At 36.7% G+C, this 144,179-nt stretch overlaps 1 long non-coding RNA gene across 2 annotated transcripts; it reads left to right on the top strand.

Annotated features, from left to right (window-relative positions):
• The first annotated feature begins 25,033 nt into the window (after nucleotides 1–25,033).
• LOC136048901 (uncharacterized) lies at nucleotides 25,034–137,491 on the top strand. Of its 2 annotated transcripts, none has more exons than XR_010622237.1 (3): nucleotides 25,034–25,095; nucleotides 97,612–97,735; nucleotides 137,401–137,491. It is a non-coding gene; the product is annotated as an uncharacterized LOC136048901 (long non-coding RNA). The 2 variants fall into 2 exon arrangements; XR_010622238.1 differs by lacking the exon at nucleotides 137,401–137,491 and adding an exon at nucleotides 116,759–116,863.
• The last annotated feature ends 6,688 nt before the right edge of the window (nucleotides 137,492–144,179 follow it).

Genomic DNA, 144,179 nt, shown 5'->3' with positions numbered 1-144,179 from the left:
TTCCTTTCCTTGGTGTGGGTGCCCTGCCTGAATAATCATGGAACTGGGCTGAACTATCTCGTAAACTGTTGACACAGATTTAGGTAAGGGAGATATGATACTTTGAGTTTATATCAGGAAGCAGAGAAGGAATGAAACCTCAAAATATATTCAAGGTCAACTGAGAAAAAGGAATATCTTTAATATTTGAATATCACAATACAAATCTTCTGATTTCCAGTAAACTTGCAGTTTGAGAGGACTATTGCCCAACTGAGTTGCCTTCTTGGAATAGAGAGAGCTGCAATCATTTCTGTATGATGTTGGGCTTGTGCCTATTTTTCTCTGTGCTTATTTGAAAGAGAATAATATCACTTGCTAAACTCTGTGGAGTAAAACTTATGGTATGTTCATCTTCCCAGGATAATTAGGGCTTGCTATGTGCTGAAAATAATGGTGATTCTGATACGTTAATGCTTTTCTTTGTGGAACAGAGTCGAGCAAATGAATGGAACTCATCAGCTTGGCAACTCTGGAAGGTAATGCCTTCCTTTTCCCAAACTATGTTTTCAAATGCGTGTCATAATGAAAAATATAATAACACTCTAACATTAGGATGTTATAGATGTTTCCAAAAGGTATAAAAACAACCTCTGAAAGCATTTTTTGCCTGATTACATAACACTGAAAAGATATTTGATGGTGAATAAAGTAGATTTTGGAACTGTAAATCATAGGATTGAGTTGGAAGGGACCTTAAAAGGTCATTTAGTCTTACTCTCCTGTAATGAACAGGAACACCTACAGCTACATCAAGTTGCTGAGAGCCCATTGTAGTCTGACCTCATATGTCTCCAGGAGTGGGGCATCTACCAACCTGTTCCAACACCTCAGTGTTCTTCTCATAAAAAGCTTTTTTACTTATATGCAGTTTAAATCTTCCCTCTTTTAGTTTGAAACCTTTTCCCTTTGTCCTATCCCAACACACCCTGCTAAAGTGTCTTCATAACCCCCCTTAAAATACTAAAAGGCTACTCTCAGTTCTCCTTGGAGCCTTCTCTTCTCCAGGCTAAACAACTCCAGCTCTATCAGCCTGCCCTGATAGGGGAGATGTTCCATCCCTTGGACGACTTTTGTGGCCCTCCTCTTAATGCCACTGGTGGAAGATATTAAAGAGTATCAGTCCCAATAACAATGCCTGAGGAGCAGCACTGATCTCAATCCCAGACACTGAGTAATTTAGCACTACTCTCTGGTTACAGCCTTGAAGCTAGCCTAGCAAGACCCAGTAATGGTTATGTGATGATTCTGAAGAAAAAATCAAACAGGTAGAATGGACTAATAATAATGTTGTTAAATACTAGTTGCCAGATAAAGTACTTATAAAAATGTTTTCCTAATGTAAGTACTGGGGCATTGTATGTTTACTGCATGGCAGCTATCTGAAGACAGTGTCTTAGTTAATAGCGTTTTGATTCTGTTCTTTAATTTCTCTGAATTAATTCAGCTTTAAAGGCTCGACTCCACATCTGTTGAAGTCAAAGTTGTAAGTACAAAATTGTTGAAAATTAAACTACCTTTTTATAGCTCTTCATAGGTTACCCAACTGTTTTTTGAAGGTACTTAAAAGGGCGACTAGAAAACACAACAGTAGTATTTTGAAACAGTTTTCAAAATTCCATGTTATGCTGAAAGCTTTAGTAGCTTGATTTCTGAAGTCTACAGTCTAGATTTGATTGGCTAGATCAAATTACTAGATTGAGAAAAAGCAATGGATAGTGGAAAATGTGGATGAAAGAGTAACAACAACAATAATAAAGCTCCCTAGGGCTTTATGTTTAGATCAGACTGCTTGAATATAAAATTACAAATGAAGCAGTAGTTGAAGGAGAAAGGTATTAAGAATTTGCTGGGAGGAAATATTAAGTGAATTAACAAAAGGACCTGTTGACTGATAAACTGTTTCTCAGTTAGAAGAAACAACTTTCATGTCTGAAATTAAGGTAATATAATAAATAAAAAAGAAAATGTTTGCAGTTCTTATCAGCCTAAAGGCAAAGTAAATGTAATGGTGTGCTTGCTGCTGTGATGATGTGAATTGCTTATCTTGGCTTGCAGTGAGAAGCTAGGCACAGAGAGATTTTATGCAAAAACTGTGTAGTGGAATGGAAAAAGTAGCTGTAGGGTTAAAACAATGTTCCTTTTAGTAATCAAGTTCTTTGTTCAGTATTTGAAGAACACAAATATTTCAGTGGTTCTCTCCCAGTGCACATAGCAGATGGTAAATCTAGAGGTGTAAATGAGGAAAAGCACATGCCAGTCACCTCTTCTGAGACACATCTGACCACAGTATTGTGGCATAAACACTCCCAAAGCCTAAAGTCATCTGCCAGTGAATTAAGGAAGAAATAATAAATTAGGCAGGATAAATTGAATAGATATTTCTGACTGAGGTTGGCATTTGCTTCTGTGTGCAGTTCTTTCATTTAAAAGTTGTTTTCTTCCAGATTCAGGGACAGCAGTGTGCTGACTCCCATTTTGGGAAGCACAGTGTTCCAGGCTGAGTGAAATCAGTTTCTGCATTTTAATTCTATTCCTTCTTAAATAAAACCACCACTTTTAGATTTGTGTAAGATTCATTCTTCTGAGAATGTGAATAAAACATTATCTTATTTTAGAAGGAATTTAATTTCTAAAGACTGAATTTCTCAGAAAAGATGTGGAATAGAAAGAAGACTGAGTACCAGAAACTCTATTACCACAAAAAATTAGAGTAAAGGAGTTCTTGTAATGTATTTTGGATGTATGGCCTGGTGAATGAGTTGGTAAATTAAGTTTAACTTCCTTATTCTTAATGAAATTATTGCATATTTTAAGGCATATTCAAATTTCTTTAATACATTTTGAGCTATTTCCTCTGTGCTATCTTGACAGCTTTGAAACTTACCTTAAATTGACAAAGAGTTAAGGATCTCTGCACTGTTCTGAAAACATAGATGACACTAATTAGTAAGCTGAGAAAGTTACTTCATGAAGAAAACATTTTTATTGAATACAGTTGTTTTTTTTCTTCCTGTAATTTGCTGATTACTACCTAAAATCACAACAACTTAACAGGTATTTTTTTCCTAATTTATTGTCTTATACAAATGCTGTAGCAAGCTTTCACTTCAACAAACACTTTAAATATACAGAATGAAATGGCCTTTGGTCTCTCAGCCATTCTCTTTTGGACCTATGTTTTATCCATAGTTTTGAAATATACATGAGGCACATTATCTATTTGTGGCACAGACCAATAATTAGAAGCACTACTAGTTTGGTGTATTTGAGATACAGAAATGAGAAAACTGGACCTGTTTGCGTTCATTAGCTGTACTTCTCTCACTGCTTTGGGTGTAGCAGGGTGAAAAACAGTGTCTAAGAAATGGTTTTATCATGCATCATATCCAAACACTTATCCAGATGCTACCTGTGGGATTAGTCTTTTGCTACTGCCTTTTCTTTTGTCTCTTTTTGGTAACTAGGTGTTTCTTAACATTAAGGGACTTATCTGTGGAGATGTCAGTTTCAGAATGGCCATACCCTTGCATTTTCTCAGCTGATTGTCAGACTGTATTTTCTGTCACCCTAACAGGAAATTGCAGTTCCTGAACTGTATGCATTTTCCCTAGGAAACTCGCATATTTGCATGAGTTTGCACTTCTTGAGTACATCGGATTTACTGTAAATTTGCAGGCCATTGGTGCAACACCTGTTTGGGAAATCCAACAACACGTCTGGGAAATAGCAAATCTCTCATTCTTACATCTGCCCTGAGTCTGTTGCATCTAGACCACCTGCATGGCCCTTGGAGAGATATCAGTCATACAGTGTACCGTATGGTTCATAGAGTATCATGCTTGGGCATCACTAACTACAGTACAGTTTTCTGGTTCTAACTGGAAAAAATTTCTGGTCAGGGAAAAAATACAAATTCAGAAAATATGTCTGGCAACCTTAGCTGTACCAGCAGTCGCTGTTTTCTGTGTTGATAATTGTGCACAATTTCCAGTGTGGGTCTGTGCATAATGGGCATGAATAAACCTTGCTAGTGTCTGAGGAAGTGTCCAAAGAAGCCTGAATTATTTATTATGTGCCAGTGTAATTACTGTCATAAACATGAGTTAAACAGTAGCACACTGTGAGGGACAGTCCCCAGCCACCAGCTGATGTCATTGTGAATTAGTAGTATTGAATCACATGTGGTTGGCTAGTTAGAGAAGATTCATTAATTACCCATATATGGATTTGGTTGAACTGAGTTCAACTCTCCAGGATGTAAAATAGTGCAGTGGCACATTGCTGGGGAATATTTCTCATATCTGCTTTGAGATAAGAATTAAATGATCTAATGTAGAATCTCCGTGTTTCTGTATTTCTGGCCCTTGACATTCCACTAGAACTTCCATGACTGTGAATAGCTTGATATTCTGATGTGTGTACATATGTGTGTATATATATATATATATATATATAACAGCAAACCTTTCAGTATCTAAAAACACTGCTTCATATTTATAATACTACAGTAAGGTCCAAAAATCTCACTTATTTCAGAAGTAATTTTTATTTCAAAGTGATCATTATTTGAAATTCATTACTGCTGCCTTAGCAATGAAGCTGCCACATCACCCTAGCCCATTGTTATAATTTGAATGCCTATGCTCTCATTCTCCATTAAAGTAAGCTAGAGTTGATTTAGGCATTCTTCTGTAAGCATGTTCTGAACAGTCTCTTGAAAGCTAGGACAATCCTGAAGGAAGACGTGGAGTCAACTAGACAGAATCAGATAGCCTAAAGTAGCTCTGCAAGGGAAGAGATTGCTCTGCAGAAGGCATTGGTGAGTCTGGTTTGTGGCTGAGTTTTGTATTCTCAGGCCTTCTTGACTTGACATCTTAGAATGGTTTGAGCTAAAAGGGCCTTTAAGGATTATCTGGTTCTAAACCCCTTGCCATAGGCAGGGTTATCACCCACTATATCAGGCTGCACATCCTATCTGGCCTCCAGGGATGGAGCACCTGAAACTTCTCTCTCATGGATGTGTGGTTCCTTCTGAACATTTGATGTATTTTATTTTTGTCTTATTCGCATCTTAATGTGGTGGAATAGAGAGTGGCCTCAGCGCTCTCAGAGGTATCCCATTCATTCTGGTCTATGTCTAGGTTACTTAAGCAATCCCTAAATTAATCTTCACGTACCATGAGCCTCCCTCTCTCCCTTACGATCTGTGATTAAGCACAAAGACATGGGAGGCCTGATAGCCGTAAGAACAAAGCAAGGAGGACTTGAATCTTTGCCACGTCCCCTGTAACTAGATTACTTTATGGTTTTAGCTGTGGGCCAATATTTTCTTCTTTTTGCTGCTTGTGCAGCTGTAGATGGTATTGCAGCTCCGAGCATCCCATGCATTCTCTTTCTTTCAGACAATCTTTGTCCTTGTTAGTTGTTAGCTCTGTGCTGCTGTGGGGCAGATTTGGCCTGCTTCCTCAACTTGCACGTCTCTGAGGGGGAAGGCTTATTCAGATGCTCCCCATTCAGCAACAGTAGCCTCTTGCTGTGCAGCCCTTGTTATCTCATATGCGGAAATGGACAATACTTCTGCATGAAAGCTGAGCTAGGCACATTTGCTTTACAGGGCAATTTCCTCTTGCACTGTACTCCAAAATAGTATGCACTTTTAAACCTTAAATAGCTGAAATTGAAGGTCTAATGCTATGATGTTTAACCCAGTGATTGTAGGCAATGTTTTGCTTGTGAGATGCTCCAGCATTGCTTACAGATACAGGATAATTATTCTGTTACTGTTAACAGGAGACTAACATGTTGTTGTGTATGGTGTTTTATGAATATTCATAACTGTGGGGCAATGGTTTAATGTTTAACATCTATACAAAATCAACTTATTTTCCTAAAGTCAGTATGGAATTTTTGTGAGTTTTTTTCTTTAAAAGAATGCCATCCAGATTTTAACTGCTTTGCTGTACTATATTTGAGGGAAAGTAAATAATGTGACAAAATAAGTCAATAGGAAGGTATTCAGCTGGATGTCTTTTTCAGCCTCCCATCTTCTAGTCAGTGGTGAAAAATGAAATTGAAGAAAGCATCTTTTATCATTGTGATAAATTGCCATAAGAGGGATACATTGAACAGGGAGCTATAATTTACTATGCAATACAATGCAAATAATGTTAACGCTAAAATGTGTGAATTATGAAAGGTTTTGTGATCTTTTACAGATTCAAAATCAAAAAGCAAATATTGCTGATTGTGCAGCTTTGTTTTAATCAGATTTCTCTTTAGTCCTTCATGGATGGCAAGGTCTAACTTCACAACTATAAAACCTAATTCCCAGTGCTATGATTGTGGTTGGGAAAGATGACCGTCTTGGCTCTATAAAGCTAAGTCAGCACCTTAGATTAGATGAGGACTAGTATTTTCTCTGCTTAAATAAAAGCAGTTCATGTATCTGATGTCAGGGGAAGTAAATAGCTTCCAATCAGTGAGTACCTGCATTATTATAGTGTGAAATAAAATGGCAGGAAATATTTTTCCCAACTGCTGTGTTTCACTGTTGTTTGACTTTCACATGGAAGAGTTTTGCAGACGCTTTGGAATGATTAGATACCCACCAGGCAGCAGCCTGGCAAGAGATTCAAATAGGAGATGTTCATTTTCAACATCCTGATGTTGACCAAAACAGGGAGAAGTAGTCATTAAGATTATAAAGCAGGAAGGAGTGATGGGGAGAGGATAGCTGATGACAGCAGTCTACGAGTGCAAACCAGTGAGATGGCAGCTTTTTATAGAAATCATATGATGCTATCCTAAAAAGGAGAGTAGAAGATTGCTTCCTTCATAAGGCAATTCATTCTTGGGAGTGGAGATGTTCAGATTTAAGAAACTTTTGTCTTAAAATCTTTTTCAGAACAAATGTTGGTAGTTGCATCAACACAGATCTTATTTTGTAATAATCAATACTTAATTGGCATAGAGAATATGTAGTGCAGATTTCTCCCTTAGAAAAGCCCACTGTCTAACAGGAAGGAAACTAAATGTCAGAGAGAAAACAAGGGGAACAAAGTAAGCAATTGTGTCAGCAGTGATGTTCCACTAATATAACGGGAGCTAAGTCAAATGTGCAAAAAAAAAAAAAAAACAAAAACCCAGAGCATGAGCCTGCAGGATTGACTTTCTTGTTCTTGGCAGTGTCTGTCAGTGGTCACTATCTCCTCTTGCTTCCTTGACATGGACAGCCTCCCTGTAGTACCCAACTTAGCTCTACCTGTAAGAAGAATCTCACAAACATCTCTTTGCTCCAGAGTTACAGGTAGTGGCAAGAGCTAGACTGTCATTCAAGCAAAACTGCCAAACTACTTTGTAGTTAATATCACGAAATTGGGAAAATAAAGCAAATCATTTCAAAAGATGACTCATTTTTATTAAAAACCATTCAATTCTTTATTTCCTCATCTCCTACAAAGAACACAAGTGTTTCAATGATAATACTTGAATAAATCATAAAATATGCTTACTATACATGCTATTTCATATACTTAGCCAAGAGCAGTAAAACACTGTAATTGATTCATCATCTTTTTCACAGTGAATTACTTGTTAGAACAAACCATTATGGACTCTACTACATATGTTCAAGAGTGATGTGCACATGGTAAAGCAGAGATGTGACTCCCATTTATTTCAGTCTTTTTAACTGCACTGTCAATGAAAAACAATCTTATAGCAGATGTCAATTAAAAGTATGTAGCCTTTGTAATGGTCAAGTTGTATAAATGATCTTATGTGTAAAGGAGAAATTAGGCTGAAGTCATCATTGCTAGGCTTAAAAGAACAACTGTAGATAATGCCAGACAGTGCAGATGCTGTAAGCACTGTGTATTTGGCCTCAGTGATATCATGTTATCTTTGGACCATGAGCATAACTCACAGATGACAATTTTATTCCTTTCTCCACAACTTTTTTTCTCTCTATGGGGCTGTCTACAACCTGTCACCGAGTTTGTTGTTTTTATTTAGATGTCCAGTGCTTTAATTGCCAACAAATTATCCAATAAAGTCATCAGTATAGTCATCAGCCTCACAGACTTGTTGCACCAGCAGTCCATGTGATACTCTCAACTTCCCATTTTTACCACAGTGATGATCTAGTAAGACAGCTTAATGAGTCATCAAATACACAACAAGCTGTTAACCATATAAACTGTTTATAGCAAAAAATGGAATTTGGTTGAGGAATCCACTGCTACTTCTAGCATATAATGTGTACTTAACATCTACAGTCAGCTTTTGGGAATAGGCCTGGTGAGGTTGATTGCTGTTGTATCCCTGGGTGACTTCAGATAAATCATATTATTCCATCTGTGTCTCAGAGAAATAGCACAGTGGAAAGCTTACATTTCTCGTATGAGCCTGAATACCTGCAATCATCTAGGCCACAAGTAATGATATTTAAAGTCCCCTGAAGCAATAAATGAATGTTTCAGGAAGAAAATGTTTTCAACAAAATAACACCCAGCATGTCTATACCATCAGTTAAGTACATGTTTTCAAGACAGATTTCCTCACAACCCTGCATTATAAATCCTCTGTCCTACTCTTATTGTTTCTCCAAGACCAAGCTTGAAGAGCTCTTCATACTGGGAACCCAGGCAAGACTGGCCACTGATTATAGGTGTAAACTTTCACTGATGTATCCTGGATAGATTGAGTTGGGTTGGGACAATTTGATACAGCTCAGCTTTTCCAAGTTAATTGTTAAGTTTTTTATTTGAAGCTGCAGCTGGCAGAATAGACTGAAAGCACTTGTGGGCTACTCTTGAGCTTCCTCTTCTCTGTAAAATGCTGACAGAACACAGAGTATCCAACAGTCTGGGGTTAGTTGCTGTAAATTTGCTTCTACAGAGAGGATATTAGAAGACTAAAAATGCAATTCTCTGGGGAAAAAAAGAACTCACCATAAAATTAATGCTATGGAACTCAGTCCTGGAGCAGATACAGTTGTACCTATGATACAAGCTGCACAATTTGTCTCTCTCCAGTGTTTAGTGATTCTGGAACCTGCTTTTAATGCTAAATATGTATGCCTACTTTTGCACATATAATCTACATTTTGCTAGAGGGAACTAGCTTCAGAAAGAAAGAAGTTCCTAGGCTGCAGTCTAACACTTTTGAAATACCCAGCAGCAAGACAAGTCAGGGTCAATTGTCACTTTCCTGTGCGTTCCTACTCCTGATGTGAGTTAGGGAGAAGTGATCTAGCTTGAAGACAAGATTAAAAAAAAAAAAAAAGTAAAAGGAAAAAAAAATCCATGGGATTATTTCCAGTTGGATCAGTTCCTGGTCTGGTTCACAGGAAAGTCTCTCAAGACAGCTGTGCCAGAACAGCTGCAGAGGTAATGTGCTGTGACAGGAGTCACCAGTGCTGAAGGCTTTATTTTATGAAATTGGTCACGCTTCTGTCTACAGTTTGAACAAGGTCAGATTATAAAAATGATTGCTCTGTTAAATGACCAGTGAATGGATTCACACTTCAGAGCCAGTAGGGCCTCAAAAGAAAATGAGGGACTAAGCAGGGAGGATTTGTTTGTTGATCCAGTTATATTTATTTTTTTTAGCTCTTACTAGCTTGCTTGACTTTCTGTGAAGTTTTGGCCAACCGGTGATCAATTTTACATTTGCAACCGATCCATATCAACACCTTGTCTTGTTTATATCTTCACTTAAAAGTAGTAGATTTTTAGCAGCTATATATTACGTATAGTTGAAGCTGTAGAAGATGTTATGTTTTAAATTTGTAATGATAGGTTTATAGTTTCATCCCATACAAGAACTTATGGTGGCGCTTTAGAGTTAAAATGGCTACATGAATGCTTGTAAGTATAATGACAACATCTCCGGTATTTAAAAAGAAAAAAACATTTTTTTGTTGTTTTGTATATTTTTGTTTAATTTTATGGTATTTTTTAATGTTTTTACCTGCAGTTCTCATCAGTGGCAAATCAAAGCCTTTGTGGGTTCCTTTTTGTTTGTTGTTGTTGGTTTTTTTCCTATCAGCTATCTTATATCTGAAAATATTGCAATTTAGTTAAGAAGAAACAGACTAGAGCACTCATTGTCTACCCTGCAGAGCTATAGCACAGAGAGTCCTGCTGATGGATGACAGGGTGTTTTCCATGGGAGTGATGGATGCTCAGTTTTTCCTCTCAGCTATTAGCTAGTAAACTAAAGCAAATGATTGCACTTGCTCAAATGGCTACCAAAAATGAGCCAAAAGACACCATCTCTTGAATGTGTGATTAAACTGTTCTGTCGTTTGTGCTTTGTGTCTGAATTGTTTCATCTTATGCTTTAATCTCAACTTGCTTCTCTTTTTCAGACAGTGAAAGTGAGCTGTCTTTCTTCTTCCCTCTTCTCCTGCCTCCTTCCAAAATCACCGAGTTTCAGGAGAGCATTTTTAGGTATTTCACAGTGTGAAACTTAAGCAGTGATAAGGAATCTTTTCAAGAAGACTTTTAAAAGTGGAGTCTTTTTTAAAAAGAAAGGAAGCAAAAAGTTTTTATTTTTAATCAGGACTAAGCAAAGGTTATATAGGTATCAGAATAGGTAGATTTCTAGGTCAGACTCCCAGGTACCTGCTAACATCCATACATGTATACAGTACTGTAAAGTCTTAATGAGAACTTAGGCTACATTTTGCTTAAAATGATGAGACAATAGTCAGTCTTCTGTTGAGCGAGAGAGCTGAGACTTAAGGAAGAATTTAGAAACCAGATGAGTACCCTTACTTTTCTCTAATAGGTCAACAGGACATTCATGAATTTGGAAACTGTTCAGGAACAGAGGAGGTCAACATCAGGTCTCATCAGGAATGATTTTACATGTAATTTCATTTTACAGTGTAGAAATAAATTTTGCTATGACCATTTGGAAAATGAGAATTGTCAACAGAAGCATTATCTCATATCTTCTAATTCAGACCTCTGTTACAAGCTGGGGGACAATAAGCTATCCAGAATCACAGAGCTGTAGGGATTAGAAGGGACCTCTAGGGATCATTGAGTCCAGCACACCTACTGAAGCAGGCTTCTTAGGCCAGGCTGCACAGGTAGGCATCCAGATGGGTGTTGAACATCTCCAGAGAAGGTGACTCCACCACCTCTCTGTGCAGCCTGTGCCAGTGCTCCATCACCTGCACTGTGAAGAAGTTCCCATGTGCATTTGTACTGAACTTTCTATACTTCATTTTGTGGCCATTAATATAGGAATATGACACAATGAGCAGCATTTCACTGTGTTGGTAATGTCTTATTTGGATATATGGTGAAATTGTCCTACATCTTCCTATCTGATCTTTTGTTTTCTTTTTTTTAATCATTATCTTCCAAAAATGTCTACATGAAAAAGAAACTTTTATGAAGAGGAACCACAAAAGTGCATTAAGAGAAAATGAGTAGGCTGTTTGCATTTTAAGGCATTCTGGAAGAACTGCATGGTGTTGATTTTTCACCCCCCCCAAAAAAAAAAGGTTTATCAAATGGATAAAAAAACAAGATAAATCTGCTAAGGATGTAGAATGGAATGTAGAAAGAAAGGGAAAGTGAAAGAAGCACTGCAGAGAAATACGTAAAAGAAGAACTTAGCTGTACATTTTGAGCCCAAGGCCTGAATCGGTTATTTTAGTATAAATTATTGAAGTTAAATTAGCTTTGCAGAGATAGTAAGGAAATGCTTAAATCTTTTTGCTTTTGCAGTGCTTCTTAGAATACCTGAGAACACTTGCTTGTTTATTCAGCTCCATAATATTCCTGCAATAACTATCTGGTCATAAGTAGTACTCTCCTTCAATTATTGAGTAGAAAAACTCTACATTTAGGATTCTATAAGCTACTAAAATAGGTAAAATACATAACCTGTAGTCCTTCCTTTATCTTTTTCTTCCAACAGCTTCCAAACCTGCTTTATTTATTTTCTATTATATAACATTTAGAATGAGTCTTACTTTTTCAGTAAGAAAAAGTACTTTTTTTTTTTTTCCAGCAGAGTTCCTGTCATGCAATGGTTGGATTTGCATCTAGTTCTAAATTCTCTGCCATGGACAAGGATACTTCTAGTCTACTAAGTTCTGAGTATTTTTCTAGTGCATTTTTCAATTCTCACAATTCTAACATTTCCGTAGATGTTGGTTTCTGTTCTTCTAGCTTATGCTCTCATTGTTCTTAGTAAACATTCAGGTAAGACCCACGTACCCACTGAAATTCATCTGGCTCAGAGCAAGTCCCTTGTGCCAGCATGCAGATAATCAGAGCATGTAAGCTGAATTTGTGCATGAGTCTTACAGGCATTGAAAGTCTTGAAGTCCTGTTACAGGCGTTCTTTACATACTTGGATGATATCTAACATTCACATGAGTACCTTCTTACCACAACCCACATTGTCTTGTCTCTGGCATGTTGCAACTTCCTATGTAGTCATTGGACAATGTTATCTGCTGGCAGATCTATCCACCTTACCTGAGCCAGTGTGCTGAATTCAGCATTCCCTTGTGACTGAATACATGGTAGGCATACGCTATTCTATGCCTAAGCACATTCCAGATAACTAATTACATGTCTCTGCCTCAGACTGGTCAGACATGGCTAGTCCAATCCTGAATAACCCACTATGCAATCCAAAGTGTAAGTTCCTGGTAGACCACTCAGCTACCTGTGCGTATATATACCATGTATATATGTACCATCACCTGGTTCATGGTTTATAACCATCCACACTGCTCTCAGTTCTGTCCAGTGGCTACTTTGTCCATGCCCTCTGGTGGCACAATAGTGATCTCTGCAGTGGCATCACTATGGTATGTCACTTAGCCTAGTGTATTTTGTAACTCTTCTTTTAATGGTGAGGAGGATAAGTTATTTCATTGTTCCAGATAGGTGACCCAGTGTGCCACTGTTTGGGCTTGGGCCACTCCTGTCTTAGGAATATGTGATAGATCTTTTACCCATCCTTGAATAGGTACTGTTGCTTTTACTACTACCTCTTCTGTTTTGTTATTGATTCTGTTGCCTGCAAGGAAGAGTAGGTGCCCAGTAGCTCTTTTTTCAATTAAGCTAGGCCTTTCTTGAGCTCCATGCCAAAACTGAGACCAGAAACTGGGGTGTAGATGGACCCCTGACACTGCCACAAACCTCACCCAAACCCCTTCTGGGTTACAAGTACATCTTATTCAGGAGGTAGGGTGGGATCAAATATACTAAGCTCCTGTGCTTATTTGACAGCTTATTTGGCTTGATGGAAAGGGTCTTGTTCTGTCTGTTCCCGATCCCACAATTGGCCTTTCTTAGTCTATACAGAGGGCTCAGGATCTGTGCAAGGTGGGGTATAAATGTACTTCAATGATCCAGGATGTCCAAGAATTATTGTAGCTGTTTTGCTGTAGAATTTAGTCTCTCATCTCCACAGTGAATTTGACCAAGTCAGGACTCTCACAAGTATCCTCAAATGGGGCTTCCCTCATACCTATCTCCCATGTGTAATTCTGGAGCTCTTCCATAATATCCCTTAAACTACTATGGGTAGGTATATCTGGTTTATTAAGCCACATCAGTCAAAAAGCTGACATAATCCACTGAATTAAGGAATGATTCTCCTCATTATGTACAACAGTTGCATATAATCTGTCTTAGATTGGCTGTGTTGTAATACAGGCTAACTTCAATATTTTGGGGCTGTTTTACTGCAACACTTTCAGCTCCTATATCCCACAGACTTAACAGCCATGCTGAGACACTTTGCCTCTGCCTTTTCTGGAACTGTTGGTCTAAGTCCAACCATTCAACAGCCATATATGAGCACATGGTAACATGCATCATAGTTTAGGGAAGAAGCCACTCTGAGTGGCATTCCCATAGGACTCTCTTGAATTTTTTTTTTTTTTGAGTGGCTATTTTCTGGATTCATAAAGAGTCTGGTTCCACTGGAGCTTCCAGTTCAGCTTTTTTAGTTCTCTTTTACAACACTGTCAAGACCATAGAGGCCCAATTGCTCACAATCCCCTTTGTTAATAAGAGACAAGGCCTTGACTTCTTGTATTGTGTTAGTTTGAGTAGGTTTACTAGTTAATATAGCAATCTTACATTCTAGTTTAACTTGATCGCACAGTAGTTGACTTCTGTCCTTGAGATGTTGTTTGGAGGTATTAAAATGATTTCAGGCAGACCACAGTGGATACCACAAGTTGTCTTCATTTATCAAAGTATCCTTTCCTAGGCCCTTGAAATATGTTATCATTTTGGTTGGGGAGCTGATAATGTTTCCCCCATCACTTTAACGGGTCTCATCTTTCTACTATAGAAGCCAGCCTGTGCCACGGAGAACCTAGAAATTCCAGGGTGTGTCCAGGTTCTCCCTGGAAAACGTATTTGGATTTTCCCCATCTAAATACATTTGCTACACCTTTTATCAAAGCCAACTCAGAATTTATATTGCCTTTGATATGTGCTCCTGCCTAGTTTGCCAAATGTAAAGATAGGTGAGAGGAGATATAGCTGCTTTAAACCAGTTTCAGATCACTGAAGAAAGGTAGAGGTCACAGTCCAATAATAAAGAAGAAATTGCTTACCCTTTTCCAAGAATCAGTACCCACCAAATGCTCCAGAGTAAGTGATCTCCGAGTAGAGAAGCTTCCCTTGTGATTGTCAGCCTTTAAATGAGGTTAGGGAGGGGCAAGTGCTGGGTCTGACCCTTCAGGTCACAAAGGTGAATTGCTTCCACATGTGCTCCCAGGGCTGACTACACCACTTTGCCAAGTGCTCAATCACTGGTTCAGGCCATGACCTAATGATTCCCATGCAGCCTGATCCTTCATTTTGCTTAGCCTTTTTTGGCTGTATAAAAGTACTTTTAATTTAGCAGATGTCCTCAGTGGGAAGTATTCCTGTCATGAAGTCCTGATTTATGTCTGTGTCAGAGAGACTGGAAGTCCCAGAATTTGATCTGGCAGAGCAAAGACATTATAGACCCACTTCTTTTCCTTCTCTGTTCTTTTGGTGAATTTTTTTCTGTCTGGATGGAGCAACAATGCTATCTATTACTTGTGAACACTGTTCAAAAAAGGAGAAGGCTCTGAAGTAAAACATTATTTATAAAATTTAAGTTTCTTCTACTCATGCAGTATCAACTCACATCTTTGCATCTATTGCTTTAGATTTCCCCTTCTGCACAAAGTACAATCACATCTTCACTTTCCTAGTGTATTTGTTTTTTTGTATTGAGATAGTTATACTGATATTATGTCACATCAGTAGCGTGACCAGAGATGTTACCATTTTGACTCTTCAGTATCATCTTTTAGGCTCCCCAAATCTTCTTCAACACATTTTCCTTCCAGGCAAGTTAAAACTCAGGGTTGTTTCTGACCATGCTTCTTTTTTTCCACATTAGTTTGTTGGAGTAGGAAGATCCATCAAGAAAACACACAAATCAGAAACAGACATTAAAATATTCTGGAGAGCTCATGTCTGATGGGACTTTCTCTTGCTGCTTCAACGGTTTCATCACAGGCCTTCTTAATTCATTTTTGTGTTAACCAGAGCATTCCCCTTTTGAGGTTCTCAGTTTATTCTATTAGAAAATCTAGGATGTGCAGCTAGCTAGGGCATAGTAATGATAACAGAGGGAGCCAAAGGGCCCAGAAATGTCTTTCTTTATTAGATTCTTCCATTGCATTGGCTTTGTTCCTTGCTACTCCCTATGCTATTGACCTGAAAATTTAAGCACAAATAATTTGTGTGGAACAGGGTAATGGTTAGTTACAGATGTAAGATGTATCAGAAACACTACTATTCTTCCCTCAAAAGCCATTTAGTTGTACTACTTCTATCATGCATGTATGCGCTGACAAAACAAAAATCTTTTTGTTGTTGTTGTTTTTTATTTGTTTAAGTAAATAAATGTAATCTCTGGATGAATACTATAAATCTAAGCTAGCATTCTTCAGCTAATGAGTCACAGCTCCTTAGAGAAGTTGTGAAGAACCACCAGAGCACCACGAGGGGCTGAAAGTTTTGTTACAAGTCTAAAGAAAAGGGTATTTCATTATCTTCTCTGTACACAAATAGCAATAACTGGCAAAAGTTCTCTGTCAACTCCTTGATTCGGTGAAATCAAGATTTTAGCTTTGCCTGTAAGATAATGTCATCCTTATTTTTGTAGAAGTTACGGGGAAATACAATATCCAGGTTTAGTCTCTTCATTTTCTAGAAGAAATTTTTGTGTATTCTTTTCCTCAAATAAATACTTAGGAAAAATGTAACAGTGGCAATATTTCCTTTCTACCACCCTTAGCACTCTTTAGTCTAGTGATTTACTTTTCTGAATAGCATAGATCCAAAAAGTAGGAGTGAACCACTTCTAAGTTATCCTGTGTATTACTGGTGCCTACTGAGAGGGAGATGTTTAGACCTGCCCTTTTCTTAGTCTATGTCATGAGTATAAATAAAATTCTCTACTCTAAATATCTGGACCCACATCTCTAGAAAAAAATTGATCTAGAATTCTAGACATGAGTTGCTGTGCTAACTTCAGCCCTTCACCTGTTTGACGACCCTTTTTCCCCTTCCTCTGCATGCAACAAATAAAATTTCAGCCAAAATATTTTCAGTGACTAGGATTTTTGAATAATTCAAAGACAAAATTATCTTCTTTTCAGTGAGTAAAATACTCACTGACAAAAAAAAAAAATATATATATATATAAACAAAAACAACAAAAAGAAAGCTTACTATATTATAGTTCCTGAATAAAAAGCAAAAACATTAAAATACTTGACTTCTAAAGCTCCCCTATTAAATGTACTATATTATACGTCAGTATAGAGGAAATGCTAGGTCATGGCTTGAAACAGTGATTGAGAGCCTAGTGGGAAAGCAGACCCAACCCAGAGGAGCTCAGGTGCATGAAATGTACCTGAGATACCTGAGTGGCCTAGAGCCAGGATCCACCCCTTTCCAGATCTCATTTGTGGGTTGGCAATGGAAGTGAGGGTATCTTGCTGGAGTTCCTTGTCTACCTGAGGTCTTTGTAGGTGACTAGCTTATTTCTGTTATTTTTGTGCTTGTAGCTGTTGTGTTTGAGCAAGTTCTCATTCAGTCCTATGCTTATCTGTAGCTTAGAACTTTGCTGCTTTGCTGCACTTTCCCTTGTGTTAAAGGTAGTCTAGCCTAAGTTGTTGTAAAAGTCTTGTCAATTGGCGGAAGTGTTTTGATGTGTTCAGAAAACCCTGTTTATTGCAAAGTACTGGGTATATAACAATATGGTAGGAAATAAGGACAACTTACTCTTGCTTCTTTTGGTTGAGGGAGAAGGAGGCAGGACTTCTATTGGTCATAACTTTCCACTAATCTGGAAATCAGAGATGAGATGGGAAAGAACAAAATGGTTTGCAATGAATAAACAGCTTATTTAAATTCAGCTGACTTGCTTGGGCTTAAAAAGCTTGAAGTCTTCTCAATTACTTTGATGTATGTTAAGGTCATGTTATTTTAGACTGGACTCTCTGGGAACTCATTGTGGGGGCTTATTTGTGAGAATTCTGTGGAAGAAATTGTCCTACTTCTTTTATTATTTTTTAGGTTTGTTCACATATGGGTTGAAATAGAGATAAGTTATAGCAGCAAGGTTAACATCTAAAACAGGAAAATTTTGTTGTGTGCTTGCTGGTACTTCTTTGAAACTCTTTAGCATTTACCGTGTTGTTATATCTCATGGTCCAGTATAATGCACTACGTTATGTTAACTATGAAGAAACAACTACTAAAGTTGCAGGAGTGAATTACAGCTTTTCTGCTATCTCAAACGAAGTATGGAGATGGCAGAAATGTTCTTGTAGCTAAAATACATGATTGGTAGTTTGCTGATATTAGAACAACAGTTAGTAGAACTAATGTTTTTCATTAATAAACTTAATCATTCGATCTCTGAGTTTTACAGGTTATGCACTTAGACATAAATTCTATTAGTTCAGGTTTCTGAAGGAAGGGCATCCTACTTTAACCAAATTTTATAAGAGAGCAGTATAGAATAAAGTATAAGCTTAATTATTGAAAATGTCAAGAGGGAAGGAAAGAGTGAATATTTTACATGAAAGATGTTAAATACAATGTTTCTAGATTCTCAGGCTTCTCTATCCTTCTTTAGAGAAGGATAGATATTACCTACTTCCATACTTCATTACTAATCATCTGGTTATTTAGAGTGTTTAAAGAACTTGTATATGTTAATTTTCTTCTACTGCTAATGATTCTTCAAGAAAAAATGAACAGTTGTGCTTTTCATAAATGAAAAGTCAGATTTTTACTTTATTACTATTATTACTATTCCTTAATTTAGGAATTGGATACTGGCAAAGGAGGTTGAGCTGAAAACCATCTTGTCCTGGTGTAGCCCTATGTTCTCTGGCTAGAAATACATTCCATTTATTATTTTAGCTTATTATAAAGATGTGTTATTGTTATTATCACTATTACAAGCTGTTGCTCACTGAGCAGCCAGACAGATTTTTTAGCAGCTCAAGTTGTCATCATGCTTAGGAGAGTCAAGGGCAAACTTTCATGTGTACACGGCTTCTATCTTGATACATGAATGCAGTGTCATAGGCAGCCACGTTCCTAGGAAGTGCTGGGAAGTGTAATTGATTGTAGCCAGCAGCCCAAGTTTTGTGAGCAGGGAAAGGAGAACAAGCTGTCATTCCAGGGTTCAGACATTTACGTTGTTAGATAAGTGGTTGAAGTAGCTCTCTTCCTTCTAGGGTTTGTAGGTGTATATTTGTATCTGCTGATCGTCGTTGTGCTTTGCTTCTGCTGTACATCTCCCTATTAAGCTGAGCTGCCACAGAAAGTCAACTAAAACAAAAAATGTGAATGATGTACAGGACATTAAATAGGATTTTTCACCTAAACCTTGGCTGTATCAACATGGTATAGTGCTGATCTATAGGTGAAAGGTTTGCGGAAGTGAAGGTGGCTTTTAAAAGTGAGTTTAGTGTGTCAGCGGCAGAGTTCATTAAAATGAGTACTGCGATGAAAGAGAGCAAGAGAAACATTTAAAAGGGTCTAAAACATTGTTTACTAAACGAAAAAGGATACATGTTAAATTCAAATCTAAGTTCTGCTAATTTATTACTAGTAGCAGCTCAGTTTCTCCTGTGTAACGGAGTACAAAGCAGCTGCAACTAGTTACTATTGTTTATACAGTTCAGGGAACAGCTAACAACCCTCTAATTACAGGCATCAGCTTATCTCCTGTGCGATTGGGAAAATGAACTAAGTAGTTCTCAGTAATTACATCTGATTTTCCTCCCTTACTGCCTAGTAAAGAGGTTGCTGGCAGCAGAAGGCAGTAGCTTTTCCCCTCTGTGGGAGTGGGGATAGCACAAAAGCGATGAAAATCAGAAAAGGTCAGGTTTGCAGGGAGCTTGAGAAAAGCTGACTTACAGTCATCAGGCTCCTCTAGGGGACAAGTCAGGTCACCTGTCTTTCAGTTGCTCTCGGCTGCCTGTCAGCAGAACTGTTTTCACTCTACAGGGAGAATTCGGAGGTTTTCTTTCCTGGCTTAAAGAAAGGCTTTTTAATTATCCCCATCCTGCTTCAGAAATAGGTTAACTATTGTGACTTTTAAGTGTCTTGATGAAAATTTTCTTCTGAAAACAGGAGTTTGATTCTTTCCCAGGTAGAGGCAGTTTTGAAAGTGAAACAAATGGTTCAGTAGGCTGAAAAGAAGCTTTGCTTCTTCAGCAAGCCACATTGCACTGTGGGGGATGAGTTGATGCAGAGATTATTGAAGGGTTTTTCATAGTAATGATGGAGGAAGCAGCCTTGGTGGCTTGTTAATCAAATACTCAGTGCTATGTTACTGTTCCCTTGTGTGGTGTACTGCACCTTACATGAGAAGTGCTGTAGTAGTTTTTATTGCTTTTTTTCATAAATGAGTGGCAATTGCATTAGATTGACAGATATTTATGTTGCATGTAGATCTAGAGATTCAATGGTAGCTGGGCTGAAGTGCATACAATGGACACTGAGGTCTTTAAAATTCTCCCTACAGGTTAGATATATCTTTCAAAAGGCTACAAGAAGCAGCCAGTTATGTTAAGAAAAATCATTTTTCTCATTGCCTTGCTAAATACCAATCCTTCAGCAAAACTTACTGTGTCGCTACAATCAAAATATTAAGGATAATATTTTATGCTTTTCTTCTTTCTGTTGGGGGAGAGAGAAAATGTAATTATGGCCTTCCTCTGGATCTGCTCCAATGCCCTTCTTACATAGGAGGCCCCAGAACTGTATGCAATACTCCAGGTCATGTCTCACCAGAGCAGAGGGGCAGAATCACTTCCCTCAACCTGATGGTCATGCTTCTCTTGATGCAAGAGATACTGTTTGCTTTCTGGGCTGCAAGAACTTATTGCCAGCTCGTATTGAGTCTTTCATCAGCTTACACCCCAAATCTTTTTCCTCAGGGCTGCTCTCAAGCCATTCTCTGTCCAACCTGTATTTGTGCTTGGGATTGCCTCAACCTCGGTGCAAGACCTTGCACTTAACCTTGTTGAACTTCACGAGGTAGGCATGGGTCTGCTGTCCAAGCCTGTCCAGGTCACTCTGGATAGCACTCCTTCCCTCTAATGTGTCCACTATACCACTCGGCATGGTGTCACCTACAAACTTGCTGAGGCAATGTTCAATACCACTATCCATGTTGCCTAACAAAGATGTTAAATAGCTCCAGTCACAGCACTGAACCCTGAAGAAGTTTACTTGTCACCAGTGCCCACTGGGACATTGAGCTGTAGATGGCAACTCTCTTGAATGTGACCATCCAGCCAATTCTTGATCTAGTTAGTGGTCCATCCATCAAATAATTTTTCTCCAGTTTAGTGACCAGGATGTCATGTGAGTTGGTGTTAAATGCTTCGCACAAGTACAACTCATTAGCTGGTCTTCTTTTATCTTCTGGTGTTGTAAGTCTATCGTAAAAGGCCACCAAGTTTGTCACACACAACTTGCTCTTGGTGAAGCCATGATTATCACCAGTTACCTCACCTTTATTTTCCATGTGCCTCAGTAGGGCCTTCAGGAGGCTCTGCTCCGTGATTTTGCCAGGCAGAGGGGTGAGACTGACTGGCCTGCAGCTCCCAGTTATTCTTTATTTTTCTTCTTGAAAATGACACAGTACCTCAATTTGCAAGGAAGAGAACAGCAGAAATATGAATTAGGAGGCTGAGTCTCAACTCAGATTAATTGGGATTGTGATGATAGGTTGGGAAAGTAGCCAGCAGAGAGAGGAAGTTACCTTAGATTCTCTATGGGAAGAAATATCTGGCATTCATTAACTGTACTCACATCTTAGCTGTGATTATGAACTCTCGCTTACTATTTGACAATTATGTCACAGTAGAACCTCAAATAGTCTTAAATTACTGGTGTTTGGCTAGGGGAACGTGACCTTTCTTTGCAGATGTTAGCAGTAGCATCCAAGTCTTATTTCCTTTAACATGAAAATAGTACTAAACATCTGACATTTATAGATAGGCTAATAAGGATCACAGCAGTTTTTTTATGGGGAGAGAAATTTGTTGGGAACGTGGTTCCTTTCAGTTCTGTACAGGCTTCCTGTGGGTCCTGAAGTGACTATGAATAATAACCCAGCTCTTATTTTTTGCCTTTTTAGATGCAGTTGGTATTACTTTGTAGCATTAACTGAGATTATATCAATTAACTGAGATTATATCAAGACCCAACTACTAAATCAAATCCTTTAGCACCTCATCTAAACGCTTCTTGAACAGCGCTAGGGAGGTGGTTGAGGCACCATCCCTAGCGCTGTTCAAGAAGCGTTTAGATGAGGTGCTAAAGGATTTGATTTAGTAGTTGGGTAGAGATAGTGATAGGAGGATGGTTGGACTAGATGATCTTATAGGTCCTTTCCAACCTTATGAACTTATGACTCAGGAGTATGGTTTGATATTGCCCAAATTTGGTCATGATCTAATCTTAGTGAAAAATCTTGTGAATACTCTTGAGTACACTGTAAGGCCAGTAAATGAGATAAGTCTTTTGAGAAGAAGATGATTTTGTGGGTTGGTTATTCTAGAATGGAATGAAGCAATTAAATATTTCACCCCATTGTGAGCAGGGACCATCTACTGATGAGAATTTAAAACTTCTGTCTACCCTCACCCCTTGGTCTCAGATTTCTGGCAAAACATTCTTTGTTTATCTAGAAGATACAAACTTCTGTTAGCACAGTTTATCGGGTATTAATATTATTATGCAGATTTTACAGAAGTCTGGGAAGTGTACATACTTTCTGTCATTTAGAAGCTGCATGAGTGATCTATGCATTTATAGGAAGGGTGAAACTGGAATATGTCATAGAACACCCATATGGGTTGAGACACAAAAACTGTGCCAGCAAAAAAAAATAATGCATCATGGTAGTTGTTGGCATTAAATGGTTGCCTTAGAGGAAGGTTATAATTTGCACTGGAATGCAATGGAAAGAAGTAGAAGAAAGTCTTCTTACTTGGTCTTTCACTTCCAGGAAAGAGAAGATCAGGTTAGCTGTTTCCTCTTCCCTTATTCTCTCCTATCTGTGTTCATGTTACAATTGAGATTTAAAGAAGACTGGAAAAAAAATAGGGAAGAACAAGAGGGATTCTGCATAGGGACTGTTTGGGTAATTGTGCCTTATCTCACTACTGGCATCACAGTAGAGCTCTAGAAGAGTATGGGATTTCATGAGCTCTGAGAATGCCAGTACTGGTCTTTTGGGGGCTTTGTTTTGCTGTATTCAAATTATGTTTCTTAGGTACACAGATACATTAAGAAACCTCAAATTTAAGCAGCTGGTAATGGGAAAAGTTTGGCAACATCATCTGAATTGTACATGAAGCATTGCCTCTGGTTAACAGAAGTAAAATGTTAATTTAGTCTTTGATAGAACATATTAGCATGATAACTCACAAAACAGTTTTGGTATGCTAATTCTGGAATAAAAATGTGTTCTGATTAATGCCTGAATCAGTATGAAAACTACCGGATGCCTCAAATGACAAAGCTGCTTAAAATTACATGGCAAACACATGAGCAGCAATAGAGGCTATTTCTTTTTCTTCCTGTCAAAAACAGTGTGAAATTTGTCTATAAATGGAGCACACTTAAATACATTAGTCTGAAGGATTAAACCTGTGCTCTGTTCTTACTTTAATACAAGTACTATTGAGTTTTCCTGGCACAGTTTTTATAGCTAATGCTTCTAATCTGTTGTCACAAGTGTTATGCTCCTCTGAACTGACAATAAGGATTTCCTTTAGAACTTTGCTAGCTATAATTTCGAAAACTACTGCTCTATTTTGTTGTTTGATAAATTAAATTACTAGAGCAAAACTTTATTGCCCCTTTAGGGTATAGATGACTCACTGTACTTTTAAGATGCAGAAAGACCCACTGTCTGGAGCACAGTGTGGCAACAATATGTTGGAAGCCTCATTCTGGTTATTTCCTTTTTTTCAACTCTAACTTTCTTTGACCAAATACTGTATTAAATAGCTGGTGATTTACAAAATGTATAAAGAAAAACAGTGTCTACCTTGAGGAACTTGATGTCTGAGGGAGAACAGGGAGGCACAGTATAAAGACTGTTTGAGGTACAATTCAAAGCACTATAAAATATGAAATACTCTAGATTGATTTTATGAATGTTAGCAATCAAGGTGAGCTTTCTTCAATATTTAGACTGTTAGACTTTCTATGCTATCCAATATGATTCCTTCCAGCATGCCTAGGGTATGCAATACAGTATACTTTCTTGTAGACAGACGTGCTTAAGGCCTGGAGCCTTAAGAAAAACTGTTTTGTAACAGCACTTGAGCACATTTATCTCAGTGAAATCTGTGGATCTAGGCTAAGTGATCATGGCCATGCACGTTTTCTTCTGAATCGACTCATGGAGTACTGCTGTAGGTGGCATAATAATGACTGTGATATTATAAAATCTCTCCCATTCAAGGGTTCCAAAATACTTTCACAGTGTATCCTTACCATGTTACAATCATTCTTTGTAATTTACCTGAAGTATGCTTGGTAAATCTTGTTAAAGATATGCTAGCACATTTACATGCAATTAATTTTATACAGTATAATTGCAGTATAGAATATGAAAGTGTAATGGTAAAAAGTACAGTAATATAATTACACAGTAACTTGTCCAAACCTCTAGTCAGTAGAAATTCTTGCATCAATTTCAATGATGAGTGGGAAGTAAATGAGAATATTTCTGTATTCTCATGGCGTCGCGCTCTCAGGAGGGAGGAACAACAATTGCAACATGTCATCCCTCCCATGCTTGCAAGGAGGTCTTTCTGATTTAATGAGTGTTCAGGAAGTCTATACAAATGAAAAAAATCACTGTGCAGCTCAGAAGATTCCTACTGTGCTGAGAGTAGGCACTTTTGTGGGGGGGGGGAAATTCAGATATTCTTAGCTAGAAGCTGAAGCTGAGAGTGCCCAACCTGTGGTCTTGTGTGATAGATTTATTGATATTAATGGAATCCAACAGAAAGAAGAAAACAGATGTTGTTTTGTAGCTACGTATCCTAACAAGGATGTTTCAGAGAGATGGAGTGGAAGGAGGTTGACTGTTTTTGAAAAATGTCCCTAGTTAAGCAGTTTGATAATTTCACTAGAGTAAAAATATTGCTCATTTGTAATGTAATTCACCTTACTTAGAAACAGTGAAAGCAAAGACTCAGCAGTAGGATGACTTGAAGCAGTCACCCCTATTCCTGAAGGAATTACTGGGACCCATGACATAACTGAAAACAAGAGGAATAGCAACAGCATTTAACATGGTGAACTTCTACTTCTGAGGCTAGAAGAAGGAAGAGACAGACAGGTTTTGTGTTTTGTATGATTTTTTTCTCTTTACTTTTTTTTTCCTCTCTAATATATGGATTGTGCAGATGTGGAAGAAGGGCATGAGGAGGGAAAGAAGAAATGAAGATGAGAGGTAAATATGCAGAAAAATAATAAGTTCATCTCTAGGAAGATAAGAGAAATGAGAGAGAAGAGGGGAAAAATCAGGGAGTAGAGCTTGAAATGAGGCATACACTAGAGAGAATGAAAATAAAAACAAAATTAAAAAAAATAGAAAAGGAAAATAACTATATATGTCACTTGCCTTGACCCAGGATAGGAACAAATTGTACTGTAGAATAATATGAGGAGAGATGAAATAGAAAGAAATGAAGATAACAAAAGAATGGAGAGTTTACCTAGAAACTGCAGAACTGTTACTTTTTGAGGAACAAAATCACTGGAGAGAAATAATTATATCTTAGCATCTAGTCATGCTAAGAAAAATGTTGTGAAACAAAAAACACACTTTTCTTTTAAAGATGTGACCCTTTAAACAAAAAATCAATAGTATTCTAAGCTGATAAACTAATATTGTAATTCTCGTTGCCATAACTTTTGTTCTCATGAAAACAAAGGAAAACATTGATAATCTTTTCCAGCCTGATGATGACTTTATGTTGCTAGTGCTTCTGATCTTTTTTTAAAAAAAGTCTTTTTAAATTTGTAGTAATTACACAAGCAACTGTTACTCAGTAAGTCTCCTGGCTTGATTGGCTGAGCAATGATTTGGGGAAACTGCCATTAGGTTTCAAATGTAGACTACAGTTTTGTTTCTTCATTTAATCACTTTTGTAAATTGTCAGTGTGAATTCCAGTTAATGAAAGTTATGAATGTTATCAGAAGTCTTTTCTTCATCCTTGATATGTAAAATGAAGCAATAACATTTCTCACAGTGTGTTATATTGATCAATTAATAAACACCAATTGAATAAGTCTTGTTGTTTAGTTAGAGAGGCTTGCTCAGCCAATTTTACAAGCCACAGTTGACCAAAACTCTGGTGATTTTTCTGTTGAGTTGTGAATTTGGACTAGCTCTCACTAGGATTGTGCTGTCCTCCAAGACACGCCTGGAGTGAGGCTGTCAAAGCAGAATTGAAGATAAGCTGATGTTAAACATAGATCCTCCTCCAGCAGGGGATGTTTCATGGGGCTGGCATAGAGATCAGTGGATGGAGATAGTGATGAATGAAGTTCAGGGGCTCCCATCAGGAGACAGGGCTAGAACCTTTGGCTGAGGGTTCTGTCCAGGAGACAAGCAGCCTCCTGCTAAGGTCTATGTGCATCTAGGAGATTGGGCTAGGAACTAGCACCCCTGAAGAAGGGATTGGATGTCTCAGAGGGCTGAAATGCTGTTCTGGGCCACAAGCAGGGTGGAAGAGGCACCAGGCAGCCAGGCCTGTGCATCCCCAAGCTTGGAACTTGACTGATGATGCAACTCAGTTTTAATGAGCTGAAACAGTCTGTTTTCAGTATTCCCTGATTTTTATTAATTGATATGTTCTAGGAACTGGAGGAATGAGAAAAAGAATTTGATAATGTTTGTAGCGGCTGTTTTACAGTGAGTGAGATAGTGTAAGAGAATACCAAATATTTTGGTGTGCTGGGGGTTTCAGGTAGGAATTTATGCATTTTATATCTGGGATGGAATTACTAAAGCAGGAAGATACTGCAGGTAAAACCAATCTATGGAGAAGCAATTGGGTTTCAGCTCCCAGGCTGGCAATGCTCCATGTGGCTGCAACAGGCATTCTCATCCGGCTTTGGGGTTTTCTGGGTAACAATGTAATGTTCCCCAGTCTATGTGCTGAGATTTTGGGTTAGTTTTAAGACTGAAGGTGGTGGGTTTTTTTTAATCATTGCTATAATAGTCTGTATAGCATGGAGAAGACTCTGCAGCTGTAAGTTAACACAAGTGGTCATCACGTTCTCTTACTTCAGCTTCTGTTATGCTCAATTTCCTTTCTGTGTCTGTTCTGATCTTAGTTGGGAAAGAGTTGGTTTTCTTCATAGTGTCTGATACGATGTCATGTTTACACTTGAGGAGCAAAACAGTGAGTTGCTCATCACTCATCGTGTATGTGTATTATTAACACTATTATCTCTTTTTCTCTTCTGTCTTGGTAAATAGTTTATTACAACCCATTAGTTCTATTTCTTTTTTTACTTCTTCCTGATTCTGAGAGTGATTAAAAGGCTGCGTGCTTTTTAGCTACCTGCAGGGTTAAAGCACAACAGTGTTGTTTATATATACATCTAGATTCTTAAATGCAGAAGACCATGTGAGGAAGACAGAAAAACATCTCTTCCTTCTATGTTGTTGTTTACTATAATTGTGGTTAATGCAAATAATTTTGTTTTTTGTTTTATTCACTTTATTTTTTTAATTTGTCAGTTGCCGATAATGTGTTTGTTAACTGAAAAACTAGATGGGTATAAACAGACTAAGGCTGTTTCAGGTCATTTGTGCTAAATGGTTTTAATAACATTCAAGGAAATTCATGGTTTCTCTTGGATGTATGTGAGCTTTAGCCAGTGTAGCAGACTCTAATTATTATTACTCTTAGAGTGGCTGCTTGAAACTAATATATATTCCAAATTGCAAAACCAGGAACATCACCCACAGACAGCTGCTGCATGTACTTCTCTACTTTCTAAAAGTATTTATTTGCTCTAAGTTACTGATCTAAGAGCTGACTAGTCATACCAAACAGCACATTCATGAGAAAATATATTAAATTAATGGGTACTTGCCAACTGTATCCAGACTTTCAATGTCTGACTCATTTTAATAACAAAATATATATAGCTAAAATTATTAATTCCTATTGACTAGTATCAACTCTCTCCTTAATGTAGATATATCCAAGTAATTTAAGTTCAAACAGTCTGAACTGATGAACTGGTCTATTTGAAGCAGACAAACTAATATAGTGGAGAATTTAACTGTTCATATAGTTTGCAATGTATTTCTCCTGGCAGCAGAACACATTCTTATCTCAGAATTGTGTGTGGATAGCAAGGAATCACTGTGCTCTTATTTTTAGTTTTTTTTTGTTAGTCTTTGAGATTTTCTCTTTCACTTCTATGGAATATACAACCTCATACCATTTGAGTCATCATTTTATTTCAGATATTTCCTATGGCATAAAGAGTAAACAAAGACCATACCTTCCAAATATTGCAATATATGATGTTAAAATAACTGTTGGAACACCTTGCATTTGAAGGGTTCCTGTTTCTCAGCGCAAGTGTTCAGCCTCTTTGATCCTACTGGTCCGTGCAAGGAGGAGCCAGTGTATTCCACCTTATCTTGCCAAATATTGCTATGGCACTCAGAAGCTAGATGCTGCTTCTGGTGACTGTTATTTTATTGGACTTGGAACAACCTTCCCTTTGTGATCACTTATTATTTACTTATGTATTTATTAAATCTCATATGAAAATGTCTCAAAGGGTGACACTCCACCTGTCTTATGGGACTTTTGTTGACTCTAGTTCCTTTTCTAGTGGAGGTAGAAAAATTTGTCTCTGGAGAGCCTCTTTTGTGAGACTTCTCCCTGAAATCTGCAGATAGGTATAAATCTTGCACCTGTTGTTACTGGAAAACTGTCTTAAGTTTTGTAACACATTTCCTGTATTGGTGCAGTAATGCCTCTTCTACGAGTCAGGTTTTTTCTTCTTTTGGGAAAAAGTACAGATTTAGGCTTGTGTGGAAAAATCTAATACTTTATTGTAGAGGATCTGTTTAACTTTTTCATGTTGTAGTCATGTAGTTCTGCTCTCTTTCTCTTGCAAACTTCCTAGAAAGATAAAGTTGAAGCACATTCACCATATAAAGTTACCTATTTAGTGTATTTTAAAAAGGTTTATCAGTAAGTGGATTGCCTTCCAAGAGCTCTTCTAGTGTCATTTATCTGCTTACTTTGTAACTGTTTTATCTCCCTAACACTGTGATGCAAATAGCCTTGACTGAGCTTATATTGAGCTTCATCAGTGTGAGATGGAAGAAAACTATGACACAAGACTACTCTCAGACTAGAAATAATCACATCAGCATTATTACATTTGCATCATCAGGTAGGGTACAAGTAATGAAGTGTTTGTTCTCCTGCCCATTTGTAAATAATGGCTTATTTTTATTGGTGGAGTCCTTAATGTACTTTGCTGGTGCAACACTTTTTTTTGTTTGTTTTGCTTTTTCCCCCTCTGTGCCCTTTTCATACAACCTCACAGGAAAGAAGCACTATATAACGAGATCCCCCGTGGGCTGAGTTGACTTCACAGTATCTGAGTGGACAGAAGTTATTCAATGCATGTTGTAAAATCTCTCCTTTTTTGCCTTAAAGCAGTTGACATAATAATGCAGAAAAACTCAACTGCAAACACATTTAAAAGTAACCACCGTTATTTCATTATCTGTTTTATAAACAAATTAATTCTTGTGGTGTTGCTGGTGAAAATCTTCATTGTGGTATTACTGGAACACTGACTATTAGTATAAGAATGAAAAATGACTAATGTGAGTCAGGGACAAAAAGCCTTGTGCACCTCTTAACTCAAAGCAAATCAACTCTGTCCACTGATTTGCAGTCAGTTTTGTAACCTAATCTTCCAGAATTTCTTCACAGTATTTCACTTCATGGTTAACAATCCCTATGACTAATGCTCTTTCATGAAAAAGAAAATGAATTATGTCTATTGGTAAGAAAGAGTTAAATGGCTGATGCTGTGCTGCAACGTACTGTTTTCTGTTTCTAATTGCTTTGTTTCGAGCATCTGCTCCCTGGCATTCACTCAGTTCCAAACACTGATTTGTGTTTGTCAAAGCACAAAGGGAGGGATTAAAGTAAACAGTTCTAAAAAAAGTAAAATTATGAAAATTATGAATAAACAAATGTACATAAAACTGGAGTATCAAGACGTTACTTAGAATGGGGGAGAGATAAAAAAGAGATTCTGTATTTCTGTAGTTGTATATTCATTGCACCTATCTTTCTTAAGCTGAAGTTGTAAACTTTGTTTTTGATAATTTAGTCCTATTTCCTACCAGTAAAAGTTCTAAAGATATATTTTCCATTGATGTAGAGTAATAAAATATATATACATGCATTCTGCTTTGAAAAAATCGCTATTTTTGCCTGAGTACTCAAAAATGAACAAAATAATTGATCATAATTTTGGTGTTCATCTTTCTTTGAAACAGTAACTTATTTGAGATTGATTCATGATGAAAGAAAAGTTACCCTACAGTTTTGACTGTTGACATGAGGCTTTTCTGAAGCGTGTCTGTGGAGCTTGTGATTGAATTAATGGAATGATCTTATCTGCATCCTCAATACATTCTTTCAGTCTAGTATCTTTCATTTTCTGTGAAATAAAGAGAAAAATAAAAGCCAGAGAAATACTGCCTTTTTTATTTTGAAGGAACGGGACAAGTGCAGCTTATTTTGGTGAAACGGTGTAGAAATATTCTTAAAATTTTTATTGGTATAGGAGCATTCTTAATATTTTTTCCTTCGACTACATCTTTCCTATGCTGTTTGTAGAAAATAGTAGTGTTGTAGCCCTAGTGAATATCCCTGATGACTTTGTTCAACATGATTTTTTTTTTCTGTACTTTCTATGCTAAGCTGTTCTTATTTCAGAAAACAAAAGAATTATACAGTTTTGAGCCCATAGGGGACTTAAGCATTGTGTTCTCTTTCTTAAAACATGTTTTGCTGCCCTGGAGTAGGGCAAGAACAGTCTTTCCACGAGCCAAAACTAAATAGCTTGTGCTACTGTATTTCATGATTCCAGCTGATATGCAGTATTGGGTACAACAGTTTTAAATATAAGTATTTTTACGGTGAAGCACGCTCATTGTAAAAATTTAGCTTTACATTTTAAGATGGAGGATGCAGAAGTACACCACCAGCTAAAAGTCCTTTTTCTTCTATGAAGAACTAGCAGTTCATTTTCTTTTGTGTGCAACATGTTGGCTTTTGTTGTCATTGTTGATTTTTTTTTTTTTTCCTTTTTCTTTTGATTGTAGAAACAGTCAAGACACAGGATAGAGGTGAGCATAGAACTGCTTCTTCTTAAACCTCTAAGGAGGGGAAATGTATTTTAAGGTACAGAAAGAAAATGCTTTGTTTGAGATCAGCTTCAATTCAGTCTGGTAGGAGGATAACTCTTTCACTGTTCTGGCAATACTGCTTGTTGATTCCCAATTGTGCAATAGGGTTGAACTTGCATTGAAAAATAAATATTCTGTACTGGAATATGCTGAAGTCTTACCCTTGTTTCAACTGTCTGATTTGGTTTATGACCAGAGGTCACTCACTACATATTTATGAACAGATTGGAAAAATATTTGATTTTGGTATTAAAAAAAAAAAAAGTGAAGTAGTAAAAAAGACCCTTATGTTAGCTGAAATGTTCTCTTTGCTTTGGAATTGATCTCAATCGAGTTGCATTGGGCTTTTATTTATATTTTGTCCAATTGCACAGTTCCATTACAGTAAGTTTTCCAGTCTGTGTGTGAGATTGCTACACCAAAATGTATCATAAGCACAATAAAACTCAAATAGATCATCTTTTCCTCTGTGTCTTCTAGGAAATTTGTCTTAGTAATAAAAATGTGATTAAAACCTGTTTTTGTGACTAATAAATATTAGATGTTTGTTACCTAATTAAATATAAATTGCTTACAAACTGATCACCTAATGGTGATACAACATCAAGTAAATATTTCTGACATAAGTGATATATGTACTACTGAGTCTGCACCTCCACCTCCTTTAACGTTTTCCCTTTCCTATCCCTACTAGTTACTTCACATTTTTTTCCAGTCTGTGAGTCTTCATGAGTCTTCCAAGAAAACTACTTAATCTTGTTGCTTTAAGTGATTCTCCACAGGGTTAGATAACATTAAAGATCTATTATGTCTTAATGTTTTTAGCTTGCTCTTGCCCTAGTGTGGCCTCCATTCTTTCTCCCTTATTATTAACTATAACTATGTTAAGTATTTGATCTCAATTAACCTCTTTATATAGAATAAAGCAACTAAACTGAAGCAAGAAAATTTCAGCTTCTTCTGTCACCTGCAATACTTCACTTTCTTCTTTTAAATAACAAGTCTGTCTTTCTCCCATTTCATTATCGTGTTGAAAGCATTTCAGAGCACATGCTGATTGCATTTTTCTTCTAGCTGTATATCATTTGGCACCATAGTCTTCTCTGCTTATCTCTCCATCATGTGCTATTCTTCTAAGTGGCCTTTCAGCAATATGTCCCTGTTTATATTTTGTAGAACTACCTCCCCACTTCCTGATCATTGAAGAGCTCCTGATGGAGGTGGTGTCTTAGTACATCCATCACCTATTCTCTTCAATGGAGTTCATTGTTATCAGACTTCGCAGTCTCATTATAATCAGCTATTACCCTGCACTATGACAAAAGTGAAAGATCTATTAGTAAAAAGAAGCAAGAAGAGATTGCAGGAAATATAGACTAGTAATTCCCTAAGCAGTATTGAGAAATAGTCAGGAATTGTTACACTAAAAATAAAAATCTAGGAAAATGAGACAGTGTACTATAGCTTCTGTGAGATAAAATATAACAGTATTTATCAATAAATGTTGTTAGTGTGTATTTAAGGTGCAGGGGCAAAGAGATAAGTCTGGACTTTTCTCAGCACTGTGTGGTGATAGGGTGAAGGGCAGTGATCACAAACTGATGCATAGGAAGTTCTGCACAAATGTGCATGGGGATTCTTTCACAGTAAGGATGATGGAGCATTGGCACAAGCTGCCTAGAGAGGTTGTGGACTCTCCTTCTCTGGAGATGTTCAAGATCTGCCTGGACACCTATCTGTGCAAGTTGGTCTAGGGAGCTGCTTTGGAAGGGATGTTGGACTAGATGATCCCTAGAAGTTCCTTTCAACCCCTTTAGTTCTGTGAAGTAGACTTGTTTGTGGAGCATGCTTTGCAGTGTGTCTTGCAAATATATGTAAAAGTGCTGATAACTCAGAAGATGAAAGAGATAACACTTCCCACATTAAAAACTCTGTGAGCATTATCTTTCTCAAAGATTATGAGATAGGGCAGTGACCCTATGGTCCTGTGGAGCACTTCAATCCTTGTTTCCCCCCAGGAGTCTATGAAATCTCAACTGCCTTATACCTGAACATACAGATCTTTCAGCATTCACTGCTGAGCAAATCCTTCTTTTGATGTTTGAGCTGAAGTATTGAAACCCAGGAGCAAATAGGTGTTAAAAGTTTTGATTTTCTGTGCAAATTAAATGCTGAAATTATGGTGGCAATCTTTGTACTTGTGTTATTAAAATAAAGCAAATAACCAAAGTAAGTACATAGATGAGATGACAAGACACGTAAAGAAACCCAGACTGTAAAGTAGAAAAAAATCAGTGTGGTTGCCATGTGAAGTAAAACCAATCTTACATCCAGATCAGAAAAGGTGTTCTAAATCATATGTATTTCAACTCATAAATGCCAGCTTTGTCTTACTTGATAAGAATGATTGTTCCTAGTATCACCTGAAAACTGAGACTGTCATTGGAAAATCTGTGGGAAGACAAGGTGACCAGTGTTATTTCCAGTGCAACATGAAACAAAACATGAATTCACTGTTGAAGTATTTTTGCTGTTTAGACTTCTTAATAAATATTTTTTGAAGAATTAGAATGTATGGACTGTAAACACTAAATATGTCTATTTCACGTCCATTTATGCAAAGCTTTGCTTTGGTGTGACATACAATGCACTGATAATCCTTACCTCATAATCGTGTCACCATGTGTTCATCAGTTCTCCATTTTCAGTTCAGTAACTTCTTACTCATGCTTTCAAGTACAAATGATTTCCAAGAGTGGCATATGTTCTTCATGGCACAGCACATCATCTTATACAGGTGCAGCATTGTTGGTAATACTGTGTTCTATGTCAAGGTTTTATGATTTTTTTTATTGGTATTCCCCATCATTACATCGTATGAGGCACTTGGAGTTAAAGAGTTAATGCTGCAACTCTGTGGAATGTTGAATTTCTGAGTACCTGGCTCTCAGAAGAGAACTACTTCCCCCAGAGGACTCTGCGTTCCCCTTCTCCACCCAGAGGGGAAGATAAAAACTGCACACAAGTCCTGAGACTTTCTCTTTTTGTTGTTCATCTCAGCAGTGGGAGCTCCCTGGCTGTCTCATCTTCAACTTTAGAGTAAGGCCTTTGGTTTTGGACACTCTCTCTCATTCTATATTAGCTTCAATTCCAATTATATTGTGTTATTTTGTATTTCAATATCTTATTTAGTAAATTAGTTCTCTTCTTCAGATTGTTGCCACTGTTTTGTTCTTAGGCCAGTTTCCCTACCCTTTTTTCCTTTTCTCCCTTTCCTGGGGCATGGGTCTGTGGGTCTCCTGCCCCATAGTCACAGAACTGGCCTGTAAACTGTTGAAATTCTAAACACTAAAGCAAACAAACAAAAGCCTACCTAACTAAGGCTGACTATTTCCTTCCAAGTGGAGGTTGTGGTCACTGAATGAGTTAAGACCCTTAAGAAATAAGGAAAGTTAAATCCATGTATTCCCTTGTCTGGATCATATCAAATGAAGAGGAAATGCCTTGGCCTGCATATACATGAGTTGTGCTGAAATTAATGCTACCTCTGTATTTCTAAGGAAACTACCACAGATACAAAGAGCACAATAATGCTATTAGAACAAATTCTCAGTTACAGAATGCTATTTTTAACATATTCACCACCATTAGCTATGGATTTTTACCAGCAATGAACAAAAGCTTGCATTCTGTGATCATTAAAAGACTGCATCAGTAGAGTTGACCTGCTGTTGCTGCTGCTGAAATGCAACACCCACCACCTCCCTGTGCTGACATCCAATATTTGCCTGTTGAATGTTGATGCAGTTAATTGCTGAATGTCAATGAATGCCATTTTTTCTGCATGCAGGAATTCAGTGACATTTTTTTGCTTCATATGTGTTTCCATATTGGTTACTGTTCTGCTAGACTGCCCCTCTGCTGTCATGTGCGGCATAGCAACAAAATGTAGTGGAATACAGGTGGGGAGGGTTCATCCTCTGCTAGTGTATCACCATCTGCCTCTGATATTGTGAACCAACATAATAAAACAGGAGGCGTTACTTTTGCAGCAGCCCTTGTAAAATATATAATATAGTTTATATAAGTAACAGAACATTTTTACTTTTTATAACTTTTTATTAAAACAAAAAAGAAGAAAAAGAAGGCAACAAGAATGTAAGACTAATGGGTTGTTTGATCTTATTTTTGTGTATCCAGTGCATTAGTCTAACTTGATGGCAGTGGCTACAATTCTTAATGAGTTCTCCAGGTGTTATCAGAGATGACATTTTATTCTTCCTGTGCTTCATTTTCGAAAAAAGTTGTTCAAAAAATGTATGTACTACTAAAGAGCGGTGACATGAATAAGATGTGATGGTGAAGTGAGGGATATTTTTCTCTGGTAAATGAGGCCTTATAAAAGCATAATAAGGGGGCATGATCAATTTTTTACTTGAAAATCTGATTGCAACTTTATACTTTACATTTTAAAAATGTGCAGATGGTGTGTGAACTGAAAATGTACTCTCAAGCATACAAACAAAAAAACCTTTTTCATCAGTATGGAAACCTATTTTCAAATTCCTTTATTGAAGAGGAAAGCAGGACTAAATTTTATTTTATTTTTTGCAGTTTACAAGGTTGTGTTCAGTTGATGTATCAAAATGCATGAAATCATTTGCTTTAACTTGAGTTAGCACTGTGCTGAGCCCTTTCCATGTTCTGTTTTTAGTTGTTGCACTGTTAATAGCACACCAGTGTGTGACTGGTAATGAGCCATCGCTGTATGATGGGGGGCCAGGTCAGGTGTTGCTGTGTGCCCTGGTGGTGTGGAGGATGGGGCCACAACAGGCTGTGCCATATGTAATCCATGGGCTGGACATGATTTAATGGTTTTAGATTGATTGCTTTTGTTTCTTGGCTCATCAGCTGTCAATTGAGAATTAGAAAACAGACAGGAATTATAAAAACTCCATTGTGCAATACTTTTAAATAAACAAGCAGCCTTCTAGAACCCAGATGTTTCAGGAGCCAAAGTGGCCCTTACAGAAGATATCAGACTATTTAATGTTTGTTGTTTTTTTTTTTTTTTTTTTAAGTCCCACTCTGTTTCAGCTGACAGTGTGACTATAGCTGTTGAATAAATACAAGAATTAATGACCTTTATTCAAATGCTGAACAAGACAAGATAAAATAAAATGAATGAGCAAGACTCTGAGGCAAAAAGTAATAAAAACTGTGGTCTCACCTCAAAACAAAGGGTTGAAGTAAAATTTGGGATTGTTTTCTGGTAAGTTTTGAGTAGAACTGGATGTAATTTCACATATGACCACCAGAATTTCAGTTTTCAATATTGGAAAATACTGATATATGCTAATTTTGTTGATTAGTCAGTTTGATTTGCTATCTCAGCAAAGGTCTTCAAGGGCCTGGGAGCACTGCTCCACATTCTATAGATGGCTAGTGAATGTTGTTATCACCTGACAATTCCAATTTTTATATCACATCACCATACTTCCCTTAGTTTTCTCATTTTCCTGGCTCAGTGGTCAGTCACTGTTTTAATTGCTGAAATTCTGCCAAAGCAGGCAAAGCAAGACTTTGGTGCCTTTTTAGATCTGGTAGAAGAATTATCCTGACTCCACAGAATCTGGACTTGTGATTTTCTCCAGCTGAGAGCCTGTTAAATGTGAAAGAATAGCATGGATATTACAAGAGGTATTAGCAAATACTAAATGCTAGGGGGGAAAAAAATCATCCTTGAAATTTGTAGGAATAAAAGGTTCCTCTTGAAAGGTAAAAAGTTGTCCAGTAACTTCTATGAAAATAACCAGCAGTTCAATGCTGATCTGCTGCAAGGTAGTGTGATATAGAGTACTTTCTGTGACAGATAAACTCAAATACTTGAGTTTTCCAATTTTTGTAAGCAGTATTGTTCTATTTGCAATGTTATTACTATTTTATTTTTCTGTGAAGTTGCAGTAATCTAAAATTTTACTTCTATTTCCATGCACATTTAAAGTTGAGAAGTCTCAGAGGCAATATTTTAAATTCCCAAAGTTATGTCTTCACAGAGACACATCTCGAGAGGATGTTCAAATCCCCAAAATAAGTTTCCCCATGTAGGGAAAATAGGGTGGTAAAGATATAAACATGCAAACATTGTGCTGTGCTACCACAGTTCAAGCAGTCAAGGAAAAAAATCATTTTTATTTTTATTTAATATGAATTCATACCATCTTGCTAGCCTCTGGTAACTAAAAGCACTGGAAACTAATGTCTCGGCTGGATCCACAACCAAATTAAACTAGCCTAACATTTTTGAAGCAGCTGGAATAGCTACCGTTACAATTGATTTTATTGCACTGTGGTAAATTTATCATAATTCTCATTGCTTACACAGGGATGTTGATCTCTGCTTGAAGCCAAGGCTGGTGCTTGATAATGTGGGAGGAGCGCTGTGCTCTTATTTTTTCTCTCTGTTTCGTCTTTTCATGAGTCCCGCGACCTCTTGTGAAACCAGCTCACACCATGCCCTGAGGCTTGACTTATGCTGGAATCTGTGTCTAAGGAAATGTACTGGAGGGGGTTATTTTTATTTCTTAGAAGTCTTATAATATGTTCAGCTTCATGGTGAAGTTATACAAAAGTCAGCTCCTCTTTGCAGAAAAAGGTAGTGTCCACTGGGCTTTTAAAGGCCTGGATGAGTTTTCTCCTCTCTCGTTCCTGGAGCTGCTTCACCTGTGTCTCATCTCACTCTGTGGTTTTTGAGAGAGGTAAATCTTTTCCTATCTCCTGTGTCACACCTCCCCTAGTCAGAAAGGGGTTGCTACTGTGACAGAGTCATCCAAGACTCAGATGGATAGTACACATTTAAAAGTACATGTTTTGAACTATGCCTTTTATTATGTAGCCAAGGCCTAGACAGTTTTAATACAGCAGGTTCCCAGGGAACTGAATATATGGTGTGAAGGAGTTTGTCTTAAAACTGTTTATTCAATGAGGTGCCAATTGCACTGAGACTAGTCACTTCGAGAAAATTTAAATCCTTCCCCATGTATAAATATATATATAGATAGATATATTTTTTTTAATGACAATAACGAAAATGCTACTGGTCTCCTCCTCGGTGTCCAGCTTTAATAAATACCACCTTGGCTCAGTATTTTCTTATCAGAACAAACTGAGGAATTGCTGTAGACCAATACACAAATAGGACAAGCTGACTGGATGCTGAAATTTGTATACCAGTTTGGGTCAGAAGTGTGGGGCAAAGATCGTTCTTCACCAACAGGAGCAGAACTCCCACAGCAGCACAATTGCCAGTATCACATCATGGTGGATGTAGGGAACAGAAGCATGTGCTAGCAGGTGGAAAAAAATGGCTGTTATAACAACTGCATCAGCATAACTGTGCCAGTTTCCCAGCAGCATCTTGATGCCTTTTCTGTCTTCAGGAAAGAATACACTGGTCAGTGATCTTGGCAAGCTCCAAAATAAACACAAACAAACAAAAAACAGAGAAAAACCTTTCAAAGCTCATTTGTTATGGATGTTTGGATGTTGTTTAGGATGTTGTTTGGGAGTTAGATCACATAAAACAAAGATGCTGGACTCTTCTTGCTGCCTCACTCTGTCCGGCTCTTTAGTAAGGTGGACACCTATATAATACAGCATGCACCAGGATCTGTAGTGTTAAACTCGCTGTAAATGCTTTTAAACAACAAAATAATCTGACTAAAGCTTATCTCTGTTATTGCTGATTTTTTTTTCATCCAATTAGACAAATTATAACCAGCCTCAAGACCTAGGTGAAAATGAACAAATTCAGTACCTGGTAATACTATCAGGAGCTGAAGACAAGCAATAGCTTTGCTGGAGTCAGACTCTTTTCAGACTGAAGCATAACAAATCACACTGTTCTAAGCCTTAACTGGATATGATCTCCTGAATTTATCTTCTACATTTTCTTGCTTTGTAAAGTAAGTCCAAGTTTACTTCTGCCGCAGCTTTGGAGAGCACTACTGGGATAAGGTCCACAAAAACAACATGAAAGAGCTGCAATGTCATCCTGGGAAATCAACTGAAAAAAAATTATATTCCATAGCACTAGCTGGTGACAGGCCATCCATTCTTCTTCTTCCTCCTTCCACCTACTTTATTTGGAACAAACTTCAAAAATTACTAGAGCTGTTGTGAAAGTGTTTCAGTTTCAACAGTACTTTACTGCATCATTATTTATTTTGGCATAATGAAAACCAAGCTTATTCAAAAGTCTGAGGAAGCACATGAAATAAAATGCAAGTTAGAACCAGTTCCATAATGTAAAATTCTTCTGAATGTACTGAAAATGAGATCTTGCTCACCATCCAAAACAAGCTACTCATCTTCCTTTCTCAAAAAGAACTTAGTTAAAAAAAGAAAAGAAAAAAAAAAGTACTTTGTAGCATGATGTAGAGGTCAACTAATTCAAGTTTTGTGGAAGGATAGGAAAAGGAAGTTCTTGAGTTCAGGACCTTTTGTCAGAACACTCTGTATCATCTCCTCTCAATTATATTAGGCTCTGTTAAAACCCCGGGCAATGTCCATTGTCATGTTATTCAACTAAAAAGAAAGAAAAAGAAAAAAAGAAAGCATCAACTTTCAGAACTCCTAGATAAAGCACTTTCTGGTACAAGTAAATGGCTTGTTATAGAAAATGATGCTTATGAATTAATATTATTAGCTCAAAACTTTATTTGTGCTTGGAAAATGGCTGGATATCCAAAAATTAGAGATTTTGTTTATTATTTGTATTATGATATCACCTAGAGGCCAGTGCCCTATTGTGCATGGCATTGTACAGATGTACACAAGGGGTTGATTCTGGCTTTGAGGACTATATTGCAAATGCAAAATGTAAGCAGCAAATGGATAATTCAGGAAAGTGTAGAACAAGAACATGCAAGATGGAGGAGGACAATCTGAAAATAACTGACATAACTGACTCATTTGTTGTCTTCTAGATGGGTTTAGAGAGGGACTATGTCAAAGATATCCCAGTAGTAACGTGGAACAGGCTCATGGAACCACAGACATACTGCAAGAAATGCCATTGAACAAATGCTTTATTATATGCATTCACTAGCATCCCTCACTGTCTTCACATTCCAAGTGTTTTGGTAAGATTGTCTTCATGCGATTAGCAGTAGCTGATAGATCATAAGGAAATAATTTGCCTGAATTTGATAGTCTTTTATGGGAGCAATTAACGTGGGATTTACATGTGTCCTGGAAACTAAGAACGTTGTATTTTCAGTTTTTCTTTCCAATGATCCTAACATATTTACATAAAAGCTGTTGATAGTGTTGATTAATCCTGGAATGGCTTTGCCCCATTTTTCTGCCTCTTGATCTACTGAATGAGTTGTTAAAAGAAAACTGTTATGATTTAAAAAGATACAGCAAACTCACAGGCAACATTACTACTATCAAATGTTCTCTTACTCTGCTGAAGAATGTTATGAAATATGATAGTGACTTAAGACTCAGGGTCATATTTGAGGGCTGAGTGTTAGTATTGGCTATGGTTCAAGCACTGAGCCTACTACTGAGGGACTGTCTATTTCTATAACACAGCTGTGAGAGCCTCCTTGGAAGTGGGTGACATTTGGCTGGTCAGCTAGCAGTAAAAGAGTTGCAAGTTTTGTGATATTTATCCATGCCAACAGTTTGCTCTGGCAGCAAGTATTCTGTGGAGCATTATTCTTCTTGTTATCAATGGCACTGGACAGCTTTCTAATGCTTCCCCTGAATGCTTTCCAAAACTATCTGGTTGGCTAGGACTACACAAAACTTATGTGTGCCAACTGCTGACCCATCTGTGGTGTCTGGCACATGCTACTTCCTTAACTTGGACAGGCATGAATTGGAAACCGCAGCCCACAGATTGACAGAAGAATCAGAGCTATATCATGAACAGCTTTGTGATGGCAATGGCTTGTCTTGTGTCATCTTTAAGTCCCACATCATGTGCTTGTTATAAAGAAGCAATAAAAAGCAGAAGGATTAAAAACTTGGTGTTAAAATGTAAAGACTGTCATATACGTGTAGTAGGAACTAGAGAGTTTTTCACTGCGTGTCCAGCTCCTCAGAAGTGCAGTAATGCTGTCTCATTTCATTGACAAATTCATTAATTTCACTCATCTATTATCTACTCTGCATTAAGTTTTTCTGTTTCTATACTGTTACATTTCTACTATACGCAGTTGAGAGATTCTTCCTCCTAAATCCTCACAAATCGTTTTCAATGGTGAAGTCACTACAAAACGTACAATCCCAAATCTCAAGAGATCAGGTAATTCCTGGTAGCCATTAGCAGAAGCATATTTTTAGCTTAGGTGCTTCAGTCTTAGCATATTTCCAGCAGTATATTTTTTTCCTTGATTATTTTTAAACTATTCTTTTATGTGTAAAGTGAGAAGAAACTGTCAGATGAAGAGACAAGACCTAACCCAATTAGGGTTAATTTGACAAGTGAAAGACTATCAGTAACATAAGTAATTTTTTTATCACAGATAATTGAGGGTTACTGACTGAACAAGGGTTTCTGGAATCAAACCTGCTAAGGTCTGGAGAAGACAAATACAATAATGCATATTGAAATTCAGGTAGCAAACCAGTGGTGTACACTGTGAAAGCTGCTAGGATATGATAATCTTCAGTGATGTTTTGCTGCTGGTGGAAAGATGAAATTTTCTTCAGCCATCAGCTTTCCTATGTATATAAAGATAATGGCAGCAGATGTTTGACAACAAAGGCTCTGCATCTAGATGTTGTTTTTCCCACTTTGCTCTTTCATACTTTTCAAATTCTATTCCAGCTTTACCAGTCAGAGGCAGCAATTTAGTGCAGAGAGCAGCACAGCTATTCCCACAGCCCCTCAGTGAAAGTGCCAGGCTTCACCTTTGTGCTTTTCTGTACTCACTTCAGCTGTGAGTTGATTATGTTTGCAGATTAACATCCAGGCCAACTCCAAGACTGGACACTGTAGATTAATGGAGGAAAGAGAGTGACTTTTCATATGTATTTTAGGGTGTTAGTTCTCTATGTTTAGACTGTGAAAACTGCAGCATGGACACTGTAAATATAACAGAGTTGTGTTTCGATTTCTTGTCCCAGGCCCTCTTTAATCTCATGCATTGTAAACAGATTTATTTGCCCAGATCTACCTTTCTTTCAAGTGTAAGTTCAAATGTCATCATTTATGTTCATACAGGGTGCAGAGGTGGTTCCTTCAAAGATGTAGAAGTCTTTTTACTGGCAGGTGCCGAGACCAAGATCTTTCTTTGAAGACAATAGATTTGATTTTTTCTTTCTTCTGCTTAGAAAAATCAGCTCAGTATTTAACTGTGATGGCACTGAGGAAGGAGTGGAGAATCATTCTCAGGAAATTTCACTGCCTTGTGCTTTCTGTTTTCTCAGATTCAAGAAGCAAGACCAGGAAGAGAAAACAGCTACCTGACTTTTTTAGTAGGGCAGTATAGTGTTACTGACATGACTAAGAGAGGCAATTTAATCAAATGTGGTTAAAAAAGCCACATATAATTTTTCAATTGCTGCTTCATGACCCAGTGTCTGAGGATGTGATATGCACAAATAATTTGGATCCAGTCACTTTTGTATTCCTTCAGTGGTAGCTGAAGTTTGTGTCCTCATTACTCAGCCACTTTCAGTGCACATTCCTGCAGTCATTTGTACAGAAGCTCACATTAGCTTTTTTTATTATTATTATTATTTTTTCTGAAAGCCTCCCTAATGCTAGTGTCTTCCTAATATTGCTGTGAATATTGTTCAAATCTTACATGTAATCAGAACGATGTGTTATTTGTACTGGCTGATAACTTATATATGAAATTATGTTTTTATAACTTCCAAGTGAATCCATTTTCAGTGCCTACACAAAGACAAGTGGTAAATTACCCTACATGAATATAAGCATTTTTCGTTGAGAATTTAATAGTTCACGTTATTGATGATTTCTCTTGTAACCTACAGAGTTATTCACTTCAGTGTGAAAGGCAACATTTGTAATCACCAGTCCATAACCATTTAATTATTAATTCATGTAGTTTTACCAATGGACTGTGATTTTTTTTCATTTTCCATTTAGCATATGTCTGAAATAATATATTTCATGATATGCAGAGATCGGAACACAGTCTCTTAACATTTAAAACATTTTTTTAATAAATCAGAATAATTTTACCTTTGAAGTATTCAGAAATGTAGAATTTTTACAAATTTGTTGCAAGAGAAGCACTTGAGTAATTGCCAAAACACCATAGTTTTCATCTCCATGGTAAAAAGTAAATTCTGGTCATGAGTGCACTAATAAAAGATGTGAGCTTCTCATTCCCTGCTGAGAGGGGACACAGAGAGCAAAATCCTGTGCCAGGTCCTCAGAGGTTTAGCTGCTCAGAGAGGCTTCAGATTGTGGCCTAATATTTGTCATGACAGAACAAGTAAATAAACACCTTGGCACAGGGCCTAGAGCCTGTCAACACTGCCCCTGCTGCAACCTCCTGTTCAAAATACAGAGCTCTATTTATCATGTTTTCATATAAATCCCGTTCAGAGGAAATCACCTAGGACATATTTTATTTCCTTCTTTGGCTTCTTGATGATGTCACCTAAATAAACCCTGTATCCAGAGATCCTAACTGAGAGTATTAGGCCAAAGTAGCTGTGAAGGTAATTATTTGTCAAAGTAATTTAGTTTATAATGATGCGTTTCATATTTTGCCTGTGCAAAGTCAGCTTAAGCAAATCACTTCTGTGCTATTTCTCCTAAATATTAAAGTGCAGAATAGTTACAGCTGCAGTGCAATGAAACATTTCACAGTCACAAGGATTTTCACACTAGATTGGAACCCCATTGCTGAGTAATTTTATCTCTTCAGAGCTGTAAATATTACTAACATTCTTACTAGGAAGAAGCACTATCAAAAGTGTACTATGAGCAGGAAAATAAATTTTATTTCTATCTTCACTCTAGAAATAATTGTTGAGTATTACAGGAGTCGAATTGGATATATTTTGTGTAAGAGGAGGAACATGGGAAAGAAAGATGGAGGTAACAACAAAGAAATTGTGGATGTTATACTGAAATTGAAGTCTACAAAATGGAGAAAGAGTGGTATCCAGGGAAAGACACTCATGAGTGTGAGCAAATCAAGTGTTACCCATGAATGGAGGAAAAAAAGTTTAAAAAGCTTATGTTTTGAGAGAGAAATCAAAACATATCCTAGAAGAGCTATGTTACATGTTATTGGAAATCTATGATCTTGGAGGTCATTTCCACTAGATTTAACTACTGTAAGAGGAGGCTTTCAGGACACAGGATTTTATATAATTTCAACATATCTTAGATGACCAGGAGAGCAGGGCTGTGGGCTATGTCTGGGCAGCCATTTGCTGCTTAGTCTAGACCATACGTGGCCTACCTGCTAGTTTTGTTTTTGTTGCACTCTTTTTTTTTAACACATTTTAAGTAAATATATTAAAAAATAAAAATTTTGTTACTTGTAAACATTAAATATGCTATGTATTTTATATGCAGCCCAAGATAATACCTTCTCAATCAGTGCGTCCCAGGCAAACCAAAAGTTGGACACTCAGGAGACAGTATATTTCTTTGAAACATATGTTGAAGGATCTGGTGTGGAAGAAGACAGACAGTACATGAACAAGAAGGTGTCCTTGGATTGTCGTTCTGCCTTCAGTGTCTGTGAATATCTCTCTGGAAAAAAAAATAGTGCTCTGGTACCTAATTTCCACCTTTTCTTTGGAAAGCATTTAATTTTTTAAAGTGATGGAATAGGGATTTTTCTTCTTTTCTTCAGAATACTAACCTTTCAAAATCAACAGGGAGCACAACATAACCCACTATTTCAATCCTGTTTCACCTCTGATGGCTATTTATAATGGCTGCTCAAATAGGAAATTTGCTTCTGACCTTTGAAGCAGGAATATACTTGAAATTCATGCCTCACTGTGCTCTGTCAGCTCCTTTTTATGCATGCTTTTATATGTGGATTAATAAATATGAGTTTGGGAGCAAAAGTTCTAGCAGTGAAATCTCGGTCGTGATTTTGCTGTGAGACATGTTTGCAAAAAGCTCATCTGGAAACTGAAGGAGAACAATTTTTCACTTAGAGCAGTTTTGAATATGACATTGCTATCTATGACTGACAGTATCAAGTACTTTGAATGTCAGAGTGATACATACGACAGGATTACTAAAGCTTAAGTAACCCAGGGAAACAGATTTTAATTACAACTTTTTGTTGAAATGTATTTTGCTGTAATTTGTGACATAAGATAATGGTTTAGCTTTATATTAGCCAGGCTACAATTCTGTTATTACAATACACTACATTTCAGACTGTGTGTGTCAAGAGAAACCAATGGTTTGTATGCTCTGAACTACATAGTGCTCATCTTAGAGTTACGAAATGAGTTCAGTGAACTTAGGCCACACGACCTTGCTCTATATCCACAAAATATGGGAATCAAACAGAAAGCATTTACATAGATGATGTCAGGAAGACTTTGAGGAATAATGAGATTCACCTAATCTTTTAATCTCAGTCCAGGCTGGAGCAGAACCTAAGTCAGAGACTACTCCTTAAACTGAATCGTAGTATCTCTAAAGTAGATAGGAACAGTATTTTCTGCCAAGGCACAGTCTTAAGAATTTGCCTACAGTATATATTGATCTGGTATATTCTGTAAAATGTAGATAAAAATCTTCTGTAAAAAAATCACACTATATTGTGATAATTGAAAGTATTAGGCTGAAATAAATTCAAATAGGAATGGAAATTAAAATAGGTAATTACGCGTTAATTTGTAAGATCGTGTTCATAGGTTTTTGAGAGGTAATTCAATGACACAAGTTTTGTGTGAGCAGGTAAGGTTTTGAGAATAGGATATTCCATTACCTGAAAGCTGTCAGTGTAATTGCTTCAGGAGTTCATCCATCATGACAAAAGTAATCTTTAGGCTGTGACTATACAGATAGTGCTTTAGGCACACAAGAACAAAAATATGCAGGATTCTTCTAACATTAAACTTCAAGACTAGAGATATTTTCATTTTCATTTTTGTATGGCTTCCTCATGACACAATGAAGTGAAAGTCAGTTTCATCTTTCAAGAAAAAAACATTTTTTTTTTAAATAAGCAGGCTGTCTTTCCTATGAACTTGGATATGCATATGAAAAAATGCTTCAGTGCTTCTGAAATCATATGGAGCATAATGCCAAGTAGCTGTAATTTCAGTTTTGCAAAGGACTTCTTTTTTAAGCAAGATTTAGTATAAGAATGATTGTGTCTGAGTTGTTACTGCATCTTTAACATGCAAAGAACTCTGAATGCAAGAGCTAGAAAGAAACTTGTCAACTGGAAATGGTTTCTGCTTGCATTCTTTCAATATAATGTGTTAAAAACAATATGTTTCACTCTGAAGAACTCCAGATTTGTGTTTTAGTTCTTTAGGTTTGGAAAGGGAACCCTCAAAATAAAATATTTTTTATCAAACATATTTTTACTTGAATCCAAATGACAGATCTTTTTTTGCATTGAATTCAGAAGCCTTTAGATGAAATATTGTTTTTTCTAGAGTAATATAAATCCAGCTGGGGCTGTACGTAATACTAGTAGGGTCTCATTTCAGCTGCAATCAGATGAGGGTGCACTTTGGGAAAGACTTACATAGCAAGAACTGGTGTTGCACCCAGAACTACCCTCTTATCCCTAGACATGGGTATGCATGTGAAAACTCGGGCAGAAATTATTTGCTAGATTGAGAGAGATAATATCTATTTATTTTATCTTGAGTGCAAACCCACAGTGCTGCTGGTTCTATCAGCCCAGACAGACTTTTTTATATACCCTTTAACTTGCTTTCTGTGCCTTATGGGAGTGATGCTCTGATTGAAGTGCCCTCAGTCTCCCCTTGATCTTATTCCTGTGTGTATAAAGTACTGACACTCTCATTCAAAACTGACTGAAATGAATATCAATGGCTCCAAAAGTTGGCAGCTAAAACATCTGTGTTAAGAGACACCAGCTCAGATTTACTTATAACTGATTCCAAGCAGGGAAAGAAGATTCTAGAGCCCTCAGGAGAGGTCTACAGTAATGTATTGCTGGGGTCATACAGGCAAGTATTCCACAATCTCACTTACCAGAAGTATTTGATTTTGAATAAATATTTTTTTTAACTATTAATCAGGTCAGAGAGTCCCTAAGAATGATGCTTCATCCTGGCAGCAAAGGGATGCTAGGGAGTTGGAATATCTGTGTTATCTTTTAATGGCTGCATGTGGGTCTGAAGAGCCTCAGTGAGAGAGTTTGAGAAGCACTCTGCCCTGCAGTGTTAACAGCTAGGTCACTGGGACACCTTTTCCCAGGCAGGTGGCAACCATACTGACCCTTGCCCTAGCTGCTGTGCATGATCTCCTCCTTAATTAGGTAAAACAGGCTGACAAATTTCTTCTCTTGTTATCCTGAGAGAATCTACTGCAAGCATAGCACATATGGTGAATTAGAGTCCAATATTTCAGCTGCCTTTTCTAATGTTCATTAAATTCTTTTCTTGATGAAAATGAATAAATAATCTCTGTATGTATAGAAAAATGAACAAGGACAGACCGAGGATCCTAAGCCACCTCTGTGGGGTGGTAAACATTTGTTCAGATTTTTTTCTACTTGATTTCTTATTTGTTACTGAATAGGTAAAATGTGTCTATTATAAAATCAACAAAGTAATATGTTATGCATTTTGGTGTTAGGATTGAGATCTTAAAATTTCAAGGACGTATGGCTAAAGGTGACCAAGAATTCATTAATTTTAAATTGTAATGTGTATTTGACTCCTATAGGACCATTTGATTGCCATTTAAGACCCCTTATCCTTGATATCCTCTAGTGGAAAATCATTATAACACATACAATTTTTCATTCCTTCCTTGTGTCATTTTATCCATCTTATTGCAAGATTAACTGACCTATTCTTGTTCATCTTTTTCCTGTTTTTTACTATGACTTGGGCGTTTAATGTCTCTTATGTCCTTAATTCTTCCTTCAGTGAGAGCCAGTGTTCTCAATCTATATTCTGAACCATGGCATACAATGAGTATCTAACAGCATCCTTTAGTATTCATCTTGCTTTTTAGTTCTTTCTTTGTTATTTTACCTCCTCAGCTTTTGTGGTAAGCATTGCATATTGAAACAAGATTTATACTGATATGCTAGGTCTGGTGCTTCTTGAATGGGATCAAACAGGTAATTTAGGTTCCCCTACTGTCCCTGAACAGTATCATGTGAAATAGAATGAATACATCTGTGTACTTCTGCAAAAGGAATATGTTTTCAAAGAACAGCAGCTTGTCATAGAAAAGGTGCCAATCACTCCTGAAAACCTTCAGTTCGGCTGATTTGCAACTAACAAGTCTGTGATGGATTATGATAAACTAACATTTAAAAGATGGAAAGATAGGTTAAATGCCAGTGCACTGGTCTGTTTTAAGTATCTAAACAGTTGTATAAGCTTGTTTTTGTTATGTCTGTCTCCTTAGCTCTTTCCAAATCACTTGTCTGTAGAGACTGCAAACTGACAAGGTAGAAAAAATAATTTATTAAACTTTTATACTAGAAACACTGTTCAAGGAGACCTCAGTCTTGACACATTTCAAGGGACTAGAATAATACAAGTAAGGGCAATGTGGAGGCCAAGGAGGGAGAGGGTTTCTCTAAGGTACCTCATGAAATTATATTGAGATGAACCTGGACAAAATCTACTTTAGCATGGCTACTGATGCACTTTCTAATGATGGCATCTATCAGCATGAAGCAGTCCCTAGAGGGAAGCAGTATAAACTCCAGCAGTGAACAATTTAAAAATTAGTCTGATAGAAAACGCTTGAGAAAATAGTAAAGGGAGGAGGTGTGTGTTGGAGAAGGAGGGCTGAAGAAAATGAACTTTGTATCTCAATTCCATGAGTCCAGGAGAGCTACAGCATGCTTGCTTTTTACTTATACTGCTTGTCTAGTAAAACTGAGCTCACTTCATAACACATGAGAAAGTGGGAGTTGTACTCTATTAAGTACTTCCAATTCAGAGCTGCATATATGGCACTAAATAAATGTCATTTCTTTTCTTCCCAGTGAAGAGATTTCTGCTTACAGGTTTTTTTGTTTGTTTGTTTTTTTCCTACTAAAACAAACTCAATCAGACTTAGGTGTTAAATGAAAATGTGAAAAAGTATTGTTCTTCAACATGATCAAAGCCAACTGCATAAGGTAATATACTTCAACGTCTCTAAAGTGTGTTTCCAAAATCATTATAGAATGCACTGCATAGTGAGATAAATTTAATCTACTTCTAGATAATTTTAATTTCTTTTATTACAGCAGCATACAAGTCAAAACGAGACAAAAAGTAAACCTGAATCATTTTTCACACACTGTATTTTGTTACAGAGTGTGCTGTTCTCCTGTATCAGAGCAGTATTTTCATCTTATCTAAATTGGAATATCTTTCAAATAAAAGGGAAGGTATTATAGGAGATGGTTTAGAGATTGTGGAAATAGCTAAACACCTTTAATTCTTGTAGAAGGTAAATTTCAAATGCTTGCAGCAACTGCCCACATAGGCATGTAGAAATAAAAGTTTGTTTTAACTGAAACAGATATAAAGTTTGTGTTGTTACCACTGATGTATTACCACTGAAACAATCCATCTTAAGTAAAATCCATTCTTTTCTTTAAAGAATCAGAACCATTGCAAACAATGGTCGCGTTAATTCTTTTGTTTTTCTTAATTTATTTAAAAAGCTGTAGCTAGTGTAAAGAAGTAACCTGAAGTCCCTTTAACACAGCACACACAGGTTGAAGAAATCACAGGTCATCAAATCCAGTTAGAACTTGTTTCTAAGAGCCCACAAAATTTGCCCTATTTCTTTTTTGCTGTTTGTATATTACTTTGGATTGCAGTGCCCTGAGACCTCATTGGTGTTGGACAAACTAGGCACACGTATATTGTCCTAATTCTTTAGGATTTAGCAGTCTACTTGAGAATTTATGTCCAGGTATAATGAAAAGTGGGACATGATCAAAAAGCAGTGATGGGGAAATTACAGAAGCACTGTGGCTTATCTCACATTTGCAGAACTTGGTAGGTCTGATGTACTTTCACTTTAAAGTAGGTTTAATGAAGAACTCCCAACCTTCTGCCCTTGTGCTTTAGCTCTTCCCACCCATATATGCTGCCACTTAGCTTGCTTTAACCTTTAACTATCATTCACTTAATGTTATATAACCTATCTTCATATTTTCCCTGGCTGCTGACTGCACTTCTCCAGTGATGCAATAGAGAAGACACGTTTCTGGTAGGGCTGCTGAGAATTAAATATTTCCCGGTGATGGCTGGAGGCTGTAGAGGTGATGTTTGAGACCTGTCCTTTACCTGAACTGCTTTCTGGTACACATCAGCTCAGATCTCAACTCAGCTAAGCACCAGCAGCACCCTAGTGATAGACCAAAGAGAAGAGGGGAAAAATTCTATGTCTTCTGAGGTTCTCTGGTGAGATATGAACCAAATACTGATGTACTATGCTGGTGGGCTCACAGCAAAGTGTCTTGATCAGTACCTGGGCCAGGTGTGTAGATTTTACTTTTTTTTTAGTCACATGAGCTGTCACCTATTTACTGTAAAGGCCTTATACTTAGCTGGGCTGGAATCAATGCAACATGATGTCTGTATGTGTAAACAATATACAAATTCATAGAAAAGTCATTTATGCTTTCTACTTGTTTTCCTAGATTTTGTATTTCCCCCAAACAAGTGAAGTATTAGTTAGTTACATTGTTTAATTTTATATATATATATGATGAAAACTTAGTGAGTGTTACGCTTTGAGCTTTCCAAAAGCTGTCCACAGAAAACAATTCCTAAGAGATCTTAGGATCACCATAGGACAGTCAGTTCGTGAGTTTTGTGCTATTAGTTGCTCGTGGAAGAAGGAAATAGAGAAGAAAGGAGCATATGGGCTGAAATAGCAAGTGCTTTGAGCAAAACTGTTTTAGAAAACATAGACTGACTGTTGATACTGCAATTTTGTAGAATCTGGATAGTGGGTATGTTGGGTAATTGCCCTTCATTCTGAAACAGCCAGGATTCCTGTAACAAATCTTCCTATTGACGCAATAGCAAGAAAGGGAACTCCAGACCATTCTGAAATATTTCTGCAGAAAACACATTAGACCTAATGACTGCATACTGGGTGATAGAAGACACTTATCTGTGAAAAAATATTTTTTAATGTTTTCATTTATTTATTTTTAGAAAACAGTAAATTTGTCATGTAATAATCTCCCAGAGATACTCCTGGGTGAGATGCTGAAAAGTAATTTCAGTACAACTAGAGCTCCAATACTGTAATATAACCTGTTGTGTCTTACCACTTAATCATGCTGTGGCATTTAGAGATCATTCATTGTAGCTGGCCAAACTGTCTTGCAATAACACCATTACCACAACTTACAATTTTACAACAATTTTTACCTAGGCAAACACACTGAAGTACTCTACAAAATGTTCTTAGTACATTGCAGGCATTGAATCACCAAGGATTGTGAGTCCCTTATGATCTACCACTGTCTCTTATATAATAAAAATATATTTCTTTTTTCATAAGAAATTATCACTGTTATAAAACACGCATATGTTTCTAACTTACATTAAACTGCCTTTTCCAAGAGATCATACGGAGTTGTGGACACAGATACAAAGTTTAAAAGACAAAGCAATACCTTACATCCACTTGGAGACTAGAAGTCTATCAAACAATATCTTTTGATGAAAATTTTAACGTAAGCTGTGGTAAAAATTCTTTCAAAAATAAGCAAGCTCAGTTGAGGTTTACTATATTGAGAAGTGTACAACACAGGCAATTCTTAGTGCTTAAGGAACAGACCCATCCACTTTGAGGAGGAAATCAGAGAATGATCAGTGATGACAAAATAGCAATATGAGTGGATGGTTGTAACTGTTGATGGTAAACACCAATGATTTATGTCAAGCAGGTATTCCCTTTATTACAGTACTGGGTGCACAGGGATTGCTCCACCAAGCATGCACACCAAGGAAAGTGGTGACTACACATTTGTAGGCATAGTGCATACATATTCATCATATTGCCAAGAAATGGGTTACACACGCTTTGGATCACATTCATCTTCACCGGACTCCCCCACTGAGTTGCAAGCAGCAGCTCCACTTACCTTCACTGGACCCTCCATTGTGTTGTAAACAGCAGCCCTACCCACCACTGCGCTCTCCTTATCTTCACAGGACCACCCCCCCACACTGAGTTGCAAACAGCAGCTCTACTTATCTTCACTTACCTTAAACAGACCTTGTATTTCTGTGGTCCCTCTGTTCCTTCCTAATGTTAATTTTTTATGCAAGCTATGAAGCCTAGTCTATATATTGCCTCCTTGATTCAGATTTTTGGTTGTCATTTGCAAATCTGTTAAGATTTTGGGTAGTGCATGTGAAGAAAGTTTACTTCTGTTCGTGCACCTCTGCAGCAACTGTGTTAGGCTTCTGCACTGTCAGATCATTCTGCCTAAGCGGGCCGAATTGGTCATTAATTCTTGGAGCTCATTGCCCAGAGGGCCCTCAGGGCACAATGACCAACAACAGACTTGTTCCAGGGCTCGGTGAACTGTCCTTAAAATTAAAGGGATGTATGTTTAATCTGACAGAGTTGTCAAGTCAGGAAATATTTTTCCTCGTTTGCTAATTACATGCATTTTACATATGGTTTGTCGTTACTATCTGTACAGTAGCCATTATATGATTCTTATAAACACAAGTAAATAGGTTATGAAATCAGAGCATTTTACATTTGTAGATAATAGATGGGAAATAGATGCAAATTAGATGGGAATTAACCTGTTTCATATATTACAGTCAGCATGAAGATATGATTTTATGTATGTGAAATACCTGAGGTATACCTGAAAAACTATTGAGTGTATTGTTCTTTGCTGAGTGAACTAAATCCATTCATCTTTGTTAACTGAGAAGATGGCCAGAAGATGACAAGTAATGACATTTAGCATTGCTATTTGTATATTTAATACAGCAATCAGAATGCTTTTTGACATATTGGAAGTTAAGAAATAGCATGCTCATTCTGTTCTAAGTATTCTTACAAATAATAAAACCTAACCATATTACTTTACATTTTGGATAGAAGAAAATAATTTTGTTGCCTAGTGAACTCCAGTGCTGGCTTAAAAACTGTTATAGCATGAGCCCTGTCGTCAGAAATCCCTAAATGTGAATGATCTTGCTCGATATCTAGTATTTTTGTGTCTAAGAATAGAAAGATCTAACCTTAAAATCAAAATTCAAAGCCTGAATTCAAAATTTTCAGCCCTTAGGAATGATGGGGAAATGGAAATGCTGTTTGTTTAATCTGCAAACTAGCAAGCTGTATTCAGGAGCAATGCGGGATGCCAGCTTTCTTAGAAAAACAACCTACACACAGGCAACACAAACTATATGTGAAGAAGCTGATAAAGCATTCTTCACATCACATGCCTTACTTTAAAATTCACAGAATTGGTGGCTGCAAGTCTCAGAGGTCACCCTACACAACATGATTCAAAGCTGATACCTTCATCATTTCTATATTGCATTATTAGACTCCAAATTGAGTCAATTATTAAATAAATTTTGCTTAGGAAATGTTTTTGGTGCTACAGGAAATATGGAATAGACTTCAAAATAGAAACTTTACAAGTATAATCTGTTCACGATGAGAGTAAGCCAGAGATCTGACAGCCAAATGGAATTATTATAAGACAAACATGAGAAAGTTCTAGCAAGGACAGTGAGACAGATAGATAAATATTACCGATCAGCTCATCCATAACAGATGTGCCTGTGTGGAATTGTATATGTGATTGCATGGGCCTGCAATGCTCTGGAATGCTCTGAAGTCAAACTGATTTTAAAATAACCACTGTGGTTATTCATCTATACTACAAAGCAAACTCTGTCCAAGACTTAGAGCTGATATCATCCCTATATTCCTTGGCTACTGTTTTACTGTTTTCATACTTCTCTTATTTCCTATTACTATATTTTTTATAATGGAAAACAAAAGCAAATGAACAAACCCTAAAACACTAGGTAAATTTTTATAAGCAGCAGAGGACGAATGCACTCTCCTTTGGTTCAGGCAGAAGTAGAATTTCAGTAGTAGTATCACATTTGGTATTAGTATATCTTGGATGCTCAGGTGGCGTCTTCATACTTCAAATACTTCATGTGGTTCAGGAATGTTAGTTTAATACCTCAGACTGATTTTCATTTCATATCTGACCTAGTTGCCATAAAAATAATTCACATTACTGTCCATATAAAAATGAGCATCCTTAGTTATTCTGGATATTACCATGAGATTTTAAAGAATTTTTAATATTTTAATAGTTATGTATTAAAAATACTATGTATTTGGAGCATAAACTCTTCTTAGGCCCTAGAATGCGTCTAGAAGCTTACACTCTGATCATTAGATATGTGCAGACAAATGTATTTCAATCTAATTCTCCATCTGTCATGACCTTATCACACTTGCAAGCAGAGGGATCCTGACCCAGGTGTGCTTAGTGCTGTTGTGACAGTGATCAGACAGCACTTCTTCAGTGTGAATGAAGCCACCTTGTCAAGATGAAGAAAAAAGGTCTTTACAGGGAGGGGAAGATTCTGGCAATATTTTAGGAAGACAGCTATATGGTGGCCTTGGTCTAGGATGAAAATGTATTTAAAAGACATCTTAGTGTCTTTGATGTTCTCACTACATATCGATATTTCAAGCCATTAGAATTTTGGAAATTACAAATGGTTGTTAGTAAGGAACTAACTGCTTTAATGATTTTTAAATGTTTTAGCAATTAAAAAAAAAAAAAAGCAGATTTGATGTAATGAGAGAGGAAAGAGTGGAATAACTCTTAAATACTCTTTTCATTAATACTGCATTTTAATAGAACAAAAAGGAAAACTTGGATAACACGAAGCAAGACTTTCAGTCTTTTCAAGACTATTTTTTATAAGTGGGTTATGTTTCACAATGTATTAACTCTGGCTAATTCTTACCAAGCTGTTGTGACAGAACTTTTTGGGAGTACCTTTTCAGAAGGAGAAACCAAACACCTTTACATACGAGGGAAGAAGGCCTATGGGAGAGTGTGAATTTGCTGTAATTTATTTTCTAAATGTTTTCTGGATGTTGCTGTCACGCTCCAATATAAAGGAGGGCGACGAAGGTTCATTTGATTATGTATATACCCAGCGTGAGATTAAGAAACAACGGTTCAGATGTTTGTCCGACCAGTTTATTACCACTATAAACCAGGGAGAAGGGGAAGGCGGACACTGTTAGGGTGATGGGGAAGGGAAGGCGAGCGATAGGAAAGATAGGAAGGAAGCAAGGGCTTGTACAAAGCAGGGATAGTCACCAGCCAGGATCCCAGGGGCGGTCCGGTCGCAAGCGGCTCCGACTGTCCGAAGCAGAAGAGCAGGGGCGGCAGAAGCGGGGAGAACAGCAGCAGCGACGGGCAGCCCTGAGCAGCAAGCAGCTGTCCTGGAGAAGCGGCACCGGGTCAGCACAGGAGGAGGGGTGCGGGGTCAGCACGGGAGAAGCGGCGAGGGGTCAACCCCCGGAGGGGCAGCAGCGAACAGTGATCAGCTCGTGAGGTCTCTCCAAAGAGAAGGCCTCTCCAGGAAGCAGCAGGCAGTGATCAGCTCGGGAGGTCTCTCCTAAGAGAAAGCTTCTCCAGGAGGAAGCCACTCCAGAGAAAACCCTCCAACTTCGTGGCTGCAGGACCCCTCAATTTATCTCCCAGATTTCTCCAGTCTACGTGACAAACCCCTCGAACCTCTCCTGCTTGGGCATCAGGCGGGTATCACCTAAGATGGTTATCTCCCCCTGGAGATGAGTTCCATAAACGAGTGTTCTCCGGCCATTGAGCTGCAGCGTCAGGGGAGTATCACCTGAGATGGTTATCTTCCCCTGGAGGTGAGTTCCACAAAAGAGTGTTCAATGGCCACTGAGCTGCAGCTTAGGCCGCCCCAGGACATGCCCATCAGCTTGTCCCAAAGACAAAGGATTTCACAACCCTTTCCCAGGACTAACTTGGACATGTTCGGACATGTTCATCAGCAACCTTTGAGGCAATGGTAAAAGATATTAGTCTCTTACAGTTGCACAGCAGAAAAACAAACAGGCAAAATAAGGTTGGATCTGAAAGAGATGTATTTGCCTAAAGGAATATTTAAAACACCCGAGTACAAAACCGCACAAAAACTCCATTCATGCTAGGTAGATATTTAAAAATTGAGTATGACTCAGCGTTGTTTTTTGTTTGTCTTTTTTTATGGGGAGGTTATCTGTGCATACTTTTTATATTCCTGCACTGTCTTGTATCTAGTTCACAGTTAAGCTACCAAGTAAATTGCTCTTCTGCCTTCCTCTCCAATGTGATGCAGACTGAATATGAACACAGACCAAACGCACCAGCACCAGTCATTTTCCTAAAGGCTGGCTGAGTGTAGGGACAACACCCCAGAGAGGTGAGAAAGCCAGGCCTGTTTATATGCTGCTTCTCTCCATGTCTCTCATCTCAGAATAATGCAGCAGGTAATATGTTTAAAGGTAGTCTCCAGGCAGAGAATCTCTTTAAAAGCTGTTTTGCCTCCCATAAGCTGTCTGAAATTTAGTGCATTAGAGAGAGGAAACGTGACCTCGTAGTCTGCACAGGAAATACTGCATGTGGGGCCTGAGCCATAATGGAAATTCACATAATAGCAGTGAAGAATAAATGGATCTCTGCACCACAAACATTTACTCCTGGAAACTCAGGGGGATTACTCATGCGATTGAGCATCTGTCAGAACTGAGCCTTAGATATGTCACACATCCAATCTAATTGCGGATCTGAATATATAGTGATGCAAAAATATAAACATATAAATATGCCATTTTTCATGTAGTTGTTGGTGACTGATAGAATCAATTGCTTATTGAAAATGAATACTTAATTAAAATAGGAGATTATTATTGATGTTTTTTTTTCTTTCTTCTGAATGGTAGGAAACTAATTAGAGCTTTAATTAAGTAATTTCACCTGACATAGTTATCTGAATATTATCTCATCAGTAGTGCAGTGAGAAGTTTTACATACTCAGGGAAATCTGCTTGTATTCTTTCAAATCCCCTGAGTTTTGTGCCTATCAGTTTTATGTGGCCTCCCTAGGCTTTTGAATGGGAATTGCATAGATTTTGTTCTGCTTTATTATTCTGATGTTCATTGCTATGAGATCTCATTGGATTTTATTTTTCAAGGGCAGTTTGTTTGTTTGTTTGTTTTGTAACATCCTCTGATGTGAGGGAGGTATGAATGTTATGCAATAGCAAGGGACAGGATTTGATGAGTCAGACAGATACATTCATTCTCAGATCTTCATTCCCAATTCATGCTTTGCTTCATGGTACTCATGCATGTGGGCCACAAAGTACTTGGTCCTTCCTCTTCATTGTGTTTCCTACATTAGCTCCACAATAACAGCATCACACAATTCTACCCTTTAGCCTTATATGTTCTGTAGGATTTTCCTCAGGACAAAGATTCTACATTACTCTGCCAGGTAGACTTATACCTAGCTAGCTATGCACTAGTGAGATAAACCACATACCTGCACCACAGTATCCTTTTAATATTAAAATACACATAAAAAAATGCTCTGCCTCCTGCTATAAAGTGAAAAAAAAATGAATACTTGACATTTGGGAATCCTCCTATTTAAACTCAGATTACAGCTTTCCCCACAGCCATTTGGAACCATTTATGCTTTTAGGAGCTTTCTCTTCTCAGGGTAGAAAGAGAGAGGATGCAGTTGCCATTTTTTATTCTGTTCAAAACTTCAGATTTAGCAATTGGTGGATCTGCCCCAGTTTTGCTGAAAGAAAAAGGAAAGAAGATGACTTAAAATCTTTTAATTTTAGGATTAGAGAAGATTCATTATTGTTGTTTATTGATGTGTTTTTGCACTGAACAAGGTTTTGAATCTATCTGACTTTAGTCTGGGAAACACTCCAGCTTTTCTAGTAACTTATAGTCACTGTAGGGTTAGTGCTTATTGGTAGTCTACATCTAAAGAGATTTTTGAGCATATTCCCTATCTAAAATTTTAAGAATTGGTGCTTGAAGCCAAGTTCTCCTAGCAGATGAGTTTGGATTAAATGGAGTTAACTTCAAAGTAATGGAATCATCATTTAACTCTTCTTTGTAATGACCAGGCATCTATCTTCAACCTGTTAAATGGGAGCAGGTCTTTCTGATAGTCCACAAAGAGTATTGAATACAGGGCAAAAGGATCTGAAGCAAAACACTTCAAGTATTCTGCTGGCATAGTCTTGTTATTAGATAAGTCATTAGATAAGATATGATGTGTCTTGTAGCCAAGTTAGTTTAGGGCTTACTGTGCCACAGAAGATAGTTGCCTTTCCCAAGGATCTTCACTTTAGAGAAACATGATGATTTTTCTGTTACTTACAAAGGAATGAGTTCAGCTTGAGATACTCTGATGAGGCAAATGGAGCAATGGAATAACTCAACAGAGGTACTGAACACTGCCCTGAAGGCATTTTAAACTCATGTGCTTTGTTTTTCCTAGGGGTGTGTGTGCTGCACTGTGGAGCATAAAAGATGTAAGAACTCTGGGCTGCAGTTTCACCAGTAGCAAATACAACTGGGAGTGTATGTAATGCTAGGCTGAATACTAAAATGCCACTGGCTGTTAATGAATTCTTTCTTTTATTTTTCCCCAACACATAAAATTAAAATCATATATTTAGTTGCGTCAGGAGAGTGAAACACTCAAAATGAAAAGTGAAGCCTCACTGAGAACAGATTAGAAAGCAGGGACACCTCTTGAAAAATTTTATTGAAAAAGAGCTTAGCAAGACAGAAAGAGCTTTGCCTCTTGATCTGGGTTTCTGTCAGGAGAGAATGTTTTCTGTGAAGGAGTTTCTGCTTTTGTTACATGATGAGGGCTGTCCAGCGTAGACCACAGTAAATATCTAGTGTGACTTTTTGCACAAAACAGGTGGGAATGAACTTCTGTCTCTGAGATTTCTTGAATAAGCTCTCCTTTTCCAATAGGAAATATTAACTGGTTCTGAGCAGGCTTCATGACCATCTCATTTTCCTAACAGAGCAGAAAACTCTGCTGTTGTTACTGCTGGCCCACAACTGTGGGTCTTGACTCCAGCATGCCCATAGAGGCAAATATCAACATGTTCAGAAGCCAACAAATCACGCCTGATCATTCAAAGGATGAACAATTGGGACTTACAGGCTCTATATGATGAAGAACATACTATCCCCTGTTACTTAGCCTCTACTGCTATTTTGGACTTTTGGATAGTTGTAACTGTGGCAAGATTAAAATAACCAAAACAGTGAATCCTCTCTCCTACTATTCACTCCACTGCAAGGAAGCAAAAGGTACAGCTGGGTAGATGTAATGTTCTTCCCAGCTGTCTAACAGCCTGGAGAGCTATTGTTACTAGCTCCAGCCCACAGCTGTTAACATGTAACCCATAGCAACATAAAGAATAAATGACAGCCTCCCTGAATGAAAGACCTCATAAATGAGGGGAACACTTGAAAACTAACAATCACCAGGCTCTCTCCTTTCATGAGATGGAGGTTTCTCATTTTTTGCTTCTTGTTGCCTCTTATAATAATACTTGGTGCTTATATCATGCTTTTGATCTTCAAAGAACTGTATAAACATTAACTAATTAATCCTCCAAACACCCCATGAATGAGGTGAGAGAGCAATATCTCTGTATACTTTCTGCTAGCATTCTAGGGAAAATATTAGAAATTATTTTAAAAGGAGCCCTTTGAGCATTTGTATGTATTAACCTTTGTGTTACATGAGTATGTCTGAACAACAGAGATTTCTTTAAGGGTTCACAGCAAATCAGTAACATTTCTCAGTATTTATATGATTATTATTATTTTCATTAGCTAGCTGTAAACTAATATGTATTTCTATTCTGCAACTTGAATAACTCTCTGACACAATCTTGGGGTTTTATGTCTCACTCATCTCTGAGGTAAAAGTTAGTACGTGAAGGTAATTTGATTAATCCTGTTTTGGGCAGGATCTTGTAACTCCTGACCTTGTGACTGATTTCCACCTCACCCACCTTATCTTTCTAGCACCCTATTGTAGCACAAATATCCCTATAGGCTACTCCTTTTTCTGACTCAAAACAAATGTACTGTTGTAAAATTGGATTCAATTCTAAAGATGTACAGCTGTAGTACTTAACTTTTGGGACTCTGGTATTAAGTTCATTTGCTCTGACAGTATAATGTCTTGGGACTTAACTGTCTTTGCAACTTTTATCTGCCTGCAACCTTAGACAAATTTGAGCACACTTTTCTCTTATTTTCTGCTTGCTGCTGAAAGTGCAGTAGCCTGTTCCCCCTCAGGATATGTCCAGGAGAGATAACAACCTCACAAGGCTGTGAGCAGGTGGTTGGACAACTATTATAGCCTGCAGTCATGATCCTTGATGGAAATTCATATCTCATCATTTACTCAAAGTCATCACTCTTCCAGGCCCTAACTCTTGTTGCTATATTTGACTTTTTCTCCTTACATTTCTGCATATGTTGAATTACTCTTTCCTTAATTATTAATGTCAAAACCTCTTTCTTCCTGGTGTTGATTTAGATGAGTGCCAGATTGTGGCAATGAGAAATTCACTTCATCTTCCATACACATTGCCCTTGAAAAATAAAATAAATTTTATCTTTCTCTGAAATCATCTATACTCCTTAATTTACCAGACCATCAGATTATAGTTTCTGAGGTTGATGAAAATTGGGAAATTTTCTTCCTATGAAATAACTAAACTAATGTTACTACAAGTTCACTGTCATGCACTCTTCTTCTCCTGGCCTCTGTTTTTATCGTTTGTAGTGTGTCTTGATGGCTTTCCCATGTAGATATTTAGTAGAGGACAGAGTAAAACATCACTCTGTGGTATTGTTTTGTTGTCTTTTTTTTTTCTTTTCTTTTCACATTCTTAAACAATCTTTATATAATCCATCAAACATATTTCTTTTCTCTGATGTTTTTAAACATAATTGAGAGATCCCTCATGACTTTAGAGTAGCGTATCATCAGTATGAGCTTCCAACCATTTTTAATAATTGCCTGATTGTTTCACTGTCCCCATATGCTTCTCCACCCACAGTTAGCCAGTTTCTTTTTTTATCAGACTTCATTGTTTTTATCATGTGCTGTAGAGAATGCGTGTGCAACTGTCAGTGTTGTCCTATACTTGTATTCAACTACCTGAAGGGAAGTTGTAGTGAGTTGGGGGTCGGCTTCTTCACTCTAGTAAATGTGTGACAGGACTAGAGGGAATGGCTTCAAGTTGCACCAGAGGAGATTCATAATGGATGCTAGGAAATTCTTCTCCAAAAAAGTGGTCAGGCTCTGGAATGGGCTGCCCAGGTGGAGTCACCAACCCTGGAGGTATTTAAAGAATGTTTACATATTGTATTGAGGGACATAGTTTCGAGAAAACTATTGGTGATAGGTGGATGGTTGGACTGGATGATCTTGTAGGTCTTTCCAACTTTGGTGATTCAATGATTTTATGACTCTATGAACTGGTAAGCTCTATGTTTTTTACAGAAAGTGTAAGATTTGTACTCTCAAGACAACTTGGTAGTTTCCTCTGTATCAGTGACAAGCTGTTTTTATTGTGTTTCAGATAATCACAGTTCCCCAAAGAAGTTTTTATACCAATCCACCTACATCATTTTGGTTCCTTCTGTCACAAGCCAGTGGTTTTTCCTATTTTATTTTACTGCTGAAAGTAGGTTATAGAACACTCTGCTTGAAGGAGGTCTGTTGTCTTTAAGCTTTTCAGTTTTCTATCCCAGTTCCTCAAGGACTGGCACCTCTTTAAAGTCACCTCATTTGGCTTCCTAGACTCTTGCCAGACTCCTAGCTATGATTTGTTCCACAGGGAACATTCATGACACTGGAATAATTTCAAATTAGGAGAAATACTTTTTAGAATATACAGTAGCATATTTTATCAAATATAAAAGAAAGTACTAAATATTTTCTTGTACTTTTGAGAGTATAATCTTATAATTACTGTAAATCCTATATCAATACCATGATTTATAAAACCTACACCTCACTTGGGAGAAGTACTCATTCATTTTCTTGCTGTCAGCTCAGCTCTGCTATTGTGGGAACACTATCTGTATCTCTGTGAAGAATCCTTATTTGCTAGCAGCCTTGTCATAATTCTCTGTGCCTGTGCACTAAGTAATGCTCTGAAATTTTAAGAAATAACATTTCTTTTTTAATTCAACTGCATGCTTCTTATTTTCTTGGTATTGCCTAAGCCAGTGCTCTGTCAGAGAAATTACCACACTATAGATTATTTTATTTGTCTTGAACATTGAATTTTGTGGCCATTCTGCTGTAGGTTCTTGTGATTTTTAATGCATTTTTGGGATCTCACTCCTGTTTGGAGAGTCTGACCAGAAATGTGTAATTCCCATTGTTTATCAAAAGGCAGAGGGTGAAATCTTGATCTTCAGTACTCTTAGTCTGAGCTTTTTTTTATTCTAAATCCAATAGGGAACTGGGTTTCTGAAGCTTAAAAGTGGACTTTTCAGCCTCAGATCAGTCTCCTCTGATAAAAACCAGAAATACCCGAAATACATTTTTAGAATGGAGAGCAGGACTGCTTCAGTTTCTGTACGAGGCACATCAGATGCTGTGGAACTGGCCAACCATGAAAAATAACTGATGTATTCCATTTACTTGTCCTCATTACATACAATGGAAAATGTCATTTGAGCTTTCTTCCACGTTTTCTGACATTTCTAGTGAGATTCAGATATGCTGATAGAGCTTTTAGCAGTTCCATCCTATCATTCATTCAAAGTTTCTTAGTACATTTTCTTTTACTCGGTTGTTTTTTCTCAGATCCTTTTAATTTAGCGCTACAGTTTCTACAGCCTTTGAATTATGTAACAAAAACTGCTTAAAAGCCCAGTTTCCTTTCAGCGTGGAAGCAGTCAAGAGACCAAACAGATTCTGCAGACTCTTAAAGCAGAGCAGCTTGCAGGCACCTTAGTTTCTTGGCAAACGGCTGGTAAGCTAGAAAAGTCAAGGAATGTATGGCAATGGATTAAAAGAGGAGAGAGAAGGAAAGAGTCCTAAATGTTGCAAAAATTTAAGATCTATTTCGTCCATTCTGTCATGCATAAATCCAAAGCTTCACTTTAAGGAGACGACAGCTTCTAACCTGCCACTCCTTTTCAGTCAGTCCTTTCATATATAGTTTTTTAAAATATAAACATTAAAACAAACCAACAATACAGAAGCCCATCTACAAGAGCAGCTCTGAAGATAATGCTTTCTGTTTTATTATGGTGGCCCACAATGTCAGAGGTGGATGGTGATGATATGGTAGCAGAAGCTGAATCCTCCCAACAACATTCAGTTACATTTTCTTGCCGTATGACAGATGGCAGCAGAGGGACAGTCTTACAAAATGGCGTCTGACATGTAAGTGTGTATGAAGGAAAGGTGTGGGCTTGAATTTCTCAGTGTGGAAAAAATTGCACCCATTGGCATTCATCAATGCTCACTGAACATTTATTAAGACCGAACAATGGGTTTAAGAATAGTGAGGAAATGGGTAGTGCAGCAGCAATGACCCTGGATCACCTCCACTGGTGCAAATATTTATGAGCATGGCATGAAGGTTCTTCTTCATTGCTGGCAAAAGTGCACTGCAAATGGTGGTGACTATGTTGAAAAACAGTATTTTGTAGCTGAGAATTTTCTATAACACATAATGTTATTGTACACTTTATATCTGTTTTATTTTCCATGGAAATACATACTTTCATAGCAACCTACATATATATAATATATAATTCATGAATAAAAATATAGAGATTTACAGGAAACACATTGTGGCCAAAATATTACCACTCCACAAAAAAAAGTGAAAAATAGATATAATAAACAAACATCAAGTTGCTCAAACATCTGTGATTTATCATTAATGTAACAGAATTTTGCAAATATAAATGAGGAAGTCATCCAAGTTTAGATAAAAAACTATTCAGAGGAGTATTAGTCATATCTGGAGAATAGGACTCATTCTTTAGAAGAGTGATAATTAGGCTGCAATACAAGATTTCTTTGAAAACGATCCACTTGTTAGGAAAATGTGTGCCTTTCCCTCCTGTTTGTTGAAGTGCTGTGACAGGTCTGTCAGTCACTCAAGCAGTCGTGTTGTAAAGGCAGAGCAGCATTTCTGTTTCAAGTGTGTCTGCCAGAGTACTGCTATAACAAGCCAGCCTCCATATCTCTTTCAGTACAAACAACACCCCTCAGTATTTCAATCAGATCAGACATTTTGGGGGAGAATGTTTCGGAGCTGCTGTGTGCAAAACATTGATGTTCCCAGTTTCTCTTGTGTTACTGTCTAACAAACACAGCAAAAACTGCTGGCAAGTAAAATGTATATATATGTATGTATTTCAAAAACAAATAATTTCTAAGAATGTAAGGAATCAGAGCAACAAGAAAAAAAGCCTCAATGGGAACTGATGTTTTTTCAAAGAAAATATGGGTTATACAGCAGTGGGATATAGAAATACCTAGTTTGAAATACTGCTTTTTCAATAGACATTTGTGGTAAAATGTCAAGATTCTTTTCCCTCATTAATTTTCAGTCATTTCACTGTCTCTTCCCTCTAACTTGCTGGGTTGTTTTTTTGTTTTTTGTTTTTTTTTTCTGTTATGATGGTTACTAATTTTTTTTTTCCTGTTTCACTTACATCTGTAATTTCCAAACTGCTTATTAAACTGCTTATTAAACACTCACAGTTACAATCCTGTAATAAGCAACCCACAGATCCATTTTAAGCAATATGGTCTTTATAGACCTTTTCACAGGTTTCATTTTGACCACAGCTGCAAATATTGCTGGGTTTAAGATGGAGCAAAGATATACAAAATAATTTCTATTTTTACAAGAGACTGGAATGGTATTATCATTGCTAGGCAGTAGCAATGATGCCAACATCAGGAAGAGAGAGAGTGGAATCATTTACACTACTAGCTGCCATATCAGCTATTTACAGATGCGAAGCTGGTAAAAATTTTCCAAAGGTTGCATCTGGACTGAACTGATGCATTCTTCAGTATTCAGCCTCAGAGAAGAGTGAAAGAAGGAAAGATGTCTGGAATTTCCCTTTCCCCAGAGCTGTTTTCAGAAGTGAACAAATTTCCCACTCCGTTCACAGAGCTTGTTTCTGAACATATGAGATATACACAGTGAGTGTTTTGGGGAGATTAAGCAGAAATTTGGGGAGTATTTTTTCTTTTGGTGTTTCTCACCAACCCCTGCCACTGAGCAGAATGGATTTGGAAATGCTTACTGACCACATAAGGCTGGGACTCTGAAGAGGATCCTTCTGCCCTCTGCCTGTTTCCCTAGGCTTAAATCTCTGTCATCTGATGCAGTTCAGTCACAGTATTTTCATTCTTTTGACTTCTTCTTCCCACTCTCATTTTCTTTGCCTGCAAAGTTTTAATCAGCATTTCACTGGACTGGCCAATTCATGGCCAATTCTCTTATGTTGACCTTTCTTCCTTCTGGTCCCAGTTCCAAACTCTCTCTCTGAGCTTGTCATCGATCTCAGTTCATCTTCACGTACCCTCCTCTTTCAGTCAGTTTTAGCGGTCCCACTCCCTCTCTCTGTGGCCTTTTCCCATCTTTTCAAAGCCCAACATGTCTCACACAGTTCTCCAAGTTATTTCTCCATTAAATACCAAGCTCTTCAAAATTGATTAAGCTTTAGCAACAGGTTTCTTTACATTTTTCAGCAGCTCATCCAGATTAGACAAGTGACTCCAAACCTTTTACTAGGTCTTAGTTGCAGTCTCTTTCAACTCTTCTGCTTACTTGGGAAAGCTCTGTTTGTCTTTGGTCCATCTGAGCTCTTGGTCACTATTCCCTCCTAAAATTTCACCCAAAACAATCTGCAAAAACGATAACAGACCTGAGAATGTGAAGCACTAGAAATCTGAAAAGGGGATGGTAGTAGCGCACACAGAATGTAGATTACAATCTCATTAGAGTAACATCCTTGTCTTTGTTTTGCTGCATACACATACAGTGCCAAAGAAACCATTAGAACCATTTATTTTTATTTTATTATCTACTGATAACATTAGTAACTGCCTACTATTAAATCTCTCTGGGTCTGAAAGAAATTGAAGTAATATCAAGTAGAAGGAAAATGGTAATAGAAACAATAAGCCAGATGCTAAGATGGTGTAAATCAGTGTGACTGTAGTGAAGACCATATAGCAATTCCAGTTTGTACTAGCTGAAGATCTGCTATCTTTTGAATGCATATATGTTAGTGAGAGGAATACTAATAGAAAAATTGTTAAACTGAGCCCAAAAATCTGTCTCATAATAATAGCAACTTGATCAATCTCTTTTCTCTCTTAGGACTAATTTATATGCAAAAAATGCTTGTGTTATTTTTATTATCTAAGTGAATTCCCTAATTAAAAAACAATCAAAGGTTCATAAGACAAGCGTACAATGTAAAGAGCTCAGTTCATCTACTCTGATTAGAAAGTGAGGTTACATGTTTAGACTCCTAAATAATAACTATGGATTTAACAACTTTATGCAACTTACATTATATCTTAGAGATTTTCTTTTATTTTATTCTCCCATTTCCTCCTCTCCCTTCTTGTACTATTTGGATATTGTGAGTTTATTTTTCCATTCTCTCTCTCAGGTCTCTTCATTTCTATTTATTTTCTGTAGTCTTCAGGATTGTTGAATGATGGTAGATAAGTAAACTGTTCACATTTTTTAAGTGAACTAGTTTTAAAAGAACCATTTCTTACCATATTTAATTTAACGTAATCCTCAGCTATGTAAAATTATTTTATATTATATATTACTACAGTACTTTGCATTTCGAACTCCTGGGAAAATATTTTTCAAGTGTAGCATAGCTTAGTTTCATTTGGTGACTAATATAATTGTCCAATGTTGCCAGAACCTCTCTAAACTTATAATATCCAACATAGTGAAGCTTAGACCAGGGAAGGTGGCTAACAACCTAAAATCTCAGATACAAAGGTGGATTTTTTTTTTTTATTGTCCTTTCAGTAGTTGTCTTCTCAAGGCTTTTTGCAACCATCATACCATCTTTGGTACAATCTATCAGAGTCATTATGCTTAAGATACAAAAAAGCTATATTGTAATTAGAGACCAAATGTCTGTAACTACTATATTTTGTTCTATTCTAACTGCTGCTGTTTCCCAGCTTAAATGTATTTAATATTATTTATCTGTCTGTTTATTTAAGTGCTAGAGGACCACACAAAATTTCAAACAGTTGGACTCTACAGCAAAAGTGTAAATAGAGAAAAGACAGTCCCAACCCCCTGGTAGAACAAGAAGTGAGGAGGTAAGCAAAATGCAAGTGAGCGTAGTTTCAAAGCATAACAAGTGCACTTGCAGATCTAAGCTTTAGTTTTTCAGTATGTTTTTAAAAGCAATAATAAAACTTTTACAACTATTCAGTATAATTAACATAAATTTTCACAACATTTGCTAAATGTCATTTTCTTTTCCTGTTCTTTCTTGGCCTATTCTTAACAGTAGAGAATGTGAAAATTTACATCAAGCTGAAAATCTTGAGCAAGTTATGGCATGAACAAATAAAGGTGGGCCTGAAATGCAAATAAATATGAGATGGTAGTGTTACTGCAGTATGAGAATACAGAAGTGGTGCATGCCTGATATCAACTGTCTAATACAGCATGTTCAGCCAGAAATGATGGAGCATTTCTACTTGTCTCTTGTCTCATAGAATAATATGATAACTTTGCTGTCAAGTTTCATTGCTGCTCGATAAGTGACATAAATATTTTTGCACCTCTATTTTCCTTGGTGGCTGCTACTGTTCCTACAATATGCAAGATAAAGTCACCAGAGGGTATATAGAACATCTAACTATATTTTTCTGGCATATTTTCCACATACAATGAGAGACTGAATCCAAATTTACAGAAGTAATGGCATCCCAAGAGAGAAGGAGCTGTTTTAACTGCCTTTCAAGTAGTCCTTGTTTCACAATTTATAGTAGGTATTAAGTAAATCTTTGCAGAAATTAGAGCTGGTTTAAATGCAACAAAATAAAAATAATAATAATAATAATAAAAGGAAATGAAATGCAAACACCATACTTTCTGATGTTTCAGATAACTTATGAAAAATTAAGCTAGATACAAACTTAGCCTTAAGGCATTCAGTAATCTTATTTATCAGCACTATCTAGTTTTCCTTTAGGTGTTTTTTTGCTGATCTTCTACTTGTTTAGTAGAGTTTTTTCTGTCTGACTGAAACATCTTAAAAATTAATTTGCTCACTGAATAGAGCGTTCATACACAATAACAAGAAGAATGCATACAAGTCTTTATAGCACATTTTGTTGAGTAGGGCTGTTGGCAATGAAGTGTTGAACTCTGAACTTGTGCTGTAAATTTTCATATTACAATAATTTATTGTGCATATCTATGCTTTTTGCTCCTTCCTGCTGTTTCAACATGGAACTATAGATTCTTCATTATTTTTTCATTTTATCTCAGTTGTTTTTCCTCATGTTTTGAAGTCTTTTGAACTTGTTCTATACTGAACTGCAAGGTCAGGAATGCTGGTCTAGAAGGAATCCCACCCCAAAAAGATGGAGTAACCTTCTGCTTTTATCGGTTATGATTGCAGTCTCAGATGTTGGAGGAAACTCTGTTTGACGGACCTATAAAGGAAAGAGATCTAGTCTGTTTTCACTCTGATTCTGGAGGATCAGTCCTCAAATATAGAGTAAGAAACAGTAGTTTTTCCTCACCCACCACTTCTCATCTCAGAAGAAGAAGTATGAAAATGTAAATGTTGTGAGCATAGAGTGGAGTCACTGATAAACTGTATCTAAGAACTGCAAGGCTTGTTTTGAAGGGCTTGGCAAGAAACCGGACTTACACGTCCCTTCAACCAAATAGCGGTGGCTTAAGATATATAAATGCTTCATAGCAAAAGTCAAGGGAGCCTGAAAGTCATAGACTGAAAACTTTTCTGTTAAACTCAGTATTATTGAAGGGCTGTAATTTTTCTATTGACTACTCCGGGTGTCTCAGTTACTATTGCTCCACTAGCTGATTCACAGAAATTTCAGTAGTTCTATAAATAATATTTTTTTGGGACTCAAACTGCATAAGAAAATAACCTACTGACAATTACATCTTCTTTTCTACCTGAATATCCCAGAAGATCTATCTAGTTCACTGACACTTCTGCACAATTGTAACCTTTCTGCTTCAGTCTAAAAACATCTACAATACTATTTTATATTTTATGTAGATAAATAAAGAAAGACTGTATATTATTTTTTATTATTTTTCTGCTCTAAAAATCTAATGCCTTTTTGGATCTTATCATTACCTCTACCTAGTAATAAATCTAAAGTTAATGGCACTGTTCCAATATCAGCTAGAGCAATCCCTGAGCTGGTATTAAAGATATCGGTAATAAATATTTTATTAGTATTTTAGCAATAGTAAAAATTTAGTAAATATATCAATGTTTTAATCTTGCATTTGGGTGAAGTGCGTGACTGTATGAGAAATTGTTATTATAGTGATGAGGTATGAACAATATTCAGTTATGGATTAAAGTGCATTTGACTACCAGCTAAATAAACTTGCAGAAAAGCACTTACTGCTTTTGGTATTTACTAGATATAAACCTGAGGAGCAAACTGGAAAACTATGTTTTGATAACTAAGTATTTGTGAAAGCTTACAGCTTTCAGGAGCTGTCCCAGGCTGCCTTTGCATAGCATCAGAGTAACACTAGGCAAGGGGCAATGGCTCCTTCAGCAAACTCCCTGAGTGCTGAGGTCCACTGGGCAAAGTTTCAGAAAATATGTGGGAGATTGATGATATCAGTTCCTGCAGAAACGTCCCTGGTGATATCCAGGTTTTAGCTCAATTTCCCATGGTGGATTTTGAAAAAGACCTTACTTTCTGAAAAATGTGCAATTGGGAAGCTCTACCTGACATTAATCAGTCTTGGAATGGCACAGGTGACAGCAGGCCCTGTAAAGCCTTTAACACAAGTGGCCAAACCCAGGCATGAAGTTACATCAGGAGTGAGACTAAATGGCTCAGGGGTCTTAATTAAATTAATTAAACACAGCTGCTGCAGGTGTTGAGACAGCCAGATCCTGAAGGCAGCATTTTCAGAGCAGCTAGCACAAACTCCCAGCTATATCTGTCACGTTGGATTATGAAGGTGATCTTGAAGCTGTTAAGAGTTAGCGCTGGTCTGTCAGGTAATATCAACACTGTATCACAAGGTTGGTTTGTTTGTTTGTTTGTTTATTCCAGGAACTGAAAAACAGTTCACAAAAATTACTTTGGAGAAAGAGGGAAAGAGCTAACAGTTGTGGAGCTGTGATGCTACCAAGGCATTCGTTGACAAGGTGTGCATTTGCCAATGGTTACAGTCAATAGGCTTCATAAGCTGCAGGTTTGCTTTTTCCCTAGGGGAAAAAAAGTACATTGCAGTAGTTATGCACACCTGATTAAAGAGTCTGTAAAGACTTACTTGAATTTAAATTGTGTAGTGTAGACAGAGGCTGGAAGATGAGAGGTATATGACAAATATTTGAAATTTAGTGAATGCTTGTATGTGTGTCACTGTATACCAGTAACCATGAAGTACGTATTTCAGCCTGTAGGATCCTAAATTTTCTTTCATAAATACTAAGAGACAGGTATAGTAAATGTTGTGTTCCATTTTTGCAGAAGAAAAAAATATGTTCCTTGCCCAGCAACACAGAATAGACAGACATAGGCAAAAATTTTTTCTAAAGACAAAAATTTCTATATTGATGCATGGAGGAAATACATCTGTGGCATCCCTTCTTCAGAATGATTTACTACATGGCCATCTTGGAAGTATGTATTTCAGTGGAAGGGGTGATACTAAGAATTAAGTGGTTGTTTGGTTTAGCTCCTTAAAAGCAAAGAAGGTTTCAACTTAGAGAATGGAAGGAGAAATAGAGAAGTGAAAAATAAAGATCATCAGTATTCTAAAATCTAAGTTCCAAAATGTCCTGACACAGATATATTTATTGTTTGTTTGAGATTATCAGCTTAGTTCTGCAGTGTGCTACAGCTCTTGTCATAGTCCTTAAGTGTAAAGCTATAAACGTTTTTTCATCTCATGGCCATAATGCTAACACTGAATTTAATGGTTTGAATAAGTTTCTCATAATACAAGAAACTAGCTTTATTTGGCAACAAACCGTTTTAAGACATTCACCTCTGTGTTACCAGGACTGAATACATATCTGTTTCGTTTTATTAGAAGATCACTGCCATTAAGATTATTTTTCTTGTTCCCTCGAGTAGCGTCATAATGCCAGTTATGAGAAAATCAGTATATATTCAGTACAATGCATTCTCCCCCCACCCCAGTATTTGCATTACAGCAGATTTCATAGGTTCTGTCCTCTGGAGATTCATGATCTGTAGATGGTATTGTAACCATGACTTTCAACATCAAGTTCAAAAGCAGCAATTTAGAACTAGTGACTCTCTACAGCAGGGAGACCTGCAAGTGTCTAAATTCCAATTAGCAGGAACTGATCTTTGACTTGCTCATTTATTAAAGCTGTAGGACTCTAATAGGAAATGACTGAGAAGAAGTGTAGGGCATCTCAGAATATATGTTTTAGCTACCAAACTGTAACCCCAAGTATCTCTTGTCATTATTCCCTTCTGACAAGGTGTTGCATTTCCTCCTGCAGACTGGGTATAAATTGCTCCAGGGATTGCTTTTGATTTGCATTCTCCTATTAATGCCACCATTAGCCTTGATAGCTTTGTTGAGAAGGTTACAAAATGTAATAAGCATATTCATCTGAGACCTTGTGCTTTCTTTTTTGGCTTATTTTGAACAGATTTTTCTCTGTTGAGAACATTTAACTGAGATATTGCCTCTTCCTTTATTTGGAAGGGAATGTTTTCTTCCCTGCTGAAAAATCTCAGTATACTGCTTTCTTTGGCCAATCACCAATTATCTTTTAGCATTTACAAGTTCAGATCTAATAAATAAATAAATAGATAACTTAAAAAATATACTACGCAAGTCTTGTATTTATGCCATTGAGTTGATTCATTAATTGTCTGAACTTGTGAATGGAGAATTAGAGACAATACATACCAAATATTGGAAAGATGTAAACTGCAGTAATATAGAGGATCTCTCACTTTAGGATTATCACAGTAATTGCTGACATTATTTCTGAAGAAATCAAGAGACAATTACTCAAAGATGTGGAAACTATATATTGCATTAGTGTACAGTTAATCGCTGACAGTAAAGGAAAGAGGGAAAAATCCATGCAAAATAGATACAACAGGTATGTTTGTGATCTACTGAAAATGTGGCAGTATATTCCTTACCTTAACATGAGTAAAGGCAATTTATTTCATTGTTCATATACCTCAAATCTTACGTAAAATGGACCTGCTTAATCAGTTACCTATGTTGTTCATGAATGGACACCATAACCAATGGAGAAATGATTTTGATCTGTGCCTGGTGGGTTTCTTCAGCAGAGAACTCCTGAGCTGTGGTCTCAGCCCACTGCAGTGTGGGGCTTGCCTTTTGACGTGACCCATATGTTCTCTTTCTAAATATTGTCACAGAGTAGTCAGTAGTTGCTGAATGGAATGATAATGATTATGATAATAATAATAGAGATTATTTTGATAATTATAATAGCAGTAAACAATTTAGAGATAGATCTCTAGGTTAGATATAATTGATTCTGAAAGTAAATACGGTCTATATTTATCCAGTAAATACATGGTTTTAATGCCATCTCTAGACCATGAGACCTTCATCACAGGAATGCAAATGGTTTCTCTTCCAAATCACAATAGAGGAACAGAGAGAATATATATTTAGCTGAGCAAGGCTGCACAGTTTCTGCCTTTGTTGTGCTGACTTTAGAAAGGATCATATTGGACTTAATTTTTATCATTGTCAGCCCAGCTCTCACAAACATTATATTCATTTAGGAAGAAAGCCAAAACCAATTTAAAATAAATGACAAAAGGAAGAATCTGCTATGAATAAAGTTGCTTGCGCACTGCTATGATGGCCATACCACTTCCCTGTCAACCAGGATCATCTGAAGAGGATAATGCTAATTACTGTTTTTCCGCTTATCTCAAGTCTCCACTGGGAGTCTCAATTTTCTAAGTATGTATATTTTAAAACAGCTTTGCTTATAAATGTATATAATATAGGAATAGCCTCTTAATGGCTTTTTTTTTATGTCCAGTATTAACTTAAGTGTGTCTCATTTACTTAGCTTTGGCTGCACAAAGCAGAGGAATCAAATAGTTATTAATATTATAATATTGTTCCTTGGAAGTATCAGGTTATTCGTTGTGTCTCCATTCATCTTGACTTTCCCAGCAAATGCAACTTTTTTCTGCCTGCAGTGTGCTGAGTTAACTGTGTGGATTTTTATTTACCCCTGATTTCACAAGCACATTTCAGCATAAATATTATAATTGGGATTTGTTTTTACATCAGCTCTGCTCAGATGTCTGAAAATGACCTCCGCACATTCTTCTCAAAAAGTGTGCTGGAAACAAACTCACTCTGAGAGGATACTGGGGACAGATGTCTCCTCACAGCCAGTTGGGGCCCTTTTGAGGTTAGTTTAAAATAAATAACAAGCCTTTTCTTTTTAATGTTAAATTATTTAGCATCTGCCACTGAATTTGTACCTTTATCTTTTACTGCATACTCAAAATATTCTATTTATTATTTCCTGCCACAGCTGATCCCATATCCTCTCCATCTAGGCGTTCTCGGTGCCTTACATCTTCTAGCAGGTGCTGAAATTTATTCTGTAAATGTTAACAGAAATTGCAGAAGAAATCTGAACATTCACTAACACATGTCCTCAGAAAACCAGCATTTGAAAGAACCCAACAAAAAGTCCCTGCCAGAAACTATTTGATCCTAAACCTTTCAAGCAGAAAATTGGCAATCACTGCAGAAACAATTCCTCTGGAAAGTAGTCAACTTTCAAACAACCCTGAAACACAACTCAATAGTATTTGATTTCCAGTGAGAGAGACTCACTGTCCATCCTCACACTGGAACCCAGTGCAAGGTACAGACCTGCCTCTAGTCCACATAGTCCATGGAAGTGACATCACTTAGGAAGAAGAGTAAGTACTAATATTCATTTGAATTATAGGGACAATGATTCTCAATGTGCTTCTGGTTCACACAGAAGTGAGGAAAACCCAGTAACTCTTGGATTAATTTTTGTAAAAGCCTTGAAGTTTTTGTAAATCCCTGGATGGAATTACAGTAAGCAAAATGAGTAAAATAGACAACATTAAGGTCTGATGATTTCATATTTGTCTTAGCATGCTCTCCAGGAGTGTGTGGGACAGTAAGTATCAGAAGTAGCTTTGTGCGTGCACTGGATTTGAAGTACAAAATAGTTGTGGTGTTAGTTGGCGTATATATATACAACAGAAAATGAAAGTGGAAGATGGCTGGTTTGGGACCAGGCTCTTCCAATTGCTTTTCTGAGAAACTGAAGTAAGCTTCTGAAACAGAAGGCTTTGTAGAAGCCTGCAGGTTGTTAATTATTGTTCCACCTCTCTCAGGGGCAGCATACAGGGAAACAGGAACAGAGGTTGTTTCCTGCACTCTGATATGTCTTAATCCACAAATGTGAAAAGATCTGTTGCAATATGAAGCAATAACTACTTTTCATGCATGTCCAAGGGTTTCAGTGGGAACCCGTGCAAACAAAAAGAATGGATTTTGAAAGTACAATTAACATGAAAAACACCTTGTGTTCCTCGGTTGGGAAAAAAAATTTACTTACCAGAAAGTGCATCACTTAGAAAGCTTTCTCTTTGTGAACATAAGCAATGAAAGTCAAAATATGACTTACTGAAGAGACCTATGTTTTCCAAAAGGAAAATATCAATCATAAGACAAGTTTAAGTGGAATTATATGTGGCATTGTGGTACATGTAAGCAAAGTAGTGTTGTTACAAATTTAAGTGTATCAATTTTTGCTCTATTACCTCATCTTCTTAAATATTATTATTATTATTTAGGTGTTAAATAAATTTCCATAATTATGCACTATAATTACAAGTTTTATATATGTATATGTTAAATGAGTGACTTTTTCTGAGAGACTGCTTTTTAAAAGGCTTACTTTACATTCATGAATGATGAAGGTTAGCACAGATATGAATAAAAAAGTAATTTTCAGTTTACAACAAGGTTTTCATTGTATTGGCTTCTAATTTTGACCTACATGGAAAAACTGTCACAACGATGTTGACTAAACTCAGCTTCTAACTATGCAAATAATTTTCTACTTTAGAAGTAATGCAGCTTATGTGGAATGCTTCAGGTCCTGTCCTTTCTGCAATTGGGCTTAAGCAAAGCTGATATTTCATGACATGAGCAGATACATGCCTGTATATTAGAAGTCAGGAATTAGATCTTCAAGGGTATCTATGTGTATACATCTGAATGGAAGTAGAATGAAGAGTGATAAATGCTGGTGACAAGATGTGGGTAGCCTTTCACATGTATACTTTTTCTCCTCAAGTAATAAGGGAAGCAGAAATGAAAAAAATGATGTACAAGTGGGATGAAGTGTCTTAATTTTGTGGTGCAAAATATACTGCTGAGGGTAGTAATAAAAGAAATACTAAATACATTAAATATATTCTGAAATTACAAAAAATAGATCCTAATAGAAAATACTTAGCAATTATTCATTCACTTCTAAAGCACATCAGTGAACTTACTAGCTTCCAGAATCCTTAAGTACAGAAGTGATGCACTGTTTACAAATAGCTTTATACTGGGGTATTATTGTAATGACACACTGATTATAGTATATTGTTATAGACTGAAAAAGCAGTAGGAGCTTTCAAATCTTCTAGTAATACTGTAAATTACAGGGAAAGTAAACAGTGTTTGTGTATGCTAGAATAGAGGACAGTGGGAGTTTATGATATATTTTTACCGCATTTAAGGTCAGAACTATTCATAAATCACTTGACAGCAGAAATGTATTTTTGTTTCACTTTTGGTGGGAAAATGTTCTGTTATAAAATTTGTAATACCTTTTATATTGATCATATTAAGACACATGCTTACTCCTACAAGGCTTCACTAAACTGCAATGTATTTTTCCAAGCTTTTATGCCTAGGAAACTGAGTCAGGAAGGCTAAATTATCAAAATACATGATGTTTATTTTGAGTAATATTATTTTAATTTTAAAATAATAATTATTGAATAAACAAATCAAGAAAATTTCCAGCTCCTCTCTTACATTTTTTCTGAGTTGTCTGGTCACCACTGTAGTATTATATTAATTTTTTAAATTATTCATACTTGTACTATATTAATTTCACAATAAATATTGTAGAAGAGCTCAGGGGTACTCCGACAGCTTCCCCAGACACTTGCCTTGCAAAGTTCTTTCAAACTCATGAATGTAAAGCAATGTAATATATATATATTTATAGCTGCGGGATATAAATCCCTAAGACAGAAATCACAGAATCATAGAATCATAGAATGGCTTGGGTTGAAAAGGACATCAGAGATCATCCAGTTTCAACCGCCCCTGCCATGAGCAGTATCATCAACCACTAGACCAGGCTGCCCAGAGCCAAATCCAGCCTTGCTTTGAATGCCTCCAGGGATGGGGCGTCCACAACCTCTCTGGGCAACATGTTCCAGTGCATCACCACTCTCTGAGTGAGTGAAAACTTTCTCCTAACATCTAACCAAAATCTCCCCTGTCTTAGTTTAAGACAATTCTCCCTGGTACTATCACTAACAAGCCATATAAACAGATATCTAAGGCAGTTCAGATGGGTAATACTTAGGCAGTGCTTGTTTTTGGCCCATATTGATTATGAAGTAACTTGAAGGTTATACATTTAGATTCAGAGACCTAATTTCTTGATGTCATGAATGATGGCAGATGAATCCTGGCACCTACTGGTGCTGCCTGTGGTGACTGCTGTACAGTTTTAACTACCTCACCTAAAATCACTTTGCAGTAGAACTCTTTTTCTTCTGTATTTTTGTTAGGTGGGTTGGCAGTGTATGAATATTCATTTCTACTATGACCAAGGAACTTCACAATCCTAGAAACAGTAATTATTGACTGTGACTCCAAAGACATCTTTGCCAAATCATCAACTATTATTTTGTTCAAAGCCTTGTAAATGACTTGTTTGCTACATTTTCAGTACTAAATAGAGGTTTTTTTTAAAGAGACAGATCATGCCCTTCTGGATTAGTGCAGTACTCATTGGACCTTTCAGTGATGCTTAGTCACCATTGCTGTTTAGCTGGCAGCTTCACAAGTCTTGGGTCAGGCCTGTTCCCACTTTATGTATTGCACAGTGAACCAGAGCTTAAACATCCAAGGATTGACCAGCATTTTCCTCACCCGGTGGTATATTCAGTTCAAGAGATATCACGTTGATTTTCTTTCTTGAAGTATTTAACCTTGCCAAATTGTCCTGGATTAAGACATCCATTGCCTCTTTCAGTTCTGCCAACTAACTTTTCTTTCAGTGGAAACAGGGATAACGTCTTATTCATAATGTTAATTTAGGTTCTTGTGAGGTTCCTGAAATACTTAAATGGCATACTCAAATTCTGGCCTCAATTTAATATATTGATTAAGTGCTTCTGAGCCCATGTCATGCCATTCTCTGATTTTTATTTTTCAAGAATGAAATATAATTTGGATTCCCTGAAGCATCTTCCTCCTTGTCTTTACTATGTTCTATAAACAATCCTGCTACCATCAACAACCTAAGGTGGAGAAGGGTAGTTATTCTGATTAAAGGTCACTTGCAGCATCTGAATGAGTTCTGGCCAAAACTCTACTTGAGTTTAACCCTTTTAATACTGATTTTTATTTCCATTTACATCATAATTCTCTTGATTTATATAAGCCTAGAAAGAAAGACTGTGTAGGAGATAACGATAAAATTTACTGAAGGAGGAGCTGGTAGTCTGCTGTACATCTGAGAGCCTGTATGTAACCTGAGATAAGTCTGTATGGTGACTTTGAACTATTTTGTGCACTTCCTGTGACAGTAGATCTTGTGGCTACACTGTTTGTTAGAAACAGTCAATTATAGTGTCTATAACAACATCTGGACTATCTGATCAGTACCTGTTGCAGACTAATCTTGACTTTTATGCTGTTTCTGCAACATATCCTCAATACCAAAAGATCCATCCAGAGCAAGGTTGTAGGGATTTGAACATACACACTGCTGCAGTGCAGTTCTGTACTATGCTCAGTGCTTTGTAGATGTTTTGTTCTGTTTACAAAGTGTAAATGTAGTCTGTGGTGTAGTGACCCTCACAGTATATCTGCACTCTATAGTGCATTTATATTTTGTATTATTGCAATATTTAATAATTAAAAATACATTTGTCATTGGAAAAAAATATTCTTGTTGTTAATTTTTATTTTCAGTTCAACATTACAGGATCCAAACTTTTCTGACTTTAATTTACATTGCCATATATCCGTGCAAAACAAAGAAATGAAGTGCTCTCTTTACAGATATAGCTAATACACTTCAGGGGAAAACATAAATGATGTTTATTTTTGTCCAGGTTCTTGTTTTTCTGTTTCTTTCTCTTTGTCCATTTGACGTGCACAAATACATGTTTGTTTATTTAAATACTGTAGACATTTCTTTCTCCTTGTGTTTGGTCTATTTTGAAAGGAAAATAAAATAATGGTTTTTTCTTTGTTTTTTTTTTTTTCCTCATCTTTTGATTGCATCAAACCCAGGGACTACTGCTGGTAGTTTTGGGGTATTGTACATGCACTTTAATGATGTATATATGAAGCTAAACTTCATTTTATTCATCCAAGAAAATCTTTCAGAAAGCGTATTTTGCAGTTTCTTCCTCAGTATGTGTCTTACAGTAAACCTAGGTGAAAGTGGACTGGCTTGTTTTGAAAGAAGTTCCCTGTGGGATGGTGTTTTTTGCTGGTGGTATCTTGCTGTGAGAGGAGTTATAGAAAAAAACACAGATAACCTGTTCAGACAGGCTTACTGTTGAGATCAGTCCTGAAGTCTTCTTTAGCAAAGCAGAATATGCTGGAAAGTGTGAATAGAAGTAATTTAAAAGTGTTAGTTTATAGAAAGCTGGCTATTTAATTTGTGGAGACTTTGGAGGAGGTGAGAATGAATGGCCTCAGAAGACCTGGTAATGCTGGCTGACTCCAAGGAGTCCAAAAAAATGCAGAAAGATTCAGGAAAAAACAAGCATCCACTTGAGCCCTGTGCCACAGGACTCAAAAAGAGAGAGAGAAAAAAAGAAATAGAAAAGAAAGAGCAATGGAGTCAAAAGACAAAGAAAGCCATGTAGTATTTCCAAAAGAGATCTATCTGCAACTCCTAATTCCACATACTCACTAGAGCTGTAGAAAATAGCTGATATTTAAAATGTCCTCTGCATTTTAGTGGTTTGAAAGGTTGGCCATGAGCCAGCAGTGTGCCCTGGTATCTAAGAAGGCCAATGTCATCTTGGGGTGCATTAAAAAGAGAATGGTCAGCAGGTCAAGGATGGTGACCCTCCCCATCTACTCTGCCCTGGTGAGGCCTCACCTGGAGTACTGTGTTCAGTTCTGGGCTTCCTGGTACAAAAAAACAGGGATCTTCTGGAAGGAGTCCAGCAGAGGGCCACAAAGATGATAAGGGGCATGGATCACCTCTCTTATGAGGAAAACCTGGGTCTGTTCAGCACTGAGAAGGGAAGACTCAGAGTGGATCTGATCCATGTCTATAAATACCTAAAGGTGTGGGAGGCAAAGGGACAAGGCTGGATTCTTCTCAGCGGTGTGTGATGATAGGACGAGGGTAAATGGCCACAAACTGAAGCACAGGAATTTCTGCACAAATGTGTATAAGGACTTCTTCAAAGTGAGGGTGACAGGGCAATGGCAGAGGCTGCATAGAGAGGTGGTGGAGTCTCCTTCTCTGGAGACGTTCCAGACCCGCCTGGACGCCTACCTGTGCAACCTGGGCTAGGGAGCTGCTGTGGCAGGGGGTTGGACTCGATGACCTCCAGAGGGCTGGAAGCCCCTACAATTCTGTGATTCTGTGTGATTCTGTTCCTAAGAGGACAAACGTGTTTCTCCAGATATGGGTACAATTCAATATTTCCTAATGGCAAATACAGTGGTAGTTCCAACTCTAATGCCCTCTCATGGACATTTTTTCTTCTTCTTTTTTTCCAAATCAATTATAAATGTATTTTAAAAATATGTTTTCTCTCTCTTAGAAAACTACTATGTCCGAGACCATCAACACAGTCAAATCTAAAACAATTCCCTGGAACTGCACCTCATGCCATCAGTAATCTCTGAAATAAACAAACATGGAATTAAATGAGTGCCCCCATCTTTCCTTGTTCCTGGAGTAACCAGGCAGTCACTATCAGAGCAGCTGAGGGCAGGAGGGCGTTTTTTCAGCCCATACTCTACAAGGATGACCTTTTCATATTTGTGAGTGAAGGGAAGAAGAGTTACATTGTTTTCTCTGAGCATTTATCCTCTCCTAAAAAATTGTGAGTACGTATGGATGCTTACAAACTTATTTTCTGAGAATTTTCTAAAGGAATAGGATAGAACGAAGTAATTTACATATACTGAACTGCTTATCAACAAGGTGAAAGAAAAGTTCATGAATATATTCTGGCTAGTTTCATTTTTTCAACAAGCATTCACTAAATTACAGTGGTTCCATCTGACACTTGAATACCAAATTTAATTTTGCTTTTGGATTAGAGTTGTTCATCTCACTCAAATCTCCTTAACAATGAACCTTTTTTTTTCCCTAATTCAGAAAGTGTGTGAAGTTGAGAAGCTAGGTAATTGAAGTTCTCTGACACAAACACTGGACTGTAGGGTGAATCAAGGATTTAAACAATCTGTAACAGGGAGTCATTATCTTTGTTCAGCTTATTGATATGGCTGAATTTAGGGGGTTAAGCTTTCCTTCTGCTACTATGATCAAACAGCATATGAAAATTAATTTATTACTCTTAGGGACTCAATGAGAAGAGCCTTCACTGTGCTGAGCCTCATAATAATGGCTTTATAGTTCTCAAAAGGACCCACATTAACACTTGGAGAACTTAATAAAAAAAAACAACAAACAACAATAAACTGAAAAAAAATATCAATTAAGGTTTAGAGTCATTTATTTCTACTTTTGAACAAGGTGAATGTCAGTTCCATTTAACTAGAGAGTGTGATTCAAGAGCAAAATTTTGCTGAGACAGGAGCTGTTCCATTTCTCATGCATGAAATTGATGTGGGTAAGAAAATAAATAAATAGATGTTTTTCATTCAGTGCTTCATTTCTATTCTTATTTTTAAAAGCTTATCAATGCTAGTTTGTTTTTTGTTTAATACACCTCATGAATTGCTACCAGCATGCATAAGTGATAGAATTTTATATTCAGAAAAATTGGAAAAATTCTACTTTACATATAGAATCAAATCAACAGAAACTTTAATATATACTGTTACAGTGGGGAAATGACTTCCTCTTCTAGCCTTTACTCAGAGTTTCATGCCTGAATTTGTTTATTTTGTTATATAGAATATCAAATTTTGACTTTTTTCCTTTTTAGATCGTAATACTTAACCCAAAAAGTGTCAGCTGTCTGATTTTAGCAAAGTCAAAAACAGAGAAAAGAAAATGGAAAATTTACTGAATGAAATACTACTACAAAATTTTATTTAGCTGCCTTTTGTAAAATTTTTGGTTGATGTTTTTTAAATGTAGAAAAAAAAGTAGATCTTAAGGTCTTTCCAAGTAAGACAGTGAGTTTTTGCAAATTACCTGAGCACTTTTTTGGGTCATTAGTAGAGATCTGTTTATCTTGGAAATTCTGATTTACTTGTTTTGCTTTTCTCTGTACTTCTGACTTACTTACTGGCACTGGAGATATTTATGATAGATTTGCTTAACTTTTTGTTTTGTTCAAATGGTCCTGCGCTTCCTGAACAGTGCAATAACAGTTAACATCATTGAGAAAGTATCAAATCTATCATAATTTCTTTCATGCAAAATGACATTTTCTATTATCTCTGTCAAAGTTTACTGTGAATTACCTGACTGAATGAACTTTCTGTTAACATGTAGATCCAGAATTTATGGAAACAGTAATTACTTGCAAGCATTTGCCAAACAGCAAACTCATTCGATGTTATGGACTATTTACAAATAGTCTGTCTGAATTCTTTGTGATGTGACTGGTTACATAACTGGCACTACTTCTATTTAATACCTGCATGGAAATATGTTTTAAAACATATGGCTTATCAATCATGAAAATAAAAGCTTTTGTAAGCATCTGTATAGGGCCTATCAAATATAAACTTAGACTCCTTACTCACTGTAAAATTGCTCCAATCAGAAAGTTTGTGATTTTTAGATGCTTTAAGTAAACAACAGATATTTTTGGATCTAGGTATTTTCCTTTGCATAAAATTAAATATCTGTGAAAGCAGGGATGGAGAGCTGAATGTGGGACAAGGTCTGACACCGGAAGGTACCTGTCAGCTGTAATACTTGTGCAATTATGCTGAGCGTGTTGAAGCTCCAGTGGTATGAACTTTATCTTTCCATGCTAAAATAACAGCAAAATCTTAAATGAAATATGCATTAATTGTGTAAGAGAGAAATGACTATAGCATGTGTCCAGTTCAAATAACAAAGGAAATCGAAACATTTTAGCAGCATTAAAATACGAATAGGAAATAATGTTGGAAACTATTATAACTTTATTTTATAATGTCCAAAAAAAAATTCTAGTTGATCCTCTGCATGCAAAATTATGATATTTATTTATTTATTTACCTAGTTACTCATTTCCATATATATATATATATATTTAGAATAATGCGTAAAAAGTTCTTGAGTCTAGAAGAACCAAGAAACAACTGGTTAAATTGCTGTTTTTTGAAATCTAGATTTAGGTCTAGGTAACTATTTTTATAATTTCTCTTAAGATCTAGAAATTCTGAAAAATAAAAAATCCTTCTTTTAACTTTTTGAAACATTTTATAGAATACGTCAAGTGTCAGATATTTTTGTTAAGTCCGCAAGAGCTTTAAACAGGAGAAAAGGCAGCTGTACTGAGACACTATAATGAGTACAGCAAAAGGAAGAAGTTATAGGCTTGATACACTGAGATATACTAAGCTTGCAGTGCCACTTGATGAAAACCCTTCTATTACCTATAATTTCTTGAAATAATTCTGAATATTTTTTTTGTTTGTTTTTTTAAGGTTTGCATTTGGTGTAATCTCAGGTTCTTAAAAATGAACAATTTGATGTCAAGTTTATGAGTAAAAGGGAAGTTTGGACTATCAGGTCTGTATCAGAATAAGTCTGCTTGAGTTTTTTCCTTACAGAGATCTACAACAAAAGTTTAAGTTGGTTTCTGAATAAACAAATTTAATCTTGGCTATATCTCCTTCAAAATATGTTTCTTTTAAAATTCAAAGTGATTTCTTCATTATTCACTTTCCCCCTGGGCTACTGAGATCTGTGTGAGTATTTAATCTCATATGGTGTTTGATCTCTGGAGGTATAATTTTCCTCAGACAAGAAAGGCTTGAGATGTTTGATTATCAACACTGTTCTTTATCCAGGCAAGTGTGAAAACATGCAGAACAAGGAAGACACTGTGATCTGCTATGAATATTTTGTCATCATATCATTTGCAGTTGAAACTGCCATGAATAAAATCACATCAAAGAAGAAAGTGCTAGACCACCATTCTGCAATATTTACTGCTTGTCTATTTGCCCCATGTTGCAAAAGGCACTTTTCTTTTTTTCATGATCCACCATCTGTTTAAACTTTTGGAACAGAATGTCCTTTGACATGGTGTGATTGCTTCAAAATCCCTGTGGAACAGAGGATATACCACCACTGAGTTTATAATGTCTTTCGTTTAGAGGAAGCTTTATGACACACTGGAATGCCCTGCTTCAGCTTCCCTGCTGTGGCCTATATGACAGCTGTAAGCTGAAACTTCTTGAAAACTCAAGGTAAGGTTTTTGTTGGTAAAGAATGTAGAATATATTAGGATCGATGCCATAGTATATATTTTGTGAGAGAACATGAAATTGTGAAGCTAGAATATGGCTGGCTGTCACATCCCACCCAAGAAGGAAAGGAGATTTGCAAATCTCCCCTGGTTTGATTACAGTGAAACTGACACTGAAGGTCTAAATAGAATAATAAATTTTAGTGAGAATCTCTACACTATAATTAACTTCAAATGATTGGCACACTTACAATTATATTTATTTAAGCTGTGTAACTAAATTTTGTGACTTTATAAGAAATCAAAATAAGCTCTGTGTTACTTAATTTTACAAGGAAAGAAGACAGAAAAGAGAGACAGAGGTGGATGAAGAAAAGAGACCAACAGACAAATATCATTGGTCTGGTTTTCAGCTTGGATCTGGCCAATAGGAGGTTCATTCTCAGTTTGTGAGAATGCTTGTCCAGAAGCTTCCATGTCTCTAAAGATTCTTTCAGCCATCTTTTTTTGGCTGCTAGATTTACAGAGTTGATCATCAACACATCTGTAGTCTAAACTTTGCAGTCAAGAGGGAAATTTGGACAGAGCAAGCCTGTCCGGTGTCCACAAGGTTCCCTCCTCCAATCATGCCTTCAGCTTTTACATTGTTGTCATGGCAATGGTTTTATTTTGCAAGTGTTTGAGAAAATTCCAGGCATACTACAGATGCAGTGTTTCTTCTTGGTCTGTTACACTGATTTAATCTATCTGGGGTTTTCTTTTACCAAGGACTTCTTAATCTATCTGATCGGTCTGGGACTGGAAAGGTTTACAGGTGAAAGTATGGCTACTTTAGTGTAACATCCTACATCTATTCCTTGTATGTATGCTATTTACTCCTGACCATGCCAGTTACTCCTGCCATGAAGTCATATGAAGAGGCTCAGCAGAGCAGAAAATCAGGAAAAAAACTAAAACCTTCTTTGTAAAGTGTAACACATAATTCTTCCTGTCTATAGTTCAATGCCTTAAGTTCCAGCATTCCTTCTGAAGGAATCTGGAATGCGGGATCTCCTGTGCTCAGATTTGTAAACCATCCATCTACCCAGTGGACTTTGAATTGTGATATGTGTTGAGACAATCTGTGTCTACCCTGGAAGAAAATTTGCTGTCCTAGACTCCAGGCTGATATTATTTTATTTAATCCGTGGCAAACACTTAACACAGAGAGTAACCAATAGGGTTAAACTTGCATTTTGAATTCAGAAATTGAAACTTTTTTAGTCTTTCTTAGCCGAAGTTGCTCAGACATAGGATATTAGTGAGTTTCAGGGAGCTGAAGCACAGCAAATGAGATTATCAGTAAAGCAATCAGTAACTAATTGGCTGTTTCTCTGTGGTTACAACATATAGAGGATCACAGAAAAATGTGCCTGTTATAGACCAACTGTATCATCATCCTTCATTTCTGGTAGACAGCAGAGCACAACCAAGTACTTCCTCTAGTAGAGGGTGTTACTTCACACTATGAGTTAATATTGTCAAGACATAGGCATGTACACACAGTTTTACACTCTTAACTATATTTTTTTCTGATGAATAGAGTAGAAAAGAGAGGCCACTGCATGTATTCAGAGGCTATAAAAGGCTCATGTTTTGTAAACAAGAAAAGCAGAACGACAGCTCAAACCACCCTATGAGATTTGTGTGTGGGTCACAGAAACAGAAGCCATTAATTTATTCAACAATACAAGGACCCAGGACAGGGTCAGCCTAATTAAGTCATTCTGAAAAGATTTTTAGCAGAGTCAGATTTATTCCACTTACAGCTCACACTGAGAAAATTCTATCACAGAGCATTAAAAGGTGGGGAACCTTATATTCTGTCTCTCTGTGCTTGGTATCAATGCTTCTCAGGTTATACCTATGCTTTATACTGAAATCTCTTCCATAACTTGCTAGACAACAATTTATCCTCTCCCTCTCTACAAGAGGTTTGCTAAAAATATTGAAAATCTCACAATAGGCAATGGATTGAGAATGTAAGGGTTCTCTCAGTCCTTGCCATCTCTCTATAGAGGGTGCAGCAGTTTACTTCACCTACAGCTTTATTTGTAGGTTCCCTCTCTTGTTTTGTTGAGATGGCAAGATCTGTTGCTCCGAAAATTTGGTGTCATTCCACAAAATCTGCCATTAGAAGGAGAACTCTTGGATTCATTCCAGCAAGAGATTTGAGTAGTAATGAAAAGCAATAAATTCTTTTCTCATCTTGTTTTTTTTTTCACTTGTAAAACATAAAGTCTTTACTCCAACTGTGCTAACTACTAAACACAAAAGCATAAAAGAGAACAACTTGTATCTCATAGGGAAATGTTCTTTATACAGACAGCCTAACTAGACATGACTATATCTATAATTATGCCTCCCTGTTCTGTGGTACAAAGGGATTTGGTTAATTAGCCAGGGCTGTGCCAGAAGCTTACAGAAGAGGAGGGAATTAAACCCGATTCTTTTGAGGTCTTTTGAGAGTGCTGTAATTATGGTCATGCTTCCATGAGGATGAACACCAAACATTTTATTTAGCCTTTCTTTCTCCCCAGTTCTTTCTCTGGGTGATTTCCACCTTTCTTCCCAATGAAGTTTCACTTATTCCTTAATCTTTTGTTGGTTCTGGAACCTTTCTACAAGTTTTAAAAGACTTATTCTGTTGCACCAGAATTGCTTATTTGTAATTTTCTGGATTATTTTTAAATCTCATTGCTGTTTTCAGTCAGTCTGATTGAAAAGATTCCTGGCATTTAGACTATGGAATACATTCCATATGATATAAAGTTTTTTTTCCTATCTACTTCTATGGAGAAAAATGAAAGTTAAATAACTTGCCCAAATTCCTACCACATTTACAACACAATCAACAGCTAGATTATGGTTCCAGTGTTTCTAACCATATGCAAAGTTATTTAACCTGTTTCCTTTGGAGGCCCAGTTGGGGATGGACCAAGGTTCTGTTGAAGTATGACTACCCACATGGGCACATTTGGGCCTTTCCTTTAATAAATGCTTCAATTTTATATGTAGAAACATTCTTCCCATTCTTCTTTCCATTCCAGAATCACTCATCCTTTAATGATATTGTCTTGAGCAGTTTCTAGCAACTCCATTTAGTCTGCTCTGAAAGGAGAACAGTGGCATTGTCTGGAAGACTATACTGAGAGGAAAGAATGGATTATGAAATATCTTGGATATTTGCCCCTTCCAACTCTGAGTGAATCCATCAAAAGCCCTCTTGGGGTTCCTTAGAAAGGACAATTGCCGAAATGGATTGTAAGAGAATTAACTTAACTCCCCATGCTTCTGTTGAAATCCTGGTCGAGCCTCTTAATTTATTCACAGATAAACAAAATGCTCCTTATTGCCTCACTTGCAGTTGTAACAGATGGTCCTTAGCATTCAGCACAGGTGTAAAAAGACAGAGATAAATTGATCTGTTCTTTTTAATTCACACACACACTTGTGACTTTCATCTCCACCTGAAAAGCTCCTCAAGCTGTCTAACTGTTTCTTGTTCCGTGTATTAGACAGATCTTGTTCTATCCAGATATTCACTTTATTGTGCCTTTTAACAGAAGTCCCTCTCCTTACAATATGCAATTTGCAGATGATGAATCATATATATCATTAATATCTGATTTAAAACTAGAATAACATTTAATTATGAATTTTTAAGTATTCTTGGCTCACTGGAAAGTCTTAAATAAAAGAAAAGGAAAAAAACGCACCCCTCCCCCCACGCACACCTAGTTAAAAAGAAGTTGTTTAATTTCCTGTTCCAAGAAGTAATGGGTAGATAAGGTATATGATATTAAGTAGTGAAAATAGAGAGCAGAATTGAAATGAAAGGGGGCCTTGTTTAATACAGAACTTTTCTTATCCTAATAAACATCTTGATGGATTCCTTGAAAAGGAAAAACTTCCTTGCTTATTACTACAACCATACAGGACCTGGGAAAAGTTTTGTGCAGTACCTATCTTTTGCAAAATGACTGTTGCCGCAGGGAATACTGTCTTCCTCAGTACCTTAAGCTGTGTCATGTTGTTGGAAACAACAGAAGATGGAAAGCAAATAAAAAAAGCAGAATACTAGATGAGGTGCCTGCTACTTTAGCATTAACTTTTATCTTAGTGTGCACAAAATCTGGCAGTAAAAATCACCTTTTTCAGTTAATAAGGAAGACTACAGAAACAAAGCAGTAAACAATGCACACAGGCTCCTGGAAACAAAAGTAATGTGCTTTTAATAATACATTTAATATATATAAAATGTTAGAAAAAAATAAACTCAGGATAAGGGCTTGAAGACATTAGCATTCCTCACCTGTTTTCTTTATAATGTTATTTAAGTTTGTGTTATAGGCAAACCAGTACAGAGTTTGTATCTAGGTGCCTTTGATCAACATCAGCTTTAGAGAGAGTTTTAGTCACAAGTACTGGACCTGAACTTAACTCAAATTTAAACCCAGAAATTATATTGTCCAAGTAGAAGTAATGTTGCTACCTGTCTTTCTTCAGCTTCTGTCATGTCATGTTGCTAGCTTTGCTGTAAGAGGTGAAAGTATGTCTCTTACTTTCCCACCCTCCACATTCATAGTCTAGCAAGGGGAATACATGTACCTGGCTGTGTCTGTTAACTAGATATACTTGAATAGCCTGGTCTGTCCCACTTGCCTTTCTCTACTAATTTGGCTTAAAAGCATTGCAGAATGTCCCACAAACAGAACTGATTTCAGCCAGTCACCAACACCAGAAGAGTGCATAATGCACCTTTTCTGCTTTGCTTTAAGGCAGTTTGATTATTCAGAGCAAATTGGAGATTTTTGGACAGGATTTTGAAACAGTGCTATACAAATCTGCATGTGATTTTCTAGCACTTCTGTCTTCCATGTGTTACCACTGCAACAATTGACAGGACGATGAAGCCCTTGTCTCAGGAAATGAGGAAAAGTTGCTGAGATTATTTGAGGATCGTGGACCTCCAGGAATAGAAGTGGAGAAGTAGGCTCTGCTACTTTGGATATTTCCTTCTTTTCCTACTTCCTCAGAATGTCTGCTTCTGATGATAGTTATAACAAAGATTTCACTGACTCTATCTGTTGCCATTGGCAGAGGTTTAATTCAGGAGAGAGAGTCGGTTGTGTGTGAAAGAAATCAGGTTACATAGCAAAACATTCTCTTCATATGTTTTACATTTCCTGCCCCAAAATGGTCTTTGAGTTGCACTTCCAAAAAATTTTAATGACACTATGCAATGAAATACCATCACTAGAATCTGGAATTTGGAAGACTTTTTTATTTTTTTTCAGAATATTTAGTAGATTTTTCTACTTACTCTAGAAGAGTTGTAAACTCTTCCAGGCAGGTCTTGAATATCCCCATAGTTGTAAACTCATCCATCTTGAATATCCCAATAGTTGTAAACTCATCCAGGCAGGTCTTGAATATCCCCAGAGAAGGAGAGTCTGCAACTTCCCTGGGCAGCCTATTCCAGTGCTCCATTACCCCTACTGTGAAGAAGGAAGATGGTGCAGAACTTCCTGTTCTCAAGTTTATGGATGTTTCTCTTTGTCCTGTCCCCACAGACCACTGAAAAGAGGTTGGCCAAGAATCTTACTCCCACACTTAAGATATTTATAAACATTAATAAGATCACCTCTGAGTCTTCTTTTCTCAAGGCTGAACACACCCAGTACACACAGCCTTTCCTCGTGGGGGTGATGTTCCAGGTCCTTTTTCATCTTTGTGGCCCTTCAATGGACTGTTTCAAGGAGATCCCTGTCTTTTTTGTAGCAAAGCCCAAAACTGGATACAGTAGTCCAGGTGATGCCTCACCAAGGCAGAATAGATGGGGAAGATCACTGCCCTTGACCTGCTGGCCACATTCTTTAGTGCACCTCAGGATACTTTGGTTTCTTGGCCACTGGGGCACATTGCTGGCTCATCATCAACCTGTCATCCACCAGGTCCTCTGGATCCTTCTCCACAGAGCTCCTCTCCAACAGGTTATTTCCCAGCCTGTACTGATACTTACACTTATTCCTTCCCAGGTTCAAGACTCTACACTTGCTTTTGTTAAACCTTATTTGATTTCTTGCTGCCCAGCTCTCCAGTATGTCCAGGTCTTTATGAATGGCAGCACAGCCTTCTGGTGTGCCAGCCACTCCTCCCAGCCACTCCTCCCATCAGAGTACTTACTGAGGGTGGACCCTATCCCCTCATCGAGGTCATCGATGATGATATAGAACAAGACCGGACCCAGAACTGACTCCTATGTCAGTTCTACTACTCACATGTCTCCAACCAGACTCAGCGCCACCAGTCACAACCCTCTAAGCTCTACCAGTCAGACAGTTCTCAACCCACCTCACTGCCCTCTCATCTATCTCACACTTTCTCAGCATTGTTATCAGGCTGTTGTGGGAGACAGTATCAAAAACCTTGCTGAAGTCAACATAGACAACATCCGCTGCTCTCCCCCCATCTACCTAGCTGATGATGCCATCATAGAAGGATACGAGGTTAGTCAAGCATAATTTTCCCTTGGTGAATCCATGCTGACTATTCCTGATGACCTTCTTCTCTTCCAATTGCTTGGAGATGGCATCTAGAGCAAGCTCCATCACCTTTCCAGGCAAAGATAGTACAGCCTCTCCTCCAACTACATTCATGTATACTTCTTAATGCAGGAAGGAGATGAGTAGAGTCAGAGGCAAACAGAATCCTCCAGCAGAAGAGGATGAAAAGACCAATCACAGAAACTGCTCCTTGGCATGAGGCTGCTTTATTGCTTCACTTGGTTCAATGAATGAGCACTCTGAGATGGAGAAGGCTTAATATTAAAATATATTAAAATGCAGCCTTGTGTTAAAAGTACAGTCTGTGGTGTCATTATTCTGTTTCCCATGCATCCAGTCTTCTAACTAGTCCATATACAAGGCTAGCTGCCTTTGATGTAATGTTACCATAAACCTTTAAAGTACATCAACTATTTTGACATTCATTAAACCAGTGAGAAAGCACCAAAATCTGCTGTACTGTAAACTTGGATGTACTTTCTGATACTAATGTTTGACAAACTAGCAACATTATACTTGCATATAACCTTGGCGAAATTGTTATTTTCTGTAAATGTTGCAAAAATTGTCATCCCAGGCTGTCTTTCTCTCTATTGCTTGTACCTGCCTGTTATGTGATGTAGGAGTTCAAATGTATACTCCCTGCTTTGAAATACTCTCCTGAGCTGTGGTGAAAAATCAAATATAAGAAATGTTTTGATATTCTATGAAGTGGTCCAATGCTGGTTAAAGTTATCTGGTGCCTTTCTGAAGCATCTCTATTATTAATGAAGTACCTGAAAACATTTCTGTGAAGGAGAAGGCGTTGACAGAAAAGAATCTGATTATTTCTTCATCCTCTCTCTCTCAGGGCATTTCATGGGGATGACATTTCTTAGGGTTGCTCTGCGCAAGGCTTATATTTCAGCTAGATAGTGAAGGCAGTGAAACATTTCACTTGTGCGTGTTTCCTGAGTGCCCCAGAGGAACACAGGCATTCAAAAATGGGGCCATACTGCTATGCAAATATATTTACACAATTTCTAGATCATAGCTGGATCCTATCCAACTACCTGGCAACAATTTTTTGTCTGCCTACAAGCTACAGTGTAGGCATTCCCATTCTTCTAGATTTGCCCTTGCTGTCCTTGACAAAGGAAGGTAGTTTCAAGCCCCTGTACAAGCTGTGAAAGGCAGTAGCTGTGTGTACTGTAGCAACTTTTTCAGAGTTCTTCCAGAGCTTTACTGATTTCTTAACACTTGTGGCTTCTGCTTCTGGGATGTGAGATAGAGACAGACTGCCAACTTGTAAAAATTATAGGATAATGAAAAGTTTAATTCAGTCCAGTGTCTTTCTTACTATCTTTAACAGGTGTTGTTAAGCAGTGTAGTTCTAATTTCTGATTTCTTGTACTGTTGCTATAGACAGACAAAAAATATTTAATGAATATGCATGATTGTAAGAACAGAAAATGGTAAATACACTTAACCTTTTTTATTATATCTTGAAGATAATAGTTTTGTGGTTCTCCTGATGCAATGACATACATGATCTGCAAAGCAGTATTTGCATACTTTTTGATTTTACAAAGGACTTCTATGAGTCTGATATGATTTGCTGCTTCAGTGGTTTTGACTTTTAAATAGTAGTTGTAAGTTCTTTTAATTCTTTTGGAATTGAAGTCAAAATATATTTTTAGGGAGAAAGATAATAAGCAGTTGGTATCCTCATTAGTGGAAAGTATTGGCCTACCTCTGCTGTGTAAAGAGTATTTTCCCATTAAGTCTTGATGGCAGCCTTTCTTGAGGTAAACAAAAAATGTGGTGCTTGTGTTGGGTTTTTTTTTTTTTTTAGCTTTGTACCTTTATTTTTAAGGGAAAACTGAAAGCACTTTTAAGGAAAAAAAGAAAAAAGTGATAATTGTGGTTTAGGTAACCACTAGAATTTTCCACAGAAAGTTAGGATTTTTTCCTACCCTGCCTTAACGAATCATCAGAGACATAGTTGCTCTTGGCACATATCTGAGTGAATTAAATGTACGCTCTTTTCTAAGAGAAAAACTTTTCCAATGCAACTAAAGAGTAATAGAGTACCATTAGAAATGACAAACTCCTTCCAACATCTAAAAAGTAGACACAATATCTGGGACAGTTTTCATCTCTGGGGCTGCATCCTGTGAGGATTTTGTTTCAAAATCATCTTTAGAAGTAATGTGTAAGAGTTCACATGATTTAGTGAAGTTCTATAGTGACATGAAGTGCCTTTTCAGTGTGTGCGTTCACTGAGAAAGGGACTGCAGCTCGTGAACCAAGCTAGCAGGAACAAGGCTGAAACTAGTACTGTAAAGCACTATTTTACTTTATTGTGAAATTGTTTAGATGACTTTTTTTTATATATGTAAACATAAAATTCGTGCTTTTGATAGAAGAACAAAATAGGAATGAAATGTTGACTTAAGCTAACTTTGCAGTTCAGGAATGAACCTACCTCAGGGTTAGTAGGACCTCAATGAGAACTTAAATATAGAGCTGGGGCAAACTTTAGACATCAATGCTTGAAAAGCTAGCATGTATGCTACAGGAAATCTATTGCTATTCTGGAGTATGAGTCTAAGTTTGGATATGAGTAGAGGTAATGATGAAACTGTCAGGTGAAATTAAACCTGCAACTGAGAAATGAAGACTAAACGTACTTAGGCAACACACTCCAGAATCTGGGTTTTGTGTATTGTAGCTCAGATCTAGCTTGAAATTAGTCTCATCCACAGAACGACACTGACATCATGATGTTCAAGAGTTGTGAGGCCCATCTGCCTGGCTTTGTTACTGTGGCATCAACTGCCACGATGTATACCTTTGTTGTGTACAAGCCAGTGATTGAAGTGTTATAATTCAGCTTAAATTCACTGAAGAATTCTTGTTGTAATATTTTAAGGAAGAGAAAATCACTTGCGGAAGACATCTGTAAGAATGGAAAAAAAAATGGTGTGTATGAGGAGATATGTAAAAATGGCTAATGAAAATATAATGGAAAATAAGTCTTATGTTTAAGACATAAAAATCAGGAATTTCTTTTGTTCAACCTGCAAATAGGCAGCACCTGAGACTAAGTGTGAGGGTGGTTGGAGCTGTGTTGGAATGACTCAAAAGCCTGCAGCTGAGGGGAATCTACCATAGAGATTATATATGAGAACCAGAAATCTTCCTTCTTTGCTGTCTCTGTGCCAATCTAATAAAGGGCAACAAAAATGTGTGTCGGGGTCTAAAACGTGAGTTGGGCTGACCAGGTAGCAGAAAGCTGGGTAGAGCCAGCTAATTGTAAATTCTAGACACGGAGGCTTTGGTGGACTTTAAACTACTGTTATTGAACTTGGCCTAATGGGCAGCTTTCACATTGTTCAGATACTCATTTGGGAGGTGCAGTGCATTTAATTGTGATGTGAGGGTGAGGGAGGTGGGGTGAAGCCTAATTTAGATAAATGCTTTTAACCCTGCAGTTGTGCAAGATCTGAACAAGACTGAAATGGTGCTTGAGAAAGCTTTTCTGTGTTTTTCAATAGGTCTAATTCTTAGTCCAACGATGAGAACTGTAACCAGGGTAATTCTAACTGAGAATTGTTTGTTTCATTTACAAAAAAATGTTGGAACTCTGACCCAGTAATTTTTCCTGTTTGAAGCTCTGTAACTACACACAGATTGACGTAATGTAAAACAGAAATGAGGAAGCAAGGAAAGGAACATCCTCAGCTTCTAGTATAAGATCATATATGTTTCTGCCATGAATGTTGTTTAAATCATCTATCTTCATGCAACAAGGCTAAATTGCAAATGATCTTTGGAAAAGCAAATTTTTTATAGCAACTTGCCAGATCATATGCCTTTTATTTCACTTGCTGTCAGAAAGAAGAGCCTTTTGTAATGACAATGGCTAATGCTCTCAGCATTCAAGAGCCTGTAAATTGTTTTCACTCACCAATCTGGGGCAGGTGTATGCACCTAGAAACAGCACTGTTCTGGCCTGTAATAATCTGAGAGCATAAAATGGGTCTCAAGGTGTCACGTACCCTCGCTCAAGGCAGCTGACAGTTCTGCCGGAGCTGCAGAATGATTCATGTAAAGAGCAAGTACATTAAAGCAGAAGCGCTTCTTTCCCTAGATGAAATGCAAAAAAGGAATTTCATGTAATCCTCAGCAGTGCTTAGAGTGAATAGGAAATGTGTTTATGTGCAATGCTGAATGGATCTGTGAGGTTAACAGAGACCATAGCAGGAATTCTAATCACTTAATGTCTTCCTTTGTTGATAGTGGTGATTGCATTCTTTCTGTTAAATAATTAAAAACGTGACTTTGTGATGCTAAAGCGAGTATTTTTTTCAATGCAACATTAATTTTATCATGGAGATACAGAATACATAATGACCAAAGTTGTAAAGTACTTGCTTGTGCAACTCGTCACTAGTATGTGCAACAGCTATTTTCTGGTATGTAAATATTCGACTTTCTTGGCATCAAAAGTCATGTATTTTCTTCTTCAATATTCTATTAGTGTTCAAGAGCATTACAGTAATAGGTTTAAAAAAAAAAGATTTTATCAAAGCCCTAATGCATACTAAAGATTACAAAGGCACTATTTTACAAATAAATCAAGGATCACAGATCAGTTGTTTGGAAGCAATCCACACAAAGCTACAGAAGTAGAGTCACAGAATCACACAAGGCAGAGACTATCAAGGATAAGGGAAGAAGACAGGTAAGCAAATCAGGGATGAGAAAGAAATGAGCTTCATGCTTCAGGTAAAAGACTTGGTGTTCGTGCACATGGGCACAGTGATGAAAGAAGGGCAGTGCAAGGATCATTGCCTTCCAGTCTTTGTAGAATATCATTTCCCGGTGTGTGTTTCACAATGCTACACATAACCACACAATAGTTTTGCTGTCCTTCCAACACCTCAGCCTTTTTTCCTAACATAAGAAGATAACTTCAAAGTTGAATGCCATTATAAAGTTAAGTATACTTAACTCTGCTCTGCTGTTTTTCTTAGGGATAAGCAAAACTGTACTGTGATGTACTAGTGCTCATTATCAAGCATTGCTGTGATGCAGAATTAACACAAAACCGCATCCCATGAGCCAATTGTTATGCATACAGTTTTCAAGTTTCCTTTCAAATGTTGATGAAAATAAACTACAGAGCTAAGAATAGATTTAATATTTCCTCCCACCCTCAGACTGAAAACTGTAATTGAGACCCATCCTGTTTGTACACTCATGTTGTAGCCTTGACACTCAGCAGCTGAACATTCTGTGCTTAATTCTCTTTTCTCCCTTAGTCACACTTGTGCTGGACCATATGCATTCCTCTATTCTCCCTTTACACTTAAGCTCATGAAAGCCATTGGGTTTTTGTGTGGTAAACAGCTCCTTTCAGGCCCTCACAGCTCAGCATTTCTGCTCAGGAATTACCTGAACTGAGCCAGGCATCAGCAAGGGCCACAGTGAATACCAATGATGAATCTTTATTTTTCATTCACAAATATTTCTTCTACTGTTAGCATACTACGTTTTGTTTTGTCGTATGTGCTTCATGTAGCATTTTGTCTGAGATAGTCCAGAGGAAACCAAAAGTTTATATTTTGCACCTTTAGCAGGAATTGATTTATCTTAACTGTGTAATGCGTATGCAGTGTTTAAATTATTATTGCTGTGTCTATTTCAGATTCTGTTTGATGCTTGGCCAGCTTTTATTTTTTCTTTGTCTCTTCTGACCTAGCTTAATCTCTGTATGAATACACAACTTAATAAACCCTTAGTGTTATTATAAAAGTTTTATATTACCTGTGCTAATGGTATAGATGCAGCGAGAGATGTGGGTGTTTTCAATCCAGCGGCCACTTTTGCAATTTAGGTGCATGCATTCATTTGAAAAACGCTTTTAGCTTTCCTTCTCACTAGATAACATTCACTATGCATACAAAGACTTCTACCATCCAGTCAGGAAAATCAAGCCATTCTGTAGAACTCTCTGTTTCTTGGTAACAAGATCAAATGTCCTGCATGCCTGGTTTACTGTTACTTGGCTTCTCATCTCGTGTGGAGTGGTTTGTATGATTAGGAATGGTTGTATAAAGGCCTTTGCTGCCAAAAGGATAATAAATTTCCAAGATGGATTTTGGAGAATGGTCTCAAAGACAGGATGCAAGGATAAGGCCTTTGCTTTTAATTCAGTGATAGCAAAGCTCAGCCCCAGCTCTCAAGCATTCTCAAAAATTTTATTCTGTATTTTTTGGGTTTTCTATACTTTTCCTCTGAAGGCCTCATAGCAATTCTGATATCTCCTTTTAAAATTGTAATGTGTCTCTTTTTGCCACACAGCCATGCTGAAGGGGAAAAAAAGAAATGCTCTTTTCTGTTTCCTTTTCCTAGGTGCCTTTATTGCTAGACATTTTGTGTTTCTGGTGACAAATGCCTGGGACAGGCTGCAGGTGGAAAGAGAGAGCTGTCTGCTCCAGTTCTGGAGTTCCCAGTTTAAGGACTTCCTGAACCAAAGGTAATGTTTTCTATTTAATAGCTCTTAGCTTTTCCTCCCTAATTACTTTTTTATCTCACTTGGAGTTTTTGCCTCTGTGGTCTTCTACAGCAGTCATCACTGTGGTTTAAATATGCTCAACTTTCAGCCTGCAGTTTGAGAACTTCATGTGATGACCTTTTGTTCTGACATTATGACAACTGGAATAACTTTTCGTCTTTATACCACTCATTATTTTATATAATTCTGTCATATTCCAACCTGTGCTCCTCTTTTACCACCTTAGCAATTCCAGTTAATTTTGTCTCTCATCATATGGAAGTTACTCCACGCCTTTTATCAACTTTTTCACTTTTCTCTGTATCTGTCCTAAGCTCAATTGCATTCCTTTTAATGCAAGTGATCATAGTTCCTTACAGAAATCAAGATAGAGATATAGAGATGCGCCATAGGTATATACAGTGGTATATAATGTTTTATTTATTCTCTCTTTCTCTTGTCCAGTTTATTCTTTGACACAGCAGACAGGAAAGTGATATTTTTAGAAACTATCTTCCAAGGCTCTAAAATCTCTTCTTTATTGTATTAGGTAATATGAGGCCTACTGTTGTGTTCAGGTAGTTAGGTTTGTTTATTCCTCATTGGGGATCTTTCTATCTACAATGAATGTCATTTTATCTACACTATTTTGAACATAATTTCATCACTGTTGCTTAATGTCATGAGATCCTCTGCAACCTGCTTTCTCAGTAAGTTTCAGCTTTACTGCTGTAAATTATATCTGTATCTTTTCCAGCTCACTGAACAGCCCAGGCTCTGAATCTTAGCAGAGCTTACTTGCCTTTTAATAAGTTACTAACTCACAGAAGGCAACTGAGGGCTTAGTGAGAAACTCATTTTATAGGCAGTAAATCATTACTCAGAAGTTTGTGGAGTGCTACCATGCCTTCAAATTCATTTCTTTTCTCCAAATTATTTCTTTTTTTAAAGAAAAATCGTGTTTTCTGAGGACAAGTAGGAATCAAGGATGTGGGGAGAATCTAGCAGTGATGCTGTTTTCTGCACAATGATTATTCTTGGTAAGGAAATTATGTGGAAGCTGACAGACAGTAGGTATCCAATGGCACAGCCTAAGGTGTTCAGCATGGTATTGTCCTGAAACCTGAGGCACTTGGGCTTCATCAGCAATGTAAGGAGCTTTGCCTGCACAGTCCTTCTGGCAGTATGTGATTGTTGAATGCACAATGTAATCTTTTTGTGCAACTGCCCCTCTTTTCTCCGCTCCTTTTGGTCATGCTTCACTTCTAATAAGCCTGTATCGTAGTGTAACACTGTGTGTATGTGCTGAAGTTCTCCCTTTAGAAATAGAAATAAAATCCAATCCCATATCTCACCTGTATTAATAACTTCTGGATTGTCCTGTTCTTATTGCTGTTGTTACCTGATTTCTGTTGGGTAATTTCTTTTTTCCTTTTTTTCTTTTTGATGTTGTTTCTCTTCTTCTTTTTTTTTTTTTCTCTCAGAAACTCAAACCCACAAATCACGAAGTTAGAGGATAATGTAAAAGCAAGTCAAAGTCTTGAAGAGCTCAAGAAATGCCTATACTGCAGTCAGAGAGTTACTAGCTGTAACAAGGAGCCACCATTGCTAGAATATTCCAAGATACATACAGTTGTAGAGCCATACTGAAATGCCTTAATATGAATTGCATTTCTTACCACACTAGCTACTGATCTAATGGCTTGCAGCAGAAGAAAATGAAAATAAAATAAATAAAACAAATATAATAAAATAATACAAACTTGACGGAGACCAGCTATTGCCCGCTCTCCTCACAAACTCTATTGCCAAATGACAGAAAAATAAACAGTAGAATAAAAAATAATCTTCTGGTTAAATTTTTACTTCCCTGTTGTATAAACTGAACACAGCTGAATAATTTAAAAATATACATTAAAAAAAAAAGATCAAATTTGAATGAATAAAGTATTAATTATGCTTTTTTCAATATTACTACCAGAATTGACAGTTATGCAATAATTATTTATCAATATTTGGGTATTAATTGTTGGACATATTTATTGTTTACTAAAAACTTTACCCAAGACAAAAGATATTTTATATTTATTTTGATCTTTTCCATGTAAAAATGTTTACCAGTTCTAGTTGGAATGCATTACATTATGAAAAGTAAGAATAATGAACCTCTTAAGCAGAATAATTTTGTTCTCTCACTGTGAATAATCAGTTATAGGTGCAGCATTATATAAATGACTGTGGTTTTGACTCCTTCCTGATGCTTTTATTCTAATTTTTCTACATAGTATAAATAGAAGAGTAGCAATGGTATTTTTTTCAGTTTGTTAGTTGTTTTTTGTGATTAGCAATGAGGGATACAGTTTTTGAAGATATTTAGGGAGGAAAACATGAATATATACAAGATTTTTAAATTTTTGCTATTAACTTCCACTGAAATGATATTTGAATGTCTGCAATTATGACATGAAATCATTATGGAATGACCAAAGAACAGCACTATAAGGAGCAAGAATCTTAAAAAACAACATGGCTAAAATTTGCTGCTAGCTGAAGGAAGAAATAGATGCTAACTGCTCCCTATCATATTTTTCTGCAGCAATGCTGACTCTGAGGTTCTGCAAAAATCTCAGACCCATCACAACTCAGCTCAATTCAGTGGAAAACTGGTGATATTTTCTTGAGTATAACAATTTCTTACTTTAAAAAAAAAAGAAGAATCATCAGCTCAGCTCTAATTATTTATCTTACGTTGCATAGTGAAGGTCTAATTCAAAATCTAGTTAACGTGTTTCAAAGAAATTTAAAACTTAGCATGTGAATCAACTGCAGAAAAACAATTCTGTGTGTAACAGAATTTCAAAGAATAATTTTTAAAGAAAAGTAAATGAAAAAATGCTCCTTTCCACTTACTAATTGCTTTAGAGTAAAGAACTAGCAAGATGTATTAGCCTTGTAAACATATTCTTATCAAGTATTTTAGTAATGAAATTTCCTTTACAAGTGAATATTAATAAACAGGAGAGAAAAAGCAAATTTACAGGGAACCTTAGTAATTTACTTATTTTTACTGAGCACTGTCTACATTCCCCTACTCAGGCTGATTTTTCAAAGGAAACAAGAATATGTGTACAGTTTCTATTTGCAAGAATGATATTGTGAGGGCTGAACTTTAAATTTTCTTGCAGCTCACTGAAATGTCAATCCTTAGATGAAAAACACTCAGAGATCCTCAGTAAACATTTCATCCTAAACTTTACATACAAGGTAATGTTCTCATATATATATATATATAAAACAAACAAAAAAACAAAAACAAAAACAACAACAATACAACAAAAACAACAAAACCAAAACAAACAAGCAGAAGAAACAACAACAAAAACAGTGGCATCCTATGTACGCATACATTATTTTCTACCAGTGGCAATGGAACAGGAGAGAAGCAATAATCAAAGTGTGCACGGCATGAGGACAAGTCTGTGCTGGCTCATACTTGGTGACCTGATTCATCAGTGACATAACAGCTGGGCAGAACAACAAAAAGCATAGCACATGATGAAATTAACAAGAGAATGAAAACAGGCTTCCCATGGCAGATAACACAGGCATACCCCTGCCACAGCTACAAATATGCTTCATTGTGCAAAAGCCTTGCTGCAAAGGTTGGCTTTGAAAAGGAAGGGACAGAAAAGTTAGTTTTCAGTGTAACTATTCTTCATGCAGTGTGTAGTCCAACTCATTTGACTTTGTTATACGCAGTGTAGCTTAGCTCTGAGTTAGTCACTCCAGGCTGCCTTTAGAGTCAGTGAAGAACGATGGATACTTGTAAGGCATCATTCATCCAGCCTGTTTTAGCCACCAACTTCAGTGACAGACAAATTACTCCCAGGAGCGCCAATTTTTCTCCATTGACAGTAAAGGCAGCCTGGAGTGATTAGCTCAGATACAGATGTCTATGTATATATCCCATTCTCTATAGTGTCCTAGTCCAGATCTCTAAGCCCTCCTTCTATTCAGAAAACTGGTTAAAATGAGTGACAACATTGTCCATCTAAATTCATTTCATGAGCTAGTTCTGTGTTTTTTTAAAGTAAGTGATGCTTTCTTGAGTTGGAAAGTAAGCTTCTTAAAGTATTTTTATACACTTGTATGCAGCCTACACAATGTGTTTGTCTATGTAAGAGATGCATGTATGAACAGGTTTCCTCTCTTTCTTAGTGACAGCAGAAAACATATACAAATAATGATTTCCTACGTGGGCTAACATTATATGTCCATTTTTCCATCAAATCTAAGATATATTAAAATTATCTAGTTTCTTTATAGTTAAAAGATCTATGCTAAGGGGAAAAAAAGAACTATTCTTTACATAGCTTCCTCAGGAAAACAAAATACAGAACAAATCAACAACAACAAGAAGAACAAAACAACAAAGCAACACTTTTTCAATGCTACTGTTGAGGAATACATTTTCAATGCTGAGTTCTGTTGCCACCTTGAAAAAATGAGTACCATTCATTATTGAGTCCAGTATATGGTATTTCATAGCACAGAGATTAATTCGAAGGACCACTTTTTTGACAGAAGATTTTTCAAGAAAAGCCCTAAATTGGGCACACTCTTGTTCCTTTTCACTAAAAGTTCATTTAAACACAGAAGTTCAAGCTGAAATAGAAGTTGTCTCCAAACTAATATTCAGCATTTGAATGCTGACTAACTCTGAAAATATGTTTTAGAACTTAGGGAACTGTGAAAGCCTTATTTCAGCTATATCTGTTTGTGATGTCTAAGGACTTCATTTCAATTAACAGGTAGCTGTAAAATTTGGAAGAACTGCTTAGTCATCCCACAGGAGAAAAACAGGGGCTGTGATTGGAAGGGGTCCAGGCTTTTTGTGAGGTGATTTGATTAGAAGAGACATCTCTCTTGAGTTGTAATTGAGGATTGTAGGTTTTATGGCCAAAGCAATAATCAAACATATGTTCAGAAACAACACTAACCCCTCAGTGTCTTTCACTGTGAGCTCTGTAAAGGGCTTTTATTTCCTTAGATGGGTCCTAGTGGGAACTGTGTGCATTATAGTGTCTGAGGATGAAGTCTGGAGAGACTCAAAGTACTAAGTTTGTCTGACTCTGGCTTCCAGTGGATTCTCATGAGCTCGCACAACCTGAGAATACGAACATCCTTTTTCTCATTGACAAGAATTAAAATGGAAATGTATGCTTGGCATATCCATTCAATACCTTTCAGAGAAAATAATCTACTTGTTCTTAATTTACCTATAAGCATAGTTCAGTCAAGGGAAACCAGCAAGATTTAGCTCTTGATTTGAACTGATATGTATAGGGGACATGTTTTCCTCTGGGGCACTGGGTGTGAGACATTTACTACAATTATGTGAAGATTATACTCAGGAAATCCTCTACTACTGGCGGTCAAACTGTGGCACTGGTCTTAACATTTTCTACTCAGTTTTGGGGTGGCATGTTATAATTTTGAATTCTCATCTTGGATTTTTTCCTAGACTAATTGCAAGCATTCATGATCCTTGTTAAGTTTGGGCTATTTAAATGAAAGTATTCTGAGGAGCTTTATGTTTACCTGTGACTGCTGGAGATGCAGTTGACAATCCTATTGGCCTCTACACAGTCTGGACTGTCATTTTGTTCCAAATGTTCAGAGCTGGACTGGGGGGTAGCTTGTTTCATCAGGCACTGCTAAGGAATAAGGTCAATTACATTTTTTTGCACCTCACTTCCTTGCTGGCAGTAGAAGAACCTAATCTATTTTTCCTAAGTTTGACCAAATGCCACTGCTCTGTGTCCTTTTGTTCTTTGCCTGTAGCCACTTTATCTAAATTGGGAAGTTACCCATACTTTACTGATGACTCGTAGAACAGTGATAACATAATACTTGGTGAATAGTTGTTTCAGCATCACCACCCATGATTATTCTGCCATCTGAAAGTCCATGGTGTTGAGGCTGAACTGGAGCCTTCAGATTGATGGTGCTTTACCCTATTCTCCCAAAGCAAAGACTCTGGCTGCCCCCACCAGTCTCATCTGGAACAAAATTTCTTCCTGATCTCAAATATTTTCTGTAATGTAACACTTCATGTTAGTAAGCCAAATGACTTCTTTAATCATGTGTCTCCCTTTATTTTTGTGGGTGAGCACTCCTTGCTGTCAAATTTTATAGCATATGATGAGGTACAAGACAAAGTCTGTCATTTGTCAGTTAACTTTTTTCTGTTTAATCAAATGACATTTGAGCAGACTTCTGAGCCTGAAAGAAAAGACCATACAGATATTTTATAACAGATATCTGCCGTCTTCTTGGCAGGCAGATGTTAATTTATACCTTTTTTTCATGTGATATATCAACATTTATCATGAATGTCATAATCAATATCCAGTATTTCATTTTCTATCACAGCCTTTTTGGGCAACCAACTGACTGATATTTTTCAATAGGTGTCACCAAGACATGGAATGCAGCCAGTATTCTTTTTCAGAAGCAAGTCAATTTTGCATCGTATTTTCAGCAAATTAAAATAAAAATAAAATAGAAAAGAGGGGAGGTAGAGGGAAGAACAGTGCAGTAGAAATATCTTAAAAACATCCAGGGGCATTCACAAGTGGTTAGCTAAAACTGAATATTATCTTTATGTTGTATTCTTCTGAAAGCATAAATGACAAAAATTTTCAAGGAAGATCACTACATTCTTTTTTTTGTTCCTTTTTTTTTTTTTTTTTTTTTTTTAAGATTTTTATACCTACAATATCCCATCCTATTTATTGCCTCTTATACATCAGATGAATTATTTCTTTCAGCTCTTTTCTGTCTCTTTTTTCTTATAGTATCTGTGTGCTGTTATATTCATGGGTTTTTCCACTCAAAATAAACAACCATTTTTTTAAGGTTGCTATATGTATTAATTACCTTTAATTTCTTTTTGTTCTGTTTCTTGCCACTAATACCTAGCTGCATTAAAGTTCTGTTAATTTAATATATTTACTTGTCCCTAGACCAACATTTTCACCTATACCATTTTTAATACAGTCTTTATTTAGATTTCTGTGTATCAGAATATCATTCTAAACAACTCCAATCAGTTAAGGATTTACTCCTAATTATTATTTTTATTTTTATGGTCTTTAGCAAGGAAAATGGATGATATTCTTGAGATGGGACAGAAGACAGATGGTAAAACGGAGCAGTAAAAACAGGCCAACACTATCTGTGGGTGTTCTGAAACAATGGCAAGGCTGTCATGAGCCTTCATCACTGAAAGACTGCAGGAAGCAAGCTGGGGCAATACAGATAAATCCAGTAAAACTCAAGTGAACACTTGAGTGGGATGTCCTTCCTGAAGTGAACCATAATTTGAGACCTCTAAGTGCTAATTAATTTTAACTTAAAAAAAATAATGATCAATGCGTATATCCATCCATATGATTTTCTCCTTTCAAGCAGCGTGTCTCAGGAGTATCTCTAAGGCAAGTTACTTAGTTAATCTGATAAGAAATGAAATGCTAGATGGTAAAAAGCCACCCCCAATTTACAAAGCATAGTGAGTTCCTTTGCTTCTTATTACTACTTCAAAGAGAATTCACTCTGAAAAATTAAGGCTGAAAATTAGTGTAGACAGAAAACTGTACATTTTCTTGTGGGATTCACAAATATGAAAACATTACCTGTGTTATTTACCTGTAGAGCTTCAACTGTAATTAGCATGGATAATTGCAAGTAGGAAAATACTCATAAAATCTCTTTGCTTATTTTTTATCTTATAGATCCAGAAGCTAAAATGGAAGAAGTGCAGATAAAGAGAATGCCTATGTAGAAATCTCAGTGACCTAAACTGCTAAAAGGAGGTGAAGTCAGATACACTTAAATATAATTTCACACTCTTTCTGTATGGGATGTTTCAATAAACTAAAATAGTTATCACAATAATTTTGAGGAAGAATTTAGCATATTCTAAGTGAACAATTTTTTCTGTACAAAGTACTGATGTGATGACATCAAATTATTTCTTTGGAAAATATTAATTTTCTCAAGATTTTCTACAAGCTATAAACAAGACATTTCATTTTCACTTTATTGAAGTACTAAGTTTCAACTTTGATTTATTATATGAGATACACATTTTGTAAACAAAAGAAAATAACTTGACTCTGCATTCTGAGTGAACAAAATATGTTTCAAATATCCAAGAGAGAAATTCAATTTTTCTTGCAGTTGTACAATGAAGATGTTATCTAGGGTGCATGCTTATTCAGCAGAAAGGTGTGATTTCTCACAGTACAAAGCTAAGATGCTCAGTGTTCCCATAATACTGTTTATATATTTCAGATGATTTAACCCATAAAAGAGAGATTGAGATGATGCTCTGGCAAACAGCTGAAGAAATATTTCAAAACTACTGAAATTATTAGTTGCAAAAATACAACCTTTTAAAGAGGAGGAAAGGGTTATTCACATTATAAGGAATTTTTGAAGGGAGAGGCTTAAGGAATTGCTTTCTAAAGACACAATGACTTAGCAGCTAATGGTGATCTTTCTTTGATGGCTATTTGGAGTCAGTGCAGCTGAAAGAAAAATTAACAATAAAAGCAATTCAATTTATTTTGTCATTAAGTGTGAAGTTGACAGATGATTTTCAAATGCTATGATAGACTTCAAGACTATAAAATGTGAAATATATCTTTGATTCATAAACTAATCAGTAAAGATTATTTTAGTAATCTCTACTCCAGAAATTTTCCTCATGGCTACATCTACATCTACCAGATATCATGCAGTCATTATCCATCGTGGTTTAAAATAGAAACAATGCTGAAGCTGTCAGTTAAAATTCAGATATGAATTTGTATATCTTTATTAACTTGACAATCAAATCACTTTTGAATACAATTTCCAAGAGACTAAGCAACCTACTTTTATTATGTACTTGTTTTGGCTGATTCTTCACATTGCATTTACTGCTTTTTTTGGACATATGAGAAAAATTTTATTGGCTCAAACACAAAACAGCTGGCTGATCTCCAAAATGTAAAGCCATAAGTGAATTATTCTGCTTTTCCTAAACATATAAAGTAAACCCATCTACTACAGAAAACAGCCTAGGATTTTTGTTTACCTTGCACATTTTAGAAAATCTACTTTGTAGAGTAAAAAAAAAAGTTTTTAATGAAAGTTTTATTGACTCTATCTGCTACTTTAATCTGGTAGTGTCTTTGCTTGCTAGGAGCTACAGTCATCTAGTTAAAGCAAACACAGCTATCAGTTCTACTCACCTAGCTGAGCTTTGGCTCACCAGGTAGCCACAGAAATTTAGGGAAAGAAAAGTGGCTGTGATAAGAGGTGAGTATCACTTGTTGCAGGTCCTTGTTTACTTACACTCCTTAGTCACTATAAAATAGTGTTCTGAGAATACTTCTAGAATCCCTTTGTACTTAAATGCACAAGGATCAAACTGCATTTCTGTGTGGGTCGGAGAGAGATATATGTCACCATAGTCCTCTCTAAGTCTGTACTATAACAAGAGATGTACTTTCTGGGTGATTCTTCCCTCTTTGTCAGTGTTTTCCAGACTTGCTTTCTTTCCAGTGATCCAGGTTTTCTTATCAAGTGATGACCATCTCCTCCACAGATAAGGTGCTTATAAAATTCCTGTAATTAGGCTAACTCGTATTCCTTTTCTCTGTTCTGTGAACAGCTAGCTAGGATTTTGTTCCCAGAAAGATAAAGCAAAATTTGTTTTCATTATGGACTTTTTAAATTCTGATGTTATGTGCATAATCCATGGCTGTTGGTGGAAGAACTGCCTATCAGTTTCATTTAAGAAAATCCTATCTACCCTCTGATTAGTCGATATTCCCCAGAGTTAAAAGTGGTGTTTTTCAGATGCTGCTGGTGTGTGTTTAACTGTCCCACTTCTGCATAATCTTCAAAAGGGCATATCTTATTATCTGAAGAGGGAAAATTAAAGAGATGAAAGAAAATAAATCATAGAAACGGAGACACTAAAGAAGAACATGATAAATCAGATTTTTGTAAGTATTTTTATACTTCCTGAAGGAGAGCTAAGTAGTAATTATTGGACAACATTTCTTGCAATCTGAGCTCAGAATAGACTTACCCCACAAACATTTATATCCAAGAGATTTTTTCATTCTTCTGAGCAAGAACAAATACAATAGTCTGAAGTACTGGCTGAGTACTCAAGGAGCAAAAATTTTTCTTCTCTATAAATTTTCACGATTTAAGATGACAAAGTAATTTCCTCATCTATAGTACTGTTTGATTGCCCACTTTGAATATCCTCTGGTTTGATGATTTGGACATGTTCGTAACATCTTACTTCTGACATTGCTTTCTGTCATTGAATTAGCTTTCATAATATTTGTAGCAGCTTGGCTTATGCTAATTTGCATGTTTGTTCATCTTTTTAATAAAATCATTATTAATTCTAATCTGTTTGAGATTTACTTGGCAAATTATAAGGGTACATAAAATCTCCTACGAATGGCACATTGCTTGTCTTTGCTTCCTAAAATAGTACCATACTTTCCTCAGGTTGTCTCAATGACACCAGAGCACCCTTCTAATGTTATTCTCCAGTACTATAGAAATTCTTCAGCAAATTCCAAGGGAAGATAACTTTCTTGATCTCCTTTGTTTCTTGGGAAATTTGGAAGTAAATTTAGGGCTTAGTATAATTTGCCATTGCAGATAGGCATAAGTATGGAACTCCCCAGAATGAGATCCTTGAAACATATTAGATGTTGCCTTAACCCATCTTAATCAGCTCCACTTTGCTGTTTGTCTTGAAAGGTTTTATTTTGTCTTCAGCTTTTCAACTTATGTCACCTCACTGTTTCTTCCATCCAGAGCTAAAGGAACATTTGCTCTAAACCAGGTTTCCCTCTCTGAAAGCAGAATCATGCTTCTTTCCCTTTTTTGACATAAGTAGATTTTCAGAATTGTTAGATATTTTTCCAAACTGAGTTGCTTCAGTTTTTTTTTTCTTCTTTTTATAAATATCTGTAAGAAACAATGATAACGTCCTCTATAAAAAGAGATGTATTAATTAACTCTGGCAACCAAGGATTTGTTTGCAAAAGCACTGTAACAGAGCATTAAATTATAAAGAACAAAACCCTGTAATGGTCTCTGATTTCTTTTTATTTTATTGTAAGAATTTGCATGTCACTAAATACAGAGCATATATTTTATCAGTGGAGAGAGGCATACTAGGCATACTAGAGACTTAGTAGACCTCTCCCAGCTCTATTCTTCTTTAGACAGTAAACAACTTAAAGGTGTTAAAGTGAGGTAGACATTCACAAAGAAGGATTTAGTTAAGTGGTACTTGAAGGTTAATGAAATTTACTCAGAGACTGAGTAGTCTTTGGGACTATCACTGAAAGGATTATCTGGTTCAGCAATTTATTGCATGGTAATTATCGGTAAGCCTACATTACAACTACCTAAATACTGTTATTATATTTCCCTCCCTTTTATCTCAAATTTCTATCAAAAAAGTTAATGATAGGTAGGAAATATGTATTAAAATGACATTTGCATTTCATGTTTTCTAATTAAAGCACACTGAAGTTAATAGTAATCTTTCCAGTTACTTCAGAGAACTTTGCCACTAGCCCTAGAGACATGTTCTGGAATTTCATTCTATCACCTGGTTTCTTCTGCTGAAATGATTGTGTTATAAAAAAATCTTTATAGTATGATATTTATCCTCCAATTAGCCAGTGCAGCAGAGTATGCTTTTATCAGCCATTTTCAGCTGATAAACTCACAGCTTCTAGAAGAAGTCCTAAAGCCCATATCTTTCATTTTGCATTATTGCATTTTGGTAATTACAATGGACTCAAGTGTAACTCAGTCCTTCCTGTTCAGCAAGCCAATTCACTGGCAGTTAGCGTTACATGGCTAGCAACATCTTCCTACATTTTTTCCCAATACATGGAATGAGAAAATGGAATTAGTTCCATCAGTAATTCCCAAGGAATTCCATGAGTTATCTCTCTCTTTCATTTCTAGCATCTTAATTTTTAAGAACTATCTTCCCATCCATCAATATAATACCTATCTTACAACTCTTCTGCAAATTCCACAGTAAAATAATATCTCAAATAAGCCGTATTAAAAAACCTTAATTAAATCCAGTTATTGCACTCTTTTTGAACTTCATCAATGCAGAAAAAAAAATGATGATTAAAGTTAACAGGCTGATCTGGCATTCTCTAGCTTACATGAAAAAGTATTGCATCATTCTTTATTCCTACCTATTCTGTGTTCATTTTTAAATTTCTATATAAATTATGCCCTTGGTGAGTTTAAACTGATGAGTACTTCCTGTCCCTTTCTCTTCTTGTATTAGTAGATTTGGTATTTTTCAATTATATAACACAAGTTCAGATCTGTAATGTAATGTGTCAACTCACTCCAAATTTGAGATAGAAGATATCTAATTTTCTGATACGAAATGAAAGCAAACTTTCTGTGAAAGGAACTTTTTTGTGTAAAGAAATGTAAGAAATATAAAAGAGTTGCTGACAAAAAGACCCCAACATAAAATGAGATGCTGGAGAGAGCTGTTTTCCGATCACCCACAGTTTCCAAAGCAATTGCTCTATCTGTTCTAAATTTGCTTCATTTTTGGCAAACTGGCATTTTTCACAAGTTTTGGAATAACTTGTGTAATTTATTAGATACTTCTCAGATATCCATAGTAAATGTATGGTTGAGGCTGGTGTGGTTTTTAAAGCAGTCATCTAACTATAAAAAAATGTGCTGGAAATGTTTTTTGTTGCTAACCTACATATGGAACAGGAAAAGATGATAAGTAGGATCTCTAAAGAGAAGAAATGCATAGAAAGAATTAATTATGCAATAAATTACTGTCTTCTCTTAGGAAAAAAAAGTCATTGTTTTATAGATGTTACATTTCAAATGTCAGAATTTGAGCAATTTCTGCTTTCTCTGATCTGAACACCTCTCATGAGCTACTCATTCCACCAGTGCATGTTTACAATCAAATCTAATATAATAGAAAGCTATACTTCTTATACACCATGCTTAAAATAAGGATTAAGGAGAAAAATCTATACACTATCAACCAGCAAAAAGGAGAACTTCTGAAGATTTTCATTACAGTTAAAGCTTGACTGGTATTAAGTAACTCTACCCTCTCTCCCAACTGTTTTCATAACTTGATTATAATATTTTCAAGAGAAAGGTAATTCTTTTCTACGCTGACTGTGATTTTATTTTCATTAGTTTCAGCAGATTACTGTGCCCACATTCATATGGTGTTAAGAACAGTTACTGCTGATATAATGAAGCCTGTGGAAACACAAAGACCCTCCCCACAACTCTTGCCAATATTCTGTCATAAGCTGCAGCACCAATACAGATCTTTCAATCAAAACAAAGAATATTGTTTTCATCTTACTTTGAAAAGACATAATTATTTTATGGAGATGTCAATTAAGACATTACAGACATAAAAAGTTCATCATTTGATATTTATACATCCAGACTTGAACTCTGTCTCATTGTGCATTTGAGTTGTGTATGGAGTTAGGTAGTGTTTCTGTGAAGAAAAACAGGATACAATCACACAATCAAAGATTATAACTCTATGCCTAGACAAAAGGGACCACAGGAGTTTCTTCAGCTAAGTTCACTTTTCATCTTAAGTAACTTATTAAAAGTAGTTTTACTGTTTCCAAAGTGCTTTTCATAAAGCAAAATAAATGCATGCAACAGTAACACCCAACGTTCAGTGAGAAGAGTTTGAACTTTCACTTTTCTGTAAACTAGCTTATGCTGCTTCTATGTGAAGTGAAAGACGAAATCAGCTGTCTGATACTCAGTTTTGGTGGTTGTATGATTGCTGGTTGTCACTTGGTGTCAACACAATAAATCTTATCTAAAGATGGTCAAACTCATGTCAGATCATTTCTCCTGTATCTTATTGTGAACTGCAACCATGCATCCCTTATGTCTTTGCTGCTTTGGTGGTGATATGAGTAGTTTGCTGGAAAATCTGTGTTATTGCTTTTGACATGTTGACAGGAGTGACATTCATATTTAAATTTCATGAAAGAAATACACAGAAATTCATGGGGAACTCATGAACTGTTCTGTAGCATGTGAACACTCTTCTCCATCCAAAGCCTCTTGTGGCCACAGTTCCACAGGAATGGCAAACAGCAGGAAAAAGGGTTAATCACCAATTGATATATCAAGAGAACAAATTTAAATAGATCCCTACTTTATAAATAGATAGATAGATAGATAGATAGATAGATAGATAGATAGATAGATAGATAGATAGATAGATAGATAAAAGAATATAAATCAGCAATCATTTTCATTTGCGAACGAATTAGCGTCCCTGAGGAGAAAATCCCAAAGATCATCTGATACCAAGGAGCAATACCAATAAGGCAGAAAGGCAGCCTTTCTTTTGTCAAAACTACAGAAGTATTATTGTGTTGTAAAACTGATAGATATTTACCAATTGAATTAGAATCAGACCTAGCAGCTCCTGTAATAAACTTGTAGCTATCATAAGCAAAGAAAGCAGAATATATGCCATAGCTTCTTTGTCACAATAGTAACTTTTAGCTGCCTTCAGGGCTTCTTCTTTCAATTAATGTTTCCAGTATCTGATTATCTTGAAATTGAGTAAGGAGAGTCTTCATGGTACGGCACATTCCTTTGTGTCTTCCAATCCATTAATACTTAACTGTCAAAAATCTTTAATACCTACATATAGGAAAGAGACTTGTTTCCAAAAAAGAAATTTTGTGAAATTTCTTCATTGAGGAATAGCCCTCCCTGCTGCTTAGGAAAGTGTACCAGGAGTTTTTGCAGTATGACAAGTTACATGCTCTCAGAATCCTACTTAAGTAAGAGATGTTTGCTTTTTGGTTTAAAATACATGTACATTCTGGTCACTTACAGATGGACAGACACTTTCTCTTGTGTTTTCCAGCTATCTCTTGCCTTTAGTAATTTGTGAAATATATCTGTGTTTTCTCAGGAACAGTCAAATTCAGAACTGTCCACAGTTTTCAGCTTTATAGCTTGCAGAGACATTTTCATGGCATGGACTAATCAGGTTTTTGCTTTGGATTGACCAAGATTTACTGAGGCAAGTCAGTAAATACCAATGTACTGCACTAAAAAGAAATGGTCTTAAACAGTGATGCTTTTATACTTGTTGCTTTGCTCATGGACAGTTCTGCCTTTTGCAACTGCAGTACCTCTTCATCAATGGAAGGAAAGCGGGAAGAAAGTCCAATAGACAAATAAATTGAAGCTACTAATGGTTCTTCATTACCATCTGCTTATGGGTAGAGAAGGAAGAAGATACAAATGCATTTACAAAATGTTTTAATAGAACTTTTAACCTTTTAAAAATTAAGCTATATTTTTTTCTCATCTAATCGTGCTTCTCTTTGATCCTATCTAGTTTTTCACCCATGTCCCTCTTTTCTCTCTCTACTCTCTCTCATCTTTCACCTTTTAAGTGGCAATACTAAACAACCTCAGAAAGAGACATTGCCACCTATAAAACTGAACAAGGAGCATCAGTAGTCTTAGGAAGACAATATTTCTAGCATCCTGCCTGCTGTCAAAATGTTCCCATTGTGCCTCCATCCATTTTTAGAGGAATTGTGAAATCTGACATATTTCTTTCTCTTAATTTGTCATTTCTTTCACTTTCCATCCTTTTTCCAGCACCACGTTTAGGCTGATGACCAATTTCTTAACCTGTTGAAAACATCAGTAATGTTCCTTTGTACATTGCTGATCTTTTCAACAGGTTAAGAAATTATATATATGCATATTTATATTCTGTCATCAGCCTAGATATGCCCCTGTCAAATGACCAGAGTAAGCATCTATCTTTGTAATACAGCTGTGAAAAAGTAACTTGTGAGCACTTGTGAAGGACAGAAACTGTTTTTACTTTTGTTGTCTCAAAGCTTTCTTCACAAGGCCTTTCTGGTTATAAGACTAACTGAAAACTTCAAATCATCTAGATGGTTGTCGTGGCACCTCAATGTCTCTGTTTATGGCTGTAAAGATAAACAGAAATAGGGACAAGGAGTCTTTTTCGGGGTACGGCTTGGAGAAGCTGATCATTGAGAAGGATGATAATACTTGTGCATAGCACCGAAGGTGCTACTCCCTGTTGATTTATCTGTTGGGCTAGATATGTTACACAAACAGAGAATAAAAACAGAGAACAAAAGAAATTGGGGTGGGCATAAATCAAAATAATATAAGAACATGGAGGCAGCTAAACTTGTTGATAAGAAAGCAGGACAGACATCCTGTTGTCCAAACAAGATAACCAAATAGATATTTCTCTTAAACAAAACACCCACAGGAATGGTGAGGAGCTCTTCCCCTTCAAGGTTTGAAAATTTACAGCAAAATTGACCCTTAGGTTTAATCCCCTTGATAACCAGAGTTTGGAATATGATGAATATGCAAGTGCTATACCTTTAAAAATATATTCGTTTCTCTCTTTGGAGTGCATGTTTGGTGGAGCAATCCCCCATGCACCCAGCGGTGTAACGGGGGGGAATAGCTGCTTGACATAACTCATTGGTGTGTTGAGTTGCTTGGTCGGTTTTCTGGGCACCACTAAACCAAAGGCTTTGAGAAGAGACTTCCCTGAGGGAAAAACCTCTTTGGAAGAACCCCCCCGCACAGTGCCTGCTTGCTGCAAAGCTTCCTGGCTTTCTCCCATCCCCCCGGTGACCAGACAAGTTCCTGAGATCAATGAGAGATAAATCTCTCATTCCTGAGATTTATATTGGAGCGTGACAGCATTCTCATCTGTATTGTGGCAATGAACTAAACTCCAGTAAGAGTCCACAGTAATGAGTGAAATTCTGTGGAAGAAATGAATGCTTCTACTAATGGTGGCACATTTGTTGCAGTGTTTAGATATACATTAGTGGCAAAAAATTTTAAATAAAAAGGAAGGCAAAGAAGAAAAAGAAAAATGAGTGAGATTATACTGCTGTTTGAAGGGGAGTTGTTTGTTGTTTCTTTGTTTTAGTTTTGTATGTTTCTACTTTTCATTGGTGTTTTTCTTTTTTTTTTTTTTTTTTGGTATTTTGTTGTTGTTTTACTTGATTTTGTTATCCTTCAATAAAGAACCAGACAATTGCTGCAATAATAGAGAAGTGAGAAAATCTTGTAAGTGAAATAAAAACTTTTAGATTTCCAGTGATAAGCAAGATTTTATAAAGTCAATGAAGGTAGTTTAAATTACACTATGACCTGGGCCATAATGTGATTTGGATAGCTGTAAGAAATTATGAAGGAGTCTGCTATTTATGGTACAATTAAGTTTTTCTCTTTTTAAAGAATTTCCCTTCTTGGTGCTCAATATGGTGTACAGAGAATTTGAACCTCATTTTTCCAAAGTTTTCCAACATGTAGTATATTATTAGGTATCAAATATTAAAATGAAAGCATACATTTAATCTGGTCTGCTTCATTAACTGCCAGATCATAAACAATTCTAAACAGAGGATATAACAATTCTGCAGATATTTTCATTTTGTGAACTTTTCTCTCATCATTAAATTCAACCCACTTTCTCATTCTCTTATGTGAAAGATGTGTTTAATATTTCACTTTGATTAGGAATTAAGTCATGTTTAATTAGTTCAGCCTCCCACAAACATTCCAACGGTTGCACACACAGTTTTTTAGATAGTTACTAATGTTCTCTGATATATCTAGTCCTGCAATTTTAATGTATTTTTTTTTTGTAAGTTCCGGCACAAAAAGGCACATTTGATTGGAATACTTTGAGGGAAGGAAGATCTAACTGTGTGCTTTGGTTACTGAACTTTATTCCATTAATATATTAAAAAAATATATCTTTAAAACAAGCCAATAACTCAATTCAATCCAATTATGCATTTACGTATTAGTATTTTAGATTGTTTGTAATAAGCATGACACCTGTTCCCAGAAATTAAATCAAGAACCTCTTTATTGCTAAGCTCTGTACTTTCCCTATATATTGTATACCTATTTTTTTTTTTTCAGGCGGATGAAAAAGTAGACAAACAGAGTGTGTAGGACTTTATATGATGAGAAATAAAAGGAGAAGGAATTCTGCAGGAAAAAAAGTTCTTACTTATCCTTCCCCTAGTGCTGGGAGGCAGTTTTCTGGGATGTCAGATTATTCATGTGGTGTACACTGCTCTGCTTAAAAAAATAAAGCAACAATTTTCTGAACTTTGGATGTTGTTTTGCACAGAGGTAGCATAGGAGTGCACTCATCTGTATCAAATTACTTATTGTATCTATTGCCATATAAAACTCATGTTAGAAACTGTTTTGTTTTCAGATGTTAACTTTTATGACCTGAAATCCCATAAAACCAGATGCCTCTTGTTATCTAAGCCTATATTTAAAAGTGAAAAATACTCATCTCCTTTCACCTTGTTTATCCTCCACATCTGTAAATGTTTTGGTTGGGAACACTGCTGAAGCATAAATCACACATTCTTTCCACAAGCTGGTGAAATTCTTTCTTCAATCATATCAACTCAATTTGGACTAAATGAGAAGCAGTGATGAGTGAACACTGTGCAATTGAAAGATATTATGGAGGACTAGTGACAGGTCACCTGTTCACCTCCAGAAATGCTGCCAATGTCCCTTAAGGTCCCTTGCTACGTGTTGGACAAATTATAGAACTGAGTTGCTTCCAGGCCTGTCTAGGTTGATGTCCATAACCAGCTGCTCACCATCTGAGAATCATAGATTGCTCAGGCTGGAAAAGACCTTCAGGACTGAGAAGGATGATAACCTTTCACATGCCTTGCTGTCTTACTTCCAGAGATCCTTTCGCAGAGCCCTGTTATTGTTATATGTAAGAGGCTACAAATTCTAAGTGTCTTCTTCTGTTTGTTTCTCTTGTAGCAAGAATCCACTGTAATGTTATAGCTTTGAAGATTAAACTGGGCATATGACCTAGTTGCTACGGAAACCTCTCTGGAATAAAAAGAAAAGCAAGGGAAGGGAACATTGATGAGTGCTGATTTTCAGAAGTAAGAATATTAAGTATCCTTGATCTGTGACAATTGGTACCACCTCCCTGTTTTATTTATTAGCAAAATGGCTGAAAGGAGATCTCTCTTAATTTACCCCCTGGAAAAATATACATACACAATTGCTACTTTGCAGTTATGCTCCATTAGTCATATTAGCTGGCTTAATGCAAGAAGGATGATTAGTGTACCATGCCCCATTTGCAATAAGCGTAACGCAGCATAGTCAAACTCAGTACAGCTGTTACTGGTGTGATCTCTCAGAAGGCACATATAAATGTTAAGTTCCTGGTATCATTTTGCAACACAGGTTATCTGGCTTGGATGTTTTCTTTTTACCAAGGATGATCTTAGAATATAAGGATGACCTTGGCATAGAATCCAAAGTTCAACTATTTTTTTTCCCAGCTCCTGGCTTACATAGATCAAGGATTGAAGGGTAGAATACTTCCCCATCTCTGTCTGCACACCAGCACTAGTGTCTGTGGAATTGCCAAGTATGGTGTGATTGGCTAACAAAAAAATATCTATGTGTATATATATATATATACATATATATATATATATGTATATATATATATATATACACATACATACAATCTTGCTACAAAAGTTCTGCAGAAAGCTAAATCCTCAGGATTGAAAACCTCTCAATTAACATGACATTTGAGCCAAACTGGATCCACTTTCTGTACAATCTATTTTTGTCATTATCTCCAGTTCTCACAAACACACAATTTTTCATTGTATGGTATCTCTTCCTCCTTTGTGTCTGCTGTGGTTTTCATCTAACAGCAGATGGATAAATAAAGTAGGTAAAGTAAAGACAAAAATGTTTTATATATCAAATAGAAAGGAGAGTGGTAATGACTACAGGTACATTTTGAGAAGAGAATATTGCCTGAAATTCTATTTATCTCTTTAAGTCAGATTTAATGACACATCTTCATGGACTCAGATTTGCATATTCTTTCTTCATTGTGACAGCATTATATAATAGATTGTTGTCATGAGTGTGGGGAAGAGAGGGCAGAATACTTACATTCATTGCTTTAAGTGATTGTTTAAAACCCCTTAGGTGCAATACAGGGTAATACATCATCAGTTCATTTGAGTGTACTGTAAGTGACATGCACACACAGGGTATACTACATCCCAGTGGTCATATCCAGTGGTTTTGGTTCATCACATTTTAATAAACAACATTATAATAGCCCACAGCCCATTCTTCTATCTAGGTGTTGCCTACAATGATAATGTTTCCTAAAAGGAGCTACTGTTGAAATTAAAAGTCCTAAGACCTTTTTCGTTGCATTTATTTTACCTTCCCTAATATGATTTTCTTAAGATGGCTGCAACGTATGTACAGATTGTTTTTCTAAATGGGAAGATAGAAAGGTTACTAGAGGGTCCACTGCAGTTTATTCTTACATGTGAAGCTTATCTGTGAAGTATAAAGTTTTGCTTTTTAGCTCCTATCTGCACAAATGAAATGCTCTACAGGTCACTGTAACCTGACAAAGTCTGTTTTCTTGAGTTGGCTTAGCCACTTGTTAGGAACTGTAAGTGGGCCAAGTAGTAGAAGCACACAAATGACAAATCATGTTACTGGTGCTTCCTTCTTCACCCTCTGTGTTCCGTAATCTTTTGACACTTTAGAGATCTTATTAGCTGATTTTTTTTCCCCCTAATATATGACAATCTGGGTAGCTTTCTTACATTGTACACCTCGGAATATTTGTATGGTATTTAATTACCCACACCCTCTCATATATATATATATATATATATAATGCATATATTTGTAATTACATACATATTTGCATCTCCTCATACCTGCATTAAAAATCTGAATTTGCTGAAGTGTAACATATTTCATCTTTTAGAGATAGAAGGTCTACATACTTGGGGGATTTTTTGATATATGTGCTAGAACGCAAGATTTTATCACTTAGGTCGCTCATAAAATACATCTAATTGACAGTTGACTTCTTCATTCCATCTTAATTATTAAACTTCAGAAAATTAAGAATATGAGTATTGAGATTTGTTTCCCTCTAAGTAATGCAGTGTGTACACAACACCAAAATCACAGTAAAATATTTCCCTAATAATGTCAAGAACTAGTCACAGGCACACTGCCTTCAGGAAGCAATTAAGAAATTTTTCCAGAGGGGATATCTGCTAAAACTGCGTTGCAGAGCAAGTTAATCAGAGTGGGTAGGAATTAATTTTTTTACCTCACCTTCAGAGACCTGAGGACATTTTTCCCCTACTCTATTTACAATGGAGGAAGTGTACAGAGACTTCTCAACAGAAAATTAATGTAAAAATTAAAAAGTGATGTATCCAATTGATGGAATGACCTTCCAGAAATGCGTGTCTGGATTTAGACAGAGATATTAAAATGTTTATTGTAAACACCCCAGCAGTCAAGGAAGCTCAATATTGGAGGGGAGGGTCAACTTGCTTCTGGCAAACTGGTTACAGAATCAAACATTAAAATGCATCACCAGGGGTTGAGGAGATGAATGGGTGATGTATGAAATACCAGCTAAGTTATTTTACATGGTTCACCATGGTCCCTTGGGAGTGGAGTTTCTGTGCTGAGAATTAGAAAGCATCAAGTTTTTATCAAGTTGAAGTATTTGCTGCTAGATTCATTCTCCTCTCCTATTTGCTCCTTCTGTGAGGTACTGGTAGTCCCAGACATCACTTCCTAGTCAGCTCAGGATGACAGATTAATAATGATGACCTATGGGCTGAAGTTTTTGATAACAAATTTGACTCAATTGCAGAAAAGTTTGGGATTTTGCCTCAGCCTCTCATTTTTAGGAAAGAGCCACAGCACTTTCAGGACATGGTAGAGGTGCCTGTATGTGCATTAGATTGGGAGGTTAATGGTAAACAGGGAAATGAGTTATTTATCTGATAAGTTCAGTGTACTTTCAGACGTTTGTGGAGAAAATTGATATTTTCTGGTGCATGAACTGTATGTATAAAAGGAGGTGCATTCACCTGTGAAGCACTGAATAGCTTCATCTTCCAGAGAGGCACTAGAAATGCCCTGTAGTTTTGTGATAAAGTGTCTGAGGGACTGATTCTAGTTAATAGATGAGTAGCTGTTTCACATGGCTGAACACTTGAAGTAAGGCCACACCTGTGCTTTGTAATATTGTAAAACTTACATTTGAGTCTGCCCTATTAGGAAAGAAAGAAGAAAAAAGTGAAAAATTCTTCCCTCCTGACCAGCATCAGCTTCAAAACTTGTAAGGTTTCAAGGAATATGTTTGCATTCTGTTAGAGAATTACAAGTGAAACAACAAGAGGTACTGTTATCGCAGTTACGGGTTCTAAGCTATAAACAGGTTTTAAGTTATACTGTCTGTCTGCTGCCACTCACCTAAGGATATCAAGGTATGTGTGAGTTCAACTCAGATAAACATGCAAACTTAAAATAAATGTTTAACTGCAGCTGAAAACAGATGAATTGAAAAATTCACAGTTTGCTTCAGTAACCTCTGTTCTGCTGTTTATTAGCTGAACTGTGTATATGCCTGCTTCTTCTTCATTACTCTTAACCTTTGGAAGGTACAACCCTCTTGGCAGGAGATGATTTTAGTGCTCGGTTGCTTTCTGTTAGTGCCTGAAACAGTCTCTTGCACCCTTATTTAATGCATGAAGAGTGTATTCTCCTGTCTGTGGTCAGCCACATCACTTCATGATTTGCTTCTCTTTAATAAGAGAAATATGTTCAGAAAGATAATCAGACTCTAGAAAGCTGTCATTTATTGTATGCTTTGAGAGTGAAAGCTGTCAAAGTAACATTGTACACCGTGCACTAAATCAGCTACCAGTACCATGAACGCAGTTGTCCCAGTTTTGGCTGAGACAGAGCTAAACAGTCTTCAGAGTAGCTGGTAAGGTGCTGTGTTTTGGAACTGTGATAAAAACAGTGTTGATAATGCACCAATGTTTTAATTGTTGCTGAGAAGTGCTTGCACAAAGCCAAGGACTTTTCAGCTTCTCATGCTGCCCTGCCAGTGAGGAGCTGGAAATCCACAATGAGATGGGAGGGGGAACAAATGAAACGTCTGGTCCAAATTGGCCAAAGGCATATACTGTACTACATGGCATCATGCTCAGTGATAAAACGTGGAGTAGAGAAGAAGTGGGTGGACATTTGGAGTGATGGTGATGCTTTCTGAAGAAAATGCTGCCTGTCATGTTTCCTACTTTCTTAGAAGTGAATGAACACTTATGGAAAGTAGTGAATAAATGTGTTGTTTTGGTTTGCTTGCATGCACAGCTTTTGCTTTATCTGATCTTTACTTCAAACCATGAGTTCTCACACATCTAACTTTCTGATTCTCTTTCCTATTCTGCTAGGGTGAATTGGGTGAGTAGTTATGTGGGCTAAGCCACCTACCAGTGTTTAAGCACAGCAGCAGTCTGCTTACAAGAAGCCAGACTAGTCTGTGATCTGACCTATAGAAGAAAGAGGAAGCAATAAGCAAGAACATATTTAGTTCAGTAACTCACTACTGCAGTCTGGGCATATCATGCATAAGTTAGATCCTGGAGATTCAATCCATATATCAGTATTGGAGTGCTTCAAGGGAGGATACAACATATCTTGTGTTCAAGAACAAGCCTTCCTAGACTTTGGATGGATGCTATTCTTCCAATCTACTGGTTGGCTCTTGTTGGACTGGTGATAAAGATTACCCAGAGTCCACAGCAAAATATTAAGTACATTAGGAGTGGATCTGTGGAATCCAATTAACATCCACCATGCAAAGCATTACACTAGGTTTTACATTCACTCTAGTCTGGACCCAGAATAACAGGTACAATTTGGAAACATATAATTCATCTGTTTTTATCCAAATGATACCAAGTTCATGTACTCTAAGATGTGATGTGAACTGAAGTGTGTAAAGTGGGGTTGGTTGGGATAGTAATTTTAAATGTGTACTTCTTATTCAAAATAAATAGCTCATGAAGATGCACACAATACAAAATGTATGGACCAGGTTCCTCCTTCTTTAGATCCACTTGTGAACGTAACTTTCTTCTGCCGTGCAAACATACAAAAAATTCTGACCTCATAACCAACATCTTCAGCCAGAAAATAAAAATCCTTGCTTTTTTTTTTTTTTTTTTTTTCTGGAAAATTTAAATCTCAATCTCATCCCAAAAATATCTCAACAAGAAGTCAAGATACCTTTTCCTGAAGAACTGGTAATGGGCAGTTTCAATCCAAGGGTTGGATTCACCACTTATTGGATTCAAGAGGATTGTTCTGAGAAGTTTCAAAATACACTGGAATGGGTCCTAGAAGAGCTGCCTTGCTGAGATGTGTAGGGGAAGTCTATGAATACTTGCCAGAAATTGCTGGAAAATAGAATTAAATATAAATATTCGGCCAGCAGAGGCAGAATATACTCTGTTATTTTGCTAAAGTACACATATCAGAAAATCCGTAGTGACTTTGGATAATGGTTTTACAGCAGACAATGCTGAGTCCATCCTTTAGGCTATGGATCAGACTGGCTGTCCCTCAATAAGCACGAATAAAGTTCCTGGGCAAAGGAGATTTTTGGCTATTGTCTGGAAATTCAAATGAAATGCTTTTCTTGTTTGACCTGCAGCTCTTGGATGTCTACAAAGCCTGAACAGCCAGCTTGATTTGAATGCTGAAAGTCAAGCAATCTGGAAATGCAGAATGGAGCATGCCTGAAAGTGGTGAATCTGTGTTTTAGAGAAATACCCAGAATACCTCCTTGCTGATTTTAGCTGTCTCATCTCCTAATTGCAGATATTATTTAACACTTGCAGTATCTCTTGTTGATGTTAACATATGACTGCACCATTTAGTGGTATATGAAATATTTTCAGATATTACAGTATAAAAATTTGCCTCTAGTTAGACTTCCTGGAAATTATTTTGGTACAGTTATGTTTTACACCAACAGGTGAACACGGGAAAAGGTTTATGGGCAATGTTATTTGGTTGTTAATTAACTTGCCGTATTTTTCAGTTTGAGTTTATCTGGTTTCTCACAACACTGCTGGTAGGGAGGGAAGGAGTTTTACCTTGGATCTATTACTATGGATCTAAACAGGAAATGTTTATATTTGAAAAGTTTCGTTCTGAAAAGAGAGACCGTGGTGCTGCCGAGTGAGGTTTGTAGCAGTGAACTTCATAAAAAAATGAAATTGAAAGGATAACAAAAATTATCTCCAAAGTCATAATATATTATCTTTGATTAGTATAATCTCTTTGTTCCAATATCCTGTCCTAACGGGACAATGAAAACAATGCATGCTTAAAAACATTAAGTCAGCCTGAGTCAAAGCATGGATTCTCTCCCACTATTTATTTGAACCCGATTTCCTGAAATGTATGGGAAAAAGTAATGGAAAATGTTTTCTAGCTGAATTTATTTTCCTTCTCCTCACACTGTCATTTTTCTCTTTTAAATCCACATTTTGGGAATAACTGCAGTCACATCAGTGGGAGAACCAGAGTATATCTTATTTATTTGGATTCATTTTTCTATTTTCTTTTTAGACTTACAGAAATTAATTTGTATAGTTCTTTGCATTGGAGACCTCCTCTGTGGAGCAGCATCTATAACAACAGCTTATCTGAGCAGATGGAATTTAGAAGGAAAAAGGCCATACAGTAGGAACGCTCTAAAAAAGATGTAACTTGCCTATTGGAGTGTAAAATTGGCCAAGGATGACATGTAGCACTCTGTCCTCAGTTGACAAATACGTGTAGTTTGACTGACAGTGCCATAAGATTGAGTATATGTCCTTCATGAATATATAATGTTATTGAAATTTCAGATGTGAGAGGTAGTAGGGAAGAAGGAAAGCAACCTGCCTACATCAAAAGCTTCTGTACTTCTACCTCCAAGGTGCTGAGTTGATGTGACAGTATGTCAGCATATTTTCATTGCCCATACAGTTCTTGCACGTGATTACACTGATATTATTATGTGTCCTAAAATTCAAAGAAGTATTTTCCAGATAATGCTGTTTTGACAGTGTATCTGGTGTGGCTACTGTTCACCTCCAGTCCTGTGTATGAGTACAAGGAAATCTGACTTGTGTTTTTAATAACATTGTGTCAAAGTGCTGCAACACTAAATAATTAAAATTTAAAACTGGAGAGTTCACTAAGTACTGCAAGTTCTATTTGTGTTGTACATTGATCTGTTTATATTATGCAAACTACACTATAGTTTTCCAATACACTAATCACTGAGTTTATCCAGATGTGAGCAGTTAAAAAAAGCTGACTAATCTTATTCTCTGAGGAACACAACAGGATGCTCTTCAAAATTAATCTGTGGATGGAAGAGAAAGGCTCTGGTGCTTGTGTATACAGGAGTAGTACAGAAGTTTTTTCCACATTGTTCTGAAAGATGAGAGTAGTGTCACTAGTTCAGCTATGGGTCTGCTTGTAGAAGTTGATGGGAAGAAGTAGCAACTCATTTTGTAATATTTGCATACTGAAAAAAGAAGGTAGCATTCATTTATTAATGTGTTTACATCTCTTAGCCTGTTTGGATAGCTTCAGAAAGGCATTAGGTTTAGACAATTCAATTTCAAGACCAGCTTTCAAAAAGAAACCTGGCACTTCCCATTCTGCTTTTTTTCAGTGAGAATAATTTGATTTGTCAGCACTGTCTGAAAAGCAGATGAGCTCCAGCATGCAGCCCGTGAATTATTCTGTGTACAACTTGCCTATATTTATATTTTCTATTTTCTCTCAGGTTCCTTTATTTCAGATCTCAGATACCACAGAAATAATGTTACAAACTTCATGACGTAGTCATAACCCTTAAATTGTGCAAGAATTATTTAGATTTAATAGGAGAAAATATATAGTATGTTTAATTATAAGATATATTTTAGTACTGCAATCTGTCACATCTCCACATATAAAGTCAGGTTGTTCATTCGTCTCTGTTATCTCTCTGTGGATCAAATATTTTTTTTTACTACCTGTGCTTCTTGACCATTGAAGGGAAAATAGTGTAGTCAGTCATGTTTACTTTTGAGATTCCTAGCTCAGTTTTCCTTTTTAAGGCAGAGATTTATTGAAGCCAGTTCTGCTGTGTTTGCTTTGGTTTACAGTGAAACAACTGTCCATCTAAATGGTAAAGGTGCTTCTTATGAATACTTGCACAAAAACACTGTAAATGAACTGCACTTCATCTGGTAAATTTCCTTGGAAGTATATTTTGGTTTTTTTTTCAGTTTAACACATGTAAGATCTCCCATAAGACTGAGGAAGATTTGGATGACTCAAAGCATGCCAATGATATGTTCATCTAGACTTCATCTACTTGATTACCTATGCCATTACTGCTCAAAGGTTACCATTTACTAATGATTTAGATCAGCTCTGAAAATTAGATTTCAGTATATATAGTTCTCTTCAAAATACTTTTCCTCTTCAGTCCTGACTGTGATGTTTATGATACATCAGAGAGTCTGGAGTGAATACATGAAAGCACACTCACCATGTTTCAATAACTTTACCTACACATCAAGAATACAGAAGATGCAGGTGACAGATACTTTGATGTATGCAGAGCTATGGGGTACCCTTGCAGGACTTTTATCTACACAAAAGTCTGTGCCATTACATCTGTTCTAGGAGTTTATACTAACAGAAATTGTATGTTCATAAATAATGTGCCCAAATTTTGTGTGAACAGAGCTGTAATCTCAATAACACTAGTATCCTCTAAGCATACATACTGGAATAATTAAATATTTTATATTATTATTATTATTAAATCAAAATAGTCTCTGCTTGTATACTGCCGGAGTCCTATAAGTGTGTCTGGGAGCATTACTACCACTGAAAGCAGGTGGCTGCTGAATACTAGTGAGATTTTTCAGTTTCCTGGAAATCAGTTTTCTTCATTCAGATTTTCTCATAATCTTCTTAAATGTAAACTACTGTCTTCCAGGTATGAAAAGATATCGAAATGTCAAAGATAAAAAAAAACATGTTCAGGTTTATAATTTTAAAAGAAGAACATGAAAAATTTCTCCCTTTTTCTGAGAATTGATTTAATGGAAAATACAGACCTTTGACATAAAGGCTCATGAAAAATCCTTCAGAAAACTATCATTCAGATACAGTTTTCCCAGTGAGAAATCATGGGCTTAAACGTGCTGGAAGCTTCGCTCAGTGTATGGCTGCTTTCTGCCCTGTGAACCTTTTATTGGTCTACGACTTGCACTGCCAGGCAATTGCTCTTTTACTCCACTGATGATAATCACAGCTGCATGAGATTAAAAGGCTGCCTAATCTTCCCACCGCTGTCAATCGCAGTCAACAGAAAAAGTCGTGAAAGGTAATGTGCAGCTTGTGAGCTGAATAGGGGCTAGCATCCACTTTTCAAGACTGAGTAAACAGAGGAAGAAGACATTCTGAGTGGCATACAACTGTGAGTTGCTGAATTGCGTAGCCATTTTGAGGTGCTGCTCGCTGTGGCTTGTGGCACTGTTGATGTCTGTGTATGACAGAGAGCAGCCACATACAGGGGCTGTGCAGAGTTAGAGCATGGGGAGGGCAGATGTAGCAGTGATTTTTGTATTACCTGATTTGAAATCAGAGAACTGATTTCAAATTATACTCAGGGTCAGAAACTACAGTGGGCTCTCTGTGATTTTTTCATCCTAATTTCAGTTACTTAAATTTCCTGTTGGCCTGCCACCCTGGCCTTGCCCTCTCTGCACAGCTGACTAATCTTGATGCTAGATCGTCATGTGCATTTCTGTGGTAACTGGGGCAGTAGCTTCCCCAGATCACTTATCTTGCTGTATTCTGCACAAGGGCTATTGAAGAGGTGGACATGTGGCCAGTTAACTTTATTACTGAAAGAAACAACAGAGCATCCAGAGCAGAGACTGTTTTACCATCACTGAAAGCAAGGCTTTTCACTAGTTTTACAGGAGCTAGCAAAAAGCAAATATTTTTTATCAAATTTACTAGCCCCCCATGATAGTAAACAATTGCTAGTAAGACCTGGCTCTATAAACTTTAATCTACCCTGAAATCATGTAATACTGCAATCTTTCTGTCCAGTGACTAGCACCAGTTGATATAGGTGTCTGCTTCCAGCATGAGAGCAAGAGTTGTTAATGATCTTCCTGTGATATTCTCATATTAATCTCTGCAGGATGCACGGTGAAGGTTAGATTTAAAACATCAGTATCATTCAAACTACATTTTCTGTTCAGAAGTAGTGCCAATGTTTCTGAGCAAACGCTGTGATGTACACAGCAGGATACATTCTGTACAGGGTAGAAAAAAGTAGGAGGATAAAATTAAATTATCAAGTGTCCATTACCTATTACAATTACCTTGATAGATAGGGTTTCTACTGCTACATTTCATTCTGTGAGAGCATTTTATCTTGAATTCTTTACTGTGTAGATTGCCTTTTGGAGTACAAATGTCAAGGCACTCTCTTTGTCTACATATCTTGTGAGAATCAGTATGTATGGATGTGCATGATCTTGCCAGGATTTATGGTGCTGGTACAGGCAACTGGACTCTAGGCATAGATTCATAGATTCATAGATACATTAGGTTGGAAAGGACCTACAAGATCATCTAGTCCAACCATCCTCCTATCACCATCCCTACTCACTGAACTACTAAATCAAATCCCTTAGCACCTCATCTAAACACTTCTTGAACAGCGCTAGGGATGGTGCCTCAACCACCTCCCTAGGCAGGCCATTCCAGTGCCTGACCACTCTTTCAGAGAAAAAATGTTTCCTCAAATCTAATCTAAATCTTCCCTGATGCAACTTGTGGCCATTCCCCCTTGTCCTGTCATTGTTCCCTCCAGAGGAGGCAGAGGAGTTCAAGTATTTGGAGTGACAGATGGGGTAATTGTGGCCTGTCCTGCAGGAACAAAGGAAGTAACCAGTCTCTCCCTCCTTCACTGCAATCTCTTTTATCATAGGTTAAAGATGATGTAATTCAGAGCTGCGTACTGTCAGTGGTTTATTCCAAGAATTACTGCTATATTTAAGTGATAGTAGCTCAACCCATTGCAAACATACATCTTATTCTTGTCTTGGACAGCTGCCACTGTTAAACTGAGTAGCAAAGGTTTTCTTCTGAGGATTAGTGCTTGCTTGAAGCCTTACAACTTCTTTTCCTATAAAATATGCTGGTTTGTAAATATATATATATATATATATATATATATATATATATATATATATATATATATATATATATATATATATATATATATATATATATATATATATATATATATATATATATATATATATATATATATATATATATATATATATATATATATATATATATATATATATATATATACTCTATAGGAATATTCTTTTTTGTACCTGCAAATTTTCTCCAAAGCGTGAGAAAGGATTTGGTGATGCCTACCAGGTGAGTCTGCTGAGTTGCTGGATCACAAGAGCATTGAGGGGGCAGTTCTCCGGCCAGCTCCCAAAACATGTGTTTGGATCACATGCTTATACATGGTATTGAGGGCTTTGCTTCAGAGAGATCCTGTTAGAGAATTGCTGCTGGACTGGGAAATCCAGCATTTTGGTGTTCTTTGTTCATCTCAGAAACCATGGGGTTAGCTGTTCTTGACAATGTGTTTTCTTTACATATGACATAGCTTGAAAGTCTAAAAAGCCCTCTTGCCCTTTGTTTTTACTATAAAGAACTCAGGCATTCAAAAAAATAGGGTAGGCAATTATTTTCAGTTTTAAAACTTAAAAGGAAAGACGATTTAATTCTTCAAAATAATAATAAATATTCTTGGCTATATTTCTGCAGGAATCCAAATTTTGATGAGAAATCTAGATTTAAGAGACAAAATGGAGAAATTCTGTATGTGATGAACTTGCAAAACTTCAGCTGTTGTACTGAGATAACCATAGCGTATACTTTTTGAAAAGAGTATACCTTTTCTACAAAGTCCCTTTTTCAGGAGCCAGACCCAACTGAGATCTTTCTCTTCCTTGACGCATTTTCTGCTTTTTAAGTGGTAAGAAAGGGATGTAACCTGTGCCCCTCCAACTATTTTTTTTTTAAGACAAGGCATTTACCTAAATGCTGTAGTGAACTACAGCCTATCTAACAATAGTGGTGAAGATACAACAGTACATGGTGGAATCTGAGCAGACGCAAAATCCTCTGAAGTGGTGTTATGGAAACTTTACTCCATACTCATCCTGTTTCCAGTCTCAAACACATCAGTAATCCCAATCCATCCTGATCCAGCAAAGCAGTTAAGTATACACTTAAATTGAATTGCTGTCATTCTGATTTAAGAAGCACTTAAGAAAAGCATATTCCTAAATGTTTATATGACTATGAGATGGATTGAAATATGCTTGATATTCAATTCATACTGGTATCTTATGCTGATGAGTACTCTGAAAGTGGAAAAACACTAAAGCAATTTTTATTCTTGGAACCAGTGCTTTTTCCTGTAAAGATCTGGTGACTGATCAGTGGTTGGAAACCTTGCCTTTGGCACGTGGTTGGAATTGGATGATCTTTGAGGTCCCTCCCAGCCCAAGCCATTCTTTGATATTAAAATTCTGTGTCCCATGTGCTATGGGACAGTGGCATCCCCACATCTCCGCAGCCACGCTGAGTATTCTCCTCCAAGCTGTTCCTACCTCACAATTCTATGCTTATAGACCTGGAACAGCAGAAAGTTAAGGGTGGCATGCATTGTTATATTGTGCCCAGGTGGCCAAGAAGGCCAGAAACATCCTGGGTCTGTCAGCTATAGCACAACCAGTAGGAGGTGATTGTCCCCCTGTATTCAGTACTGCTGGGACTGCACCTGAAGTGATATGTTCAATGTTGGTCTCCTCACTATAATAAAGACATTGAGGCCCCAGAGAGTGCCCAGAGAAGAGCAGTGGAGCTATGAGTGATCTGGAACACAGTCCTGTGGGGAGTGGCTGAGGGAACTGGGATTGTTTAGGCTGGAGGAGGCTCAGGGGAGATCCACTGGACTCTTTAAATGAGGTGGTGGCAAGGTGGTGGTTGGCCTCTAGTTGCAGGTAACAGTGATAGAGCAAGAGCTGATGGACACAAGTTGTGCCAGAGAAAGATCTGGCTGGATATTAGGACAAATTTTGTCACAGAAATGAGGTGATGCCTTGGCACAAGCTGCACAGGGTGTGTTGGGATCACCATCCCTGTAGCTGTTTAAGAAAAGGGTAGATGTGGTACTTAGGGACATGGTTTTGAAGGCAATAATGGTGGTAGGTGGACAGCTGAACTAGATGATCTTAGAGGTCTTTTCCAACCTTAATGATTCTTTGATTCTGTCAGGTTAATTCTAATTTAGTTGAATAGGACTGGTGTCATATACTGACTTTTACAAGTTCATAAACATTTATAGGAAATAAATTCGATTGCTGCAATGAGTTCTGTACTTTGTACAGTTAGTGTAGCTGAAAGTACAGAATAAAACAAAACAACAAAACAGTGAATTTTAAAGCAGTATTGTGATTTTATAAGACTTTTTTTTTCCTGGAGAGTTAGCGAGGTCTGAAAATAATGTCGGAAGAAATAACTCAATAAATTCAGTTATATCCTTAGAAGTAAATGTGGTAAATGCAGAGCATAATTTTCACCATTAAAACATGAAATGGAGAATTCAATACTGTTTTAAATTGAAAAGCTCAGTGCACTCCGTCTCAGTGTATACCTGAATTACACATTTTCATGTATGCCTCCATAACATATCCTGTTTATTCTTTCACAATTATTCACAAAGAAAAGCTTATGACACTGTATCAATAAATTTTATTATAACTTATCAAACTGTACTCCAAAACCTATAAAAAAGTACACCAAAACAATTTTCTAAAAAAACAGTTCTGATTGTTTATAATCAGAGGCTTTTTTTTTCTCTCCAGTCTGGCCCCTCTATGTCTTTCTCATTTTTCCCCTTAAAACTTTATCTCAAGGTGCCAGTTAATATTAGTAAATATGCTAATCAAAATAATTTCCAAACCTTGCCTTTATAACAATGTATTCCACGTGAAGACTAAAAAGATAAAAGACTAATGAATAATTTCATGTGCAGAAGAGGAAATGTAGTCGGACAGATTCAGACTTAGAGGTAGAAGCAACGAGAGGTACATAGTGAGAGGAGTATTTTCATTTATCTGTGTTGCCCGAGAACTAATTGAATAGTGTTTAAAGGTCTGAATGGTGATGGTTGCCAAACTGAAAATGAGTCAACATGGAGTTTTCATTAGGAGCAAAACAAATCTCATGCTAATTATGATTGATAACAATACTATGTATATGTGGTCATCTGCACAAATTTTTTCTTAAGTACATGAGTTCTATTTAATGTTATCTATGTCAAATCAGAATTATCACTCAGATACATGAAGGATTAGCTAGGAAACTCTAGAGTAGGTAGATAAATCACAGGAACTAATGCAGCACCACCATCCAGTGTTGTCACCAAAGTACTATACCACAGCATTGATTCTAATGGTACTCAATATTTTCATCAATGATCTAGAAGATAAAAATTAATTTGCACAAAGATTACCACAGTGTCAAATGAACAATGGGGAAGAATCCTTATACTGTCCTTCTGATCACTTGCTAGATTATGTCCTTTCAAACATTTCAAACGTGCTCAGTTCTGTGATGAATGGGATATGGGACCCGCATGCCCATGTCCTGGGAAAAGGGAAGAGGGAAAAGGGAAAGGGTAGGGACATGAGCCTAAAAACAAAACAGCAGCAACAATCTCAGGAGGAGAACTAATTCACTAAATAAGATACTGGAATATAAAATAATACAATATAATACAATGTAATTGGAATTGAAACTAATAAATAAGGAGAGAGAGTGCCTGAAAACCAAAGGCCTTATGCTAAAGCTGAAGGCGAGACATCTAGGAAGCTCCCACTGCTGAGGTGAACAGCAAAAAGAGGAACTCTCGGGGCTTGCATTAAGGGTCATCATAAAAGTCTTCATTTCTCATTTCTTCAGTTCAAAACTAAGTGTATATCAGAAGTTGTGCTTTAGTCGAAGACATCCAGCTCTTTATCAAGCACCAATGACCAAGCTACTGAAGGGTAACTGGGTGAAAATAAATTACTTATGATGTCCAGAGGTTCAGAATAGATTATCTCATATTGAACTATATGAGTCTACTATTTCAATTTGCTGCTTCTATTCTCTGCCTCCTAGTAGTATCCTACCATTTCTCAGTATCTGAGTTAACTTTTAATGCTCTACTTATCAGTCAATAGGGAAAGGTTCCTCAAGCTCTCCTATAAGGGCTTTCTCTTTTTTAAATTTCAGGACTCACGATTTCCACAGAACAAAAGGCATCAACTTTTGTGTACAGAAATGATAATCTAAAAACTACCAGTGCAAGATCTTCTTCCTACTAAAAAAGTGAAATGTAACTTACCCATAATTATCACATTCTTTCAGTAATTATGAGAGTGAACAATGGAAAGGGATGTATAAAAAGACTCAAAGAAAAATTCCTTATTGTGCTGTGGTATCTCATGTATGTCCTAGAAGTACCTTTGCCAGCTTTATCCTTTCAAATTAATGTCTTTGGCCCCAGCCTGTATAGCATCCTAACTCAGTGTGGCAAGTAAGCATTCTGTGGCAAGTAAAAATTGATCTCTACATTGTATACATTTCCCAGGTGGATTGATGGCCCAAAGCAAAACCAATATACGTCCTGTACTAAAAAATGGCTTTAACTCTTTATGCTAGAGAATTTTCTCAGCTTTTCATTCTTCAGCTATTTAAGGAATAGAATTGCCCATGTCTGTCATGCTTTTAAGTAAATTTGAATGCCTGATTCCAAACTTTTTTTTTTTTTTAAGAAACAGTACACTTATTTCATCAATGTGATATTTAAAAATTCCATTTGTTAGAAACTGTACTAAAATAAATGTATAAGACTGCAATCATGAAAATAAAGGTTCTGCATTTTATGTTCTAAGAAGAGGTACAAATTAGAAGAATTCAGGAGGACTGCACTCAAGCATACGTATTGTGTCTGGTCATATATCAATTATCCCTTTACAATTATCCCTGACAGAGCTGGAAACAGATTATAGTAACACTTTTTGACTTTGAAATAAGAGGGAGTTACTTCAGTAAGTTCTTTTGCAATTATTAGCTTCACAGAAGTCTTTCAAAGGTAGATTTTCTTGATCACACTCTGTACTATGTGCATTAAAAATGAGAATCATTTTTGATTGCTGTTGTTTGGAAATACGGAGGGGACATGGACTAAGGTATCTAAATCAAGTGACAGAAAACCTTTTAGTTTAGTTGCTGTTGAAGACCATATGAAATATGTACTAGGTAGTAGTATGCTGTTTTTCAATATTAACTATTTAAATGTCAATACTTAGAGAACATCTGAGTTTTGATTTTTTTCACAACAGAATCTACAATTGTTCCATGGGTAGGGATGAGTCATGAGTACTGCTTAGGCAAGTGAGATAAATCCATTAGTTTGTTAAAACTAAAGTATAAGATCACTTTGTTAATCAAATATGCATGTGACAAGATTTTATTTTTCTTCTACATTTCTGTTTTCATAATGATATCTCTAAGTCATCAGTGTTCTTCCCATGTTCTGTTCTGTACAGCTGGAGATTTCCATTCTCTCTGCAGTTTATGATTCCTGAACTGTGATTTTCTGTGTAGAAAAACACAGATATCAATTAATGTGTGTGATCATACTCCTGTGGTCACAGCACAGAAATCTGATTTTTTTTATTTGTGATGCTCTGTAAAGATCAAAACTTTAGCTTTGGAGTAAAACAAAACAAAACAAAAACTCCATTATTGGAAAAACCTGTTTGAGTAAATACCTAATAAAAAGGCTGGTAATGTGAAAGTTATTTAACAATCTTTGTTTATTTACTTCATCTGATGGATAAGACTCTTTCTTGGTTTGAAAGGCTTCATAGTTAAAGTTGTGAGCATGTCCTTAAATTATCTTTACTCCCATGTATAAGGACATGATTTCTTAGCTTTTCAGTTTAGTGTATAAACATTTGAATAACTGTCCTTAGAGGTGTATTTTAGCTTCTAAGAGTTGAAAATGATATACAGTTGGTGACATTGGGTCACTCTTATCTGTAGGATCCCAGTACAGCTGTGCCTCAGAATATCTGCAGCCCAGCCCTGGCAGTATGCTCAGCTGAGGTCAGGTTGGACTCCACAGGGCTGAGTGTGGCTGGGACTGGAAACCCTAAGGACAGAGCTGACGTAGCCTACCCAGGCATCATACCCTGTAGCCTCATGTGGAAAATCTTTTATTCATAGTCCTCCTGAATCTCTGAGTCCTCTCATGTCTCTGGTTTCTTTCTCTCCAACCACCCTTCTAAGCTACTGGGGTAATTTCCCTTGTTCAAATATACAGTCATTTAATTGTAAAAGACCAGCAGGTTTGTACGGTGTGAATTACCTTTCATACTTATGTACTATTGCCAGTCATCTCCTTCTACCTTGCATACACAGAAGTGTGCTTCAGGAGGACTTGGGTTTATGATTTTCTCAAATACTGTATGTGAAACTGATTGTTCATTATCTCCTTTTAGCTTTTCTTATAAACAGATATAACATTATCTTTCTCTGATCAGCAAGAACCTTCCTCAGACTTTTGAAAATATTAGAGGTTTTTCAAGGATGAGTTGTCTCAGCTTGCTTAGGTATAACTATTTGGGTCACATGAATTTGCATAGCTTTACTCAGCAGTTATTCACTGCTCATCTCTCTTGTCCATCCCTGAATGCTCAGGTGGTTCTGCTGAATTCCTGCTCTTAGCCTGTCCCTGATCCTAGTCCTGTATGCAGCTATTTTTACACTGTGGCTCTACGATGAATTCACTACAGAGCCAAACCGGTCTCCTGCAAAGTTTGTTTTCCTAAGCACTGGAATGGTCTCTGTTTGAACTTGCAGGATGCTGTCCTCAAAAATCTGCCAGCTTTCATCACACTTGGTATTATATAAAAAACTATATTTATGCTTTGCAATAGTGAGGAACTCACCAAAGAATTAGAGTGCCTAGCTTTTTAATGCTGCCTTTAGCACTACATGCCCTAAACACCAACTTGAATAAGCTAAAATTTATGTCTGAAACACTTACACAACACAAAAATTGAGTGTTAATAGACTTCTAAGCCAGAATCTTTTTTTTTTTTCTGGGCTTCTCAATTCAGTGCAGACTGAGTTTCTTTCAGCATTTGACACTAGGAGAGCTACAACTTTTCATAGATTTGTAGGAGATTCACTGGGATTAATAAGTGGACACACACTGCTTTGAAATTGGCTTTAAATCTGGGCCTTTCATTGCTAATTTGCCCCATTTACTTATTTAATAAATAAATAAGCGTACAAAGCAATCTTGCTCTTCTTTCTCTGTACTGGAAACTTTTCCTTTCCTATTCAATAAGTTCCTTATGCTCCTGGAGCCATGAGGCTTTGAAATGTCCAGCAGATTAGATCATTTACATATCCTAACATCTCCTGCTGCTAGGAAATTGGGTTTTTCACTGAAAATGTCATTTTTTTTTTTTCTGCACAAAGAACCACTCCATGAGGTTTTTTTTGTCTTGTCTTGTTTTTTTTCCCAGTGGAAGCAAGGAAAAAACTGTCATCATCACCAACGCTGTTTAAATTTGGAGTTTAAATAGGCTTTCTAATGTATGGCATCAACTATGTAGCATCCATAGTCATCGTCCAGTGTTTGCAGGCCTGGAGTCTGTATTTTGTTGAGGGCTATGGCACACATTTTATTTCAAGCAGCTAGGAATATTCTGGCTACATCAAATACATATGTATTTTTTCACTGAAGGCTCCTGACATCCTATGATCTTCAAGCTTGAGTACTTCCCATCTTGCAGCATACTAGTGTGATCTGCACACTTTTTAAGCATTCCACACAGATGTTTCCTGTTGATGCTTGCTCCTTGGCTTTCTCCAGTGAAATATGCTGTAGACTTCAGAAAGATTTCAGAGTTGACATGATAGGGAAGACTTCAGACCATTTGCCATCTGTTACTGTGCTAGTGATAGCTCTGTAATAATTTTTAAGTCTCTAAGAAGTGGAAAGTTTCTAATTTATAATGGAAAGCTGTTCTCCGAGTGAGTGGGCTCTACCAGTCAGGAGTATACAGGAATGAATGACTTATTTGACTTTATTACAAAATCCCAGTATTCCAGTGCATTATCAGTGGTTGAGATTTCACAATGCACTCTGAGATCCTGAATTCTGGTGTTTGTTTGTTTGCTTTGCATTGTTTTCTTTTTTTTTTTTTTTCCAGGCTTTAAATAGGTAATCTGAAATTTCATTAGAAAATAATGATATCAAAGGTCCACCATCTTTCTGCCTCCAGCAGCAGCCTGCTTCAGAGTCTGGATGTCTCCCTTTGGCTGTTATATTTGTTTGCTATAAATTTGGGTAAAATTCTTCAGCTTCTTTTGCCATGATAGTCAGTCAGAAGTTGCCAAATATAGAAATCATGCTGTACATCCAAGAGAAGAAGCAGCGGCAGGATCAGGAGAGAGGCAAAAGGAAAAAATTTGGAAGACAGGAAAAAAAAAAAAAAGGAATAAAAGAGTAATTTTTAAAATATTCAGAGATATCTGAAATATTCCACTGATCAGTTTTTCCCAGCCCCTCAAGATCTTGCTTGCATGTGGGTTTCAGCTCATTTGGCAGTGTTCTTCCTCCACTGCCACAGTACCACTTAACTCTGGATCCCAGCTCACAGCCTTCTTCTACTCACAGGACTGCTTGTGTAAAATCTTGGAGACTGAAAAACACAATGTTTAGGTTTGGGTTTTTTGCATAGACACCCATGTGTACTTGCATACACACAAAGAACCTTTCTGGGGAGAAAAAGTTCTCAAGTTCATCTAGCAGATCTAGATAGAAATTTCCAGCTATGCCTCTTCGCAGACTGTGAATACTGAGCACTGATAGGGCAAGTATCTCCACCCTCCTTCGTGACACGTCCACAACACTTACTAATAGTCTGAAAGGAAAATGCTGTCAGCAGCTGAATGCTTTTCCATCCTTTAACTAGCTTTCAGATGACTAGAGGGGTATGCTATAGATCTAAAGATCCCATCCCTGAGGATGACTCATATAGAGAGTAAATATAACCCTACAAGATATAGCTCTGAGATTTTTAATTAAAATAAGGAGGAAATTACTTCCAAAAGCAAGTATTAGTTTCATTAAATCACATTCTTAAAAGTTAGGATGTACCAGCATTATGACTATAGCCTACTCAAATCTAATTCATTCTCCTGACATTAATTACAGAACCATGTGATTTTTTTATTTTTATTTTTTTTATTTTTATTTTTATTTTTATTTTTATTTTTATTTTTATTATTTTTATTTTTATTTTTATTTTTTTCTTCCACAGGAACCATGCCACATCTACATAGGACAAAATGTTCAAGAACAGTTCTGGCTAATGCAACAAGAATCTATTAAGTAGAGAAGAGCACCTTATCTCACCCTGCAGATATGTTCTGAAGATTGATTTTTTCAATATGTAGAAGGTATTAAAATGTTAGAAAGACATTACCAGAGGAAAAACCTTGAAGAAATTAATTATGTTGTCCTTGGTTCAGGAATGATGTGTACAAAGATGTACAAAGCCTGTAATTGAATAATGTTGATAAACAGGAATACTGCATCTTTGCTAGCAGAGGTTTGCACTTCATGTATCGAATGATAAGTAGTCACAAACTGTTTAATGATTCATAAATATAAAGGATTGGAAAGAGGAATAATGTACAGGCAGCCTTAATTTTGTTACTTCAAGCACTTGATTTCAAAGCCTTGAGATTCATTCCAGTGCTGTCTTCTTTTTTTTTTCATGTAATGTATATGGATATAGAATTTAAAGCATGTAAACCTGTATCATGATTCAAAATTAGTGATGCATTAAAATATTATTAGATGCAAAAGTTGACTAGCATCATAAATAAAAGACAACCAGGAAAATAGTTATATGAAGCAGGTCAGAATTTTAACAAAGAACATAAATACTGTTTATCAGTAAAGAACTATATTTAGAGAAAAATTAAGATATGTTCTGAATAACTGAACACAGAATGTCCTTTCCAGTCCTCCCCTATATTGCCTTCTTGCTTTTAGCAAAAGATAAGTAAGAAGTGACTTTTAGTTTGTTTTGACCAGCCACTGATCATGCATCACCTTTCCTTGTGGCACTACTGACTTGATAGAACTCAATGTTTTAGAGAAGAAAAAAAGCCTCCCCTAGAGTCTGCTCTCTCACGACCTCATTTTTTGCTAAATTTAGTTCTTAATAGCTCTCAGAAACCCATTTTCCTCTTTTTTACAAAGCTGGAAATTTCAGCTGCCAAACTGCAGTAGCCCCCCTGAGTTCAGCATGATCCACCTGCCAGTCCATCAGCATAATGAGATGCCAGTATAACCTGTCAATTAATACAGCAGTGATGGAACATCCAGAGACAAACAGAATATATTCACCTTAGTGTTAAGGGTGTGAATGAAATGCAGACAAGCATGTGAAATTAAGGTAGGGTGTCTGGTAAGAAAAGCTGGATGAATGGAAAGACAGGCTAGCCATCATTAAAAATTCTTGCTCTCTTAAGAGTCATCCTTCTCTCTCTCATTACTTGAGAATGATCTCAAGTCAAATTATGAGAGTTTGTTTCTCTGCTGTATGCAAGCTGCCCTTCATTTTAATCTTAGCTTCTAGATAAACCAACCTGTTGATGCAAAACAGAAGAAAAAGTTTGAGTGCAGCTGAAAGATCTTCACATCTTGAGAATTCTCAGTGTTCTGGTTCAAGTCACTTGTTTGGAAAAAAACCTGGATCATGAGCTCAGGATCATGTCCTGGCACCATAGTAATGTTCAAATATACCACATAGATCAAAAAGGCTGTGCTCCCCTACTGCTTCTTTCCTTTCACTGTTCTTAATATCATCCCAGGGATCTGGTCTGATTATCTATTTTTCACAATGCCTACTGCAGCATGTGACTGTGTGGGATAGTGTTGAAGTTTTCAGGACAAAAAGAAATGGACTTATCAGAATAAGGATGCAGCATCACTGACTGGTTTAGGGCAGGCTAGTAAGGTCTGAGTCAGAGAGAGGAAATAAAAAAAAAGTATGACTGAAACTTAGAAATTGTTTGCTACACTTGTTATAGGAGGTACATTTTCTTTTCCTTCCTTACATTTGTGTGTAAATTATGCATGCTGACAAAATATTTAAACTCGGTGTTTTTGCTGATTATTGTTTGATATACACATAATAGTCTGCTTTAAATTATACCACAGTGATGACAGGTAAAAGGTTCCATTAATTGTAGTAATAACTTATTTTTTCACTTTCATAGCAGTCTATAATTAGAAGCATCTCAATTTATCTGGTTAGCATTATAGAGAGAGACATAAAGACACTGACGTCACTGGAGTAGAAATTCAGGAAACTGTCTTCCAGTTTTATCCTAGGTTATGATGCCAGGTGCATCTGCTTTTTGGATACTTTTGTCTATTTTATACTTGAACCTGGTGTCTTGATACCTATGTCTGTGAGATCCGCATAAATTGTTTGTCCTAAGGGAACTTCACTCTGTTATAAGACACTCTTTTGTTGTAAATGATTTGTAAAATAGCAATTAGTCATAGTTCAAAGCACAAGGTGAAGGGGAAAAAAGGAAGCTTGAAACATGTGGAAACAAAGCAGTGTTTACCTCTCTGTAGAAAGAGAACATTTGTTGTTTATTGCTTTCTGATCACATTTGCAGGATGAGACTGGAAGCTCATAAAGGTAGTGATTGAATGCATGGAAGCACTATTGTTCCTACATCCAATGAACATTGGGAGTTTTTTCTTCTACTAGCGTTTGCAATATAGTCTGACCTTCTTGTTCTTAAATATTCTTCTACTTTCTGGGATATTCCAGATCTCCTTGACCAGCCTATGATATTAACCTTGTATTTGACCTTTAGTCTTCAGTGAGACCGAGAATTTGTTATTGAACTCATTCAGTTGCTAATCTTAATAAAGTCCTAGCACTGGTCTCTTATACATGAACTCTCACAAATATTGTCCCTATTGACTCTATTCACATAATTCACAGGAATAAACTTCTTTGCATTACAGAAGTGTTTGCAGATACTTTTCGGAGTACAAATTTGAAAAAAAAACTATTTTATTGCAATCAAAACTCATTAATTTTCCAGAACAGTCATCAACTTTCTAATTACTGTATTTTTACATTCTAACACTGAGATTCTCAATCTAGTATGCCCACAATATATATATTTTCTTTCTCCTGGCAATTACATGCCTTGTTTTGGAATTAAAAATATTCAGTATATTAGACTGTCTTAATATATTCTACAGGGAAATATGTTCACATAGAATTTGAGGACAAGATCTCTGTGTCTTTTTTAACTGAGGTCTCAAAATGGTGCAGATGTTATTATAAAATCACAGTTTTAATGTTGGCAAGTAATTAACGCAAAATAATACACTTTTGTATGGATGAGGGGTGTGTGTGCACTTGCAGTTGTAAATTTTCCAGAATTCTTTATTTCTCTTCCATCCAGATTTTTTCCTCAGGCTGTTGCAGTTTCTCTTATTTCTCATACAATGTTCTGAGCATCATCAGACAAAATATTAGTGTGATGCATTTTGTTCTGGTTTGAGAAATAAAGGAAAAAACAATGAACACAGATTGTAAAATACAGTTCAGTATATCAGAAATAGTCATACTGCTCTTTCTGCAGCATTCAAGGGTCTATGATGCACACAGCATAAAGAGTGAAGCATTGTTTAACTTTGGGGGAATATTATTCTTTCAATTCTACAGATCAAAAGAACTGAAACATAGACAAAACATTGCTTAAATTAAATAGAAATGTTTTGTGGAGCAAGCATCTTCACAGTAAAGTTCTCTGTCCTGTATGCCACTGGCCTATTGTTATTCTATTCTAGTCTTCTATTCTGGTTTTCCTATTGCTTAGTGAATACATGCTTTATAACAATTCTTAGCCATTTGAGATGGCAATATTGAAACTGCTATATATTTTGCTTTTATATGAATGGACAATAGCAAAGGAATTTTATAAGTAAGCCTGAAGCCTTGTAAGCATTAGCACAAAATTCATTGGAGTGGTATTTCTTCTGAAATGAGTGTTCCCAGACATTCTTAGTCTGCTTGCTACTTCTTCCTCCCAGCTGGTAAACACATTTGATAAATGCTTCTCTTGTTCACTTGGCAGTGCTTTGGGTGTGCCTCAGATGCCTGCTTTCAGGCTGCTGAGCCTTCTGAAGATGCATTTGAAGACAGAGGAAAAAATTATGTGCATACTTTTTATTTTTATGTATAGCTACATCAGCAATGCCTGAATCCCACTCATGATACTGTATTAGAGACTGTTCTTTGGAATTGATATAATTGTTGATTACAGTCTTAAGGTTATGGAGATTTGAGCTACAATAAGAGGAAGGACCAGCTGTATCTGGAAGTTTACACTGTCCCTCAAGTCTATATATAAAAATATTTTGTCCAGTTTTTTTATCTGTGTAAAGAAAGCTTATTTTTTCACTGTAAAACTATATGTTAAAGAGTGAATGCTTTCATGTGGCATCATGGTAAAAAATGCAATAATGGTTGAAAAATGCTACAGGATGGCACTTGTGTGGGAAGGAGATGAAAATCAGCTTTCAAGTAAAATGAAAGCATCGGTCCCAGAGGATGAACAGGAACATTTCTGCAGAAGGCCTGGACTGGATCCTAAAAATCCTATTACCAAAAGGTTGGAAGCACAGAGAGAACCCAGTACCCTGCTGAATGTCATTGTCCTCCTGTTCTGTGTTACAGTTATTTGTAGCAATTAAAATAAGAATAATCGATCACAAAAACATGTGAAATAATATTTACTCCTGTTCTACATAGTTCTATTTCCACAAGGCCAATCCTGATGTCTTTCTTGCTCCTGTAAAAATACAACTGACAGTTTATTATCCCTGTTACAGAATATCCTTCATTATTTATAAAGATTGCATTTGGAAAGACAAACAACTTTTGTTCTTTCCCTTTCCAGAAGCAATAATGAATTGATAATGCTTTCTGTTAATAATCAGCTCCTTTCTTACCCTGGGAGCTTGCTGCTTGCTCCTCTAATCATGGTGTTTTGTAGCCATGTTGGGTACATTGTAATGTATTTTTTAGCTGCCTCAGGTTAGTGATGGCAAAGTATTTCCTGAAATGAATTACTCCAGCAATGTGTTGGGGGTATATTTTTTTAAGCTGCCATATAAATATGTGTACATGGCCTTTTGTGATAGAATATATCATCTGCTGACAGACCGCAATGATGATACTTCTTCACAAACCAATGTCATGGGGATTTCCTTCAACATGCTAATCCTTAAACTGTCATCTTTAGTAGGCGAATATTCGCAGCAGCTCTTTGATGCATATTATACAATGATTAATCTTAAAATAAAGAATTATTTCTTAATGAGTCTGTACGACTTAAGCATTAATGTTATAAAGATTTTCCAGCTTTCAAGTACTCATTCTCTGATAATGTTTCCTATTTATAAGCCTCACAAAGAAGCTTCTGCAAAGTATTCCAATAATCTGTGTAAGAAAGTAGCAAAATTTTTCATTCTAGTGCACATGCAAGAGCTAAAAATCATGCAAGAAATCCAAGAATATGCTGAACAGAGGTAGCAGTGAGAAACATTCAATTCTGTGGAAAGGCAAGCAGAAACTGAAAGAATCCTAATCAAACAGGAAGCTGGATGTTTTTTGTGCTTTGGTTCAACTCATGTCTTTAACACAGCTCATGCTCACTTCCAGCTAAGGAGCCCAGTTTATGCTTTGAACTACTGCTAAGTATTTGAACAATTGCATTATTCTGTGGTAGCACAGTAAATGTTAATATGTATGTCTATATTTTTAACTAAGCATCAACTAACCAGAATGAGTCAAATCTTATATTAATTAGAAAACATCACAAGTTCGTGGGGGTGAAACGTGAATATTTCCATGGACTCACCTCATGAAAAAAATTAGGGTAGGTTATATAAGAAAATCAGCCATTCTTGAAGCAAATGTAATGAACAGAAACTGGATTAGAAAACTGGATCAAGACATAAGTTTCTTTGCACATCTGTATTTTTTATGTATATGATAGGTAAAATGACAAGAAAATACTTTTAACCTGTTTTTACTCTTTGCAGAATTCAGAACAAATGACTGCATCTTTTATTTTCCCATTGTATCTCTATTAATATACTGCCAATTTAGACACAAAAATAATGACTGCTAGTCTCTTAATAAATCAGCTTCGCATGTTGATGGCTGGTGGAGTGTGCTTAAACATCAGCCCAGTTCTCACATTTGTGTGTTGATGGTACTCCCTCCTCTCTCTTCCCCTCTCTTCACCACTTTTGCTGCTATTCTAATAATAGAAATGGACCAAGCACTGGCATTGCCTTGTTTCATGGTTTCCTTCAGATTTTTCACAACCAATTGCTTAATTCAAAAGAGATTTCAAGTAATTTGGTGAAGAATTAACTGTAGGTAAGAAACAGTGCTGCATTTCAGATATTCTGAGTTTCAGTCTGTGGATCAATTACCAGATTAACCTGATTATTTTATAGGAGTTTATGCTGTTTAGTAACGTTATCTATAGACTCTGAAGCTGGCATTAATTAAAGTGGATAAATTTGTATTCAAGTATTGCCTTAGTCCTAAAAATAGAAACAATGTGTTACTACTTTGCAACCCAGGCACATGAGGCCTATTATCCTCAAAGCAGGGTTTTGCTGTTCAGATTCAATTGGCATCACCTCTTCTATACAATATTGCACTGGGACTTGTGAGCCTATCAGAGTGAGTAAGTAGCCATATCAGGTCCCTAAAGCACATGCTAATGAAAGCTGTAGGTATGGCTCACAGGCTTCTCTGTCCTGCAAGTGCTATTGGTACTTGCAAGAGGGCAAAGAGAAGTCAAATTGCAGGCATTATTCATTGCCTATCTCCATATTTCTTATTTTTAAGCATTTAGTACTCCTTTTTTCTGTTCTAGGGCTAAAGGCTGCCTTTGATGATGCACCATGTCCTTTTTATTTTGCCTCATTCATTATGAATGCCTGCAGGTGAACTTTGTAAGTACCCAG

The sequence above is a fragment of the Cyrtonyx montezumae genome, unplaced genomic scaffold, assembly GCF_038088225.1.
Source record: "Cyrtonyx montezumae isolate F1298 unplaced genomic scaffold, pur_monq_1.0 scaffold_0, whole genome shotgun sequence".
NCBI lineage: Eukaryota > Metazoa > Chordata > Aves > Galliformes > Odontophoridae > Cyrtonyx > Cyrtonyx montezumae.
The sequence above is the reverse complement of the archived record's forward strand: the minus strand, read 5'-3'. Positions and strand labels throughout refer to the sequence as shown.